Source organism: Diceros bicornis, chromosome 16, assembly GCF_020826845.1.
Source record: "Diceros bicornis minor isolate mBicDic1 chromosome 16, mDicBic1.mat.cur, whole genome shotgun sequence".
In the NCBI taxonomy this organism is placed as follows: domain Eukaryota; kingdom Metazoa; phylum Chordata; class Mammalia; order Perissodactyla; family Rhinocerotidae; genus Diceros; species Diceros bicornis.
In genome coordinates this window covers 39,013,910-39,158,088 of record NC_080755.1, presented here as the reverse complement: position 1 = coordinate 39,158,088, position 144,179 = coordinate 39,013,910, and the positions used below count along the sequence as shown (strand labels likewise).

The window sequence follows — 144,179 nt, the reverse complement described above, 5'->3', positions numbered from 1 at the left end:
TTAACTTAATCACTTTAAAGGCCCTATCTCCAAATACAGTGACATTCTGAGGTACTGGGGGTTATGAATTTGGGGAGAATATCAACACATGAATTTGGGGAGAACACAATTTAGCCCATTAAAATTACCCAGCTGGTCTTAGTGGAGTATGCTCAGTTCCTTCCCTCAACTTTTCCAATCAGATGTCTTTCCGAGAAAGAGAGAGAGAGACAGAGAGACAGAGAGGCCAGAGAGACTCCAGAAGTGTAGCTCAAATGGAGCCCCTCTACCTGGAAACACAAGGAGTAGAGAATGGAGGTTCCATGTCACACCCACATCCACTCTGTGGGTGCTCACATTATTATTGTTTTCTGAAATAAAGGATTACCTCACATTTATGTAGAAATCAAACTTTTCATAGCATTTTCACATCCATAAAACAAGGCATAAAAAGAAAGGTAAAAGAGTTTTCAAATATCACCTAATCCTACTCCCTCCTTCTACAAATGAAAGAGTCCAGGTCTAGAAGTTTAAGAGACCAGCCAAGGCCACACAATTAATGGATGGTCACCTGTCTTCCAGCACTACCAAATTCACAAGTTCATTTGACTTTAAGGTCCCCAACAAAACTTTCTTCCATCTTTATATCCTCTTCTCTGGTGCACTTATCCTGAAGATCAGCACAGCTGTTTGAAAAGGGAATTGAAGTAAAAGAGATTCTGAGATCGGCTCACTGCTCTGAATGTACTCAAGTCGCTTGGCCTAAGAAGTGTGTTTATTTATACAGGTGTGCACTGCATAACAACATTTCAGTCAACAACAAACTGCATATACAACGGTGGTCCCATAAGATTAGTAGCACACAGCCTAGGTGTGTAGCAGGCTATACCATCTAGGTTTGTGTGAGTACACTCTACGATGTTTGCACAACGATGAAATCACCTAAGGACACATTTCTCAGAACGTATCCCCATCATCAAGCAATGCATGGCTGTATTTCCATTACCCAGCGTTCAGCATAGTGTCTGACCCACAGTGGGTACTCAATTCACACTAGCGGCATGCATGCATGCGAGAATGAATGAATGCTTGAAGAGCCAGAAGACTGGAGACAGAAAATGTCATTTTTTTCAGAAGTGGGTGAAGAGGGATTCTTTAAACAATAGTGCCGTGAACTTGGCATTGATCTGAGTCCTCTGCTGGGCTTGTACTCTGGTACGTCTCCCTATTGTCCAGGGTTCGTTCAAGGTCATCTTGGGCTCTTTCCTCTCCTTCATCTCGATATCGAATTTGTTTCCAAGTTCTGTAATATCGCTTTCTTTTCCATCTCTGTTGCCATATCCTGGCCTAGGCCCTTATCACTTCATGCTGGTCTGGACTCATGTGTCGGCACAGGGTGGAGCACAGAGGCCTAGGAGGCAGTTAGGAGGCTATCTCAGCAGATCAGGCTGCAGGGGACCTTGTTTTGTCTTCCCTCTCCCTCCACGGCCTGTGTCTTCCTCCTTATCAGCTCCTCTCATATGTAACCCCTGCTTCCTCCTTCCAACCAGCTCCCATCTCCTCACTCAGCCAGTTACACTCCCACCCTTTCAGGCTTTCTCTACCATCTCACTCGTGCCTATCCCTCCCCCCAACCCCTACCTCAGGTTTCAATTAACTAGCTGCCCATAGAAAAATTCCAGCAAATTTATTCTCCCTGAAATAGAAGTGACCCATAACAAGGCTTAATGAGATCATCCCCCAAGGAATTTAATAAGGGACAATCGCTTCAGCCAGTCAAGTGAGAGTGTCAGCTGTGTCTGAGGGAGTATTTGAGGAGGGAGGGCAGCGAGTTGATGCTCCACCTCTGGGGTGCGATGGTGGTCTGGGATCCCCATACAGGAGGCAGGAGTATGGAAAGCAGGGAGACATGGCAGATCAGCTTGGTGAGAGAACATAGAAGCACAACCTCACCCACTTCAGAGATTTGCCAAGAGCTCACAGGAAACCTGATGCCCTCCCTGACTCAGCTTCCCTTGAGTTCCTCAGGTCAGTTCCTGAGGTGACCAGCCTGAGAGCTTTAGATGCCTTGAGATGAAGATTGCTGAGAATGGATCTTGTGCCCCCATCTAAACTGGCAGAGATGGGGACAGATGCCCAGCATGGTGGAGCTTCCCTTACAGACCAGGGAAAAGAGAATGCTTGTTTTTCCTGTTCTTGAAAGATGATCGTCTCTGCAGCCAAGAGCGGTGCCAGCTGTGGTCAGTGTCCAGCCTGGCAGATGGGTCATCAGGGACACAGGGTGAGTCCTCAGCTGTCTGCATTTTTCTCTGCCTGTGCACCAGCCACCTCAACAGCACACCTCGTTGGCACCCACAGCCCCCTGCCCCACATCTGCTCACCCATTAGAGGACCATTCTCTCTTCTCCCAACACCGAAGCACCCAGCATCTGCCTCATACATAGGGTCTCCAAAAGCTGGAGCTGGAAAGACTCCTAGATGCAACCTAGTCCAACCATTTTCCCAATTTGCAGATGAGCAACTGGAGCCCAGGGAGGTTAAGGGATGGTGCTAGTTCTCTATGTTGCATAACCAATGACCACAATCTAGTGGAGTCTGAGCTTGGCTCAGCTGGTTCCCTGCTCCAGGGTTTCTCCAGGCTGAAATCAAGGTTTCAGCTGGGGCTGCCATCTCATCAGAGTCTCAAGTGGGGAAAGATCTGCTTTCAAGCTCCCTCAGGCTGTTGGCAGAATTCATCTTCTTGCAGTTGCAGGACTGAAGTCCCCATTTTCTTGCTGGTGGTCAGCCAGATGCTCTCAGCGATTAAAGGCTGCCCATGGTTCCTTGCCAAATGGCCCTCTCCATAGGCCCTCTCACAGCCTGGCAACTTCTTCAAAGCAACAACTGAGAGAGTCTTCGACCTCAGGGAGGGCCCATTTCCTCTTTTATTTTTATTTCTTTCTTTATTTTTTTTGTGTGTGAGGAAGATCAGCCCTGAGCTAACATCCATGCCAATCCTCCTCTTTTTGCTGAGGAAGACTGGCCCTGGGCTAACATCCGTGCCCACCTTCCTCCACTTTATGTGGGAGGCCGCCCCAGCATGGCCTGACAAGCGGTGCGTCGGTGAAAGCCCAGGATCCGGGCTGGGCCGCCAGCAGCGGAACGTGCACACTTAACCGCTATGCCACGGGGCCGCCCCCCTACCTTCCTCTTTTAAAGGCTTTTACCTGAATAAGTCAGGCCTACTCAGGATAATCTCCCCTTTAAATAAATAAAAAGCAACTGATTTGAGATCTTAATTACATCTTCAAAATCTCTTCACTTTTGTCATATTCTTTTAGTTAGAAGCAAGTCACAGGTCCCGCCTCCACTCAAAGGAAGAGGATCATACGGGGCATGAATAATGCAGGAGATATGAATCTTAGGGCCACTCTAGGGTCTGATACCACATCTAATGTCACACAGCTAAATAGCAGAGAGAAGCTATAGAACCTAGATTTCATGTAGAAACAAGTCCCGGGGGCCAGTTATGTTTCAGAATTCAGAATGTTCCGGATTTTGGAAAGACAATCAGGTGCTTACACCACAGACACACAACACCCACAGTGGAGTCTGGGACAGCACCCTATAATTAAACACTTTAGATTTCTGCAGTGAAATATATGAGTACTCCCACCAAGTGGTACATGTAGACCAAGATTAGCTGCATGGCAGTTCAGGTGAAGTTTTGCTGCCAAATAAATTCAGGTCAGGTTAGGTTCTGCCAAATGAATTATGAAAGACCTTTGGGTTTTTAGAGCTTTGGGGGCTTTGGGAATTCCAGTAAGGAATTGTGGACATAGAACAACTAACACTCATTGGGTTCTTACCCTACGCCAGACCTGGGCTATGTCTTGTGCATTCTCACAACCCTGTGGAAGGAGAATATTTTTGAAATATTAACCATTTTCCTCCTCTTTCCTTCTTCTCATTCAAGCAGGCTCTGCCTTCACTGATGGGGGGGCTGGGTGGTGAAAGAGCCTTTCTCTTGCTTGTTCCCAAAGCTGCTCAAGCCCACCGTTGGGGAGGGGGTGTGGGGCTTTGATAAAACACTTTGGACAAACCCAAACCAAACCAAAACAAAACAAGATACTGGAAATAGATCCCTCAACTAGGCTAGGGAGAAGAGAGAGAAGGGCTGGGGGCTCCTGGAAGCATCCCTACGCTGGCAGGACCCCAAGAGTAAGGGCTGCATGCTGCGTCTAGGGAAGCTGGAGTCTTGGGTGGCCTCTCGGTGTGTTTCCCCTGGGACAGAGGAAAGGGGCATCCTGACTGGACACTGGCTTGGGGCTGCCCTGACAGCTTTCTCATAATGTTGTGCAAGCAAGGTCTCTCTTTGTAGCCAGAACAAGTCTGTTTTTCTCCCGCCCCATACAGAGCTGGTTTTTGAAGAGTAGGTAGCGCTCCATAAATGCTCCTTGACTGACTCTCTTCAGTGAAGTCTTAAAAGGTGGTGGGTGTGTGGGTGCCCTAGTTCCCTGCGTCTAGGGGCTCCTGTGCAGTTAACTTCTTCTGAAGTGTTGGTTAGGGAGACTCTCTGATCTATTTCACTGTGGCCTGTGTCAGGTTTTGTTACAACATCCTCCACTCAAGCGACCAGAGCCTCGTGATAAACTGGTGCAATCCCCAGGCCTGAAATGGGAGAGTGGTTTGGGTCCTGGGCTTGCGTCCCCGTACAGCCTTTCAAGGAATGAGTTTGTCCTTTCTCTTCCCCTTTGAAAGTATTTTTAAAATATGACTGCCCTCTGGTGGCTAAAATTGTATGTGTAAATGCCCCATGTCCTCCCAACGCGATCCAGACATGTGATGCGTGTTACAGAAATGAGATAGTTGCTAGATCAGGTTACTGAGTTTGTTTGGGCTTAGGGGTGAGAGAGTGGCAGAGTGAGGGGTAACACCTCTTTCTGTGTTTGCTGGCACAAAGACCAGACTTCTGATAGTTAATTGGATCTGGATCATTTCGGCTATAAACAACGAGGGCTGGGAAGCACTTCTGTTTTGGCTCAGTGTTTTATCCCAGTGCCCAGCAGGGTATCTGGCACACAATAAGTGCTCAGAAGTATTTCCTGAATGAATGAATGAACTACAGGCACACTTTGAAGGGAGCAACCACAACCGCATTCATTTTACCTTATTTTGCTGCCTCCTCATAGATGCTACATAGATGCTGAAAAGGCATTTGAAAAAATTCACCATCTATTGTTTATTTTAAGAAAACTCAATAAAATTGGAATGGAAGGACTTCCTTGACATGATAAACAAATAAATCTGAACCCAGGCTTAAAGGTAAAGTCCCTTTAGTGGGAGAATTTTCACTCAACTTAGGAACACAACAAGGCTGTTCCTTTTGACAGACTGTATTTTCCAAAGGTGGCCACAACAATATTTTCCATCCCACACACTCTTCTTAGAATGTAATCCTATCAACCCACCCACCAGAAGTGGAGTCTATGTCCTGTTCCCTTGACTCTGTGGGTGGACTTTTGTGTCTGCTTTGATTGATATAGTATGGTGGAAGAAATGCTTTGTGGCTTTCAAGGTTAGATCATAAAAATGGTATATACTTCTGCCTTACTCTGTTGAGATGTTCACTCTTAAAAGCCAGCTACCATGTTGGGAAGAAGCCCAAACTAGTCATCATGGAGCGACCACTTAGGGAGGTCATGTGTAAGTGTTCTAGCCAGAGGCCAACAGCCTAACTGATACCCCAGCCAAGAGCCACCAAAAACTGCCAGACATGTGAGTGAAGACATCTCTGATGATTCTACCCCTCAGCTATTGAATCATCTCCAGCCTTTAAATCTTCCCAACTTAAGGCACCAGATAGTAGGGAGCAAAGATAAGCCAGGCCCACTGTGCCCTGTCCAGATTCCTCACCCACAGAATCTGTGATTGTTTTGTGCCAGTTTGGGGGTAGTTTGTCACACAGCAATAATGACTAAAACATTTACCACCATTACCACATTGGTATTACCATAACACGACAGCACCTCCTGAGGAAAAAAATTATAAGAACAAAAATTGATAAAGAGGAAATAAATTTATCATCATTTGCATGTGAAATAATTACATATCTAGAACAGTCAAGAGAAGCAACTGAAAAAGTATTAGAATAATAAGAGAATTCAATGAGGGGCTGGGTTCAAAACCTAATTTCTTTCCGGTTTTTACTTGTGTCAATGACCAATCAAAGTTGTGACTCCCATTGTCAAGAGTTCTGTAATGTTGGCTGCTCACAACTGGAATTCTAATTTAGAGACACCAACAGTGGAGAATACACACTGGTTGCCAGTTTAGCGAATAAAAATACAAGATGCCCAGTTAAATCTGAATTTCAGAGAAAAAACAAAGACAGTTTTAGTATAACTATGTCCCGTGAGTTTTACTTGTTAGAAGGAAGTCAATAAGCTCAGCGCACACTCAAGGTGAGGGGTGTAGACAAAGATGGGGATACCGGAAGGCCGGGATCATTGGGGGCCATCTTAGAGGGCCCCTGGCCATACCCCCCTTCATAAATTCTCCAGAGAACTCCATTTTATTCCAAATAGATATTGTTGCTCAGAGAGCAAGCCTGGATACCTCCCTTCTGGAATTTCTTCCTTGGGCAATGATTTTATTAGATGAATCAAGGGCTTAGAGGTTTTCCCACTAGGTTTTCATCTACCAATGTTGAATTGAATGGGTGTGTTGTTACTTGCATCCCCTGTGAATAATAAAAGGAGAGATGAAAGATGAATTACAGTGTTGGCAGTTTATATGTCCACAGTGTTGCTGAGGTCTCTAAGTCAGTGATAAATATATGTCTGATTGATATCAGAGTTGTGAGGTGATATTTGCTTCCTATAAAAGGATGTGAACTGAAGTGGTAAACTTCAGACCGGGGCGGGGGGTGGTATAGAGAAATCAATGTTACAGTATAAATGCAGGTCTATGTGGGTGGATCAATTTTGCTGAGAACAACTAGAAAGTCTAGAAAAATGAAAATTAGAAAATTCTGTTTGAAGGGATCAGACAGCTGCCTAGGCAGCCAGCACTCAAAGAGCCAAGATTCCAGAGAGAAGAGCAACTCTAGGAGCTGAGTACTTTTCCTCTTTGAGGAATGCTCTGAGTCACAAATGGTGTGGGATAGAGATGCTGAAAAGCTGAGCAAAAATTGATTGCCAAGAGGTGGGAATGTGAGCAGAGATTTTGCTGGTCTCAATGGGCTGGGAAGAAGAAATCCGGAGTTGCAGACAACCAAAGCAGTCAGAACTTGAGATGCCAAGATCCCAGAAAGAAAGGAAGCTCAGAGAAGCAAACTCAACAGTCTGAATTGTTTTTTCTCTCTTTAAGGCGTTCTTCTATTTGTAAGCAGCACAAGTCCAGAGGCAGAGGACTGAGCATAGGAATCAGCAGTCTCATAGTGCTGGGGAGATAAACCTGGGAATTTAGGGGCCACCATAGTATAGGGGTCATGTAGAGGAAGTCCTGAAGGGCTAGACTCTGGAAGTAAGCGTAAATGGGAAACAAAACAGATTTCACAGATACTGAACCCCAACCTGACTTCAGCTCAGTCTCTGCTCCTATTCAAACTACCTGCCAGAAGTTAAAGAACTATCCCACAAGGAGGAAGATGATCTCGTAGAGTACAGTGCTCTTCAAACTTCAGCATGCATCGGAATCACCCAGAGGGCTTGCTAAAACACAGATCACTGGGATCTGTCCCAGAGTTTCTGATTCAGCAGGTCTGGGGTAGGACCAAGAATTTTCATTCTTAACAAGTTCCCAGGGGATGCAGATGCCAGACTTTCAGAGCCACTGATCTAAAAGCTCTCCAGTTTTTCATACTCAGTGTCTAGTATCCAGTCAAAAATTACCAAGAAATTACTATGCCAAGAGACAGGACCAAGAAGAGACAGGACCAAGGAGAATAGCAGCAGATCCAGGGAGATCAAGACACTGGAGTGTCAGATATGGGCTTTAAAACAAATGTGATTAACGTGTTCGAGAAAAGAAAAGACAAAGTAGAGACCCTCACCAGAGAACTGGAAATTATACATTAAAAAAAAGAACAAAATGGAAATTATACACTGAAAAATATAATAACTGAACTTAATAATGCAATAGGTATATCTAACAGCAAATAAACGAGAACAAGATTAGTGACATGGAAGACAGGTTAGTAAAAATATCCAGACCAAAGGAAAGAAAAAAGATGGAAAACAATTGAAAGAAAAAAAGGATGGAAAATATAGAAAACAGTGTAAGATATATATGAGATACGGTGAGAAAGTCAAACATCTAGGTAATTGGGAGTACCAGGATGGGAAGAGATAATGAAGCAGAAGCAATACTTAGATGACAAAATGGCTGAATTTTCCCAAATAGATGAAAAATATCAAGCCACTAATACAAGTTTTATGAATCTTAATTAAGAGAAGTTCAAAGAAAAACATATCTAGAACATCATAGGATCACTGAAAACCAAAGATAAAGAGAAAATCTTAAAAGCAGCCACAAAAAAAATACACATTACTTTCAGAGGCACAATGTTAAGACAGACGGGTGACTTCTCAGTAGAGATAATGTGTAGACAGACTCTTAGATGGCCCCCATGATCCTTGCCTGTTGGTGTTCACACCCTCTGTGCAATCTACTCTTTTTTTTTTGCAGGGAAAGATTCCCCCTGAGTTAACATCTCTTGCCAATCTTCCTCCTTTTTTTCCTTCTTTCCTCCCCAAAGCCCCACTGCATGGTTGTATATCCTAGTTGTAAGTCCTTCTAGTTCTATATGAGCCTCCACCACAGCATGGCAACTGACAGATGTGTGGTGTGGTTCCGTGACCGGGAACTGCACCCAGGCTGTTGAAGCAGTGAGAGTGCCAAACTTTAACCATCAGTTAAGCCAGCAAGGGAGGCACCAGCCTCCCTTGCTGGCTTTGAGAAGTAAGCAGCCATGTTGGCGAATCTCACTTGGCAAGGGACTTTGGATGGCTACCAGGAGCTGAGGGCAGCCTCAGCCAATAGTTAGCAAGAAACTGAAGCTCTTAGTCCTACAACCTCAAGGAATTGAATTCAGCCAACAAACTGAATGAACATGGAAGCAGATCCTTTTCTAGTAAAGCCCCAGATGACATTGCCAAAAGCGTCCTGGGGGGATTAAATCATCCTCTCTCCCTGTTGAGAGTCACTGCTCTAAAGCAATCAAAATAAACAAACTTCTGCTATCCATAACACTGCAGACAAATCTCAATTATAAAATGTTGTGTGGAAGGAGTTAGACACAGAAGGGTACATGTTGCATGATTTCATTTAAATAAAGTTCTCAAACAGGGTAAATTAATCTATGTGATAGAAGCTGGGATTTTCATTACTTTTGGGAGAGTAATGACCGGGAGTGGGCATATGGAAGGTGGTCTCTTGATAATTTTATGTATATATATATATATATCCTAATCTGGGTAAAGTTCCCATGGGTGTGTTCACTTTGAAAATTCATCAAGTTATCCCCTTCTGATTTTGCTATACATGCTCTGCTTAAAAAAAAGTTACTTAAGAATATATATTTGTAAACCTAGACATGAAGAGAGAGATAATTCTAGAATATGAAGCAAATGTTAAAGAGTTACTTTAAAAATACAAACAGGAGGGAGTCCAACATCTCAAATTGAAAGACAAAGAAAAACCGAGCTTTGTTAGAATAAAACACGGCAGAAAGAGAAGGAGCAAAGCTGAATAAAAAGAAAGAAAGGGTGACAGTCCAGTGGTGTAGTAGTTAAGTTCACGCGCTCCGCTTTGGCGACCTGGGGTTTCCAGCTACGGATCCCGGGAGCGGATCTACGTACCGCTCATCAAGCCATGCTATGGTGGCATCCCATATACAAAACAGAGGAAGATGGGTACAGATGTTAGCTCAGGGCTAATCTTCCTCAGCACAAAGAGGAAGATTGGCAACAGATGTTAGCTCAGGGCCAATCTTCCTCACAAAAAAAAAAGAAAAGAAAAAAGAAAGAAAGGAAATCTTATTTTTATGAAGAACAAAATGGGAGCTAAAAGAGAAAATTCAACCCAGGACTGGGAGGTAAAAGGATTTCTACTGTGGTAGGGACTTCTACTTACCTACTTGTTAATCCTCCTTTTCACTCTTCCTTAACTAACAGAACTCCAAATTTATTCTGTGCAACAATGTGCCCATGAAAATACATTTTCCAGCCCCCTCTTACAGCTAGAGTTGCCCAAAGCAATGTGGACATGAAAGTTGGTGCTGCAGCAACCATCATACAGCTCTGAGGTGACTTTGAGAATGGAAACCTGTGCCAAAACATAGTGGACCACAAAGAAACCGGAGTCCCTGATGACCAGAGAGGTCCCCATCTCCATCCTGAACTGCCTGCTTCTGGTATTTTACATGAAAGATAAACCTCACTTTTGTTTAAGTCGTGTCTTTGTGTTTTCTGTTATATGCAGCTAAATGCAATTCAAAACTGATAACAATGACTCAGAGGGACATGTTGGCCAATATAGAGCATTGGTATTATAAACTCTTGCTAATGATCCTTGGCAGCACTAGAGTAGTGGTCACCAGCAAAGAAACAGGGATGGGACAGGGACAACAAAGTTATCAAGAAGGACCCAGAATCTATCTACACACACAGAAAAACCTGTAGGTTGAATATACACCATGTGTCACACACATATAAAAACTATTTTTCAAATTTCTGTAGATGCTGTTTTGATGAATAAGTTCAAATTGATATAAAAATGGTATTAATTTCTGAATTCATATTAGCTTTTTGTTATTATATATTTTCTCAATCATTAGACACTAATTTTACAAGCTTATTGGGGTTGGGGGTATCTGATAATTTTTGATGTTTATAAAGTATTTTAGATTGGAGACTATCTAAAAGTCATAGAGCATAATATATCTATATGTTGAAATACTACACAATATTAAAAATAATATAAAAATATGTGTCCATGTTGGATTTGCATAGATAAAAATCTAGAAGGATTCACTCTAATGATAGTATAGTTACTCTTGGGAAGCAGAGTTGGGGATACTAGTAAGAAAGAGCTTAGACTTTTAAATTTTATATATTTTTGAATTGTTGGAATTACTTACAATAAGCAGGTATTACTTTTGTGGTTCAAAGTGGTTTGGAGTTTTTTGTTATTTTCTTATGGAAGTTTTTTTGTTTTTTTTTACATTTGAGGAGCTTGGGCAACCCCAGTCTAGATTTCTAAAGTAGTTAAAAGCTGAGTGGGGAGATTGAGCCTTATTACAGCTTAGCCAAAAGCAGGTGATGCAGAGGCAAGATCCTTGGGTTGGGAAATAAGCAATCTGGGTTCCAATCCCGACTCGGTTAGTGACTGAGTGTGACATCTGGGCAGGCGTTTTACTTCTTTGGGCCTCAGTTTCCTTGTCTATGAGACTAAAATTTGGACTGGACAGTCCCTTCCAGTCTGATATTCTGTGACTTTATAAACTGCCTCTCTGAGAATGAGGGAAAATTCTTATGCATCTTTGTGGCTCCCTTACCTAACACATAGTATTTAATAAAACTTGTTAATAAATAAGTGAATGAATGAATGGGATAAGGGAGGTAGGGCAAATATTCTATCCATTTGACACCTGAGAGTTTACATGATGTCTTTAAGGTCACATTGCTAGGTAGCATGAGAGTTAGGTGTCGTGCTCAGTGTCTGAACATGTTACGGAAAATCTGGATCCTGAGGAGGCAGAGAGAGCAATTCTCTCTCCCAACGCAGTGGAGGCAGGCTGTCAGCCCACAACTGCTGCTGCAGAATTTAAAGAAACTGTAAATATGAGAGCTGGGCAGTGAAAAATAAGCCTAAAAATATAGACCTGTACAATGTGCAAGGAAGCTGTGCTAAGATCAGAAGGACATCCGTGCATCATGGTACTAAATGGAACTGGCAGAGGGGCCTCTTTGGGTTGTGTCTTATCAAAGCCAGGACATCAGCAGCCCAGGCACAGGGTCATAGCCAGGCTATGGTCAACTCTCTGTCACATGCTCCCAGGATAACCCACAAGAAAAAGTTCCCCTGGTAACCAAACAGGCTCCAAGGATATCCACACACAATCCTCAGTCTACTCTTAAAATAGCTTCAGACACATTTTGATAAGGAACGTCTTTTCATTCACTCTGCACTTTTTACCCAATATCCATCTTCACGTGCTTCCCAAGGAGCAGAAGCTGTAATAGCTAACTCCATTCTGCCGGTAACTCCAGCCCTGCCTAGGTCATGAGTTCTTCATTTAGTATAGACCAAGGCAAACCTATTGACAGTACTGGCCCTCCCACAGGGTAGAATGCTGGGCAAAGGATAGTGACCCTTCAGGGCTTGGACTTCAATATGCAATGGTCCCTAGATTTATGCCACCCTGGCTGGACTAGCTTCAACAGCTAAATTTGTGGGGAAAAAAGCTTCATAGACCTAGAAATGGGGTTCTAATGAAGCAGTAAAAGCAAAATGGTCAAAACCAAGTATCAAAAGCAGGCTTAAGACAGACACAACCACACACAATGGAAACAGTTGTTATAAAGCACGTCATGGAGACAAGTGGAGAAATTTGAGTACGGACTACATATTAGATATTTTATCAATGTTAAATTTTCTGAATTTGATCATTTTACTGTGATTATCTAAGAATGCCTCTGTTCTTAGGATATAAATGCAGAGTATTTAGGGGTAAAGCAGTGGTTGTCTACAGACAGGCATGCAGTCCAGGCGTCAGAAGTAGAAACAAGAAAAACAGGTTCCCTGTCACACACACCATCATACAGATGGGTATGTTTGGTGTACCCAGGAAATATGCAGGTTAGAGACCTAGAAATGGAATTTAGCAAAAAGGTTTAATTCTGGCTGCTTTGGATGTTTGCTTGCCCACACCCCACACCCTTCCTGCCACGTCAAGGCAAATAGAGAGAAGGTCTGCCTGAGCCACTGCCCCTGACTCCTCCATGATCGTTCCACTTCTTCTCTTTGCATTCTGGACCCAGGTTTCTTGGCTTCCTAGACCACTTCCTTTTTTTAACCCCAAATTTTGTTGGAACAAATAACCAAAAGAGATTCACTTTAGATTCTGGAGGCAAGAGAATATTATGAGCAATGCCATATCTATACATTTAAAAATTTAGATGATATGATAAATTTCCTAGTTTGTTTCAAAGAACCAACTTTTGACTTTGTTGATCCTCTTCATTGTATTTATTTTGTTTCATTAATTTTTGCTCTTATCTTTATTATTTCTTCCTGCTAGTTTCTTCGAGTTTATTTTGCTCTTCTTTTCCTAACTTCCTGGGATGGACGTTCACTTCACTAACTTCATCTGCGAGTCAACACAGTTCCACTTCTTCCTTGTTAATCTGCATACCTTTTCTTCAACAGCTTTATTGATATAATTCACATACCATACAATTCACCCATTTAAAATGTGTAATTCAATGGTTTTCAATAGATTCACAGGCTTGTGCAACCATTACCTCATAAGGAACTCTGTATGCTTTTACTATCACTCCCACAGCCTTAAGCAACCATGAATTTGCTATCACTATAAATTTCTGGACATTTCATATGAATGAGTTAATCCTATAATATGTGCTTCTTTTGTGATTGGCTTCTTTCACTTAGCATAATGATTTTAAGGTTCATCCACGTTGGAGAATGTATCAGTACTTCATTCCTTTTTGTGGTTGAATAATATTCAATTGTATGCATATACCATTTTGTTTATCCATTCATCAGTTGATGGACATTTGAGTTAACGAATAATGATGCTGCAAACGTGTAAGTTTTTGTGTAGACATGTGTTTTCATTTCTCTTGGGGATATACCTTGGAGTTGAATTGATGGGTCATATGTTATGTTAACTCTATGTTTAATCATATGAGACTGTGCCAAACTGTTTTCCAAAGTGACTGTACCATTTTACATTTCTACCATTAGTGTGTGAAGGTTCTAATTTGTCCCCATCCTCATCAACATTTGTTAATATCTGTCTCTCTTATTCTAGCCATTTTAGTGGGTATGAGGCAGTATCTCATTGTGGTTTTGATTTTTATTTCCCTGATAACTAATGATGTCAAGTATCTTTTCACGTGCTTATTGGGCATTTGTATACCTTCACTGGAGAAATGTCTATTCAAATCCCTTATCCATTTTTTAATTGGATTATTTGCTCTTTATTATTGAGTTCTAAGAGGTTTTATAGATTCTGGATACAAGTCCCTTATCAGATACATGATTTGCAAATATTTTCCCCCGTTCTGTGGATTGTCTATTCACTTTCTTAATGGTGTGCTTTGAAACACAAAAGTTTTTAATTTTCATGAAGTCCAACTATCTATTTTTTCTTTTGTTGCTTGTGTTTTTGGCATCAGAGCTAAGGATTCTTTGCCAAATCCAACATCAGGAAGATTTGTCTCTCTTTTCTTCTACGAGTGTTATAACTTGAGTTCTTATATTGAGGGCTTTGATGCATTTTGACCGAATTTTATTATATAGTGTGAAGTAAGGGTCCAACTTTACTCTTTTGCATGTGGATATCCAGTTGTCCCAGCACCATTTGTTAAAGACTATTCTTTCCTCATTTGATGGTCTTGGCATTCTTTTTTTTTTTTCCCCCAAAGCCCCAGTAGATAGTTGTATGTCATAGCTGCACATCCTCCTAGTTGCTGTATGTGGGACGTGGCCTCAGCATGGCTGGAGAAGCAGTGCGTCAGTGTGTGCCCGGGATCCGAACCCCGACCACCAGTAGCGGAGTGCGCACACTTAACCTCTAAGCCACGGGGCCAGCCCGGCATTCTTATCATTATGAGATGTCCATCTTTATCCCTGGTAATACTCCAGTTCTGACATCTATTTTGATATTACTGTAAAATTTTGATTACTGTTTATATTGTATACTTTTCCCATGATTTTACTTTTAACCTATCTGTATCTTTATCTTTAGAGTGGGTTGTTTGTAGACAGCATTTAACTGAGTTTTGATTTTTTTATTCAAGCTGACAGTCTCTGCCTTTGTTTTGTTTTGTTTTGTTTTGGTGAGGAAGATCAGCCCTGAGCTAACATCCAATGCCAATCCTCCTCTTTCTGCTGAGGAAGATTGGCCCTGGGCTAACATCCGTGCTCATCTTCCTCTACTTTATATGTGGGATGGCTGCCATAGCATGGCTTGATAAGCAGTGCATAGGTCTGCACCCAGGATCCGAACCTGCAAACCCTGGGCCAACAAAGCACAGTGTGAGAACTTAACCACTACATCACTGGGCCAGCCCCAGTCTCTGCATTTTAATCGGAATGTTTAAACGATTTGCATTTAATGTGATTGATATGGTTGTCTATAAATCTACTGTGTTATTTTTTTTCTATTTGTCCCCTCTCTTCTTGGCTCTTTTGCCTGCTTTCTTTCGGACTGAGTTTTTTTCTTTTTTTTTTTATCTCTGTCCTTGCCTATTATTATTATTTTTTTATTGTGAAATTTTTATTGTACATTATTGTTTATCAGTCACCACATAAGTGCATCCCTCCACCCCTTGTGCCCACCCCCCAACCCCCTAGCCCCTGGTAACCACCATACAGTTCTATCTGTGTGTGTGTTGGTTTATCTTCCACATATGAGTGAAATCACGCCCTGTTTGTCTTTCTCTTTCTGGCTTATTTCACTTAACATAATACCCTCCAGGTCCATCCATGTTATTGCAAATGGGACGATTTTGTCTTTCTTCATGGCTGAGTAGTATTCCATGGTATATATATACCACATCTTCTTTATCCATTCATCAGTCGAGGGACACTTGGGTTGCTTCCATGTCTTGGCTATAGTGAATAATGCTGCGTTGAACATAGGGGTGCATAAGCCTCTTTGGATTGTTGATTTCAGGTTCGTTGGGTAGATACCCAGTAGTGGGATGGCTGGATCATAAGGTATTTCTATTTTTAATTTTTTGAGGAATCTCCATACTGTTTTCCATAGAGACTGCAACAGTTTGCATTCCCACCAGCAGTGGATTAGGGTTCCCATTTCTCCACAGCCTGGACTGAGCATTTTTTATGATTCCATTTTATCTCCACTATTGGCTTATTAGCTATACCTCTTTGTTTTAGTTTTGCAGCTATTGTAGGGCAGGAGTTGGCAAACTACTGCCCGTGGGCCAAATCTGGCTTGCCATCTGTTTTTGTAAGTACAGTTTTATTAGAACACAGCCACACTCATTTGTTATGTATGGTCTACGGCTGCCTTCATGTTAGCATGGGTTTGGAACTAATTTGGCACTACTACTAAGGCAAATACCCTTCTGAAGGCCCTACTCAATGTTCTACGTAGTAGGAAGTGGTTCCACTCTGGCTCATAGGAACATGAAGTATTCCCAGCCTTTTGTGTGTTCTAGTTTTTTCAGCCTGCTCCTTTCCAGTGGTTCTTTCAGTGGCTTCGGGTGGTCCTCATATGTATGTACAAATCAGTAGTTCAGCCAAAGACTTGAGGAAACACCTCTGCAGATCTCCAGAACTCTCCATTATTTTGTCTCCCAAATCTTACTTTGGTTTCCTCAAATTCCCATCTCTCTCTCCTCCACAAGGCAAGACCACCAGGCTGTGTGGGCTCTCCCTCCCTGAGCTACAGACCAGAAACTCTCTCTATGCAGTAAGCTGGGACTTACCAGGGCTCATCTTGTTTCTTTCTCTTCTCTCGTGGGTTAACGTCCTATGCTTCTTTGTTTTCAAAATATGAAGACAGTAGTTTCCTACTTTTTGTTTGTTTTTCTAGCTATTTAAAGCCAGACAGTCAATCTGATCATTCTTACTCCAACATGGCCAAAAGTAGAAATCCACAAGTTTTGATATATGGAATTTTCATTATTGTTCAGTTCTAAACATTTTCTAATTTATATTATAATTTCTTTGATTCATAAATTAGTTAGAATGTATTTCTTAAATTCTAAACATACAATTTTTCAATTATTTATTTTTACCTAATTGCATTGTGGTGAGAAAACATGCTGTGTATGATTTCAGTCCTTTCGTAGTAGTTGAGATTTCTTTTACTGCCCATTATTTGGACAATTTTTATAAATCTTCTGGATGCACTTGAAAAGAACATGTATTCTGTGGCAGTTTGGTATACAATTCTTTATATGTCCATTCGATCAAGTTTGTTAATTGTGTTATTTAAATATTCTGTATCCTTGCTGATTTTTTTTCTGCCTGTTCTATCCATTACTGAGAGAAGTATATAATCTATCTACTATGATTGTGGATCCATTTATCCTTATTTTTAAGATATTTCTCTCATGTACAGTATATACTCAGAGGTTTTTTAAAAAACCTATTCTTTCAATCTTTGTCTTTTAACTAAAACATTTTCTCACTTACATTTAATATAACTACTGTTTTACAAAATTATGCTTGTCCCAACTTTTTTGATTCTTATATTGTACATTTTCTGTCCTCCTTTTTCTTTAAACATTAATTTCAAAAGCTACTTTTATCAATTAGCTACTGCAGCTAACAAACGGCCCAAAACTTAAAATAAACTTCAAACAACAATCATTTATTATTTCTCATGATTCTGTGGGTTGACTCTGTGGGCTTCTGGCCTGGGCCAGTTTGGTTGATCTCTGCAGTCTGCTGGTGGTTTGACTGGGGCTGGACAGTCCAAGAAGGCCTCATTCACACATTTGACAGTTCGCAGCCTGTTTGATCTTGGGGTAGGGGCAGGACTCAGCTAGAATTACTTGTCTCTGCTCCACATAGTTTTTCATCCTCCAATGATCTAGCTTTCTTTACATGGTGGTCTCAGAATTCCAGAGTAGTAAGAGGGCAAGCGTCAATGCAAAAGTCGTTTTCAATCCTTTGCTTTTGGGGGCCGGCCCCATGGCCTAGTGGTTAAGTTCAGTGTGCTCTGCTTCAGCGGCCTGGGTTCAGTTCCTGAGCGCAGACCCATACCACTCGTTAGCCGCCATGCTGTGGCAGCGACCCATGTACAAAATAGAGGAAGACTGGCACAGATGTTAGCTTGGGGTGAATTTTCCTCAGGAAAAAAAAATCTTCAATCTTTTGCTTTTATCAAATTTGCTATTGTCTCATTGGCCAAAACAAATCATAGGGCCAAGCCAGATACAAGAGGTGGAGATACAGACTCCGTCTCTTGATGGGAGAAGTGGCAAAGTCACAATACAAAGGGTGAGCACACAGGGATGGGAGAAATCATTGTGGTCATTTCCACAATCAATCTAACAAGCTGCCTTACCAAAAGCACTGCAATTAAGTCAAAAGATAAATGACGAACTTGGAGAAATATTTACAACTCTAATCACAAAAGATTAATTTAGCTAATACACAAGGAGCGCCCATAAATTGTTAAGAAAAAGACCAGGACTGGCCCTGTGGCATAGTGGTTAAGTTCAGTGCACTCTGCTTCAGTGGCCCAGGTTTGTGGGTTCGGATCCACGGTACAGACTGACACCACTCATCAGCCATGCTAAGGCAGCAACTCACATACAAAATGGAGGAAGGCTGGCACAGATGTTAGCTCAGTGCAAATCTTCCTCCCCCCACTCCCCCCCTAAAAAAAGAAAAAGATCAAACTATAATACCTAAAAGGTTAAAGGATATGGATAGTTTCCAAAAAAGGAAATACAAATATCTTTTGTATTTTGTAGTATATTTAGCCACATATTTGTGGAAAAGAAGAGGGAAATTTTTAAAGTCATTTAGATAATCTTTAAAATACTGATTGCTTCTTCTACCCAAGTGCCCATCAACAGACGAATGGTTAAAGAAGATGTGGTATATATATATATAATGTATATATATGTACATATATACACATAAAGACAAAATCGTACCATTTGCAACAACAGGGATGGACCTTGAGGGTATTATGCTAAGTGAAATAAGTCAGACAGAGAAAGACAAATACCATATGATTTCACTCATGTGTGGAAGATAAACAAACAAATGCACAGACAGAGAACAGATTGATGGTTACCAGAGGGGAAGGGGGTCGGGGGAGGGCAAAAGGGGTAGAGGGGAACATATGTACGATGACAGATGGAAACTAGACTTTTGGTGATGAACATGATGTAGTCCATACAGAAACTGATATATAACAAGGTACACCTGAAATTTATACAATGTTATAAACCAATGTGACCTCAATAAAATAATTTAAAAAAAACTGACTGCTTCTTAAACACACGGTAAAAAATTTTTAAAAGTACCGAAAGGCACACAGTGAAAAATCTCTCTTTCTTCTCCCTACACCACATTTGTCATGTCTTGATTTAACTTATGAAAGATTTTGTGATGCAGGAATTTTTAATATTTCAAAATTTTCAAATATTTCAGTCATTTCATTTATGACTACTGGATTTTAGTTATATGTTTCTGACTCTAAGATTATTTAAAAATCAAAACATTAAAACTCCTCCACGACTTCTTTTACTATCTTTTTTTTTTTTTAATATTTAAATCTTTGATCCTTTGGAATTATCCTGACATAAGGTGCGAAATATGGATCCAGCACCACGTGTTGAATTATCCATCTCTCTACTGTTGATCTAAAAGGTCATCTTTTTCATAAACTAAATTCCTGCATATATTAACATTTGGAGGTAGGCAGGTGAGCTGATCAGAAAGAATGACAGCAAACCACTGGAGACGGAAGGGTGGGAGAAACATAACTGGAGATACAGAACCTGTCCTTTTCACTTAGCCGACCTAACGAGCGACTGCATGACAACTGTCATAATGTTCACCTAACAGAACTACTGAAGGACACTTAACGACCAGCAATATAGAAAACCAACAACACTTTTTAATATGAAAATGATTAGGGCGCAAAAATGCAATACACAACCAGAAACCACTATTCTATCAATAATGACATTATTATCTTACCTAAGAACACAAAAATTGAGTTATTAAGGAATGCCAAGGGGAAACAATTCTTTAAAGTGCTATTCAATTTACTTTGTTAGGGAAGATGAAGTTTATTTGGCTCTGGTCACAGTTCCATCATGTTTACTCTCTTTGTAAGTTCAGCTTCAATGGTATTCTAAAGGAAGAAAGAAACACCATAAATACTATAAACAAGGACAGAAAACAGGTGTTCTAACTTCTTATGTTATTTAAAATAAAGGAACCAAAAAAGAAAAACATTAAAACAGAAATTTTTAAAAATACCATTATGAATCAATATTAAATATACTTTTAGACATTCCCTTGCTTTTATATCTGCCCCCCCCCCCACTTCCCACACCCTGAAAGTTTTGACTCCTGATTCTAATAAACACCTAAAGGAGGAAAAAAACCCTTTAGAGAGATGAATCACTGTAATGATACACGAATAGATTTTTCTGAGCTTTACTCCTTAAGCAAGGTACTTTTGCAATGTCCCTCACATCACCTCTTTTCCATTCTCATTGCTAATGTTCTCATTACTTCTCATCTGGCCTAAACAGGCCAGTTGGTTTCTGCAATTTTCTTTCTCCCTCCTCCAGTCTACCCTATATACTTATTCCATAATAATCTTCCTAAAGAACTGGCCTGATCAAAAAGCACAGCTTTGATCACATTTCCCTTTAGCTTAAAAAACAAGGAAACACACAGCAACTTTCAGTGATCCCCTACAGCCTCCAAGTTCAACTCTCTTTATATTGAAGGTCCTTTATATCATAAACCAATTGACCCTCTTCAGCCTTATCTTCCATTGCTACTCCTAAGCAGCTGGACTCTATCACTTGCCAAAGCTTGCAAAAGTCCTCCATTTTTCAGCTATTATGCCTCTGCTAATTCATTTTGCCTAGAATATCCTATGTCTCTCAACCCCTCTTTTCCACTCAGGAAAATCTATGCAAAATTTTAAAAGACATAAAAGACCACTGTGTATTTTATACACATATGCCAAAATATATATATACACATACGCCAAAAAAGTATTAAAAGATGCATAGGAATGATACACAGCAACTTTGGGACTATGGTTTACCTCTGAGGAAGGAAAAAAGAAGGATGAACGGAGCTTTAGCTATATCAGCATTTATTTTATTTCTTGTAAAAAAATTTGAAGGAAAAAATGGAACTACTTACTAATTCTCGCTTTGCTTCTTCAATTTTCACCTGAGCAAGAGATGGATTCTTTTAAAGAAAAATAAAACAAAGAAAGGTTATATTGCCTCAACAAGGACTCAAGGGGGAAAAAATGCAACAATTGTTTTCAAAAGGCAAAAAACCTTACAGAGTTTATCCAAAGTACATATAATACTGAAATTCAGCACCGACTTTAAGTCCTTAAACATGAACCCAGTATTTTCATGATCATTTAGTGCTCTTGGGGAAAGTTGGAGATGACTTTTTTTTAATTCACAAAAATAATTACCGGCATTAAATCTAAATAGGAGTCCAATTTTTTCTTCAAAGGTATAGTCTGTTGTTTTAGTTCTGCCAATTTCTGAGGATAAAAAAACAAAGAGTCACAGAGTATTAGCGATATTCACAATGCAACTAAACATTGCCCATTTCTGAAATAAAACACAACGGAGCACTAACATTAGAATATTTTAAATAATATAACAAAGAGCCTCAAAGACAGATAACAAATTCACTTCCAATGGAAACATCCTCATAAGCTGCTTAAAATGGGAAAGTTATACTCCCATTTATTAAGAATAGGATTTAAGTATGCTGTCTAGGAATACAAAATAATGTGATGAAGAGGAATCAGAATGTAAAGGAACAATTAGAGTCTCAAATATGAATTGTCAACTTCAGATTCCAAAAACCAAAGTACAAAAGAATCTTAAGAATAATTAAAAAAAAAACCCAAATCCCCTATTTTTCCTTCTTGCCACCAAGATAGATAAAACCCTTACACAACCTAAAAACCAGAATTGCATTCTACGGGAGTTTTGGGGCCTGAATTTCTACTCCACACTGAAAGAGAAGAGGAGGACCTAGATAGTTAGCACACAGTCCTTCAATAAATTTGTTTAATAAATAAATCAATAATATATAACTGACTCCAGCAAAGAGTTTCTAGCATAGAGTAATAAATAAATGAAACCAAACAAAAGTGAGGATATATACAGCTAAACAGGTAATAAAGATATAAATATTGGTGAACACAAAGCACAGAGGTAAAGGAAAAGAAATCAGGTCAATAGCGAATAAAGCTCTAAAAAAAGAAACAAATGAAAAAGCAGATTGTGCACTAAGATTTTAAAGCAAGTTAAACTGGGTTAAAATAAGCTCACCTCTGAAAGTGCTACTAGTGACTGATGAGACAGAGAGGCATCCATGCCTCTGGCGGAAAGTTGTTCCTACGGTTACAAAAAAGCAAGTTCAGCTAAAACAACTATTTTGAAAGCGACCATCATGAAATATTTTCAACATAAAACACAGTAAAGAGAAGATACAAATCATAATGAAAAACTATACACACATCTAAGCACTTCTATGGTGCATATGAATAATTTCAAGCAGTCACAGATTTGTGACAGGATGGGCGCAGTGCCAAAGAGCCTGAGCTTCGGGGCCTGGCTGCCTGTGTTTGAATCTGGATCCGCCGTTAAGCAGCTATGTAACCTTGGGCAAGCTACCTGTCTTCTCTGTAGTTTCCTTGTCTGTAAAAAGGGAATAATAATACCACCTAGTTGTGAGGATGAAGGTCAAAAAGAAGTCTGAAGACAGCTAAATATATTCAGTCCTTCATACAAACCTCTGCAGCTCTGATTCCAAATCTGAACTCCTCTGACTTCGCTTTTAGGAAGTCCATGTTCTGAAGACGATTGTCAACTTTGGCCCTTTCCGTAGACAGATGCAACTCTGCTTTCTTGAGATCCCTTTAAAATGTAAAGTGGGAAACATTTTCTTCTTCTCAGTAAAATTATTATAAAAAAGAAACTCTACAACTTTTTGGATTCAACTCTGGATTAGCCAAGAGTAGATAACATACTTGCTGGATTTCCTACCATAAATTTTATATCCCAGACTAGCTACCATGCATTCTTCCTGGTCATCTTCTCCTCCATGTTGCCATCTGAGATTTTTCTCAAGGAATACTAAATAATTTTAAGATCAATCTATGCCAATTATTCTTGGAGAAAGTAAAGCTGCTGCTCAAAAAAGTGATTTAATATATCCTATAGCTAATTTGAATTATGGAAGTCTCAAAGGCCTCTCTCCTAAATGTGACAAGACACAGTGCCTTGCATACACATATTCAATATTTGTTGAATAAATGTGCACACCACCCAATTATTTATGCATACACTTTCTCCTGATCCACAGCATCTAATATCTGGGGCAACCGGGACCTAAAGAAGGTCCAGAGCACCAAGAAGGATACCAGAGCTTCAATAAGAAAGGGCAACAAGATACAATGTGACTTTAAGTTGCACCATAGTTTATAAGGAAAAAAAAAATTCACGTTTTTTTTTTAAAATTTTTGTTCATTGAAGTAACATTGGTTTATAACGTAAAAATTTCAGGTGTACATCATTATACTTCTATTTCTGCATAGATTACATCAATTCACATACATTTTGATAACTATAAAACCCAGGTTATTTGTAAAAAAGAAAAAAAAAGGTAAGAAATTGTGTGAAGTAAAAGGTGAAAGTCTGTACCCAACCACCCCCTACCTCTACCCAAGTCATTTTCTACTTAAAAAAACATTTTATGGACCCCATTTCCTAATGTGTTGTTGTAAATCGTATCTACTGCCAAAACGAAATCTGACAATGGCCCTTTACTGCCTTTATAATAAAAACTGTCACCACTTTCAACTCAATTACTTACTCTCGTAGACATTTTTCTAATACTAAAGTTGCAGTTAGATTTTTTTCAAGTTTTGTCAATTCGAGCTTGATTTCTTCATTTTTGGATTTGGTGCGAAAAAGATCAGAGGTCAAATCATTCACTGCAGGGAAAAAACTGAAAAAAAGAATCAGGTCACATAAATGGACATTAAGGACAATAATTACAATGATTCCTCATTTCTAACAATGATTTTATCTCTACAGGGATTCTTCTACAACCACGCTGTTTCATATTGCTGTGCATTTTTTATATGCTGTTCCTATTGCCAGGAAAGTCCTTCTTCAACTGGCAAATTTCCATTTGTCCTTCAGAAATCAAATAAGATTTACTCCCATTCTGGAATTCACCACCCCTTTCTCTGTGCCGCTTAGCTACAGCTTGTACATTCTTGTTGCAACTGTCATGCTATGTTGTAGTTTTACATGTCCATCTTCCTTATTGGACCATGAGCAGAGACTGTCGATGCTGGCAGTTATTATCTGTTCATCTCTGCTTCCCCAGTGCCTACATATGTATATATAGTTATATGCCTAGCATATAACTGGTATTTGGTATCTGCTGAATTGACTTAATTCAAGTCTAGATTTCTGCTGCCATACAGCCTACATGTTCTTACGCCTGAAACACTACTCTGAGCATCTATATAAAGTCCAAGTCCTTATACTGGCAATTAAGTAGAATAGCTGTACACTTCTCTGATTATAAGTTGTAGTGGTCATCCTAGCTAAGATATGGCCACAAGTGACAGTCATATGGACTTTGGAGTCAGACTGGGTTTGAAGCCCAACTCCACCATTTACTAGCTTGGAGAAGTTATTTATCAAATCCCTCCTGAGCTTCAGTTTCCTCTTAGGGTTGCTGAAAGAATAATGTCATCATACAGGTGAAATGCCCGTCACAAATTAAGGTCTTTAACCTACCCTACCCAATGGAGGATGGGTGATCAAAATTTGCTATGCTCAACCAGATGATTTAGCCTACTGCTTTCCTTATTGTTTATAGGGAACAATGTAAGTGATACCTAATCTCTTTCCAATTATACAGGAGAACCACCTTCACAAACCTCATCCTGGAAGAAGAAAACATGAAAATTTAACCAATACCAAGTTTATCTGAATTAATAATACATACTCACTAGAACGATGAGTTAATTGAATTCAGTGTTTTTGCATTTATTGCTAATTTCTTATATAGAATTACATTGAGACACGAAAAGTCCTTAGCTGAAGACCTTATAGCATATATGATTGCAAAAATTAAAACTTCCACAAGAATTACCTAGCTAGTGAGGTATCCTTTGTTTCAAGGGCCACTGCACTGTCAACCAAAGCATTCAGATATCTAGAACCAGTGCTAGAGAGATTGGCAGGGGAAAAATTCACACTCTCCATGAGAAGGTCCTGAAGATGCTTGGCTGAAAAGATATAAGAGTTCTATGGTGACTAGGATGTTTTTTTTGTTTTAATTTTTAACAGCTTTATTGAAATCTTTCACATATAATACAATCCACCCACCTAAAGTATATAAATTAATGGCTTTTAGTATATTCACAGAGTTGTGCGCCCATTGTATTGATCAGTTTTAGAATATTTTCATCACCCCAAAAAGAAACCCCATATTTCTTAGTCATCATTTCCAATTCCCCAACCTATGAAGCCCTAGCAACCACTAATCTACATTCTGTCTCTATTCATTTGCCTATTCTGGACATTTCATATAAATGGTATCATACAATATGTGCTCCTTTGTGACTGGCTTCTCTCACTTAGCATTATGGTTTCAAGGTTTACCCATGCTGTAGCAGGTATCAGTAAGTCATTCCTTTTTATGGCTGAATAATATTCCATTGGATGGGTCTACCACATTTTATTTATCCATTCATCCATTGACGAACATTAAGTTGCTTCCACATTTTGACTATGATGAATAATGCTGCTATAAACATTCACGTATAAGTTTTTATATAGACGTATGTTTTCATTTCTCTTGGGATATACCTAGGAGTAGAACTGCTAGTTATATGGTAACTCTATGTTTAACCATTTGAGGAATTGCCAGACTGTTTTCCAAAGTAACTGTATGATTTTACATTCCCACCAGAGGTGTACAAGAGTTCCAATTTCTCCACATCTTCACCCACAGTTATTATTTGTCTTTTTTTTTCTTTGCATAGTAACCATTCACAGAACTGAGTAATGATCAATGAAACGGCAACTCAAGACCTAAATATTTGTCTTTTTGATTACTGCCCTCCTTGTTGGTGTGAAGTGGAACTGTGGTTTTGATTTGCATTTCCCTGATGGCTAATGATACTGTGCTTACTGGTCATTTGTATGTCTTCCTGGGAGAACTGTATATTCATATCCCTTACCCATTTTTACCTAGGTTATTTGTCTTTTATTATTGAGTTATAACGGTTCTTTATATGTTGGAGATACAAGTCCCTTATCAGATATATGATTTGCAAATATTCTCTCCCATTCTGTGGGTTGTCTTTTCATTTACTTGATGGTGTCCCTTGAGAACAAGTGTTTAATTTTGATGATGTCCAATTTACCAATTAGTAAATTTACCAATTTACTTTTTCTTTTGTTGCTTGTGGTTTTGGTATCATAGCTAAGAAACCATTGCCAAACCCAAGGTCACAAAGATATACACCTATGCTGTCTTCTGAGTTTTAGGTTTAGCTCTTACATTTAGGTTTTTCATTCATTTTGAGTTAATTCTTATATATGATGTGAGGCAGGGTCCAACTCAATTCTTGTACATGTGGATATCCAGTTATTCCAGCACTATTCATTGAAAAGGTTTTTCTTTCTTCCATTGAATTGTCTTGTCACCCTGATCAAAAATCAATTGACCAGGAGTTCGACTTCCAGTCTAACAGTGCGAGAAGCTCTGCTGACCTGCTCTCCAGTGAAACTGGTGAATATTGTTAAAAAAATAAATAAATAAAAACAACCCCCACAATCATTTATAACCTCTGGAAACGGTCCTAAGGACAAACAGCAAATGAGGAAACATCTATTCAAGAAAATCTATGAAAATTCAGTAAGGAAGGTAAGTTTGAGGTATCTGAACCAAGACCACTCTCTTCTCTTCCCTCCCAGCTCAGTGAGGTGGAGATTCCACCGCAGACTGCCACAGTCAAGAACACAGGGCTCCCTCTGCCCCCAGCTCCCAGTGAGAGGGCTTTCTTTCTAGGAGGAACAGGACTTCAATGTTTCTCATCCTGCCACCAGCTATCTGTTGTTGAGACTAAGTCCTAGATGAATGTGGTTGAGAGGAGTTGGCTCTCTTCCTCCACTCAACCATTGCTCTTGGAACAGAAGCTTCACCTTTGGTGAGGTACACTGAGAATACTGGGGCCCTGATGGCCCTCGCACCAGCTCATGAAGGCATTGGGTTCCACACTAGTAAAGGCAAGCCAAGAAGACCCAGGGCTGCTACACTCCCCCTCCACCAAGCACTCAGCATCTACATTGGGGGTGTCACTCAGAGAAAATCTTGCTGTAGTCTCTATCCCCAGCTCCAGAGATTTTGTCTGGAGGAAAAAGCAAGCCATAAACAGATAGCTCCCAATATCTTCCCAAAGGAACTGACTTTCACTTGCAACAAAGCCTGGAGAAGTTCAAGCCTAAGGACACTCTCAAGAACAGTGGAAGTTGTAGTAAAAGGCATTGGGAGGAGAGCCAAGATACAGGTTAAACTGTAGGCCAGCTAATTTGCATGGAAGAACCAGAAACTAAGACATCTAGGAGGAGCCATCCTCGGGTCAGAACAAATATCAAACATTGACCTTAGAAACTATTCCATTAAGAGTGCCAGAATTTGATTATATTAGCTTATAGAGCAACTAATGACCCAAGGCATTGTTGAAAACAATAATCAACTGTCAATTAGTGAGATTTTATAGCTGAATGTGGTCTGTGAAAGAGAGGAAGACAGTCCTACCAAAACCACTGTCATCACAGTGACTGTGGGCATACTCAAGTACGTGACTCCCTGAGGAGCAACATCAGAGGCTTAACACTGTTAGGGGTAAACAGACTTCACTAAAACAATCCAGTAAGTCATTAAACAAATAAACAAGAAAATAACAATAACAAGCTCTCGGGGGACTAGTACCCAGAGTTGCTACAATATATTACCTAAAATATCCAGTTACCAACAAGAAAATATGAGGAATGCAAAAAACAAGAAAGCATGACCTATGTTAAAAAGTAAGCAAAAGAAACAGCCTGTGAGAATGATCAGATGTTGGATTTGTCAGAAAAGACTTCAAAATAGCCATAATTAACATGTTCACAGTACTAAAGGAAACCATGATTCAAGAAGTAACAAAAGGTATGATGATTACATTGCATCAAATAGAGAATATTAATAAAGAGATAAATAATAAAAAAAGAACTACATGGAAATTCTAGAGTTGAAGAGTAAAATAACTGAAATGAAAAATTCACTAGAGAGGATTGACAATAGATTTGAAGTGGCAGAAGAAAGAATAAGTGAACTTGAAGATACAGCAACAGAGATTATGGAAGCTAAAGAACAAAGAGAAAAAAGAATGAAAGAAAAGAGAGCCTCAGAGAAATGTGGAACACTATTAGGCACACCAACAAATGAACAATGGGAGGAGAGAAAAGAGAAAGAAGCAGAAGAAACAGTCAAAGAAATAATGCTCGAAAACTTACCATATTTATTGAAAAACAATAACTTACATATCCAGGAATAACTTAAATAACACAACAAATCCAAGTAGCGTAAATGCAAAGAGATCCACAAACAGACATATCAGAGTAGAAATACTGAAGTAAAAGCTAAAAAAATCTCGAAAACTGCAAAAGAAAAATGACTTGTTATTTACAAGGAAACCCCAATAAGATTCATTTTGAGTTAATTGTTTTTTTTTTTTTTTTTTGTGAGGAAGATCAGCCCTGAGCTAACATCCATGCCGATCCTCCTCTTTTTGCTGAGGAAGACTGGCCCTGGGCTAACATCTGTGCCCATCTTCCTCCACTTTATGTGGGACGCCGCCACAGCGTGGCCTGACAAGTGGTGCATCGGTGCACACCCAGGATCCGAACCCGGGCCGCCAGCAGCGGAGCGCATGCCCTTAACTGCTATGCCATGGGGCTGGCCCCTTGAGTTAGTTCTTATATATGATGTGAGGCACGGTCCATCTTCATTCCTGTACATGTGGGTATCCAGTTATTCCAGCGCTATTGATCCTAAAAGGATCCAAACAATACAAAGTATTCCCTGATCACAGTGGAATAAAATTAGAAATTAGAAAGAACTTTGGGAAATTCATAAATATGTAGAATTAAACAACACACTCCTAATAAGGTTAACAGTTGACTTCTCAGCAGAAACAATGGAGTCCAGAAAACAATACGTTAGAAAATATTTGGACCAGCCCCGTGGCTTAGCGGTTAAGTGCATGCGCTCCGCTGCTGGCAGCCCGGGTTCGGATCCCGGGCGCGCACCGACGCACCGCTTCTCCGGCCATGCCGAGGCCGCGTCCCACATACAGCAACTAGAAGGATGTGCAGCTATGACGTACAACTATCTACTGGGGCTTTGGGGGAAAATAAATAAATAAATAAATAAAATTATAAAAAAAAAAAATTTACTTAATGTAAAAGAAAGCAGTAAAGGAAGAATAAAGGAACGACAACAAAACAAGACATGCAACACATAGAAAACAAAAAGTAAATTGGCAGATGGAAGTCCAACTATATCAATAAGAACATTAAATGGGAATGGATTAAACAATCTAACCAAAAGGCAGAAATTAGCAGACTGAATAAAAAACATGATCCAACTATATGCTATGGGGAGACACACTTCAGATTCAAAGATACAAATAAACTGAAAATAAAGGATGGAAAGATATACCATGCAAACAGCAACCACAAGAAAGCTGAAGTGGTTATACTAATATCAGACAAAATAGACTTTATAACAAAAAATGTTACTAGAGATAAAGAGGGACATTTTATAACGATAAAACAGTCAATCCTTCAAAAGATACAACAATTATAAACATGCAGGCACCTAATAACAGAGCATCAAAAGACATGAAACAAAAACTAAAAGAAGGGATAAATAGACGATTCAACAATAATAGCTGGAGACTTCAATAGTGCAATTTCAATAATGGAAAGAACCCCTAGGTAGAAAATTGACAAGGAAACAGAAGACCTGAACAACAGTATAAGTAACAAACCTTATGTCCAACAGACACTTTTAGAACACTCCACTCAACAACAATAGAATATACATTCTTCTCATGTGAATACGGAATATTTTCCAGTATGTGGCTTTATGTTAGGCCATAAAACAAGCCTCAATAAATTTAAAAGGATCAAAACAATGCAAAGTATTCCCTGATCACAATGGAATAAAATTAGAAATTAGAAAGAACTTTAGGAAATTCATAAATATGGAGAATTAAACAACATACTCCTAATAACCAATTGGTCAAGAAGAAATCAAAAGTGAAATTAGAAAATACTTAGAGAAGAATGAAAATGAAGACACAACATACCAAAAGTTATGGGATGCATCTAAAACAGTGCTTAGAGGGAAATTTATAGTTGTAAATTCTTATATTAAGAAAGAAGAGGGGCTGGCCTGGTGGCGTAGTCGTTAAGTGCGCATGCTCTGCTTCAGCGGCCCGGGGTTCGCAGGTTCGGATCCTGGGCACGCACCGATGCACCACTTGTCGAGCCATGCTGTGGCAGTGTCCCATATAAAGTAGAGGAGGATGGGCACAGATGTTAGCCCAGGGCCAATCTTCCTCAGCAAAAAGAGGAGGACTGGCAACAGATGTTAGCTCAGGGGTAATCTTCCTCACAAAAAAAAAAAAAAAAAAGAAAAGAAAGAAGAAAGATCTCAAATCAATAGCCTAACTTTCCACCTTAAGACATTGAAAAAGGAAGAGCAGACTAAGCCTAAAAGCAGCTAAAGGAGGGAAATAATAAAGATTAGCGTTAAAATTAATGAAATAAGAAACAGAAAAAGAGAGAAAAATCAATGAAACTAAAAGCTAGGATGAAAACTATAAGACACTGCTGAGGGCCGGCCCCGTGGCTTAGCGGTTAAGTGTGCGCGCTCTGCTTCTGGCGGCCCCGGTTCGGATCCCGGGTGCGCGCCGACACGCCGCTTCTCCGGCCATGCTGAGGCCACGTCCCACATACATCAATTAGAAGGATGTGCAGCTATGACATACAACTATCTACTGGGGCTTTGGGGGGAAAATAAATAAATAAATGAAATCTTTAAAAAAAAAAAAATTTAAAATTTAAAACTGCTGAAAGAAATTGAAGAAGACACAAAGAAATGGAAAGATATTCTGTGCTCTTGGATTGGAAGAATTAACATAGTTAAGATGCTCATACTTCCTAAAACAATCTATAGATTCAATGCAATCCCTATCAAAGTCCCAACAACATTTTTCATAGAAAGAGAACAAAGAATCCTAAAATTTATATGGAACAACAAAAGACGCCAAATTGCTAAAGGAATCCTGAGAAAAAAGAACAAAAGCTGGAGGGCCAGCCCTGTGGCTTAGCGGTTAAGTGTGCGCACTCCGCTACTGGCAGCCCAGGTTCGGATCCCAGGTGCGCACCAACGCACCACTTCTCCGGCCATGCTGAGGCTGCGTCCCACATACAGCAACTAGAAGGATGTGCAACTATGACATACAACTATCTACTGGGGCTTTGGGGGAAAAAAAGGAGGATTGGCAATAGATGTTAGCTCAGAGCTGGTCTTGCTCAGCAAAAAGAGGAGGATTAGCACAGATGTTAGTTCAGGGCTGATCTTCCTCACGAAAAAAAAAAAAAGAAGAAGAACAAAGCTGGAGGTATCACACTCCCTGATTTCAAAATATACTACAAAGCTATAGTAACCAAAACAGCATGGTACTGGCACAAAAACAGACACACAGATCAATGGAATAGAATCGGAAGCCCAGAAATAAACCCACACATCTATGGACAGCTAATCTTCGACAAAGGAACCAAGAACATACAATAGAGAAAGGCAAGTCTCTTCAACCAATGGTGTTGGGAAAACTGGACAGCCACATGCAAAAAAATGAAAGTAGACCATTACCTTACACCATACACAAAAACTAACTCAAAATGGATTAAAGACTTGAATGTGAGACCTGAAACTATGAAACGTCTAGAAGAAAACATAGGCAGTACGCTCTTCAAGATTGGTCCTAGCAACATATTTTCAAGCACCATGTCTGACCGGGCAAGAGAAACAATAGAAAAAATAAACAAATGGGACACATCAAACTAAAAAGCTTCTGCACAGCAAAGGAAACCATCAACAAAACGAAAAGACAACCTAACAATTGGGAGAATATATTCGAAAGCCATACATCTGATAAGGGGTTAATCTCTAAAATATATAAAGAACTCATGCATCTCAACAACAAAAAAACTAACAACCCAATTAACAAACGGGCAAAAGACCTGAACAGACATTTCTCCAAAGAAGATATACAGATGGCCAACAGGCACATGAAAAGATGTTCAACATCATTAACTATCAGCGAAATGCAAATCAAAACTACAATGAGATATCACCTCACTCCCATCAGAATGGCTATAATTAACAAGACAGGAAACAACAAGTGTTGGAGAGGATGTGGAGAGAAGGGAACTCTCATACACTGCTGGTGGGAGTGCAAACTGGTGCAGCCACTATGGAAAACAGTCTGGAGATTCCTCAAAAAATTAAGGGTAGAACTACCATACGATCCAGCTATTCCACTGCTGAGTATTTATCCAAAGAACGTCAAAACACCAATGCGTAAAGATACATGCACCCCTGTGTTCATTGCAGCATTATTCACAATAGCCAAGACCTGGAAGCAACCTAAGTGCCCATCAAGGGACGAATGGATAATGATGATGTGGTATATATACACAATGGAATACTACTCAGCCATAAGAAATGATGAAATCCAGCCATTTGTGACAACATGGATGGACATTGAGGGTACTACGCAAAGTGAAATAAGTCAGAGGGACAAGGTCAAATACCGTATGATCTCACTCATTAAGTAGTAGATAATAACAACCACAAACAAACACAAAGAGACAGAGATTGGACTGGTGGTTACCAGAGGGGAAGGGGGGAGGGAGGAGGGCGAAAGGGATAATTAGGAACATGTGTGTGGTGATGGATTGTAATTAGTATCTGGGTGGTGAACATGATGTAATCCATGCAGAAATAGAAGTATAACAATGTACACCTGAAATTTATACAATGTTATAAACCAATGTTATTGCAATAAACAAAAAACAAAAACAAAAACAAAAAAAAGAAAAACCTTCACCTAGATTGACTAAAAAGAAAAGAAAGAAGGGTCATATGACTAGAATCAGAAATGAAAGATAGGACATCCCACTGACTTACCTACTTACTAAAAAGGATCATAAAGGAATACTATGAACACTTGTACCCAACAATTTAGATAACCCAGATGAAATGGACAAATTCCAAAAAGGACACAAACTACAGAAACTAACTCAAGAACAAACAGATAATCTGGATAGACACATAACAAGTGAAGTGATTGAATTAATAATCAAAAGCTACCCACAAAGAAAAACTCAGGCCCAGATGGCTTTTCCACTAAATTCTATCAAATATATAAAGAAGTAATACCAATTCTTCACCAACTCTTCTAAGAAATAGACAAGAAGGAACACTTCTCCACTCTATGAGGCCAGTATTATCTTGATACCAAAACCAGACAAAGACATCACAAGGAAAGAAAACTACAGACAAATATTTCTTACAAATATGAATGCAAAAATCCTCCACAAAATACTAGCAAATGGAATCCAGCAACCTACAAAAAAAATTATACACCACGAGGACGTGGATTTATCTTAACGATAAATGTTGGTTCAACATCTGAAAGTCAATTAATATATTAGAATAAAAAACAAAAGTGACACAATCATCTCAATAGACACAGAAAAAGCATTTGACAAAATCCAAAACCCTTTCATGATAAAGGCACTCAACAAACTAGGAAGAGAAGGGAACTTCCCCAACTTGATAAAAGCCATCTAAAAAAACCCAGAGCTAACATTATACTTAGTGGCAAAGACTGGATGATTTCCCTCTAAGATCATTAAGAAGATAAGGATGTCCACTCTTGCCACATCTACTCAACATTTTATCGGAGGTTCTAGCCAGGACAATTTCTTTTCATTTTCCTCCTCAACTGAAGAACTGGCAGCATGAAGGATGAATGGTTTCAACAGTTTCATCATCATGATTAAAAAGTCTTCAAACAAAAGTTTTACATCCTTTCCCAATTTCTGAAAATATTTCCAATCTCATGTGCTGCAAAGAACTGCACTGTGCAGAAATAAAAACTGCATCAAAAAATAATTTTTAGCTCAAAAGTCATTCAAGTTCAGAGAGCTATATGGTATCACCACTCAGAATTTAATATTATAAACTGAGGAAGTAGGAACTCCTTCACAGTATACATGAACCTACACTTGTTACAAGGTTCCACAAATTGTCTGTTATCTGTTCAATACCTTCACTATCCAAAAGGAAAAACTTAGAAAAGAGGAGTACTTATTCAAGTACATGAAGTTCAGAGTTAACAGATATCAATGATGGTGGGGCTCTTCTAGATATTTAAGTGTGGAAAATTGTGTCAAAATTTTGTATATGTTAATAGAAACATTTGCTATTTAATATGCGTTACCCTAAAAGGTACTTAAGGACAGACATAAATAATCTTACTTTGAAAATCCTTAGATTTTTCATTACAGGATATTATAGACAAAAAGAAAGCTCATAAAATAACATTTTTCTGGACTCAAAGTCTCTTTCTCCATACTGTAATTTAATAACTGCAAAAACAAAATGATTTAAAAATAAAACAAGTTTACAAGCACATATATCAGAGAATATGATTATCAAGGAGCATTGTAGGGGAGGTTTTTGGGGGTGATAGAACTGCTCTGCGGGGGTGGTTCCCAGCATCCGTGTGTTCACCAAAACAAAAGGCAAATTAACGTATGTTAATTTTAAAAAGAAAATGAGGGAAAAAGCACAAACGCAATAGAATTACAATATAAATTGCACTACATTCAAAACATTGTATGTAACACATGCCATACACTTGGTTAAATTTAGGGCAAATACAGCTCTCCCTTTCTCTTTTGTATATTCCTACCCATAAAAAGGTTTTTATCAATCTTTATTTTTGTGGTTTGTGTTATAAAAATAGGTGTGTTGAATACTTTTTCAAACTACATATGCACAGCAGAAAATTCTAATGCAATCCTATGAATACATAGCAACAGAGCGATTTGTTCAAGTCTCACAGTTCGTGGCTGCCACCTCAGGTGTCCTGATGGCTCATTATGACTAAAGCATTGGGATTGGAAACAGACCAAAAAGATATGCAAGTGAAAAACTACAGGCATCTTGTATGAGGCTAATAAGTTTAGACTCTTATCTTTTAGGGCTTACTGTTTTGCTATCAGAATACCAATAAAATATATAACTATAATGAAAGTTATGATTTATTAAGTTACTATAACACCAGAGTGGAAGACAAATCTGGTAAAATAAAGAGGCAAAGCTAACAAGAAGTCTACACTAAATTAATCCTGTATACTTGAGCGTTATAAAATTTGGTTACCTCTAGTTATTATCCCATCCAAAACTGTAATAAATCTCACCTTCTGATTCATACTCGCTTGCTTTCTGTTTCAAGTCCTCTATTACCAGGTAGACATCCCTGTCCCGGACCCTGTTGCGTTCTGCAAGGTGATGTAAAATCTCTGTGGTCCGTGGATTCACCTCATATTGTGGAATGGGATGATCTCCAAATATTTTTTTCAACCACGCAGCAACCTAACCATGAAAAGAAAATATTAAAAGCCTTGTTTATTGTAATAGCACAAAGCAAATACGACAAAGAAGTGATCAAAAGCAAACTAAATGCTGTCTACGAATACTCTGGTGTCCTACTAACTTCACATCCTACCTTGTCGTTAGGGAGATACTAGATGTCAGAAAACACTTAAAAAGTGAGCAAGCACAATGAACAATGGTACAAGTCAAAATTACCAGAAAACAATCCATCCTTTCCCAAAGCTACAAAACCAGTATAGGCTAATAATTTGCATCACTCGAATAATTTTAAAGCTCAATATGCAGGTGCTAGAGCATTATTATACGTGCAAAGTCTGAAAAAAGAGTTACCCTCAACACACCATAAGCCCCGCAGTGCCGGGAGGCTCCTAGAGCTGGGATGCGGGACACGGAAGCAGGTGAGGTGTGATAATTCTAGTGGAAAGCAGCAGTGAACGGCGAGGCTTGGCGGGAAGGTGGGTTTGGGTTCAGAAGTCCCACTCCAGTCTCCCGGGAAGGGTTTCGTACCAAGGGGCTCCTCAACCCCTCTCCAAGCCCAAGTGCAAGCAAGGGAAGGCCCAGGAAGGACGGGAAACGCCCTTTTCAGGAGGGTCTAAGCAGAGTGGGGCTCGCAGATCGCGAAGGCGGCACCGAAGATGGACAAGCTGAGTAGGAGGAGAAAAAAAGTAGACGTGGCCCGCCCTACAGATCCGCCAGCTGGGCGAGTGTGTCAAAGACAAATGTTTCCAGGAGGCAGCAAATCCCCGCTCCCGCCCCATCACCTGCGCCTCTTTCTCCTCTTGCGCCTCCATAGCCGCCACTCCCGCCACTTCTCGAAAGGCTCCTCGCGGGAGAGGCGCCGGGTTTCCGAAGGCCCCGCCCACACACCGTTGGTCCCGGTCCCTATGGGCCTGGGATTTCTGGGAGTTGTAGTTTTTACTAGGACTCCGGGCCGCGGAGCCCTTGGATAAGGCTGGTCCAAGGCTCCAGCCCTGCAAAGCCTCTCTTTGCTTGCCGCCTCGCCGCTGTCTCCGCTCTCCTTGGTATAATCTCCAGGACGAGAAGTAGAGCCGCCTAGAACCAGGCTGTTTTTTCTTTCTTACATTTTTATTTCCCACTTCAATCACTTGTCTTAAAAAAATACCTGAAACTTGGTTTTTGGGTAGCAGATGTTTATGTTTCTTCCACACTGAGTGCATTAACTTAAAATTTTTATTGGCAATATGAGTTGCAGCAATCTTAATTGTATCCGTTAGTTTCCACTACCAAGGAGCTAAATGTGCTGGAAACTGTTGTAAAACGGTTGACAGCATCCAACTGCTGGCACTGTTACTGCCACTCAGCCATTCATTTCTTGCCCTCCCTTAAGCTCTCTCCTCTCTCCGTCACTCTGTACTTCACACGGTGAGAGGTTCTTTATATTTCTACAGCAATGCACAGTTTTCTATGTGTTTTCCTGTTTTTGTTTCATTCTTACAGGAATCCCGTAAAATAGATGGACCCACTTTATTTTACCTATTTTTACACTAAAAATGGACACACATGGATAAAATGAATTGACCAAGATTAGGTCGTAGAGCTGGAACCTGACTTCAGTGTTCTGGCTCCAAGTGGGTGTTTCAGTCTCCTCTAGGTCGTATCACACTGCTGCCGGAAACCTCCAGCAGTGTACAGTGTTACATTAGGAAAGGTAGACCTTGTACTCAACTTTCTGGGGTGTGTAGTTTAACATCAAATTGTGGATCAGACTTAGCACCAAGCATCTTTCTCCTAAGTCATATGTGTATTTAAAATGATTACACCTTTATTTTCAAAGGAATTTTGCTAACCAATACCATATTGTATGGCTTTCTTATTCTTTTTGTTTCAGTCAAGTATCTCTCTGCTCAGTAACCAAATTTCAGATAAGTTGGTACTTCCGTTGAGTGTGGGGAAAAAAGTTATCTTTATACCCTTTGTCCACTTTCATCACTACAAATTTTACAAAATATCCCTGCAACTTTGTTGTTTTTACAAACCAAAATTTTTCCTATTCCTATCTATTCCCACCCCTGATTCCCAGGATTGTCATATTTACCACGGCTCACCTTGTAAAGGAAGTACAATATTAAAGGGATTGGTGACCATAAATGTGCCAGCTATGTTTTAGGAGATGACATTTTTAACCCAGATATTCATAACCAAATTAAGGTTTTGGGTGTAAACCAGGATTTGCTTTGAATGAAGCTGAAAGAGCAGTTACAAGTGAAGACATCGTTGATATTCTCCACTATCACAAAATACCCAACATCTCTCCAAAATTCTGTACATATCACAAAAATCTCAGTACCACAAAAATTCTGTGGGGAAAAAAAAGACCGGCCCCAATCTTATTGGGTAGGTATAGAAAGTTATTGTCATCATTTCCGTTTTACTCCAAATGAAGAGTAGAGTCCCTACTGTCGTGAAAATAGTTGCTTGTAGAGGAAAACTTGAGCCCTAGTCCAGTCTAGAGTGAGACTGCTGATTCCAGACCCTTCTTCTCAGTAGGATCGGCAACCACGCTACTCGAACTCCTTGTGCTTGTTACAATTTTTAAACAATTGGCTCTAATTCGCAGACAGGATTCTTTTGGATCTAATCTAAAAAAAAAAACCTGCGATTCTCCAACTTGAGTGCATAACGCATCACCTAGAACGGTGTGGATGCTTGTCAAAAATTCACATTGCCCCAAATTTTCGACTCAGAGGGTCTGGGGTAGGCCAGCGATCTGCGGATTAACCAGCGCGGCAGGAAACGTCCTGCGTACGACCCGCCCGGGAGGATAACTGTTGACTGTTGCTACAGCACCAAGTTTTAACAGCTGTAGTCTCGGACCCGACACTATCAATTCCCCGTCACCGTGTAGCCTGCCGCGCCCCCGGATGGGTGACGCCAGCATCATCTCATACCCCGGATGGGACCTGGGCGCTGCTTCTTAGCGGGTTCCGCTACTCACGTGGTCGCCCCGGGCAACCACAAGGTCGACTCAAAAGACCAAAATAAATGTGTAACGAATGCCTGCCCCAAAGCTGGGAAAGATCTAATCACTCATTTTGAGGTTTAATGTAAAAATAATACATAAAAAAAGCTACTCACTCCCCCCTGCAAAAGGCCGATTCGCGTCCGGAGGTGAAAGCGAGGGGCGGTACTTCCGGGTCACATGGGCCGGCCGCCTTGACCTTCCTTGCCGCTCGGCCATTTTGTCCCAGTCAGTCCGGAGGCTGCGGCTGAGGAGGAGCCACCGGGGAAGAAGTTGCAAAGATGCTGTCCGTGCGCGTCGCCGCGGCCGTGGCCCGTGCCCTCCCTCGGCGGGCCGGGCTGGTGAGCGCGGGGGAGCGGCGGGCGGGAGGTGGGCTGGCTGCGGCGGCGGGAGGGTGGGTGGTGCGCTGGATCGGAGCTCTTTCTGCAGGGAGGGTGAGGGGCTGTGGCGGGCGCCGCCATCTTGCACCCCTGGCTGTTCGGCAGGGCAGGGCGGGCGGTGGAAGGGCCGTTTTGCTCGTCCCCCGAACGGGCTGCTGCAGAGTGGTGCAGGGGAGACAGTGACCGCGATGCTGTCTAGAGATGGGGCCTCAGGAGGATTCCCGTCTCCCTCGGGGCGGCCTGAGAGGGACCTCGGGTGAAGGTCAGCGCTTAGGCGCCAGCTCTCCGAGGCCTGCTCCGAAACGGCGAGGCTCGGCCCCGCTGGTTCTCCGGGACAGTCTCGCTGAAGGTCAAAGCCCTGTCGTCAGCGGTTGTTGAAGCGAGCTAGGGAAGGCTGACATTGTGTGAAGGTCAGCGGCCCCGGGAGTTCTCCTCTGCCCGGAGGTCGGTTCGGAGGCAAGCGATGAATGAAGGTGGTTTTCTGACTACGGCAGTAGGCGATCTCTCAATGCTGAATGCTGAAACGGTTGTGCAAATAACGCATTTCACGTGGCCGAGACCGTGACAGCAGTGAAGCTGGCTTCTAAATTGTTCTCAGTCTGACAGAAAGAAGACTTTGCTTTGTGGTACTTGGACATTTTTCATGATTTCGTCCTCGAGGAATCGTTCAAGACAGTGATTGAGAACTCAAGTAGAATATAGAACATAGGTCAGAAAATACTTGTAAAGGGTAATGCCCTTCATTATTTATCTTCCTTGAAGTTGAGAGCATAACCCTTAAGTCCTATGTAAACGCTTTTACATTTACTTATTTTTTCATCTTAAAAGTAACATCAATTTGAAAGGTGAAATAAACGTACCGGCCATTATACTCAGCTCACAGCCGCTGGTAGCATCTTGGATTTCTGTTAGTAAAAAGCATTTTTAATGACTTTCATCCAAGTCCTATAGAAGGTTGTAGCTTCAGAATGAGCAGTGACCAGTCACAGCATTACAACTTGAAGGAGAAGGAAGGGTTCAGATTGCTGCCAGCTTTGTTGAAGAAAGTACCAAAAAAAAAAAAAAGTGCATATGCCATACTTCTTAGGTTCTAATCAAACTCTTAACATTTACAATTTTTGTTTGCTTGTTTTGTTTTGTATTTTTTAAGTAAAATAGGAAATTTATTGAGATATGTTTCTTTTAGGAAGCAGTTTATCTTACTGAGAATTTCCACAACTCAATTTAAAAATATCTGAAGTTAAAATTATAGTACCTGATGCCCTTGAAGGGAAAGATACTCTTTAATGGTCGCTTTTTAAAATAGTTTTTATAGGGTACTTACAGTGTCCCAGGAACTGTGTAACAGATTTTCACATATGTTGATGCTTTCTCATGTGATTAAGTCTTCCACTTTTAAGCAGAATATTTTGAATAATTGACATTTTCGCTGATAATGTGATCAAACCAAAGCTGTATTTAAGCTTGCCAGTTTTATAAAGGCTTTTTGAAAAATCAGATTTTTAAAAATATTCTTGCACTAGGTCTCCAAAAATGCTTTGGGATCATCCTTCATTGCTGCAAGGAACCTCCACGCTTCTAACACTCGTCTTCAGAAGACTGGTAAGTCATTTCTGTGTCTGCATCACACTTACTACCTTGTCTTTAAATGGAAAAATAAGTTACATAGGTTCCATAATTGTTATGGGTTTTGTTTTTTTTTTCATTTAATTTTTTCTCTCAATTTTAGTTACTACGGAATCTCAGATTCTTAACCAGTAAGGTGCCCTTTAGCCCTGTCTTGGTAGGTGTTCTTATTCTAGTGAAATGAACCATAGTTATATATTTCTCCTTCAATGTTAGTACAGCTTTTTTTTTCTGATAATGTCCCTGGGGTGGAAACAAAGTACACATGTCAGATGGTGGGCATCATTTCTGATCTATGAAAGATTTCTTTTTTTCCCCCTCCTAAAACACATTAAAAAAAAGTAGTTTTTACCTCTGTGTTTTTCAAAGGCAATCGCTGCTAACTTACACCTTGCAGTCTGAATTTGTAAATGGCAAATGCGATAAACAAATAGGGAGGTGAGCATAGGAAGATAGTGTAGGGTGGGAATTTCTTTTGAGATGTGTATTAGGTATTTTGGAATAAAGATATGTATCTCTCCTGTGCTAAAATCAGGAATTGTGCCTGCAGACCTTTAGAGGGAAAGATACTTAACACTGTTAACAGTTGCTTTTTAAAATAGACTTCACTTTAAAAATATGCTCTTTATAGAATTGAGCTAAAAATTCGGGTTTCAACGTAGATACAGATTCCTTAGGAATTAAACCAAAGAATTCAAAGATAGGGCCGGCCCTGTGGCTTAGCGGTTAAGTGCTTGTGCTACGATGCTGGCTGCCCGGGTTCGGATCCTGGGCGCGCACCGACACACGGCTTCTCCGGCCATGCTGAGGCCGCGTCCCATATACAGCAACTAGAAGGATGTGCAGCTATGACATACAACTATCTACTGGGGCTTTGGGGGAAAAATAAATAAATAAATAAATAAAATTATTAAAAAAGAATTCAAAGATAGAAAACATTTATTTTAAGGGTATTGTTTAGTTTTATTAGCTTCTTATCTGGTTTTCATTTGTTTTGTGAAGTTTTTCAGTCACTTGGATTCATTTTCATATTGATAAGTATCAAGCCTTTTTGAATAGAATCATGTATGTTACAGTTTAGAGTGTAATTTGATTATTGTGATCACAGAACTATAGGTTTTCTGTTGTTGGGGAAATGGATTTTGAAAAGATCTTGGGACCAGGTTATTTTGCTAATGGAATTGTCCTCTCTCAATAGGCGCTGCTGAGATGTCCTCTATTCTTGAAGAGCGTATTCTTGGAGCTGATACCTCTGTTGACCTTGAAGAGACTGGGCGCGTCTTAAGTATTGGTGACGGTATTGCCCGTGTACATGGACTGAGAAATGTTCAAGCAGAAGAAATGGTAGAGTTTTCTTCAGGTTTAAAGGTAAATTATACAGTGAGATTTTGATGTTTTAGCATTAGTGTCTTTTTGGTTATTCATTTGATAATTCAGAGATTCTGTCAGTTTTTTTTTTAAGTTTAAATCTCAATCTGCTTTAGTGTTTTTTGACTTCATTTTTGTCATTATTATGGGGTGTGAAAAGAATAAACAGAAGGGTTTTGGTTAACCAAGTTTTTTACCCTGGGGACTGATTTACACTAAGTTGTAGCCACTAGCACCGAATTACAAAATTGAATAAACTTCACCCAAATTCTAAGAAGTTGTCTGTTCTTTGTAGCTGTTAAGATCCTCTCATACAAAAGCGTGTGATAACTTCAATTAAATTTATTTTTGTTGGAAAGTTGAAGCTCATTGACTACGTATTTGTAAGAGTAGACCTATTATCATTTAGAGGTGAGTTAGTGGTGTAGCTATCAGAAGCTCTCTGATGATACAAGTTTACTTCTTGCTATTAGGTTTAGCCTAGTTGGCCAGTGGGATGAGAAGTAAAAGTTATAGGGGTCATGGGTTCTCTAAGGAAAGCAGAGAATGGTATCCAAGTGGACCAAGGGCAGTAGATTATCTAGTAAGCACACAGATAGGAGAAAAGATAGTCTTAGTGTCCAGTATGGAAAAAGAGCCTTTTGATGTGGAAGACTAATTATAGAGCCAAAAGTTTTGTTAGTGCTATAAGACCTTGGCTGAGAATTTAACCTCTCTTATCTTCAGTGTATATACCTTAAATATCTTTGAAAGATGAGGCTGAAATAGATGAACTCAGTTTCCTTTTAGCTTTTAAGATCCAGTAGTCTGGACTAGTATCGCTCAATAGAACTTTCTGCAGTGATGGAAATGTTCTGTGTGCTGGTTAAATACAGTAGCTACTATACATATGGGCTATTGAGTGTGTAAACTGTGGAGTTTTTCTCACTGAGAAAGTGAGAGTAGGTGATAAGTAGAGACGTTAATAATTGGTGGCAAAAGTAAGTTTCTCTGACTTTGGTAACATGGCATTTATTAATTTAAATTTTAAATAGCCGTGTGTGGTTAGTGACTATTAAACATGAGAGATTTAGACTAAAGATTTTGTACCTGCAGTGATAACTCCATGATATTCCTCTGTGTTTATTCTAAGTACTTCTCTAGAGCTTTCGTTACTGACCAGACTTGGTTCCTGGAATAGGCTTTTTGCTTTAGTCATGATTTAGGGACCTAAAATCTTACCATTTTGAAACAAGATTGTAATGATGAGCGATGACCCAGTGCTGTTATATTATGAGAATTTGTTCTTGATTGAATAGCTTTAAATTTCACTTTCTGTTAACCTGATGAGTACAGGTTCAGAGTTAATTTTTGAAACTGTTTATAGAGTTGCTCACAGATAAAAAGACATGAATCAAGTGTGTTTTAAAATTTCCTGTTGACCTTGATCACTTTATTTTATACTGATCACCTAGTTCAAAAGCCAGAGTCAAAGAAAATGCAGTGGAAAAAGCTTAATCTTTTCAATTTGTTTGCTTCTTTTACTTCTTTGAGGATGTGATAAGGAGCATGTTACGCTTATCATAATGCTATCCTAAGGTTATTCAAGGGAACGTGTTGCTATTTTAAAAGTCTTAACCAAAGAAGGTTAGTTGGTGTTGGAAAAGTACTCGAGTAAACCAGATCTAAAGGACAATAGAATTTTTTTCCGTAGCTATTTTCGTATCATGTGGTGTTGGTACACGGGACGAAGTGCCACTCAAGTTTCGTGGGTGTTCACTTGTGTCTTTTGTATAGGGTATGTCTCTGAACTTGGAACCTGACAATGTTGGTGTTGTCGTGTTTGGAAATGATAAACTAATTAAAGAAGGAGATATTGTCAAGAGAACAGGAGCCATTGTGGATGTTCCAGTTGGCGAGGAGCTGTTGGGTCGTGTAGTAGATGCCCTTGGTAATGCCATTGATGGAAAGGTAGGTTTAACATTTATTAGATGTGGTTGTAGCTTCTAACGGACATCAAAACTGATTGTTCTGGGGGTTCTTTTTTTATTGTCCAACAGGGTCCAATTGGTTCCAAGACCCGAAGGCGAGTTGGCCTGAAAGCCCCTGGGATCATTCCTCGAATCTCTGTGCGCGAACCAATGCAGACTGGCATTAAGGCTGTGGATAGCTTGGTGCCGATTGGTCGTGGTCAGCGTGAGCTGATTATTGGTGACCGACAGACTGGGTAAAGACTCAATAGCTTGTTAAAAGTTCTAACTAAAATTTATTCTATGGAAAGATTATTTCTTAGGTATGGAATGGTAAATGCTTTGGAAATAATGGGAAGAGAATAGAATGTGATGTGAGGATTAGTACTAGTGTGGGAAATGCTTTGAAGTGTTAAGTAAGATTTATGTTTACTTACTCTTTTTAAAGCAAAACATCAATTGCTATTGACACAATCATCAACCAGAAACGTTTCAATGATGGAACTGATGAAAAGAAGAAGCTATACTGTATCTACGTTGCTATTGGTCAGAAGAGATCCACTGTTGCCCAGTTGGTGAAGAGACTGACAGATGCAGGTATTAACAAACTTTAGTCCCATTGCTGTTAACTGGGAGTCCTATTGCTGCTAATCTTAGGATAACTTCTCCTTAATGAAGGCTGATTTTAATTACTCCCTAATGAACTGAACTTGCTACTAATATAAAAATCAATAAGTAAAACAAAACAAAAGTAATAAGTAAAAAACTAGAGTAAAACAATAGTAATTTTTAGAGTTTTGTCAGTTTTTAGAGTAGAAACTGTTTGACTCTGGTTAATGTTAATGGTAAATCACTTAGTAATAAAGGACTTAGATAATTTTTGTTATAGTAGCTCCTAATTTAAAATCACAATATTGATAACCTTGTAAAACTTAAAATTTATTTTCTTCTCAGATGCCATGAAGTACACCATTGTGGTTTCAGCCACTGCTTCTGATGCTGCCCCACTTCAGTACCTGGCTCCTTATTCTGGCTGTTCTATGGGAGAATATTTTAGGGATAATGGCAAACATGCTTTGATCATCTACGACGACTTATCCAAACAGGTCAAAGGAAATGTATTTTTAGAATCTGTTTGTGTGTTTGCACCACAATGAAAGTTGACAAATGTAGCTACTGCCTAATAGGTGAACTTCACACAACCCTTTTCTGTACTGTAGGCTGTTGCTTATCGTCAGATGTCCCTGCTGCTCCGCCGACCGCCTGGTCGTGAGGCCTATCCTGGTGATGTGTTCTACCTGCACTCCCGTCTGCTAGAGAGAGCAGCCAAAATGAATGATGCTTTTGGTGGTGGCTCCTTGACTGCTTTACCAGTCATAGAAACACAGGCTGGTGACGTATCTGCTTACATTCCAACGAATGTCATTTCTATCACTGATGGACAGGTATTATTTTTATGATTATAAAGTAAGTGTAAAAGCTTTGGGTGATTCCAAGGCATTGATTGAGACTAGTGGTTATGAACTGATTTGTTAAATGCTTTCTACTTTTTATTATGGAAAATTTCAACTGTAAGAAAAATAGTATAATGAAACCCCACATATCTCACTTGCTTATCAGTTCATGGTATGGTGTACAGTCACGCACTGTTTAACAATGTTTTGGTCAGCAACGGACCACGAGTGTGGTCCCATAAGATTAGTCCCGTAGAGCCTAGTAGGCTATACTGTCTAGGTTTGTATACACTCTAGGATGTTGGCACAGTGACGAGATTGCCTAACGACGCATTTCTCGGAACGTATTCCCTTCATAAGCAACTCGTGACTGTACTTCATTCTTCATTTGTACCCACTACTGTTTTCTCCCCTAGATCATTTTGAAGTAAATCCCAGCGATCATATCACTTCACCTGTATATATTTTGATACAAATATGTTACTTGTTTTTCTTGTCTCATGCACATCTCCTAATCTCAGCAATAGAAGATGTAGGTTTATTTGGGTTGTGAAAGATTTAGGGGCTCTTTACCATAAGAAAGAAACTTAGCATTCTTTCTCAGAGATTTTGGGCTTCAGTTTTTTGGCACAGTGACTTAATCTTGAAAATAGTTGATTGCTAGCATGTGTCTTCTCCTTACGTTGTAGATCTTCTTGGAAACAGAATTGTTTTACAAAGGTATCCGCCCTGCCATTAATGTTGGTTTGTCTGTGTCTCGTGTCGGATCTGCTGCCCAAACCAGGGCCATGAAGCAGGTAATTTTTGCATCACTTTGTCAGGGAGAAGGGGTCAGGGAGAAGGGGTATCATTAGGTTAAAATCAAAGTGTATTTGTTTAGTGCTCTGTGTCATTAAGTATTTTTGTATTGTGTGAGTTAACCATTTCTGTATTGCAGGTGGCAGGTACCATGAAGCTGGAATTGGCTCAGTATCGTGAGGTTGCTGCTTTTGCTCAGTTCGGTTCTGACCTCGATGCTGCCACTCAACAACTCTTGAGCCGCGGGGTGCGTCTGACTGAGTTGCTGAAGCAAGGACAGTATGGTGAGTTGCTCTCTTCATTTGGTCGTGTTCCTACTGTGTGTTAGGGCCTGGGAATGTCACATAGCTCCCTACAAGCCAAAATACATGCTGTTGTCTTTCTTTAAAAGTACTGCCTTTTGAATGCGAGTAGTGTGTATTTTACTTAAAGTATAGTCCTTATCATCATTTGCGTGTAAATCCTATAAATTTAATAACCAGGAAAACTTACTTATTAAGTGTACTTAATACCTTTCTTTTGGTAATTAAGACCTAGTAGATATCCCGCCTTCTTGGCTGTATGAGTGGAATTCAGCAGATTTAAAGGAATGTTAGTATGTATTTATCTTGCTATAAAATTTCAGCAGATTATTTATACCCAAAACAATATAAACACTGCCAGATGATAAACTGCTTATAGACTATCTCCAAAGGTTAAACTTCAAGGCTTGCAAATATAAGGGAATAAAACTGTGTCCTGGAGAGGGAGGTGGAAAGGAGCATTAATGTGGAGTTTCTCACTAAGTGAGAGTAGGTGATATGTAGAGACATGTTGATAACTGGAGGAAAAAGTAAGTTTCTCTGACACATGGCATTCAGTTGGCATTCTTTTGTTTCTTTCCAGCTCCCATGGCTATTGAAGAACAAGTGGCTGTTATCTATGCCGGTGTAAGGGGGTATCTTGATAAACTGGAGCCCAGCAAGATCACTAAGTTTGAGAATGCCTTCTTGGCACATGTTATCAGCCAACACCAAGCCCTGTTGGGTACTATCAGGTATGAACACAATTGATAGCCTCTTTTTTGTAAGTTTTAAGATGTAAAGTCTTGTTAAAATTCTTTTGAATTCTGTAATTAGGCTAGTCATTGAATTTTTGTCCAGGTCAGAACTGATGATCTACTTTTATTTCAAAATAGGACTGATGGAAAGATCTCGGAACAGACAGATGCAAAGCTAAAAGAGGTTGTAACAAACTTCTTGGCTGGATTTGAAGCTTAAACTCCTATGGATTCACATCAAATACCAGTTTGGTTTTGTCGTTGTTTCTTCTAGTAATCAGTTCCATTTGTGAAAGGATTACTCATACTCCAGATGTACAGAAATCATGTTAAAAATAAAGTTCCATTTTGCTTGGTGGATTTCTGTAGTTTGAATGATTCTCTAAAAGAACTGAGATTACTTAGAGGAATTGGTAAACATACTTAGCTTATTTTACTTGAATATTACAGTCAGCAGGCCTAGATAATTCAAGGCTGAGCTCTTTGCAAGATTTAGAGTGCTTTGTGATGGATTAAATTCATCAACTGGATATATGTGGCAAAGTTCACATTTGATGATGTTGAAGAGCCTGACTGCCTTGTCTGCCCAGAAGACTAATCTGCATAAAGCGGTACTATAGTAAAAAAAGAATAAGACAACTAAAATTCTCAAGGAAATGAAAAAAATGCTAAGTGAAGTATGAAAGATTAGGACAAAAATTGAGAAAGATATCAGAAAGAATAGAATTATGAACACCTGTCAACATCTTCTCATTGTGTAGTTTGTTGGTTTTACCTTTTATAAGCAGCAGTTCTTAATTATAGTGTAATTGAGTTAGTTTTTATGGTTAGTATTTTGGTCTTATTTAGGAAATCTTTACAATCACGAAGATAACTATATTTTCTACTAACAGTTTTGAAGATTTGTTTTTGTCATATAAGAGCTTAATCCACATATCACAGTTCTCAAGAAATAGAAACAAATAGGATGTGTACAGAGAGATTGTAGGGGCTGGCAAGTTCGAAAGAGTAGATGGGCAGGTTGGTGTTCCAGGGAAGAGTTGCATCTGGAGGCGGAATTCCTTAGTGGACCTCAGGTTTGTCTCTTAAGGCCTTCAGCTGGATGAGACCCACCCACGTAATGGAGAGTAACCTGATTTACTCAAAGTCTACTGATTTTTTAAGTGTTAATCACATCTAAAAAATACCTTCACAGCAGTATCTAGACTGGTGTTTGGCCAAAAACTGGATATCATTGGCTAGCCAAGTACATATAAGATAGACCATCATAATCCATCTGGAGTTACATTTTTGTGTAAAGGTCAGAAATCTATTTTTTTCCTTTTCCATATGCATATCCAGTTTTTTCAGCTCCATTTATTAAATGGCACCTCCTCACTTAACCTCCTATGACACCTGTGTCATATTTAAGTTTCACCCATGCCTGAATCTTTCTGGGCTCTATTCATTTTTAAATTGTTACAGGCATATTAAAGAATTGAAAAGACAAGGCTATTTATGAAAAATGGCAATACCTTGCTTGCCTACCCCCAACTTGCTCCTATTGTCCAAAAGCGACTCATTTTTTGTGTGTGTGTGTGGGAGGAACATCAGCCCTGAGCTAACATCCATGCCAATCCTCTTTTTGCTGAGGAAGACTCGCCCTGGGCTAACCAGATGCCCATCTTCCTCTACTTTATGTGGGATGCCTGCCACAGCATGGCTTGACAAGCAGTGCGTCAGTGTGTGCCCAGGATCCGAACCTGGGCTGCCAGCAGCAGAGCACGCACACTTAACCGCTACGCCACGGGGCCCTGAAAACGACTAATTTCTATGCATTTATTTCTTCTGTCACCTCCATATTGTAATTATTTGCCATTTCTTGACTGTTATATGGGTCATCTATTGATTTCACGCAATGGATGGTGAGAATTTTGCATGTGCGTGCTCATACGCTATACACTCCACCGTAATTCTCTTTTATCATTACAATATGAACAGATTATGATTTGGGATGAAGAGAAATGCAGCTTTTATGACTTATGAGCTGATGAAAGCTGAAATGCTTATTTTTACCTACTTCTGAGCTTTCGTAGGATCTTTGTATAGAATATTTTAAAACAGGTCTGGTTGAATTTGTCTAATGAGAGAAGGACAAACAATGCTAAAAGCAAATATGCCATATGAAAAGAATGGGAGTGTGGTCATCTGGATTTTGGTTTACTGTCCACGAGCTGTGAATTCACTAAGTCATTTAAGCATTTGTTTATGTAAGTTAAGAATTGTGCTGGAAGATGTCAAAAGTTCCCCTAAAGATACACGGCCCTTTCTCTGGTTTTACTAAGCCAGAGCCCAGCCCATTCTATTGCAGCAATGACCCAGGAAAAACAAATTCTGAGATTCACATGGTTTTTTTTATTAATTACTCAGAGACTAATGCGATGGGAGCTTTCACAGGTACCTGGCTGTTACCAAGAGGCAGGCTTGAATACTCTGCCTAATGGCCCTCCTTTGTGGCAGCCAAATGGTTGTCATAAAATGTTTTTGTGCAGCTTATTGAAGAGTGGTGAACATCAGAGGAATAAGGCACTTGACCTTTGAAATTTGAGGTTATTATGGCTTTCAGATTCGCTTTTTAAAATCTGTTTGTTGATTGTGAAGTCTTTCTAGCTCTGCAGAAGGCCACTAATGTCTCAAGTCATAATCTGCCATTGTAAGAATATTAAGATAGGCATATTTTAAATAGTACTTAGTTGAGCTATTTATCAACTTCAACCATGAGATGAGCACTAAAGAGGATACAAAGTAAGACACAGAAGGACCCTCTCAGTAACTTACTTAGGGGTAAAGATGGAGGACAAAGGCAAATTTATTGTAATGACTGTAAATACTATGAAATTACTGTACAGAAATAAAAGTAAGATGCAGTAAGTGAGCAATATGAAGTGCCATTTGGATTAAAAAATACATACCTATTGGCAGAACTGGAGAAGAGTTCCTGGAGGAATTGGCCTTTGGCAAGAGGTAGACTAGTTACTTCTTTTTTAATTATGAAAATACTCAGACCTAAAAGTTGAAAGAATAGTATAATAACACCCATTTAGTCTTCATCAATATATACCGCTTGTTAATATTTTGATGCATTTGCTTGATTGATTTATTCATTCATTTTTCTGGTGAACCACTTGACAGTAAGTTGCAGGCATCCTGACACTTCTGACATTTTGCCTAAAAAATTCCAGCATCTGTGTCCTAAGAACAAAGACATTCATCTGTGTAACCACAACACCATCATTACAGCTGAGAAAACTAACATTGATTCAGTAATATGCAGTCCATATTAAAATTTCCCTAGTTGTCTCCCCAGCATCTTTTATAATAGTTATTTTTTTTAATTATGTGAATATCTTGTTCCCCAACGAACTTTGAGTGGTTTTAGGATCTGTTGATTCTTGCCTGAAATAGTTATTGGGAGTTGTAGAGTGGTGACTTTATAATTCCTTTCTACATTTACCAGCTGGAATTCTCTCCAGGGAAGCTTTCCGTCTCATTAGTATGGACCATGGATTGTGAAATGTAATGCAAAAATAAGGACTAACGCCTGGAGGGAACCAAGCACCAGCTCTCAAGAGTCCTCTCCCAGTGGAGTCACACAGGACACACTTAATTCCTCCAGCAACGAATGGTGACAGTGTACATGAAGTGTTTTCTACCAGGGAAGCTCATTAGAAACTCAATGCCCAAGGTTTCCATTGGGACTGGTCACATGAGCACCCTCTGCCTAACATCTTCCAAAATTCCAGTATAAGCCACATTGTACAAACCATTTAGGCACAGTGAGCCACTCTTACCATTTAAGGAAAGTTATATCAATGTTGGGAACTCTTTACCAGTCAAATTCCCAGACAAGGGAGCCCTTGATTGGCTAACCTTGCAAGCAGGGTTTTCTCAGGCTAGCAGTCCCAGGCCTGCTATGTTAACTCCTCTGCACAGACATCTTCAAAACAAAATTATCATCAGTAGAACTCTGAGGCAGAGTGAGACCAATCTGCAGTATTGACCTCAGTCATGGTCTGCAGGAGTCCTGGATTTAGCCAGTTAAAACAAATCCTATTAACCATAAAGGTCTTTTAGAAAATGGGCTTCCGCAAGTTTCTGTATGAACCTTTTTCATTTGGTCAGGGTATCAACTCAGGCCCAGCATAACTCTGGGCAGTAAACTGAAGCTGATCTGAATGCCTTCCTGGGCTGAGGCAGGTCATGGTAGTACATTAGTATGGTGTATTGTCACAACTAATGAACCCATATATTAATATGGGTTCATCAATATATCAATTATTGTTGACGGAAGTCAATACTTTATTCAGATTTTCGTTGTTTTGTTTTGTTTTTTCCCCCATGGATTTCCTTAGTTTTACCTAATGCCCCTTTTCTGTTCCAAGATGCCATCCAGGATCCCACATTAGTCCTCATGCCTTCTTAGGCTCCTCTGGGCTGTGATGGTTTCTTACACTTCCCTTGTTTGTGATGACCTTGACAGTTTTGAGGGGTGTTAATCAGGTATTTTCTAGAATGTCTGAAAAACTTGAGTTTGTCTGATATTCTCCTCAAGATTAGACTGGGCTTATGGGTGTTTGGGTGGAAGACCACACAGGTCAAGTGCCATCCTCATCACATGGTATCAAGGGTACATGCTGTCAAGATGAATTATCACTGTTGATGTTAACCTTGATCACCTGCCTGAGGTAGTGTTTGTCAGGCTTTTCCACTATAACGTTACTCTCCCCCCACCCCCTTCCACCCTGTATTCCCTAGAAGTCACTATTCATAATTCCCACTTAAAGGTGGGGAATTATGCTCTACCTTCTTGAAGGCAGAGTAGCTACAGAGATTATTGGAGTATTTCTGCACAAGAGATTTGTATATTCTCTATGTATTCAATCACCTATTTATATCAGCATGGACTCACAGTTATTATATACTTTGATTTATAAGCCAATATTTCTTTTGTTCAAATTGTTCTAGCTTTGGCCATTGGGAGCTCTTTCAATTGGCTCCTGTGTCCCTTGATATTGATATACCCCCCAGTTGTTGAGTGTGTGTGCTTTCTAGCGCTACAAGATGCTCCAGGCTTGTATATTTCCTGCCCCCAGCCCAAGGAACAGTCCCTATGGCTGTTTTTTTTTTTCTTCATCATGTTGCCTCCTGGGGTTTTTTTTTTTTTTTTTTGAGTTTTACAAGTTCCTTATATATATCTACTGGATATGAGTCCTTTGTAGGACAAATGTATCATAAATTTTTTCTCCTTTTCTGTGGCTTGCCTTTCACTCTCTTAATGGTGGCTTTTGCTGGAAAAAAAAAAAGCCCCCACATAGAGTAGATTGTCTTCTGTGAAGGTAGATCTCAGAGTGTTCCCATCTTTAAAGTACTTTGACCAGGAATGGATCCTTTGAGTCCTTACCTCACTTTCACTTAGGAAAATTCTAATCTTTTTGAAAAATTTTTTTTAATTGAGGTAACATTTTATAACATTATATAAATTTCAGGTGTACATCATTATATTTTGACTTCTGTATAGACTGCATCATGTTCCCCAAAGTCTAGTTGCCATCCATCACCATACACATGTGTCCTATACCTCTTTTGCCCTCCCTCCATCCCCCCTCCCCTCTGGTAACCACCAATCTATTCTCTAACTATGTGTTTATCTTCTACATATGAGTGAAATACACTGTTTGGCTTTCTCTAACTTATTTTGCTTAGCATAATACCCTCACGGTACATCTGTGTCATTGAAAAAGGCAAGATTTCATCTTTTTTTTAATGGCTGAATAGTATTCCATTATATTTATATACCACCTCTTCTTTATCTACTGATCTGCCAGTGGGCGCTTAGGTTGTTTCCAAGTCTTGGCTATTGTGAATAATGCTGCAATGACCATAGGGGTGCATATATCTTTTCATGAAAATTCCAATCTTGATGGTATCCACCCTAACCTTTGCTTTGATCCAGGGCAGACCTCCTCACCCGCCACACAGCTAGCCCTTGGGTTTCAACCTCCTTCTACATGTTTGTCCCTTGTATTCCATTCCTGGCCTGTCCTGATGCTCTGCTTTATTCTTCAGTCTACTCAGCTTCAAACTTAATGACAAAATCCAGCCTCAGCTTTTGACATTGGCTTGGCAGACCTAATAACAGAGCTTACTCCTGCCCTCTGGTGCTTTTGAACCATGGCCTCTGCTTGGCCAGGTCTTGGTCCTGGGATCCTGTCTGGCTTTAGCTACTTGGCTGGTACCCATGCCAAGTTTGCCCCTGCTTCCTGGAGGGGGGGATCAGACTATGGGAACTGAAATAAAAATTGGTACTGCTGTTGTTGATCAGAGGGAATTTATTGAATTCCCTGGCTGGCTCCATCATTGTCTAATCTATGACAGTACATGAGAAAATATCACCCTTGTCTTGAGTGCTTTGCAGCTTAGGTAAGACATCCGAGAGGAACAGAAATTAGAGAAGAAGAACATAAGGATATAAGTTATGTATGATTAACAGCCAGTTTGTGTGATAAAGATGACAAGTTCTAGAAATTTGAGAAGTGAGAAGATACAGGGCTGGAGAAGGTGGGAAAGTCGTGATGAAGTGGAAGTTGAGCAGGAGGAAGAGTGACCCAGGTAGCCTGCAAAGCACGAGCAAAGATGGGGTGGAAGGACAGAAGAGAGCCTGACTGGCTTAGGGTGGAGGAAGGGTAGGAAGCTGGGGAATGAGATGGGAAAGGGCAGAGCAGGGCCAGACTCAAGAAGCTCTTGAGAGTCAGGCAGAGGCATTTAGGACTTAATTCTGATGGGGCAATAGGGAAAGTTGGTGGCTTTGTGAGGAGAGAGAGACAATGAAGAAAACAATTTTTTTTTTTTTTTGTGAGGAAGATCTGCCCTGAGCTAACATCCATGCTAATCTTCCTCTTTTTACTGAGGAAGACCAGCTCTTAGCTAACATCCACTACCAATCCTCCTTTTTTCCCCCAAAGACCCAGTAGATAGTTGTATGTCATAGTTGCACATCTTCTAGTTGCTGTATGTGGGACGTGGTCTCAGCATGGCTGGAGAAGCAGTGCGTCGGTGCATGCCCAGGATCCGAACCCGGGCCGCCAGTAGCGGAGCACGTGCACTTAACCGCTAAGCCACGGGCCGGCCCAAAAGCAGTGTTTTAAGGATGAAAGATTAAGAAGAGTAACCTGATGATCAGTATGGGGTTGGATTGGTGGAGGGAAGGAGAAGGAGGAAGAGGGATGTAGATATCAGGTTTTTAAAAGTATGAAAGGAAATGTGGTAATTTTAGTGGGCATTTGTTATTTTTGCCACCCACCATCCATTTATCCCATTTCAGTGAAAAAATCCCTAATTCGCTCTGGGGAAGCCCTCCCCATCCTCCACTGCTGAGAGTATAGACGGATACAACTTTTCTGGAAACAATTTGGCATGTATTTCAAGGACTTTAAAGCTATGAGGAATTTTAACAAAGATTTATATAAAAGGTATTTATCACAGTAATATTTCCAAAAGCATTAGGGAAATGCTAAGAAAGTATTGGTATATTCACTTGATGGGAAATTATCGAAAGATTGAAATGGTATTGAAGAGTTTTCTTTTTAACTTTTTGGGTTTTGTAATAAACTCACATGGTACTAATTCTGAGGTCCAAAAGGGCATGAAGTAAAAAGTAGGTCTCCCTCCCAATTGTCTCTCAGCCCTGATCCCTTCCTCAGAGGGAACCATTTAAAACATGTGTGTGTGTTTATTCTTTTTTCTCCTCAAGCAAATGGCAGCTTGTTTTACATCTTGTTTTTTTCTACTTAATAATATATCTGGTGATTGTTCCATATCAACACATAAAAAGCTTCCTCATTTTTTTAATGCTTGAATATAATTTCATTGTACAGATATAACACAATATATTGAGGTAGTTCTTCATCGATGGACATTTAGTTGTTTCGAATCTTGCTAGAATAATCATGCTGCTAGAAATAACTATATACATATTTCACTTTGCACATGTGAGAATATATTTGGAGGGTAAATTCTTTGACATGGAATTGTTGGGTCAAAATATAGGTGCATTTTATAGAAATACAATATGATCCAGCTATTCTACTACTGGGTACGTATCCAAAGAACATGAAATCAATAATTCAAAAAGATATGTGCAGAGGAGTGACGTCAATATCATGGTGGAGTGAGCAGTTCCCTTAGTCTCCCCCTGCTAAGATACAACCAAACAGACATTGATTAATCAACAGAGGATTCCTTACAAAGCACAATAGGACATCTGAGAGATCCACACAGCCATACATCTGAAGGTGGGCATACTGGATCCCGAGGAAGCAGTGGGAGGAGGTGAGCGGATCCCCTCTCCCTCCCCAGTGGCAGTGATCTAGGTCGTGGGTCCTCACACAGCAGCCATTGCACAACTGTAAGAGGAGGCAGGGGAGCAAGCAGGCCTGTGCACGAATGCTTTTGCTTTTAGAGTTGTAGCCTGGCCCGCGGGAACACTCCACACTGAGTGGTGTGGGTAAGCCACCATGTGGGCACCCCCACCAAGTGCAGCAGCCCAGGTGAACTGCCCATGTGTGCAGTGTGGGCCTGAGTACATACGAAAAAAAGCACCCCTCACCTCCCGCCTAGCACTCCAGTTCAGCCTGTCCCTGCCCAAGGCAGTGGATATATACCAGAGTGCCTTTGGGTGGGTGTGTGACCTGCCAAGGGGCTGAGGCCAGTGGGAAAATGCAGATGAGCCCTATCAGCACAACTTTGAGCAGATGTGGGTTCAGAAAACACAGCTCATGTTGTCCTCCCCCCAGTGGTGGCAGGTGGAATCTGCAACCTGATACTACCACTATGCATCAGCAAAGGATCACCTCATCACACACCATGAAGAAATACATTAACATAACCAGAGCAGAAGGAAAATGACAAGTCTCCAGAAACCGATCCTGAACTCAACAGAAATTTAAACTCTAAATGACAGAGAATTCAAAATAGTTGTCACAAAGAAATTCAACGAGTTACAAGAAAACTCAGAAAGACAGTTCAATTAACTCAAGAATAAAATTAATGAGTAGAAGGAATTCTTCACCAAAGGGATTGAAACTCCAAAAAACAACCAAACAAATCCTGTAGATGAAGAACACAATGAATGAGATAAAACACAATGTGGAAAATTTAAAAAACAGAGCTGACGTTATGGAGGACAGGATTAGTAATTTAGAGGACAGAAATATAGAAATGCTTCACATGGAGGAGAGAGAACTAAGACTTTAAAGAAATGAAGAAATTCTTTGAGAAATATCTGACTCAATTAGGAAATGCAACATAAGAATTATAAGTATTCCAGAGGGAGAAGAGAGGGAGAAAGGAGCACAGAGCTTATTCAAAGAATAATAGCTGAGAACTTCCCAAACCAGGAGAAGGAACTAGACTTACAAGTACATGAAACCAACAGAACTCCTAATTACATCAATGCAAAAAGACCTTTTCCAAGGTGTATAATAGTAAAACTGGCAAAAATCAATGACAAAGAAAAAATATTAAGGGCAGCAAGGGAGAAGAGAATAATCTACAAAGGAACCCCTATCAGACTTTAAGCAGATTTCTCAGAAGAAACTTTACAGGCTAGGAGAGATTGGCATGATACATTCAAAATACTGAAAGACAAAAACTTCCAGCCAAGAATATTCTATCCAGTCAAACTATCCTTCAGATATGATGGAGAAATAAAAACTTTCCCAGATAAACAAAAGCTGAGGGAGTTCATTGCCACTAGACCTCTCTTACAAGAAATGACCAAGGAAGCCCTCATACCTGAAACAAAAAGGCAAAGGTTTACAAAGCCTTGAGCAAGGAGATAAATAGACAGAATCAGAAAATTGCAGCTCTCTTTCAGAGCAGGTTAGCAAACACTTAATTATAACATAAAAGATAAAGGGAAGGAAAGCATCAAAAATAACTATAAACACTTCATTTTAATCACAAACTCACAACACATAAAAGAATAATTTGTGACAACGATAACTTAGGGAAGAGGAAAGGGATGGAACCTGCTTAGGCCAATGGTGATAAGAGGCTATCAGAAAATGGACTATCTCATCTATGAGATCTTTTATACAAACCTCATGGGAACCACTATATAAAAAATCAGAGCAGAGAAACAAATCATAAATAAAGAGAAAACTGAGAAAAAACACCAAACTGAAATGGCAGTCAGAAATACAAGGGAAGAGAAACAAAGGAAATATAGGACAACCAGAAAACAAGAGATAAAATGGCAGTATTAAGCCATCATATATCAATAATCACTCTAAATAAGCCCAATCAAATAGTCAAATCAAATAAGTCAAATCAAATCTAAATATAAATCCAATCAAAAGACACAGAGTGGCTGGATGGATTAAAAAACAAGACCCAACAATATGCTGCCTCCAAGAAACACATCTTGGGTCTAAAGAAAAACACAAGCTCAGAGTGAAGGGATGGAAGATGATACTGCAAGCAAATGGCAAGCAAAAGAAAGCAGATGTTGCCAAACTTATATCAGACAAAGCAGACTTCCAGGTAGAAAAGACAATGAGAGAGAAAGAGGGGCAGTATATAATGATAAAAGGGACATTCCACCAAGAGGAAATAACACTTATGAATATATATGCACCTAACACAGGAACACTAAAGTATGTAAAGCAACTATTAACAGACCTAAAGGGAGAAATTAAGAGCAACACAATCATAGTAGGGGACCTCAACACCCCACTTACATCAGTGGATAGATAATCCAGACAGAAAGTCAACAAGGAAATAGTGGACTTGAATGAAAAACTGGACCAGATGGACTTAACAGATATATATACAGAACACTCCATCCAGAAACAGCAGAATACACATTCTTTTCAAGTGCATATGGAACATTCTTAAAGATAGACCATATGTTGGGAAACAAGGCAAGCCTCAATAAATTTAAGAAGATTGAAATCATATCAAGCATCTTTTCTGACCATAATGCTATGAAACTAGAAATCAACTACAAGAAAAAAGCTGGGAAAGTCACAAATATGTGGAGACTAAACAATATGCTACTGAACAACCAATGGATCATTGAAGAAATTAAAGGAGAAATAAAAAAATATCTGGAGACAAATGAAAATGAAAATACATCATACCAACTCTTATGGGGTGCAGCAAAAGCAGTTCTAAGAGGGAAATTCATAGCAATACAGGCCCGCTGCAAAAAACAAGAAAAATCTCCAATAAGTAATCTTAAACGACACCTAACAGAACTAGAAAAAGAAGAGCAAACAAAGCCCAAAGTCAGCAGAAGGAGAGAAATAGTAAAAATTAGAGCAGAGATAAATGAAATATATACCGAAAAAACAGTAGAAAGGATCAATGAAACTAAGAGCTGATTCTTTGAGAAGATAAACACGATTGACAAACCCTTAGCAAGAATCATTAAGAAAAAAGGAGAGAAGGCCCAAATAAATAAAATTAGAAATGAAAGAGGAGAAATTACAATGGATACCACAGAAATACAAAGGATTTTAAGAGAATACTGTGAAAAACTATATGCCAACAAATTGGATAACCTAGAAGAAATTCTTAAACTCATACAACCTCACAAAACTGAATCAAAAAGAAATAGAGAATCTGAATAGACAAATCACAACTAAAGAGATCAAAACAGTAATAAAAAACATTCCAAAAAACACAAGTCCAGGACCAGATGGCTTCTCTGGAGAATTCCACCATTCATTCAAAGATTTAATACCTATCCTCAAACTATTTCAAAAAATTGAAGAAGACGAAACACTTCCTAACTCATTCTGTGAGGCCAACATTACCCTCACACTAAAACCAGACCAGGACAACACAAAGAAGGAAAATTATAGGCCAATATTGCTGGTGAACATAGAGGCAAAAATCCTCAACAAAATCTTGGCAAACCGAATATGGCAATACATTAAAAGGATCATACACCATGATCAAGTGTGATTTATACCAGGGATGCAGGGATGGTTCAACATCCACAAATCAATCAATGTGATACACTACATTAACAAAATGAGGAATAAAAATCACACGATCATCTCAATAGATGTAGAGAAAGCATTTGACAAGATCTAACATCCATTTATGATAAAGACTCTCAACAAAATGGGTATAGAAGGAAAGTACCTCAACATAATAAAGGCTATATGTGACAAACCAACAGCCAACGTCATACTTAACAGTGAAAAACTAGAAGCTATCCCACTGAGAACAGGAACAAGACAAGGGTGCCCACTCTTGTCACTCCTCTTCAACATAGTACTAGAGGTTTTGGCCAGAGCAATTAGGCAATAAAAAAAAATAAAAAGTATTCATGTTGGAAAGGAATAAGTGAAACTCTTGCTGTTTTCAGATGACATGATCCTATATATAGAAAACCCTGAAGAATCCACCAGAAAAGTATTAGAAATAATTAACAACTACAGCAAAGTTGCAGAGTATGAAATCAACTTACAAAAATCAGTTGCATTTCTATACACTAATAATGAACTAGTAGAAAGAGAAGTCAAGGATACAACCCTATTTACAATTGCAACAAAAAGAATAAAATATCTAGGGATAAATTTAACCAAGGAGGTGAAAGACCTATACACTGAAAAGTGTAGCACATTATTGAAAGAAATCAAAGATGAAACGAAAAGATATTCCATGCACATGGATTGGACGAATAAACATAGTTAAAATCTTCATGGGGCCGGCCTGGTGGCGTGGCGGTTAAGTGTGCGTACTCTGCTGCTGTAGCCCGGGGTTCGCAGGTTTGGATCCCAGGTGCGCACCGACGCACCGCTTGTCAACCCACGCTGTGGCAGCATCCCATATACAGTAGAGGAAGATGGGCACAGATCTTAGCCCAGGGCCAATCTTCCTCAGCAAAAAGAGGAGGATTGGCATCGCTTGTTAGTTCAGGGCTAATCTTCCTCACACACACACAAAAATCTTCATATTACCTAAAACAATCTACAGATTTAGTGCAATCCCAATCACATTCTTCACAGAAACAGAGCAAAGAATCCTAAAATTTATGTGGAACAACAAAAGACCCCAAATAGCAAAAGCAATCCTGAGAAAAAAGAACAAAGCTGGAGGCATCACAATACCTGACTTCAAAATATACTACAAAGCTATAGTAATCAAAACATCATGATACTGGCACAAAAACATGCACACAGATCAATGGAATAGAATTGAAAGCCCAGAAATAAACCCACACATCTATGGACAGCTAATCTTTGACGAAGGAGCCAAGAACATACAACGGAGAAAGGAAAGTCTCTTCAATAAATAGTGTTTGGAAAACTGGACAGCCATGTGCAAGAGAATGAAAGTATACCATTATCTTACACCATACACAAAAATTAACTCCACATGGATTAAAGATTGGAATGTAAGACCTGAAACCATAAAATTCTTAGAAGAGAATACAGGCAGTACACTCTTTGACATCAGTCTTAGCATCATATTTTTGAATACCATGTCTACTCAGGCAAGGGAAACAAAAGAAAAAATAAACAAATAGAACTACATCATACTAAGAGCTTCTGCAAGGCAAAGCAAACGATGAACAAAACGAAAAGACAGACCACCAACTGGGAGAAAATATTTGCAAATCATGTATCTGACGAGAGATTGATTTCCAAAATATGTAAAGAACTCATATATCTCAAAAACAAAAAAACAAACAACCTGATCAAAAAATGGGCAGAGGATATGAACAGACATTTTTCCAGAGAAGATATACAGATGGCCAATAGGCACATGAAAAGATGTTCGACATCACTAACTATTACGGAAATGCAAATCAAAACCACAATGAGATATCCCCTTACACCTGTCAGAGTGGCCATAATTACCAAGACAAAAAATAACAAATGTTGGAGAGGATGTGGAGAAAAGGGAATCCTCATACATGGCTGGTGGGAACGTAAACTGGTTCAGCCACTATGGAAAACAGTATGGAGACCTCTCAAAAAATTAGAAACAGAAATACCATATGATCCAGCTATCCCACTACTGAGTATTTATCCAAAGAACTTGAAACCTGCAATTCAAAGAAACTTATGCACCCCTGTGTTCATTGCAGCATTACTCACAATAGCCAAGACGTGGAAGCAACCCAAGTGCCCGTCAACTGATCAATGGATAAAGAAGATGTGGTATATATGTATGTGTGTATACACACACACACACACACACAATGGAATACTACTCAGCCATAAAAAGACAAAATCATCTCATTTGCAACAACGTGGATGGACCTTGAGGGTATGATGTTAAGCAAAATAAGTCAGACAGAGAAAGACAAACACTGCATGATTTCACTCACATGTGGAAGATAAACAAGCACATGGATAAAGAGAACAGATTAGTAGTTACCAGAGGGGAAGGGAGTGGGAGAAGAGTGAAAGGAGTAAAGGGACACACATGTATGCTTTCGGATAACAACTAGACTATTGGTGAACACGATGTAGTCTACACAGAAACTGAAATATAGTGATGTACACCTGAAATTTACACAATGTTATAAGCCAATATGACCTCACTAAAAAAAAAAAAGGTCCATTTTAAATTTTGATGACATGGCCAAATGTCTGTTCACAGAGGTTTTCAATTTTTACATGCAAGAGTATCTGTCCATTTGGTCAGCACTGTGTGCTATCAAACTTTTGTTAGGAAAAATGTATTTAAGGCCTTTAGAAAATACTTATGAAGTATTGTTAAGTTAAAAAAGCAAGACCCAAAACTTTATGTACAGCAAATGCCAATGTATATTATTGGAAGAGATTATGCCAAAATATTAGCAGTGGTTATCTTAAATGTATTGATCATTAAATTTCATGTCATAATTACTTTAGTAGTGTTATTTAACTTCGTTAGCAAAATTTCCCAAATTTTTTATAGACCCTTGGATATAGTACACATTTTACTTGTTTTTTTTTTCACAACACCTGTGCTGGTGATAAGCTTAAGTGTTGGAGGAATGAATGAGTAGTATTTTCCAGCAGCAAGGACAACCATTTGCAATTTGCAATCTTGCCACCAGGTGGTGGAGGAGAGTTAAAATTCAGGGATCTTTGAGGCCTAAGCGGCGAAAATCAAGTAGAACTACCGTGAGAGCTTGTAAGGCTTTCTAAGACTTAAAAATATATGTATTAAAAATTAAAACATAGACAATTAGAATTGTATCTAAACTGTTTGTTCCAAAATCTTCAAAACTTCCAGGAAAAATCTTGGTCCTGTCTTTGGCACTTTCGTTTTTTTTTGTTTTTTTATAATTTTATTTTTTTTTCCCCCAAAGCCCCAGTAGATAGTTGTATGTCATAGCTGCACGTTCTTCTAGTTGGTGTATGTGGGACCTGGCCACCGCCGGGGGTTCCCAACCCGGGCCGCCAGCAGCGGAGCGCGCGCGCTTAGCCGCTAAGCCACGGTCGGGCCCTACACTTTAGCTTCTTCCATTTCCCTGGTTAGCGGCTATTTCTCACCCCTCCTGTGGCTTAGTTTGTTTACTGTGGCCTCTCCTGCACCCGGATGGTGCTGCCAGGCTTCTCTGCCTTCCTTCTAACCCCACTACTCTCCAAAGAGATGAACAACCAGATAAATGGATGCGTGCCCTTGGAATAACCCAGGGCTGGAGGACCCCTCTCCGTCTTTGTAGGTGTGGATGACTCTACAGGTGGGATTCATTACAGTGGGACTGGGGGTGGTTTTACCAGGCAGAACCTTTTAGCTGTCCTTCAAATCACCCCTTTCAAAAGCAATTGCCCTTTCACTGTGTCTAGAATGAGCTAGAACCTGATTAAGAGGCAAATGCTTGCCTCTCCAGGCCCTGGGTTGTGCGCTGGGCATCAGCACTCGGTCTTGGTCCCGGTGACCTTCATCCAGCACCTACTCTCTGCTTAGGGTGGATCTGCCCCAGGAGCGGTGTTCGTCTTTGGCCCTGGCTCCCTTTAGAAGGCTGGAGCTCTAAGCCAGCCCTTTATCCCTTAAATACTCTGTGATCTTAGACAAGTCATTCAGCCTCTCTGGGCCTCAGTTTTGGCTCAGAGAGTGTAGCAGGCAGCAGTACTTTGTCCCAGAGTACCTTATTACTACAAAGCAAGGAGGAGTCTGCCTCGCCCTGGGGTTATGTTTTTAGGGGTGGAAGTGGAGGGAGACGAAGGAAGCTCTGGGCTCCTATTGCTGAGGTGGGATTGCTGGGAAGGGTCTTGGGTCCTGAGAATGAGGAAGGGGTCAGGGAGAGGCTGAGCTCCTGGACGCCCTGAAAGGGCCTCACTAAGGGACCTAGAGTCAAGGGGAAACAATATCAATGACCTTTCCACGGCTTTTAGACTAAAAAGTGGCCGAAGGGCTGATCTGCAGCGGGTGCACCCGAGGTCGTGCACACGACTCGCTGAAGTGTCTTCACCTCACGCGACCGCTGGCATTGTCAGTCCCCAGGCTTTACGGAACTGACTCCTGGTCCACGCGACCACTTTTCCATCAGGCGAGGGCTCCGCTGAGCCTGAATTTCTCTGCGAGGAATTCGGTCTGGGGAACAGGGAGCTTGTGGGCAGTAACTGAGCCTACTTGGGGCAGGCCACAGGATCAGTTCCTTCCAAGCCTCAAAGTCTTCCTGAAAGAGGGGGAAATTTAGGGTTCCCTAGTTGAGCGTTGCCTGACGCCCGGGGCTTGAAATCTGCCTAGGTCCCCGCACGGGACACGAGGGCGGCGCGTCCAGGCTTGGGTTTCCCGCGGGGCGGGAGCGAGCAGCGCGGAATCGGGCGTGGTCTAGGACCCAGGGCGGGCCTCCGGCCGGCTGTGGGACTCCGAGGAGGCGGCTGCGGGACCGCGGGCCGTGACTGTCCGGCTGTGACCCGCCGCCCCGGCTCCGCTCCAGCTCCGCTCCGCACCCCCGACGCACGGCCATGACGGGCTCCCTGTTCAAGGGGAACTTCTGGGTAAGTCGGCGGGGCGGGCGGCCGGTCGCCGGCTCGGGACCCCGGGCGGGGGGCCAGCGCGGCGCCACTCCAGGACCGTGCGCGGAGCCGGCTGGGGACCGTGTCCCGAGCGCACGCCGGCCCGCCGGTCCCTCTCCGCCGGCCCCCCGCCGCCGCGCGTCCTCGCGTCCCCGGGCTCCGGTCCCCGGACCCCCAGCAGCGCGTCCTCCCGCGGGCGGCTGTAGCCCGAGCCTCGTCGAGTCGGGACATCCACCCTCATCGCGCAGGTGAGGAAACCGAGACCCAAAGGGAGCGGCGACCTGTCCGGGGAGAGTCGCCGGTGGCCCCGGAGGCTGCGCCGCGCGCGGATTTGGGGAGACTTGACAGCGGCAGTCACCCCGAGGGTCCGCGGGAACGCACAGTCCGTCCGAGCCCCGTTAGCGCCGGACTTCCCCCGCAGACCCTCGAGGGCTTCTCTTGCAGAAGCGTCCTCCCGTCGGGCAGCCGTGTTTCCTGAGCCCCCTCCCCGGGCCTTGGCCCAGCCCAGAGGGAGGCGATGCCTGTGTGAGACCCTCCCAGCTGGTGGGGCCATCACAGGAGGTAGCACCGGTCCAGCTAGTAGGCAGCAGGTCTGCTTGTCCCCCTTCCTCTGTCTAGTGCCCCCTTCCCCTCTCCTCTCACTCCCCAGGTGCCCCTCAAGGGTCTGTATCCCCTCCGGAGGAGGAACCACTCTCATCTCTTTAAGGCAGGAGCAAGAAGGAAACACACCTCAGAGCTGACCTACAGCTGCCAAGTGGCCCGACTTCTTACTTGGGACCCTGCTTGCCCTCCATTTAGCTTCACAGCTGCTTGGCAGGTCCCTATCCCCCCTCGTGGGTTGCTGGGTCGAGAAACCTGGCTGTGTGGCCTCAGGGACACAGTTTAGACCCTTTTTCTAGAGTTTTCAAGGTTCTTCTGGGGCACTGCCCACTTCTAGGGTGCAGGGCTGTGGAGCATCACGGAGAGGGTGAATGACCTCACAGTTGGCCCTGTGAGGAGGCCTGGGAATTCGTCAGGTAGATTATAGGACTTTTGGGTCCCAAGACAGACATTATGGGAAAAAGCAGGGCAGAGAGACCTGCCTTTCCCCACCTCAAAAAGTGTGACACCCGGTTTTCAGATCTCAGCCCAAGTATGACCCTTCAGGGAAGCCTTTCCTGATTGCACCCGATAGGCCCGTCACCTGCTCACATGGCACACATTCTGTTCCTTTATAGCATTTGTTCGTTTATAGTTTTGAATTCGGGGGCCTACAAACATGTGAGCATGTTGTGGACAGGTACTGTGCTGGCTCTCAGTGCCACCGCCCCTTGCACAGGCTGACCACAGTGGGTGCTCAGCAAATAGTTGTTGAATGACTAAAGTGGATCTGTAAGGCCCACAGGGCATGTGGCCAGGGGAGAGCAGCAGCCTCCATCCCCTGAGGGCTCCCAGGCCGCTGTAAAGCTGCTCCCAATGTGTACTTGCAGGAGTGGTTAGGGGAGGGGCAGAAATGAGGTCTGGGTTGGGACTTAGCCGTTGGGTGAAGGTCTGGGGGAAAGGACTTTCTCGGCTTATGCTTTGAGAAGGTGTCTGACATCCTGAGAAATAGTTTGCAAAGGTTATCTTCCATCTCTAATTTCCGGTGACGCTTTATGTCAAATAATAAAAACAATAATAGCTAACATTCCTGTGTACAGTCTGTGGCATACACCTTTCTAAATGCTTTACACACGCTACTCATTTAAGCTTCACAATTACCCTATGGGGTAGATTACTTACTATCCCATTTAAAATTTTTTTTTTCCCCGCAAAGCCCCAGTAGATAGTTGTATGTCATAGCTGCACATCCTTCTAGTTGCTGTATGTGGGACGCGGCCTCAGCGTGGCTGGAGAAGCGCTGTGTCTCTGGGTGCCCGGGATCCGAACCTGGGCCGCCAGCAGCGGAGCGCGCGCAGTTAACCGCTAAGCCACGGGGCCAGCCCTTACTATCTCATTTTACAGATGAGGAAACTGAGTGGCAGAAAGGTTAAGCAACATTTGCAAGGTCTTAGAGCTGTTAAATGGTCGAGCGGGACTCTGCATGGACTAAATGCTCAGTGGGTGCCTTCAACAAGTCTGGTGCTCAGCGAGAGTGTCCCAGCATAGCTGTCTGCATGGCCCCTTTGGCACTGCCAGAGGTAGACAGTCGGTCACCATTGGACCTTCACGTGAATGTTTCTTTCTCCTCCAGCTCCAACCATGAGCTCCTGGAGGGTAGGCACTGGGTGTCACCATCAGCTGAGCCTCCAGCACCTGCCATAGTGCCTTACATATGGATGCACAGGAATCAGGCAGACAGGACAGTCAGCCAGGACCTGGGAGAAACTGCTGGGGACCTCAGGGGCTGCCTGCAAGGCTTTCAAAACACTCTCAGGGGATGGGGGGGTGGGCAAGGCTGTTGTGAGCACTGAGGGGATGGAGATAACTTTCAGGTTTCAAGGATGAGAAAGTTGTGATTAGATAAGGTAGAAACCTTTGGAAACACAAGTGGGAATCAGTTGATTGAATTTAATAAATATTTATGACATACTTTCTCTGTGTAAGGAGCTCTAATGGAGGTGGCATTTGTAGGAGTAAGACCACCATCTTGGTTAGATTCCTCCTGAGCAAGCGAGGAAGGGAGGGCAGGCTTTGGCCTTGATGCCTGGCCTCAAGGATGTGGAGGAGGAAGGGGCAGGAGGTGGCAGAAGAGGGTAGAAGAGGTCCGTTCCAGGGTGGAGACCACAGGGAGGGGGAGAGGAGGAGGCAGGTGGGAGGAATGCAGAGGGTAGAAGAGGTCAAAGCCACAGGACAAGGTTACCAGTTGAAGGTGGGCAGTCAGAGAGAGGAAAGGAGGGCTGGGAGGAGGCTCTGTGTAAGGTGAACTGGAGAATGAGGTGTGGGGCCCCAAAATGAGGAAGTCGGGAGGAGGAACTGGTTTTTGGGGAAAGAAGGAGGAGGAGGAGGCAGAAGCGATATTAACAATATTTAACCACAGGGGTAGCACTGGCGAGGACCAAAGCCGCAGCATCCTGAAGCTCCCCCCAGCCTTTGGCCCCCAGTACCGTGCCAGGGTTGTTTGCTATGGGGGGATCTTGGGAGGGGAGTGTCCTGGGCAGGGGGCAGGGTGCCAGGTGGCAGAGTTTGGAAGTATTTTAATGTTTTAACAACCAGTGCAAACATGTCAATGAGTATTCCCTGGTGTCTGGCCGTCAACATGCTGGGTTTGAGGGGCTGGTGGAGATGGCCCCTGCCCCTTGGAAAGGGTGTCCAGCGAAGAGTTCACAGAACAGGATTAAGTACAGAAGTGTCATCAGGGACCAGCAGGGGCTCTGAGGTGGACTGGCCGGGTCTGAATCCCGGATCTGCCCCTTACTAGCTGGGTGACCTTGGGCAGGTTACTTCAACGTCTGAAGCCTCAGTTTTTCCATGAATAAAAATAGGGATAATAACAGTGTCTACTCCATAGGATTTTGCGAGGATTAAACCAGAGTTTAGTAAGTGCCTGGCACATGGTGAGCACTTGTGACTGTCAGCTATTATTATCATCAGCACAGAGGTGACAATTAAAGGAAGTGTATGACAGTCATTCAAGGAGACAGAATGAAGAGTTAAGAAGCACTCTTGGTGAATGCCTGTGTTTAGGCCAGAGGAGAGAAGGGACATTTTGAGAAAGAGAGGCAGACATGTAGGGATACAACTGGGACAGAGCCATCACAGACAGGCCCAAGAGAGGAATGTTCCATGGAAGTTTACAGGCCCACAGTCAAGTTAGGTAGATCTTCCTGAAAAGCTATGAGTCAGCACATACTTTATAATCACATTCAAATGCCATGGGGAGTTTATTTAAAGGAACCTTTTGGTAGATCTGTTTGAAAAGGGAATAGTCTGTTCTTTAAAACTGGGATTGGCCCCAACTGAGTTTCCTGACATGAAGCTCACCTGTGTGTCGTTTCTCTTCCCTCTTTTCCTATACGTACCTTCTTTGTGGCCATGCAGTTAAGCCGTGCTGTGTAATTTATCTTGGTTAACGTTGATGGTACCTTGTCAAAATAAGATGGTGATTTTGGATGTGGTTTCTAGGGCTCCAGGAAAGTGGCCAGGCCACAGTAGAGGAAAAAATCCCAGACTTTGGCATCATCTGACACAAGTGTCTTCCACATGTGGACATGCACAGGTGACTGTAGAACCTGTGCGAGAAGAGGTTGACGTCCTCCCACTCCAGGAGATTCCCATGCTCCTCACTTGGGTGTGAGGCCCGACCTGTCTGTGTACGTCCTTTATTTTTTATTTTATTTTATTTTATTTATTTTTTTCCCCCAAAGCCCCAGTAGGTAGTTGTATGTCATAGCTGCACATCCTTCTAGTTGCTGTATGTGGGACTCGGCTTCAGCATGGCCGGAGAAGCGGTGCGTCGGTGCACGCCCGGGATCCGAACACGGGCTGCCAGCAGCGGAGCGCGCGCACTTAACCGCTAAGCCTTGGGGCCGGCCCCTATGTATGTCCTTTAGATCCTCATTTTGACCCAGCCTTCCTGATTCTCAAGGCTCTTGGTCTAGACCAGCTTCCTAGTCCCTGTCGCAGCACTCTCCCCCCACCGTCTGCATCTGCAGCAGGCCGGGCCTCTCTGCTCTGCCTGGGGAGTGACCAGGGCAAGTCTTGGGCCTGTTTGAACTTGCTCATTGCCCCCTGTCCACCCAGAGCTGTCCTTCTGCTCCAAATCTTTGACTAGTTTGGAATCTTGTCATTCTGGGACTGACCAGAGCTTGAGCTGCGGCTGCATCCAGCTTTGCTTAATGACTTTTCTCTATACAGTGCCCTAGATCAGTACGGGAAGCTGCTTTTTTTCCCCTTAAACAAACAGAGAAGAAAACAAATTATAAGTTAGACCCTTCATGCTGACCCCAAGTGCTATTTTATACAGTGGTTGGGCTGTTGCTTTAATTTTTTTAATACTCTCTCTCGGAAACACATGGATAGGGCTATTTTGTATTGTCTTGCCTAGTGGCAAAAGGCAAGATGAAGTCACTGACAATTACCTCACTCCGATTCATTCTGCAGCCAATGGGATCTATCTTTAAAATAATTATCAAAATCCTTTTTTCTTGTTTTATCTTCCTAAAAATTTAATAAGAGAGGCATAGGACCTATCTTTTAAGGAAAGTAAAAAATTCCAGCTTTTCTCAACATCATTATGCAGAAACTCCTTAGCTCTTCCTTCTGGTAGTCACCACCATTTTATAAAATAATATGATTAAACTGCACTTTCTCGATAGAGTAGTTTTAAACATTATCTATTGACTTTCTGCTGAAATAGACATTTAGCTCTTTTATATCACCGCATCTACTTCCCTATATAATTATATTGCTAGTCATAACTCTTTATTTAGAAATAATTTTGAAGTTACAGAAATCTTGAGTATAAAGAATTCACATATACCCTTCACTCAGATTCCCCAGTATTAAACCCAACTTGCTTTATTAGTCTCTGTCTCTCAATAGATATATATATTTTTCCCTAAACCATTGAAAATAAGTATCGCTGTTTTGAAATCAGTAATCACTGTTTATGTTGTCGTAGCATACAAAGACTGTTTACTTCAAATCTAAGTAGCATGCTGTGATTACATCTCCATTCTTGTTTTTCCTGGACTTTCTAATTGCCTTTCTTTTTGTCAGAGACTTTTTTTTAAATACTCTAGCATATAAGGTGTTTAACAAACGAGAGTTTATTCACAGATTGAATTTACATAGTGAATGCAGAGTTCAGAGGTTGTTGTCTCAGAGGCTCATTATTGAAAGGACTGAAAATACATACAATACATGCATACATAAATACATACAGAGTAGTAAAAATTCATCCTGAAGTCAAAAGGATTTAGTATTTGCGAAACATGGTATAAGTGTGTATGGTGGATGCCTGTTAATTTATGGATTTTTCTGGTGAAAGCATCTATAGATTTTATCAGCCAGTCAAGGCAATATATTGGTTACAGTTGTTTCTTGGTATCTGCCCCAGGGGTTGGTTCCAGGACCCCAGCAGATACCAAAATATGCAGATGCTCAAGTCCCTTATATAAAATGGCATAGCATTTGCATATAACCTACGTACATCCTCTGGTATACTTTAAATCATCTTTATATTACTTATAATACATAATACAATGTCAGTGCATGTAAATAGTTGTTATACTGTATTGTTTAGAGAATAATGACAAGAAAAAACGTCTGTACATGTTCAGGACAGTGGCAGCCATCATAGGCCCTTGGATCCGAGGTTGGTTGAATCTGCGGATGAGAAACTTGCGGATGTGGAGGGCTGATTGTATGTATATTCAAATATATACAGTATCCAAAGTACCTCTATACAACAATGGATAGTTTTGCAATTAATTTTTGTAATTCTCATTTCCTATCTTCTAAATGCAATCAGAATGTCATTTTAATACATACTTTTTTACAGCATAAGTATCATCTAAATTTCAGTATTAATGAAAAGCTCACCCTGAGTAGGAAATGGCTGACATTTTTCTTTCTTTACCTACACAAGAAATCTCTAGCTTTAACAAAAAAGGAGCTTTAAATAAGAGGATCTGTTGGTTAGCTTCATAGAATGTCATTGTAATTTTTAAAAATATTGAACTATTAAAAATTTCTAACTAAATAAATGAGGATGCTTTAAGTTAAATAAGTAAGATATTGTTGCCAGGAATTTAAAAACTCTTACATAATAAGAAAATCCTTGAAGACTGCAGAGCCGTACATCTCACGCCAGAAAAGTCAGGCAGCAGGAGACCAGATATTTTGGACACCAGGGTTCAAATAGCTGCTGTGAGTCCTTCAATCTCCAACAACGGCTTTGTAACGTACCTCAGAGTCATAGGCTTCTTGTTTCCCAAACATCATGTATGTGAGAAAGTAGGAAAATCAGACTTCTCCAAGACACAGTAGACTTTGGCTTGTGTGTTTAAACCTGCTTTCTGGGATTAGCTCTGTCTTACTTTGTGCATTTGGGGCTGAAGGTCAGACAGGGGTCAAGAATGAGATTTCAACACATCTGTTAGAGGTTTCTTCTTCACAAGAAGAGGAAAGCTTTTCCCCAGTTGGCCCTAATGTTCTTGTCTTAAACTCTTTGCACCATTTGTATGTATAAGGAGGCCCAGGGCAGCACAGGGCGATTTTAAAGTCCAATGCACAAATCCATAACATTCATCATTATCTGTCCTTGGGAACTATTATACAGCCTCATAGCTCATTTTCAAATATGGCTGTTGCATTAGCATTGACCAGGTCACGCTGGATTGCATTTGTAAATTAGAAACCAAGTAAAGACTTTCTTTTCTAACAGAAATTATCACAGCTAAATATTTGTGAAAGTAAAACAAAGGAGTATTCTCAGATATTTAAATGCTATGTTACTTGCTATTCTTTTTTTTTAAAAATAGGCTGAAATGATCTTAAATATTTTTTCACAGATGACTGTTCATTCTTTAAACATATTACTGTTTGTTTATGGGGGTAGATTCCAGTTTCAAGTGCTTTTGTAATTCCCGAGATTGGTACTAGAAGTTCCACCTACCTCAATGACATCACTGGTTTTACAACCATATTTTAGGAGAGGGAGACACACGCAGAGAGAATAAAGAATAATAAAAGTTGTAATGACAGAGCATGGCTGACTTCTGCCTCACACCCTCAATGTTCACACTGTGAAGTGCAGCCACACAAAACTACTTGCTACCCCCTCAGAGGACTGGGGGAGCAGAGTGGGGAGATGTTCTCTTGGCCCCGTTCCCAAGCCTTTGTATTGACCTCTACTCCTGCCTCCAGGCCTTGGTTAGGAGAATTTTTCTGAAAGTCCGATGCATACTTTTTTTTTTTTTTTAACTTTATTTATTTATTTTTCCCCCCAAAGCCCCAGTAGATAGTTGTATGTCACAGCTGCACATCCTTCCAGCTGCTGTGTGTGGGACACGGCCTCAGAATGGCTGGATAAGTGGTGTGTTGGTGCGCGCCAGGGATCCGAACCGGGCCGCCAGTAGCGGAGCGTGCGCGCTTAACCGCTAAGCCACGGGGCTGGCCCCCAGATGCATACTTCTGACAGTACACTTATCCCCCTATATTTAATCATCTGTTTCCTTCCCTGTCTTCCTTGTTAGACTATGGTGAACTTCTGCTGCATTTGCCTCTGTGTCCCTAGAGCTTGACACAGTTCTGAGAACAGCGTATGTACTCAATAAATGAACACTGAAGTCTCATCTACTTGATTTAAAAAGAGGCACCCACTGCCCTTCACGTCCTGTACACACTTACATATACGTACTATTCATGGGCCGTGCAACTGAATTCCACATATTAACTAGTTGTGTTGCCTTTTTTTTTAAGTCTGATACTCATTTTTGTTGTTGTGGTAAAATACACATAACATAAAATTTACCATCTTAACTTTTTTTAAGTACAGTTTAGCGGCATTAGATACATTCACATTGTTGTGCAACCATCACCACCATCCATCCCCATAACTCTTCATCTTGTAAAACTTTAGACGAAAGTCTAAACCCGTTAAACAATAACTTTCCATTCTTCTTTACCCCATTCCCTGGCAACCACCATTATATTTCTGTCACTATGATTTTGACTGCTCTAAGAACCTCATATAAATGGGGTTGTACGATTGTACAGTATTTGTCTTTTTGTGACTGGCTTATTTCACGTAGCATAATGTCCTTAAGGTTCATCCGTGTTGTAGCATATGTAAGAATTTCCTAACTTTTTAAGGCTGAATAATATTCCATGGTATGTATATACCACATTTTGCTAATCCATTCATCCGTTGATGGACATTTGGGTTACTTTCACATTTTAGCTATTGTGAATAATGCTGCTATGAATTGTACAAATATATTTCTTCAAGACCTTGCTTTCAGTTCTTTTTGGTATACACCCAGAAGTGTAATTGCTGGATTATATGTTAATTCTATTTTTAATTTTGTGAGGAGCTGCCATATGTTTCCCACAGTGGCTGTACCATTTTACATTCCCACCAACAGTGCAGAAGGGTTCCAATTTCTCCACGTCCACACCAACACTTGTTGTTTTCTATTTTTTTTGTTAGTAGCCATCCTATTGGGTGGGATCTCATTGTAGTTTTGATTTGCATTTCCCTAATGATTAAGGATGTTAAGCTTAATTGTCCGTCGTGTATCTTCTTTGAAGAAATGTCTATTCAAGTCCTTTGCCCGCTTTTGAATTGGCTTGTTTGTTTTTTGTTGTTGAGTTTTAGGAGTTCTGTATATATTCTGGACACTAATCCTTTATCAGATATATGATTTGCAAATATTTTCTCCCATTCTGTGGATTGCCTTTTTATCCTGTTAGTGTCTTTTGATGCACAAAATTTTTAAATTTTCATGAAGTGTAATTTGTCTATTTTTTCTTTTGTGACCTGTGCCTTTGGTGTCATATGCAAGAAATCATTGCCAAGTCCAATGCTGTGAAGTTTTTGTCCTATGTTGTCTTCTAAGAGTTTTATTGTTTTAGGTCTTACATTTGGGTCCTTGATCCATTTTGAGTTAATTTTTGTATGTGGTATTATGTAAGTGTCCAACTTCATTCTTTTGCATGTAGATATCCAGTTTTCCCAGCACCATTTGTTGAAAAGACTATCCTTTCCCAATTGAATGGTCGTGGCACCCTTGTCAAAAGTTATTTGACTATGTATGTGAGGATTTGTTTCTGGGCTCTCTATTCTATTCCATTGGTCTATATGTCTATCTTTATGCCAGTACCACACTGTTTTGATTACTGTAGCTTTATAGTAAGTTTTGAGATCAGGAAGTGTGAGTCTTCCAGTTTTGTTCTTCTTTTTCAAGATTGTTTTGGCTCTTCAGGGTCCCTTGAGATTCCATACGAATTTAGGCATGGCCTTTTCTGTTTCTGCAAATTATTCCCCTTATCAGAGACTCTTTTTTCTTTTTTTAATGCTCCAGCCTATCAGGTATTTAAAAAAATCCTCCCCACCCCCATCCTCCTCTGGAGACTCCCTTCTTGGAGTCCTCTGTTCCCCATTCCAGTCTGAACTGGCTATTTTCCAGGCCTGCTGCACAGCTGTCATCCTGGGCTTCCCTTCAGTGCTCTCTTGAGTTGGAGCCACTGTTTTCTAGGTCTCATGTCTCTTAAAGAGCTCTTAAAAACATAAATCAATTCATATCATTCCCCTGCTTAATTTCCTCCAATGGCCTCCATGGCACTTGGAGTCTGCTAGTCTGACCATGGACTATAGACTTTGCCTGACCAGCCTAGCCTGCCTCTCTGGACTTATCTCACACAGCCTCCTGCTCACTTACTCTACTGCGCACTCCTAGGTCAATTACCAAATAATGAATTATTGTTTCCAGCTAACCAATTAGCTTGCCCCTGCTGCCTGTTCCCACAATCCATGGTATTGTAATTACCTCTTTAACGCCTGAGTCGCATAAGACTGAAAGCTCCATCAGGTGTGCCTGACTTGTTCAGCTCTGTATCCCCCGTACTTAGCAAGGTGCCTGGCATGTAGCAGACACTCAGCAAATATCAGAGTGGACGAATGAACAAATGAAGGAACAGTGGAAGACATTTGTGGCAGTGAATGGAGGTTACTCATCCAAGTAAATGCACTCCCTTTAGTCAGAAGTGTCATTCCACGCTTTTAAAGAACCTGTCCACTATGACTGGCTGGGCGTCTTGTGCGTGGGAGAATGATATTGTCAAGGATGGGCTCTGGCTCCACTAGAAGCCCCATACCCAAAGAAAGGCAGAGCACTCACATAAAGAGCAAAGCCCATGCACTATGTGCTGACCACTTGGTAAGAGACCCTGTAGCCAGCAGAGAAATACAACACTGGTCGAAGAAGGGAAGGTTCTTCCTCAGTCATCTCAGGCAGTTCAACTCAATAACTATCTATGAAGCACTGAGTACCAGCCCTGGGTAGCTGCTATGGTCGCAGAGAGAGACACACATCTCACCTTTTAGAGATTATTACCTACTCAAGGAGATGAATCTCACACGATATTTTAAAATAATAGTTTTTAATATTAACATAACAAAATTAAGGAAATTAAAAATATATTAGTACAGTCATGTGTCGCTTAACAACAGGGACACCTTCTGAGAAATGCGTCGTTAAGCAATTTTGTCGTTGTGCGAACATCATGGAGTGTACTCACACAAACCTAGATGGTATAGCCTAGTACACACCTAGGCTGTATGGTACTAATCTTACAAAACACTGTCGTATATGGGGTCCATCGTTGACTGAAATGTCGTTATGTGGCACATGACTGTAATTTGGTACTTTTCCCAATTTTTTCCTCCGTGGGTAGTTGTAATCATAGTGTATTACTATTTTGTATTCCACTGTTTCAATATAATACATAGAATACAAATATGATAAAATATCATACGTTTATTTTATTTATTGCTATCTATTTTTCCTAACAATCATTTAAAAAATTATAAGTAATGTAAGTATTCTCTTGCTGTTTGGCATTTATGTAATTTCTGAAGTTTTCTATAGTAAATAATGTTGCAATGCACATCTTCATTCAGAGTATTTAAAGAGTGGATTCTTTCAGTATATGTTTCTGGAAACTCATGAAAGAACTTGTCACTGCCCAGCTGTTTTACTATGTGTCTCTAATAAGTTCACTCTCTCTTTCCACAGTGATAATTTCATACCTTTTCCACTCTACTCAGACCTCACTTCCCTCCCCTCTCACTCTGTTTTGATAATCTTGCCTCCTACTCTGCTAAGAAACCAGACACCAGCTGGTGAAAGCTCACTTACCTTCTATATAAATAGAGTTAGGTTCGGTCATGAGCAACAGAAAACGTCAAAACAACGGAGGCCTAGACAGGGACAATGTTTATTTCTCTCTCACATATACTACGTCCCTGGCTGGTCATTCCAGGGCTGGCATGGCTATCCATGGTGTCAGGACCCATACTCCTGGACTGCAGGGGTACCTGGTTCAACGCTCAGCATAAAATTGATTCACAGTAATGACTGTTGAATGGCAGAAAATACTGTTCATTAACAGTAGGACATTTAAAAACTTTTGATATATAGAACCAAATTGATTTTCCTAAAGGACAGACGTATTCTCAGTGTCTCCATTAATATCTGAAGATACCAGTTTCACTCCATCAGTCATGGCCTTGTGTTTTTTTTACCTGCTCATTGAATAAGCAAAGAAGGTTGCCTTATTAAACTTTCCTTTGCATTTGTATCACCAGGGAGAGTGAACATTTATTTTCTTGTTGTATTTCCTCTTTTAAAGATGGTTTTGTTTCCTTCCTCATGCTTTACTTATAACTCTACATAAGCTTTGAAAAATGATCAAGACATTTTTTGTCAGTGACTACCAATATTTGAATATATATTCTTGTATATACATACATGTGTATGTGTAATTCACGTGTTCTAGCACCCAGTAAATATGGCATGCAGGAGGGAAAGGCGGTCCCTAGACCCTGGAGCTTTGGAGCTGGACACTCCTGGGTTGGAATTCCAGCTCTGCTCCTTTCCAGCTGAGATATGTGCCCTTGTCCAAATTCCTCAACCTTCCTAAGCTTAGTATCCTCATCTGTAAAATGATAATTATATTTAAATATGTATGTGTATTTTGAAAACACTTTATACAGTCAAGTTTGTTGAGCTAATCTTTTGTGATTTCATCTATTATGCATCAAGGTTTAAAAACTCCTCCCCCTGCTGAAAGCTTGATAAACACTAAATTTTTTTTTTTTTTTTAGCTTTTCTATGGTCAGAGTTTTACTCAGTATTTAATTGTCTTTGTACGAGCCCTTAGATGTTCTGACATTCGCAGAAGCCAGAGGTCTGTGTGGACCTCTAAAGTCAGGAGAAGATTGACCTCTGCCCTCAGGGGTCCCACACTTTTGTTAAGGGCAAACACACATGTATGACGCTAATCAGAAACAGGCTGACCTCCTCTCCTCGTGCGAAAAGGAGTGGGTTGGCAGGGCAAGATTATGGGGCAGGCCCAGCTGGGTGGGGGCTATGGGGTACCAGTCCCTAAAAAGTGCTAAAATAGCACTCGGCACGTGATAAGATTGGAAATCTATGTTTCCAGAACACCTCACAGGGAGGGTCTGGCATGGCATGGGGCTGGAAGGAATACTTGAATAAGCTGCTTAGAGTGGGGGAACTGAGACCCCACCCCTACCTGCAGGTCATGCTGGAGTGAAGACAGTTGATATCTGGCTGCCCTCTGAGGCACAGCCTGGTTAGCTTTTGGGCTTGGTTTTGCTGAGTGATGGATGTAGCCAACACGTCGGGAAAACAGTCACCACGGTCTCTCCTCTCCACTCCCGCCCTGCGGAGCTGAGTCTCTACTCTTATTTGAACACTGCTTTTTCTATTTAAAGAATAGCTGCTTGAAGTGACAGGTTCATAAGTGGCCACAAATGTCTACAAACCCTAGACATACAGGCGTCTAAGTCCCTTCTCTCTTCCAGGCCTTGGTTGCCCCACCTCTTGGAATCTGCTCTGAGGGTATATCTCTGGTTATCAAACACAGACACTAAGTTTTTTCCATCCCAAGAGATCCAGGTCCTGAACTAGGGGTCCAAAATGACTAAGCTCTCTGGAATAAAAAGTATTTACTTCAGGCCTTTGTCAGTACTTCTGCTGATGGCCAGATCTGAACACTGCCAGTTCTGTGGGCTGCCTGTCTCCAGCTCAGGCTTCCTCATCTACCTGTCCTATGTTAGCATCTACCTGTTTAATCAGGATTTCCATCTAATTCCTCCTTGTAAGACTGGTCAGCCTTGTTTCTGACTGGCTGCAGGCTGCACCCCAGGGCCATTGTCTTGGCCAGTAGGCCTCTCCCTGGCTGAGCACGCTGGTACTGTCCTTACCAGGGCAGCATGCAGGGGGAGTCTGTCTATGAGGGGCAATGGGGTTCCTCCCAGACGTGCTCAGCTTTGAGTCAAAGGGAGAAGATGCGCCACAGACTCAGGGCACCTGCCTGTGAGCCACCTTGCCCCTTCTGCAGAAACTAAACTGAAAGGCCCAGGGCCCATGGGCTCAGCCAGCTGGAAGCAAAGAAATGAGTCCTGCGGGTGGGGTTTCAGATGGGGAAGCTGGAAGCCTGGAAAGACCAGGGGGCCTGAGAGAGGCTGAGTGTACAAGGCTGCAGCTATTCAGACGGAATTATGATTGACTTGGAAGGAACGGGAAGTGGGGAGGGAGAGGCCGCCAGCCACCGGCAGCTGCAGCCTTCCCCGCCCTGGCTACGTATCATTCCTACTCTACCTCAGACGAAGTGAGTGACTTGCCCAAAGCCACCCAGCTAACCATTCTGGGCTTGAGCTTCCTGTCGTGCCGTGAGGATAATACTATCTGGCCAGCCCAATCCTAGGACAGTAGTATGTCTCAGTTGATAATATATATTATAGTTGTGGTAAAGAGGTGGAATCGTCAGTAATGCATTAGTTTGTCATTATTGAAATGTTTTTTGCAGTTAAATTAATTTTTAAAATTGAGATAGTGAATGAAAATGGTGAGTGGAAATCATTTTTAGAAATTTAAGGAATTGTTAGAACAGGTGAAATATAGTCCCTAACCCCTAAAAATTATAATTTAAAACAAGTACCAGGGAAGATATTGATAAGATATTAAGTTTAAAAAAGTTACTAACCAATTGTAAAATAAGGCTTCATTTTTATTTAAAAAATATGAAGACATAGTTATATGTCATTAGGAAAATATCTGGGGGTATATGGTAAAATGTAAACTGTTGTTTCCTCTGGGATTTCACATGATAGGAAATATATAATTATTTTCTTTTTGCTTATCTGCACTTTTCAATTTTTCTACAATAAAATGAATGTAACTTTTAAAATAAAGAATTAAAAAGTTTTAAAAAAAATTATTAAAAGAAGAGCAAGTACATGTGTTCAGGTTGTAGAATAAAATTACCACACCCAGAGAGACAAGGACCAGCCTGCGGGGAAGGGGCCTTGCCACCTGCCTATGCCAAGGCCAAGGCTTTCCTTTTAGGGTGCAAAGGGACCCCACCTGGCTTGGGGGATTCAAGTCCAGGGGACACCCCCCTCCTGCTCCCACATACACTGGGAACAGGACCAGCCCCCTCATAGTGACCTTTCCAGCCAGACCTCGCCTTACCACCTGGCCTGTAAGCAGAGAGAACCACTTGCAGATACAGTGGGTCATTTGTTTTTTTTTTTAAAGATTTTGTTTATTAATTTTTCCCCCCAAAGCCCCAATAAATAGTTGTATGTCGTAGCTGCACATCCTTCTAGTTGCTGTATGTGGGACGCGGCCTCAGCATGGCCAGAGAAGCGGTGTGTTGGTGCGCGCCCGGGATCCGAACCCCGGGCCGCCAGCAGCGGAGCGCGCGCACTTAACCGCTAAGCCACGGGGCCGGCCCATGGGTCATTTGTTTTTAATTTTTATTGATACTTTAAAAAAGTAGGAATGTAACACATGCTCATTGTAAAATAGCAAAACAATACAGAGGCATACATAGTAAAAAAATCATATGTCAAAGTCCCTCCCTCAGCACCTCAAATCCCAACGTCCGGGGTAAATTGTAGAGTAACTTTCTAGAGGACTTTCTGAGTGTACCTGATCCTGTATACATATACCAGGATAGCTTGTCCATATAGCTGTTGAAGAAGCGTATTTATGATCATAGTGAGGAAGAGCAGGTTATAAAGCCATCCTTCCCCCTAACTCAGCATTTTTGTATTTTTTAAAAGCATATAAATGGAAGTTATCTCTGGTTTTCAAGATTATGAGTGATTTTGATTTTCCTTTTTGCCAATGTGTTCATTGTGGAATAATCATATATCTGTAAATTAAAAAAAAGTTTTAAGGGCTTCCTCCCAAGATATGTAGTGGTTAAGTCATTTGTACCTTAGTGTGACTGAGGGAGGACCTTGGTGGAGGGAGGGGTCCCTGCTGTGTGGGAGGAAGGCAGGGCCAGGACTAGAGTGAGGCATCCGCCTTGGGCATAAAATTCATAGCAGTGACAACCCCCCCCCCCAATTATAACAATATACTGTAATAAAAGTTACCGTAGATCTTAGCAATCTCAGCATATGCTTTTTTTTTCTTTCTTTATTAAGTCAAGAACTTTTACCTTTTCGCTTAAAGGAAGCACTTTACGGCTTCCCTTTGGCATATCCACATTGCCAGCATCACTACTCTTGTGCTTTGGGACCATTATTAAGTAAAATAAGGGTGACCTGAACACAGGCACTGTGATACCTAGACAGTCAATCTGGTAACCCAGACATCTACTAAGTGACTAATGGGTGGGTAGTATATAGAGCATGGAAACACTGGACAAAGGGGTGATTCATGTCCTCGGCAGGATGGAGCAGGATAGTGTGAGATTTCATCACACTACTCAGAACAGTGCTAATTTAAAACTTATGATTTGTTCATTTCTAGAATTTTCCGTTTACTATTTTTGGACCACGGTTGACAGCCAGTGACTGAAACCGTGGAAAGCAAAATCGTGGATAAGGCGAGACTACTGTACCTAGAAAGCTAAAGCATGCTGTGTTACCAAGGGTAGTTTCAATAATTTTTCTTATTAATAGGTTTTATTATTTAGAGCAGTTTTAGGTTTACAGAAAAACTGGACAGAAGTACAGAGTTCCCATGTTACTCCCCTGCTAGTTTCCCGCATTACCGATATTTTGCATTAGTGTGGTACGTTTGTTACAATTGCTGCACCAATATGAATACATTATTCTTAGCTAAAGTCCATATTTTACATTAAGGTTCACTCTTTGTTTTCCATGGGTTTTGACAAATGCATAATGTCATGTATCCACCATTACAGTATCGTACAGAATAGTTTCATTGACCTGAAAAATCTCCTGTTCATCCTTCCTTCCTTCCCTCCTCTGAACCCCTGGCAACCACTGACCTTTTTATTGTCTCCATAGTTTTGCTTTTTACACAATATCGTATAGTTGGAATCATACAGTATGTAGCCTTTTTAGATTGACTTCTTTCATTTATTGATACGCATTTAAGATTCTTCCATGTCTTTTAGTGGCTGGATAGCTCATTTCTTCTCACTGAATACGATTCCGTGGTATGTATGCACCACAGTTTGTTTATCCGTTCACCTATTATATTGAAGGACATACTGATTGCTTCCAATTTGGGGCAATTACAAATAAAGATGCTGTAAACATTAGTGCGTAGGTTTGTGTGGACATAAGTTTTCAACACGTTTTAGTTGAGGTTTAGTCTAATGAGTTAGATTTATTGATCCAGCTCAGTTGAATGTCATTTTAACATGTGTTTTATGTTTAAGATGCCTGACTATTTTCTGTGCTCAAAATTCATGCAAAATGTTCGTTGGATCAAGCTGGGTAAGAAATTGTCAAGTTAGAGAAGGAGAAAAGGCAGTGGACTCAAATGAACATGTATTGGAAGAAGTACTTTCTATTTGCTTTTAAAACTTGCTTCTAAAATCCTGACATTTAAGACATGCACGAGTCTGAAATTTGAATATAAAAACATTTGCATTCCCAAAAGTCATGGACCGTAAGTTCAGAAAACCCAAAATATACTGAGCTTGGGCTGGCCTCAGTGAAATGCAAATAATGAAACTGAAAATAAACAATCTAAAACTTGACTAAATTTAAACTTTGAAAAAACCCTAAAGGACAGCACAGATTGTCCATTTTATAGAGTCAGTAGGAACAAGTAGAAACAAGAGTGACATATTTCAGAGGTCGGGGAAGGCTGAGTCACTGAGACATGGAGGATGAGTAATTTCTGGAATAAAAAAGGGGGTTACTTGGGGCCGGCCCTGTAGCGTAGTGGTTGAGGTCAGTGCACTCTGCTTTGGCGGCCCGGTTTTGCGGGTTTGGATCCCAGGCATGGATCTACACCACTCATCAGCCATGCTGTGGCAGCAACCCACACGCAAAGTTGGGAAAGATTGGCGCGGATGTTAGCTCAGGGCTAATCTTCCTGAAGCAAAAAAAAGAGGAGGATTGGCAACAGATGTTAGCTCAGGGCGAGTTTTCCTCGGCAAAAAAAGAAAAAAAAAAACTGGGTTGTTTGGTGTTATTTCTTAAAACAAAAGTTAATCAGCCTGATGTGAAAATTTGGAGTTTATTTGAATGTTGGTGGTTGAGTGATACTTTTTTGCATTTGTGTTTTCTATTCATGTTAAGAATATAATGACTGGTCAAGTTGCAACCTAGGCCTCAGTTTCTTCTTTTGTGAAAGGATAGAAATTAATTATATGGTTGAGCTCCAAGATGTTCTCTAATATACTAGCACTCCAAGGCTAGAACACTGTAGGAAAGTAAATAGACTCTTTGGTTACCTAAATTGTTTAGGAAATGGGATATTCTGACTCATTGCGCTTTCTAATCAGTTGATAATTAACCCCGATTCAGTTTTGGTTCCAAATTTGTTAGAAATTATAAGTCTACTTCTGCCTTGGAGAATCCAAATCCAGAGAATGTAAGGGAATATTTTTGAGGATTCTTCCAAGTATGCATTAGGATTTCAGAAATGGAGATGGATAAGATGGAAAAAAATGAATAGGAATGAATGCACTGAGACCAGGTTTTACTTTAGACAAAGTAATTTTCATTAACATTATTTTCTATTAATTTGCAATTTCTTTACTTCTGATAAGTTGTCGTGGAAAAAAATCCAGGCAATTGAATATCCAGATCACTTGAGCGTGTGATAAGGAGTTAAACTGTGGTTTCTCAATTAGCAGCTGTGAAATGCATCCTAGCCATTACTTCTGCAAGAATGTGGCTACTTACGTCTTCACAGTTATATATTGTCTTAACACTTCAAGATTTATTCTTCTTTGCATGTCTGGTTTGCTTAATAGGTTAATGAGAAGGAGGGTAGATAGAGATTAAAGGCCTTCAAAATTGTATTGCAGTGGGGATGTGACTTGGAGGGTCTTAGGCTGTTGGGAATTTTTATGGATTGGGCCCAAACTTCCCACCTGGAGTGAGAGGGAATACAAGTTAGCTGGTGCGATAACTTTGGACGTTCCCCTGGGTTTGACCTACTTTGGATTTCTGGCTCTCAGTTCTGTATTTGCTTTGACAGTAGTGGCAGTATATTTGGTGTTTGATCTCGCTTGCTCTCTTGGCTTTGCTGGCTGGAGTGCTGGGTTTGGAGACTCACTCTGTTATTCCCTTGGTCCCATATTTAAGAACCTACTTCCAGTTTCAGGTACAGCCTCTCTCTGGCACTTGCTTGCCTCTCCATTCCTAGGCAGTGGCTTGGGCATGTGTGGGGGATTTTCCAGGGAATGCCATGGGCCAGAAGGAGGGCTGTTGGGTCTTTATTTCTGGGCATTGACACATCACTGATTTTACCCTGTGATATGTTTGGTCATGTACGTCTCAGGGGTAACCTTCAGCTTGTTTTTATTAACTGGAACAGTCTTAGCGCTAACATTAGCAGTGCTCTCGGGAGTGGTCTAACGTTCCTTATGAATTAAAACACCCACCTTCAATTCTCAGATTTTCCTCTCCAAATGGATTTGTAAATCAAATTTCTCATATCCCTGAGGGCCTGTGTGTGTGTGTGTGTGTGTGTGTGTGTGTGTGTACATGTGACATCTGGATCATGTTGAAGCTTAGGTGGGTAATGTTGAACATTAGTCAACTTTTGGAACAGCGACATCTTCTAAATCTTATGCTTTCTGTGTTAAATTTGCAAGGATAATCATCTTTCACAAAGTCGTGATCTCACCATACATAATAGAAATTAATCTCCATTTAGTAAATTGTGAAGTTGTTTCTAGTTTTGTGTCCAGTTTTGTTATATGAATCCAAACAGTTCAGAAATAGAGGTTGCCACTAGTAAATGTGTGGTATGTTCCTTTCTAGACTTTTGTCTTTGCAGTTATGTACAATGTACCTATATATTTTTTCATAACAAATATGAGCTCACTTATTATGGGCTCATATGTGCAACTTTCATTTTTCTTGTAACAATGTGTTGTGAATATCTTTTTGTTACTATGTGTAATTCTGCTTTAGTCTAATATATGTTTAGTTTTCCACTGTATGATAGTCATAATTTATTTAAACAATCTTTATGCTGTATATATATATATTTTTTTTTGTGAGGAAGATTGGCCTTGGGCTAACATCTGCCAATCCTCCTCTTTTTGCCGAGGAAGACTGGCCCTGGGCTAACATCCGTGCCATGCCCATGTTCCTCCACTTTACATGGAATGCCACCACAGCATGGCTTGACAAGCGGTGTGTCGGTGCGCGCCCAGGATCCGAACCGGCGGACCCTGGGCCGCTGGCAGCGGAGCCCGCGCATTTAACCGCTTGCGCCACCGGGCTGGCCCCTATTGCTGAATATTTAAGTTGTTTCCAATTCTTTGTCATTATGACACCCTTGTGTATGTATCTTTTCAGATCTGTCTAGTTATTTATATAGGATGAATTCTTACTAGTCAAAGGCTATACACATTTAAAATTTTAATGGATATTGCTAATTTGCCCTCCAAAAAGGTTGTGCCAATGTACAGTCCGGCCAGTAGAATATGACAGTGACTGTTTCCTTACACTTGCTTGCCAATGTTAGATATTGTCAACCTTTTCCAGTCTGATGGGTGAAAAATTATATCTTATTTGTTTGCATTTCTTTGATTATTAGTAGTGTTGATTCTCTTTTAAAAAGTGCTTATTGGCTATTTGTTTTTCTTTTTAAGGGTACTGCCTGTTTATATCTCTTACCGATTTGAAAAAATCTATCTTTACATCTTCACAACTTCACTATCACATCTGTAAAATCTGTTTAGTCATGTTGGGAAACATGTTCATAGGTTCTGGAGATTAGGATGTAGACGTTTTTAGGGGGCCATTATATATATATAGTATATGTAAATTTGTATATATATATGTATAATATACACACATACAGACATACACATTTATTTTTTCTGAACCATTTAAAAGTAAAGTTGGAGGCACGATTTCCCTTTATCCACAAATACTTCATTGCATATTTCTTAAATATAAGGATTTTTTTTACATAATCACATACTGCAAAACTCTACTTAAATATATATATTATATATATATATATATAATATATATAATATATAAACTCTACTTAAATTTCCCCTGTAATGTCCTTTATAGCAAAAGAAGAAACCATTTCCAATCCAGGATTCTGCGTTGCTTTTAGTTGTCAGGTCCCTTCAGTTTTCTTTAATCTGGAACAGTTCCTCAGTCTTTCTTTGTCATTTATGACTCTGACATTTTTGAAGAGTACAGGACAGTTATTTTGTAGAGTGCCCCTGAGTTTTCTTGTTTCCTTATGATTAGATTCAGCCTATGCACTTTGGGCAGGAATTTCACAGAAATGATGCTGTGTTATTCTCAATATCAGGGGGCAACATGATGTTTATTTGTCCTGTTACTGGTGGTGGTAACTTTGATCTTTTGGAGGTGGTTGTGTTAGTTTCCTGTTGCTGCTGTAACAAATTACCACAAGTTTAGTGGCTTAAAACAAGACAATTTATTATCTAACAGTTCTGGAGTAAGAAGTCTGAAGGAGGTTTCACTTGGCTAATGTCAACATGTCGGCAAGGCTAGTTTCTTCTGGAGGCGCTAGAGTATAATCTCTTTTCTTGCCTTTTCCAGCTTCTAGAGGCTGCCTGCATGCATTGGCTTGTGGCCCTGTCCCCCGTCTTCAAGCCAGCAGCGTAGCATCTTCAAATCTCTCTCTCCCTGAGTTCTGCACCTGTTGTCACATTTCTTACTCTGACTTTCCCGCCTCCTTCTTCTATGGAACCCTGTGATTACATTGGGCCCATCTGGATAGACCAAGATACTCTCTCCATCTCAAGATCCTTAATTTAATCACATCTGTAAAATCCTTTCTGTCATGTAGGGAAACATATTCACAGGTTCTGGGGATTAGACATGGACATCTTTTGTGGGACATTATTTAATCTACCACAGTGGTGTTTTCTAGATTTCTCCACTGTAAAATTACTGTTTTCTCCTTTGTAATTAATAAGTAATTGATGTAATTATATAAATTATATAAAATAATGTAACTAATAAGTATCTTAAGGGGAGATACTTTGAAATTATGTAAATATACTACTTTCCTCAAACTTTCATCCATTAGTTTTAACGTCCATTGATGATTCTTCCCTTAATCAATGATTATTGAGGTGTTTGTTAAATGGTGATTAAAGTTTTTTAACAATTTTATTGAAGAATAATTGACATATAATAAACTGCCCGTATTTAAAGTATACAGTTTAATAGGTTTTCACATGTGTATACCATCCGTGAAACCATCACCACAATTAAGATAGTGAATCTATCATCCCCCCAAACTTTGTCATGTCTCTTTGAAATCCCTCCGACCTCATCAGCCTCTCCCTCGGCAAGCACCGATCTGCTTTCTGTCACTATAGATTGGCTGCATTTTCTAGAATTTATATGATTGAAGCACAGTAAGTACTCTTTTTTTGCCTGACTTCTTTCATTTAGCAAAATTATTTTGAGATTCCTCCATGTTGTTGTGTGTATTAATAGTTTGTTCTTTTTTTATTACTGAGTAATATTCCATTTTATGGACATATCACAGTTTGTTTATCCATTGATCTGTTGATGGATATTTGGGTTGTTTCTAGTTTTTAGCTATTACAAATAAAGCTGCTATGACCATTAGTGTACAAGTCTTTGTATGCTGATTTTCTAATTCCATTTGCATAATAAAGTTGGCTTTCTATTATAAGGAAGAGCTTTTCCTTCTCTCTCTCTCTGTTAGTATGGATACAAGGATTCTTATTTTATTCAATGGATTATAATATGTTACCATCATTATTTATCTTGATGCTCAAATTTATCTTGATGCTCCTAGATTTGGGTAGTGGGGAGCCTCTCTAAATTGGATTCTGTGTCCTAGGTCCTATGTCCTTTTGATATATTCCCATGATTCTTTGAGCACTCCTTGCTATCTGGCACAAGATATTACCGGCTTAATAGCTAATTTCTCTGCCCTAGTCCTGGAATCTGCCATTTCTCCAAAGAGCCCTGGTTCCTTTTAGCAGAGAATAGTATTTAGAAACAATTATTTGTGCTCTAGTTATGCTCCTTGTCACTTGGAATTCATTGTTTCTAGGCCCTCTCAACAGACAGAGTGAGGAAATGTAAGTGTGTCTAACGATACCTTCAATTCCATTCCAATATAACAGGGTTATTCTAGCCTTCCCTCACTTGCTGTATTTTCCAATCCCTTCCAGCGATGTGCTGGTAAATGTTTAACAACCAGCTCTCCAGTGGATAAAAACTCTGATTTGCAGCAGTTGCCAATTTCCACGGTGTAAAAACTCCCTCCATGGCCGGTTTTAAGCCAGCAGTGTGACATCACTGAACGAGGAGTTAGGAAGAGATGTGCACAATTGGTCCTCACTTACTGGTGTGGCTCGGCTCTAGCAAACCCCTGCTCCCTTTTCTGAGAGAAACCTGACTCCCATTATCCACTATATATTTACTCAGTCCTAAGACACATAGAAAGTAGTTTCAGAATTGCTAACCAATACGACTGTGAAAAACAAGCTAGAGTTTGTGTGTACTTTTTTTTTGTCTTTGGCTGAGAATGTATAGTCAAAATACTGTGTAAAACAGTTGCTTGGTTAGTTCTCCCTTCTACTCCTTCAGTGTGGTTATTTTATTCATTTAAATGAGGTTATTTTATTCATTTTAGAGGTTTCTACCATCTTTGCATGTGTGTTTCCAGTATTTTCCGCTATGTAAAGTATTAACATGATTTCCAAAGTTAGAACAACTTAAACAGGTGTACCCAGAGAAGCATCACCTTCCCCCATTCCTTCTACCCCAATTCTACTCCCTATCTTGTCCACTGTGATCTCATTTACCTCTTGTGATTAATTTCATTAATTTCTGGTTTATTTTTCTTCTGTTTCTTTTTGCACAAATGAGCACATACATATCTATTTTCTCATTGTCTCTTGTTTTTTTTTTTTTACAAAGGATAGTATGCTATACAGAATGGCCACAAAGTCTGGAAATGTATGTTATTGTTTCATGTTTTAGAACTGAACCTCCTTGATTACTTTCGGGGCATGCTAATGACATAGGTTTATTCAGTGAAAATCAGAAACATGAATCCATTGAAGCAATGCATCAAAGATGTATGTGCAGGGGTTGATAGAAATGCTATGTTAATGAGCCATGTTCATAGCAGTTTTGCATAGTGCTTTAGACTGTGCATTGCTAATCATAGGTTGAACATATCATATGATGTCATTGAACATGTTTTGTAATGTAATAGCAGTAAATTATTTATTATGTATATTTGCCTGTGTTTCTAGACTTCATGGCCACATTGCAGCCCTTTGCTTTTTTCACTTTAAAATATTGACTGGAAATCTCTCCATATCAGTTTTTAGAGATATTCCTCATTATTTCTTATAGGTACATAGAGCTCCATTGTGTGGATAAACTCCATAGTTTATCAACCACTCTCCTATGTGTGAGCATTTACAAACAGTACTGCAATGAATGACCTGTGCATATGTATTTTGGTTTTGTTGGAAGTGTATCTTCAGGGCAAATTCCTAGAAGTGGGATAGCTGGTTCAAAAGGCAAACAAATATGTGGTTTGGTTAGATATTGTTGAATTCACTCTCCTAAAGTTTGAACCATTTTTCACTCTCACCAGCAATATATGAGAGTGGCTGCTTCCCACAGTCTCGTCAACAGAATGTGTTGTCGTACTTGTTCATTTTGCTGTTCTGATGGGTGAGAAATGGCATCTCAGTTAAGTTTTCATTGGCATTTCTCTTTTTTGGGGTAAGATTGTTTATTTTTCTATATATTTAAGGAACACATACACACAAAGTAAATCATCTGTTCATATCCCTTGCCCCTTTTTTTGGTTCTTTTCCATCAATTTTAAGGAATTATTTCTATATTAGAGATATTAGCCCTTTAGCTGTCATTTTGTTGCAAATATTTTCTCTTATTTTGTCAGTTGTCTTTTTATGTTGTTTATTATTTTTGCTATGAAAACGTTTTTATTTACAGGTGGTCAAATTTATGAATCTTTTTTTATTGCATTTTGATTTTAAGTCATAGTTAGAAAACCTTTTGGAATGTTTACTTCTAGTACTTGTATGGTTTCATATTTTACATTTAAATCTCTGATCCATTTTGAATTTTTTCTTGTGTATGACGTAAGAGTTGGATCTATTTTTATCATTTTCTAAGTGGCTGACAGTTGTCCCAGCACCAGTTATGAAAAAGTCCATTTTTGCCCCAGTGATGTGAGATGCTCCCTTTAGCATATATTAAATTTCTATGTGTACTTGGGTCTATTTCTGGACTTTATATTCCATTCCACTGGTCTGTTTGATTATTTATGCAATAGTAGCGCACTGTTTTAATTATGGAGGCCTTATAATATGTTTAAGTATCTGGCAGGGCTGGCTTCCCCTCATATCTTTTCCTTCTCAGTATTTTCCCGGCTATTTTTACATTTTTTTGTTTTCCATATGAACTTTGTTTAGTTACATAAGAAAATAACTTGTTGCTATTTTTATCAGGATAGGAGTACATTTATAAATTAACTAGGAACTGACATTTTAATTACATTGAGTCATCCTACCCCAAAACAAAGAATATCTTTTCATTTGTATTATACCATCTGCAAGTAGAGAGGGGTTTTCTTCTTTTCCAGCTCATATGCTTCTAATCGATTTATCTTCTCAAATTGCAGGGGTTAATACCTCCACTATAAAGTAGTGGAGATATGGGCATTCTTGCTTTATTCCCCATCCTAAGGCAAATTCCTCTAGTGTTTTTCCTTTAAGTAAGATACTGGTTTTAGGCATAAGGGATATATATATTTTATCATCTTAAGAAAGTGCCATCAATTCCTATTTTCTTGACTTTCTTTTAAAATCAGGAACAGGTGTTGAATACTGTCAAAGGCTTTTTTGGCCTTGCATTACTTTGCTGTGGCTGCTGTAACAAGTTACTACAAACTTGGTGGCTTAAAGCAACAGAAATTTATTCTCTCACAGTTATGGAGGCCAAAAGTCCAAAATCAGTATCATGAGGATAAACTCAAGATATCAGCAGGGCCGTGCTCCCTTTGGAGGCTCTAGGGAAGAATCCATCCCTTGTATTTTCCAGCTTCTAGTAGATACCGGCATTTCTTGGTTTGTGGCCACATCACTCTCATCTTGCCTCCATGATCACATGCCTTTTCCTCTTCGGTGTCAACTCTCCCTCTTCTTCCCTCTTATAAGAAAATTTGTGATTGCAATTAGAGCCCACCTAGATAATATAGGGTAATCTCATTTCAATAGCCTTAACTTAAGGCTCTTGAACTTAAGACTCTTTCCATATAAGACTTTTTCCATATAAGATAAAGTTCATGAAGTCCAGGGATTAAGACCTGGATATATGTGGGGTCCATTATTCAGACTACCATAGGCAGCTATGGAGAAAGTCATGATTTTTCTTCTTAGATTTATTAGGTTAATGAATTTCCTAATATCGAACCAACTTTGCATTCCTGGAATAAATCCCATTTAGTCATGGTATTTTCTTAATGTGATATGGGATTTTTTTGGCTAATATTTTATTTGGCACTTTTTGGTTAATATTCCTAAGTGATATTGGTCTGTAACTTTCTTTTTTGTACTCTATCAAGTTTAAGTATTGCGTTATACTTGCTTTATCAAATGAATTAGGACATTTTCTTTCGTTTCCAATAAGTTTATGGACCTTGGGAATATATATATATTTTTTTTTTCCTGAAAGTCTGGTAGAATTCCATTCCCCTGCGAAAACACCCAGTTCTGTTGCTTTTTCCGCTCCTTGATTACTTTCTCTTTTTCTTCTATGAAAATTGGTCTAAGTTTTCTATCTCAAATGGAGTCAATTTTGGTGAACTGTATTTTCAAATAGGCTAATTTGTTAGTCTTTTATGTCTTCTCTGTTTGGAGTCATACTTAGAAAAATCTCTTCTTCAATATTTAAAAAATATCTATATTCTATATTTTCTTCTTATATGTTTATGATCTCCATGTTTAGGCCTTTCATTCATCAGATATTTATTTTAGAGTATGATGCTAGAAAGGGCTCAGTATTTGGTTTTGGGCAAAATAGATAGTCATTGTCACAGTAACATTTGTTGAAGAAGCCATCCTTTGCTTTCTGGTTTCAAATGCTTCCTTTATCATATATTAAATCCCATATGTACATAAGACCATTTCTGGACTATTGCTGTTTTATTTACTTGATTATCAATTCTCAATATCAGTAACATACTTTATTATTTTTTTTTAATTTTATTTATTTATTCATTTTTCCCCCACAGCCCCAGTAGATAGTTGTATGTCATAGCTGCACATCCTTCTAGTTGCTGTATGTGGGACACGGCCTCAGCATGGCTGGAGAAGCAGTGTGTTGGTGCACGCCAGGGATCTGAACCCGGGCCGCCAGCAGCAGAGCACGCGTTCTTAACCGCTAAGCCACGGGGCCGGACCATCAGTAACATACTTTAAAAAATTTTTGTTACTTTATAATGTTTTTTATATGGTATGGTAAGTCCTCACTCGTTATTATCTTTTCAACATTTCACGGGCTATTTTAATTCACCTACTCTTTTTAGGTGGGCTTTAGAATGACATTAAATTTAAAAAGAAATCCCATTAGGATTTTGATTTTGGTCAAAACTATTTTAACTTTATAGATTTACTTGGGGAGATTTGAATCTCTCTAATATTAGATTCTCCTATCCTGGACTAGGATATATTTCTAGATGTATTGAGATCTTTGTCTGTATTTTTTGGTAATATTTTATAGTTTTCCTTCAAAAAGGCTTATTCCTAGGTGCTTTATAGGTTTTGCTGGCATTGTGAATAGGATTTTATATTTTAAATTACATTTGTAAATGGTTATTGTTGATGTATAAGGAAGGTATTGCTTTTTAAAAAATATTTAATTCAGTTCCTAGCTTTTCACTTGATAATCTCTGGTTTTCTAAGTAGATACTTGTATCATCTAGACACAATGACAATTTCTGACATTTTTGCCTCTGTCTGGAGTGAGAAAGTGGGAAAGGTGTTACCCTGGAAATGAATGGCATTTTCAGGACTTTAGAACCGTGCAGAACCTTTTCTTCTTTCAGTCTTGGCTGTGGACGCTTTGACGGTGGCTAGGACAGTGCCCCGTTGCTGTTCTGGTCTTTGTGTTCTTGCTGGGAGCCTGCTGCAGGGTGGAGTCCTCACCAGCTGCGGCTTTGGCACAAGTGCCGGAATCAGCTGTTCTGCTTCCACCCCGAGTGGGGCAGGGCGCTGGCCGGGCCCCTGGTGTCCTACACACACCCTGCTGATTTCTCTGTGGCTGCTCCAGTTTCAGCCTCTGCTGATTTGAGCTTGGGGTTTTCTAGTGCTTTGCTGGGAAAGTTTGCGTAGGTTGGGATACTGGCTTCTGACCTCTGTCCATCTAGTCCCATCTGCTTTTTATATTACAGAAATTCCTGCAAATCTCCAGCTTCCTCATTGCATGCTTCCCTCTTTTCTGTGGTTGCTATGGATCATTGTTATTTTAGTGGGGCCTGGAGAGAGAGAAGAAAGACTTCAGTTGGCCATTCTTCAGGGATGGAGGTAGGGAGAAAGACTTGAGATAACAGTCACATAAGTATGTTGTAGAAAATTTAGAAAGTGCAGAAATGTGCTAAGAAGAGAACTGCTTTCAACATCTTAGTGCACATCCTCCTAGTCATTTTTTTTCCGAACGTGGAGTTTTTGCGTTGCACAATTGCTTTCCTAGGTTTTACTTTCACTTAACATATTTTCAACTGAGTGGCGTTGCCTTTTTAATCGACCTGCTAACTTGACTGAAGGGACATTTAGACATGTGAAAATGTCTAGCGTGGGGGCCTGCCCAGTGGCTTAGTGGTTAAGTTCACACTCTCTGCTTCTATGGCCCCGGGGTTCACGAGTTTGGATCCTGGGGATGGACCTAACACCTCTCATCAAGCCATGCTGTGGCGGCATCCCACATACAAAAAGAAAATTGGCAACAGATGTTAGCTCAGGGTCAATCTTCCTCACCAAAAAAAAAAAAAAAAAATGTCGAGTGTGGATCCAGGTTAGACAGAGCTGGGGATGTCTGAGTGAGGGTGTAGGAGGTGAGGGGGCACACTGTGGGCTTGTAGAAAAAGACTGGAGTGGGACCTGGGCTGGGGTTTCCTTCTTGCCTTTACCACCCACTATTATTACTTAAGAGAAGGCTTAAGGACACAACCATTGTGGTAATTTTGACTTTAAGCTTAGGAAGACCTGGCTGAGAACGGCAGTTTCCATACCCCTTGCTGAGGTATCTCTGACACCTTTCCAGCTGCTTCTTCAGATGATGACATACTTATTTTTGAATAGCTAACAGGCTACATTTATTTCACTGTTGTCTGCTTTCAGTGAAAAAATTCACATGATCCAAACACATGTGCTTTTCTGCTTATGTGGTCCGGTCTTGAAAAATTCAAATGTGTCTCCCTTCATTCCTTTAGTTCTTGAAGGATTTGACAAACTCAGAGCAAATTTTCTCATTTGATCCTACCAGTAATCCCCATTTTACAGTCTAGTAAATTAACAATAAGAGAGATCAAGCTGTTAGCTCAAAGCCACCTAGCTTGTGCGTGGTGGAACTGGGACTCAACCCAAGTCTGGCATTAAAGCCTGAGTGTGTCCCATTTAGAACTGTGGGGAAATGGACTAACTGACAAAAAGTTGGATACGGTCCTTGTCCTCCAATAAGAGAGGCTGTGTGGTTGAGTGGTTTAAGAATGCAGACTTTGATCCTCAGTTTCTTGTCCTATAAAATGAAGATAATAATAATACCTATGTCATAGGATTATTATAAGAATTAAGCAAGATATTCTATGCAAAGTACTTGGCATGCTGGTTGGAATACAGCAAGTATTCAATGTATATTATGCCTAATTATTAATATTAATTAACAATAATCGATATTTGCAGATAAGTTGTGTTTGATCCATTTTGGGTGATAGAGATGGGAAAGTGAGGAGGAAAGAAAGATCAAGGTCAAGAGCACAGGGAGGTAAAGTGAATGCCTCAGTCTTGGTCCCAGATCTACTGTTGCCATATAGCTCTTAATAAATAACAGAGATTTGGATATTGTTGGTTGAGAGTTAAAATCGTCCATTGTGGTTGGAGGCCGTGATAGGGAGAACTTCTCTTCCTAGTGTTGTATTTCCTCCAGCTGTAAAACATGGAAATAGGTCCTATCTCACTGTGTTTATGCAATGCGTTGTGGTCCTTTAATGCAAAGTGCAACACACAGAAGCAACATATGCCTAGGTGCAAACAAAGGCAGGCTTTGAATGGAATGCAAAGTCAGCCGCCTCTTCCCCCTTCTAGTAGGGCTCTCTGGGCTTCCAAAAGGCATTGATGCCAATTTGCATTTTTTACTCAAAATCAGAGGTTTTAAAATGAAATGCAAACCATGGAGAGTCTTCTCTGCCCTCTTCTCCTTTGCCCTTTCCTAACAGTCATTCTCTCGTGGCTCCTTCTGCTGTGTTCTCTAGTTTCATGTGCATGTATCCTACTTTCTTCTTGTAGTCAGCTCCACCAGGTGGGAACCATGACTGTTCTTTTGTCTTTTATAATTTCTATGGCAGCAGTTCTCAAATGACGTTACAGACACTCGGAAGGAATGTAAAACTGGAGATTCCCCACCCCGGGTTCGGAATCAGCAGGTCTGGGGTAGGACCTAGGGATCTGCGTCTTTGCCTAGCTGCCCAGTGATTGTGGTGCAGGTGGTCCTTGGAGGCCACGCTTAGAGAAACTGTGTGTAGCAGACATCCTGATAGGATGGTGTGAGATGCAGCACAGAACCAGATGTGGGCATGCTCTGGCGGCAGCACCTGTAACTCCGATGGCGGCTTTGGAGGCTGCAGGTACTCCTTGCTTCCCCTCTGCCTCTACACCTTCTGCCCAGAGGTGGAAAAGGAGTCTGGAAACAAGTTCTCAGAGGCCCCTGCAGAGTGAGGCTCAGGGCTGGGCAGGAAGGAGGGGTACATGTGCCTGGACTGAGTGAGTGAAACCAGACCTGAGTGTTACAGCTCGGGGCGGGGGAGCCCGCCAGCTGTGAAGTTGCCCTCTACCATGCAGCCACGGAGACTTCCTCCTTCTCTGAACCCATGCCACCGTGGTCTCGACTGCCCGCTGGAGTGTTCACAACATGACTGTTTTTATTATTCTTTGGTTAACACATCTGCTGGATGTGGCACACAGGTGCTCACTGCTAGATCTGCTCACTGCTAAATTTTAAGACAAATGTTTTGTCTTAAAAAAAATTAAGCAGCTTTATGGTTAAAGTACTAATCCATTGATTAAAACTTGCTGGGTGCTTGGGTCTGCTCTCTCTTCTTCTTCTTTTTTTTTTTTTTTTGTTGAGGAAGATTAGCCCTGAGCTAACGTCTGTTGCCAATCCTCCTCTTTTTGCTGAGGAAGATTGACCCTGGGCTAACATCCGTGCCCATCTTCCTCTGCTTTGTATGGAATGCCGCCACAGCATGGCTTGATGAGTGGTGCGTTGGTCTTTGCCCAGGATCCGAGCCTGCAAACCCCGGGCCGCCAAAGCAGAGCACGCAAACTTAACCACTATACCAGCCGGCCGGCCCCAGCCTTTTAATATTTTTGAGGTATAATTTACATAAGATGAAATGCACAGATCAATGCGTTTTGGAAACTGCATACACCTGAACAGCCCACACCTCTGTAGAAAGAGCTTGATAGGAATGTGGGTCACCAGGGTGTATGTATTTCCATATTCTGGGAAGTTCCCTCATGATCCTTTCCAGTCTACCCTCAATTTCTCCCTTGACTCAGGCAATCACTATTCTTATTTCTTTTATCGTAAAAATAAGTCCTAGAACTGCTTGCCTGTCCTAGAACTTCATATAAATGGAATCATACAGTAAATACTTTTTGTGTCTAGCATCTTTCACTAGCATAATGTTTTTGAGATTCATCCATGTTGTTTCATATATTGGTAGTTCTTCCCTTTTTATTGCTGAGTAGTATTCCATTGTATGAATATACCACAAATTGTTTATCCTTCATCAGTCGTTAGACATTTAGGTTGTTTCCAGTTTTTGCCATTGTGAATAAAACTTCTGTGAACATTCTTGTACAAGTCTTTTTGTGGGCATATGTTTTCATTTCGCTTGGGTAAATGGTTAGGAGTAGAACTTCGGGTCATAGGGTATGTGTATGTTTAGCTTTTTGAGAAGTCTGCATTTCTCAAAAATGATTGTGCCATTTTTACATTCCCGTCAGCAATGCATGAGTGTTCTGATAGTTCAGCATCCTTGCCTGCAGTCAATGCTGACTTTTTCATTTTAGCTGTTCTAGCTGGCATGAAGTAGCTATCACTGTGACTTTAATTTGAATTTCCCTGTGATGTTGAGAAACTTCTCATGAACTTTTTGGCCAAAGGAATATCTTTTATGAAGTGTCTTTTTATGAAGTGTTTATGAAGTACAAGTATTATGCCCAATTTTTATTGGGTTGCTTATATTTTTATTTTTAATTTCTTGGAGTTATTTATATATTCCGGATACAAGTCCTTTGACCGACATATGTATTGTGAATATTTTCTCCCAGCCTGTGGCTTGCCATTTAATTTTCTTAACAATCACTTTTGATGAGCAGAGGTTTTCAATTTTGATGAAGTCAATTTTTCAGTTTTTCTTTTGTAGTTCATATTTTTTGTGTCCTCTCTAAGAAATCTTTTCCTACCTGAAGGTCTGAAAGGTATTTTCCTTCTGAAAACTTTATATTTAAGTTTTACATTTGAGTCTATGATCTATCTCAAATTAATTTTTGTGTATAGTGTGAGGAATGAATAGAGGCTCTTTTCTCCCAAAGGTTTATGCTTTCGTTCCAGGACCATTTGTTGAAAAGACTATCACTTCCCACATTGAATAGCTTCGGCACCTTTGTTGAAAGTCAATTGACAAGTGAGTCTGTTTCTGGATTCTAATCTGATCTGTTTGTCTATCTTCAGATCAGTACCATACCATTTTGATTACTATAACTTCATAGAAAATTCTGAAGTCGGGTGGTGTGAATTCTCCAGCTTTGTTCTTCTTTTTAAAAGAATTGTTTTACCTGTTCTAAGTCCTTTGTAATTCTACAAAAATTTTAGCCTAACTTGCAAATTTCTACAGAAAAGACTTTTCGGATTTCGATGGGATTGTGTTGAATCTATACACCAATGTGGAGAAAATTGATATTTTAACAATATTTACTCTTCAGTCCACAAACATGGTGTACATCTACATATAATGAGATCTTCTTTCGTTTCTTTCTGTAATGCATTGTAATTTTCAGTGAAGAAATCTTATATAACCTCTTAAATATTTGTTCCTGAATATTTTATATCTTTTTTGCCATTGTAGATGATGTTTATTCATTTATTTATTTTTTGCTGCTGGTATACAGAAATATAATTGATTTTTGTATATTGACCTTGTGTCTTGCAACCTTGTTATATTTATTTATTAGTTCTAGTTATTTTTTTTTGTAAATTCTTTAGGATTTTCTGTGTATACAATCATGTCTACAAATAAAGGCAGTTTTAACTTTTTCATTTCCAATATGTATGCTCTTTCTTTCTTTTTCGTGCCTTATTTCCTCCTTATTAGGAGGAAAGAGTTCAGTCTTTTACCGTTAAGTAGATTGTTAGCTGTAGGGTTTTTGTAGATGCCCTTTGTCAGATTGAAGACATTGGTAATTTGTGCTTTTTCTTTCTCTCTCTCTTGTTTTTCGATCAACCTAGCTATGGGTTTATCGACTTTATTAAGCTTTTCAAAAGACTAACTTTTGGTTTCATTCCTTTCTCTATTGTATGTCCATTTCTATTTCATTATGTTCCGCTATTTTAATTTCATTCCTTCTACTTACTACAGGTTTAATTTGTTTGTTTAATTTGTTAAATCTTATTTCTTCTCTTTTCTGATGACCCTAGCCTATTCTCTCTTTTCTACCTCATTCATTATATATTTTCTGTATATGTATTGTTTTAGTGTCTAATTTTATATAGTGTTTTATATAGTAATTTTATATACTGTTTTAGTGTCTAATTTTCCTTATGCATACATGTTTGTCTTATGCTCCTGTCTTTTTCTGACTCCCTAAATGAAGGACAGGCTTCCTGATTGCAAGAACTCTGTCTTCTGCTGGCTTTGTAACCTTTTTAGTACCTTGTCTGTGGGTTGGTATACAATTAACAGACGTTTCTCAAGCACCGTTACTGTGGAAGCTACTGTGGATGGTACAGATCGGGTGTAATCCAGATACCCTTTAAGAAGTTAACTATGTTTTTAAAAGATGTTAACTAATGACACAAAATAACATATAATAAGAGCCAAATGACAGGAATAAGCATTAAACACTCCAGGCATCCAGAAGAGGGTGAGGGGACTATAGGGTGAATTATTTGAGGAAGACTTCAGAGAGGAAATGGGATTTGAACTGGCCCTGAAGCAAAGGTAGGATTTAAGTTAAGAGGAGGAGATGTCATTCCCATTGTGGGAAAAGCACGTGCGAAGGTCCTGGGGTAGAAATGTACACTGCCCATTTGGAGGACAAGGAAGAGACCAGTGTGGGAAAACCTGGGCGAGAGAAGTCAGGGATATTGTGCAGAGGGCTCTGATCACCAAGCCGAGGATATTGGGGTTATGGGTTTGGCACACTCATTTCTGATGGCAGATCTGTGATGCCTGCGTGCTGCTCATGCAGTCTTCTTTCCTGTTTAGCCCTCCTATTCTGATTTCTGCCAGTCAGAGCTTGCCACTCATGCTTTCTGAGTAGCATAGGAGGGAGATTCTAGGCCAAATCCTCCACCTGGAGGATTGAACTTGTCCTTGGGCACTCTTTGTTTTCTCTTGGGGATTTCCTTTCTTGGTTGCCTCTGTAGCCCAGCCACTCCTCTGAAGCAGTAATTCTGTTTTTTCAAGGCTGGCAGCCAGGAGGCCTGGTGTTCTGGTTTGTTTCCAGGAAACTCTAGTCTAGCTCCACCCGTCCAGCTCAAATTGTGTTCACACCCTTAATTAAAAAAAAGGAAACCACCTTTCCAAATGAATGTCATAAGACAGGGAACCAAAGTATCTTTCTCTGGGAAGAGCAAAGCACTTCTGTCTACAAACTAACTTTGACATTGACCCTTTGCACCCATTCATTCATCCATTCATTCCGTCAGGAGTCTTTGTTTTCATTGTTGTCTTCTGATGCATCTGGCTGGCACCGCAGTAGGCATTTTCATCCTGCAGAATTTTACTGTAGACCTTTGGTGTGCGTATAGTAAACTATATTTTTGGGGGGAGGTGTGCAGGTGTGGTCCGAGACTTGGAAGAAGCCTCAGGCACTTGCAGTAGAGCTGGGACAGCAAGGCTACTCACCTGGGGGTACCGAACAGCAAATTCAGAAGCTGTGCGCTCTGAGAGCACAGAGGAGGGGGAGGTCAGAGAGGGTGTTCAGAAAACTTGGGGGTTGAGAGGCTGGATTTGGACTTAGGAGGGGCTAATGCAAGCATCATCTTGGAGTTGCCACTGAGCACTGCCTTTCAGGGGGCAGTGGGGGACCTACCTGGCTGAGACAGAAGAACATGCATGGAGGGGACGGGTGGAGAAATGAAACTTTGGTGGACACTATTTCTTTAGGCTTCCCAAGGTCTACATCTATACCCAAACAGCAGCCAGAACCCATAGAATTAAATGTGTTTCTAACTCAGATTTATTTATATGCCTGTGTATAAAATTTATTATACTTATAATAACCCATTTTAAAAAATTCCACATGAGTTATAGCCAGTTAAGTTTCCAAAAGCCATGTTGAAATCAGCCTCAGGCCTTGCTCCTGCTGGGTCTTTCTGGGACCCTTGTCTGCTCAGCCAGGTCGTCACGAGTGGCAGCAAATGAAAGAGAGGAATTCTGCTTCTCCAGTGTCCAGCGCTGGGTGGAGAGGTATCTTCAGGAGTCCCCCCCGCCCACCCAACAGCAGAATCGAAGCTCCCTCTGCAGACTGGGGACTGGGAAGGGATAGTCCAACTTGGCTGGGCTGGGGGTAGGGGAGAAGCTCCCCAGGGCACACCCAGAGGCAGCCTAACCAACCTCCCTAAGGGACTGGAGCCTGAATTGGGCAACCTCCTGTATACATTCGGGGGTAGAAACCAGGGAACCAGCCTCATTAGGGGACACTTCGACATTCTTCAGAGCCCCTGATCTATTGGTTTGGGTTGCTGAGGGGACTTTGATTTTTAAAATGTACTGCATCTGGGGCTACTGCTTTAGGAGACTTAGCCAGCTCCCTCCAACCTCGGAGCGCACAGTAGAATAAAATATGAATAAACTGCTAATTTAAAATTTTAAAGAACTCCTTTCCACCACGTTGGGGCCAGTGACGATGCAGCGCATGCTGGCTGCTGCGCTCCCCTTCACGATTCATAGTGAGAAGCCAGCCCTTCTCTCCCGCTCCTGGGCTTTGCTCAAGGCTCAGAGCTGCTTGCCTTTTGCAGCAATAGCCTCGACCCTCAGACTGGGCCTCTTGGCTATGGGAAGAGATGTCAGGGCCAAGCTCTGTGACAGGTTTAAGGACAAAGTGAAAATTGTATAGCCCCTGGTTAAAGTGGACCTGTGGCATGAGTGGGTTTCCACTCAGCAGGCTGAAGGAGCACTCTGCAGAAGGCTGGGGTGGGTGACCACTTCCTGCTCCCTGTCCTGGCCTGACTTCAGTCCTGGGTAGGGGCCCAGAGAGGGACCCAAGCCCGCCAGCTCCCTCATCCATGTGCCTCTCAATCCTCTGTCACTTCCTTCCTGTTTTGTGGCCCTCCAGTTTCATAATTTTAAAAACTCTCCCACAGCTACATACATTCTTACTTCTTCTATTTTGTTCTTTTTGGTAACATATGTCTTGGAGGTAAATGTTTCAGAAACTTCCCATTGCTGGCTTCCCCCATGTCCACTCTTCGGGCCTTGGGGCTGCTGTCATTGCTGTTCCTCGTCTGAAACAATGTTGTTTTTCTCACCAGAGTTCGGACATCCTCAGCAACATTGGCTATGACAGCATCATCCAGCATCTGAACAATGGGCGCAAGAACTGCAAAGAGTTTGAAGACTTTTTAAAAGAAAGGTACATGCTGTTCCTCTCTGAAGACGAAGGGGGGGACAAAATGCTCCCGCATGAACGAGGAACAATGTACTGTTTTTAACAGTTCACAAGACCCTCTTTTGTAGGTTATGGAATGATACCCAAGAAGTAAATGATATCTCGGTTTGAGAGAGAAGATTTATAGATGAAACAGCAAACAAAATATAATAAAATACTAAGTTATGTGATAGGCATAACACTGAAAGACCTCACGGGAGAGGGGCAATGGTGGAGGACGGGCCAAAAAAGGGGAGGCCAGCTACATACAACAGGAGTTCCTTGAGGTGGCCCTTGAGGGGTGGATTTGATAGCTGGAGGAGTATCCAGGTATCTGTGGAAGAACAGCAAGTTTGGAGATGTGAATGAGCATGACCCATGTGGTGGGAGGGAGGCAGAGCCTGATTCAGAGACCACTGTGGGGAGGGAGCAGTGAGAAAGATGAGGGCCAGATCATGGTGCTCCAGAGGGCATGGGGCTTGGTGGTCCAGGGGGAACTGGCATGGTTTAGAGGATTTTTTCTTTTCTTTTCTTAATGGATAAGATTTTTTTTTTCAATTCTATGCTTAATGGGGTAAGTTAGTTTTATGGGAAATCTTATTTATCTGGACTACTCCATTTCCCAGTGATTCTAGATGAAGGAGTACTGTAGGGAGATTTTTGGCCAGAGATTCGGGACGTTGCCAGGACCCAAATGAATTAACAGGTTCTATTTGTAAGTCAGTGAGTGAGAGATTCATAACTTGGAGATACGGACATCACAGTGTTTTCGAGCAAGTGTCTATTTTCTACTCAAGAGAACATTAGGTTACATCAAACTCACACTAGTTGCCCGCTCTCAGATGGTGAGGCCTCTCTCCTTGAACTGTTTCAAAGGTCCGGGGGAGCTGGAGCACTGCCACACTGTGCGTCTCAGGAGGGGTAGAAAGAGAGAGGTCTGTCCACTGTCAGGCTCCATGGAGCTGGTCACTGCGCCTCCTCCTTTGAGGGACCAGCCTCCCTATTCTACCCAAGCTGGTTGACGGTGGTGACACCAAGATACAACTTTCCTTTCTCTTGACGGGCACTGGAGGTGGCCCTGCTTCCTTCAACAGAGCTCTGACAAAGTAGCAAGCAAACGAGAGTTTCTAGACTGTGCAGGACATAGAGATTTCAGAATACCCCTTGCTTTTTGTGTTGCTCCTCCAGCTACGGCTTTTATAAATTTTCTCCTGGGAAACAAATAGCCTTGCCATATACATCCATGAAGGAGGTGTTGGCTAAAGGCCAAGGCTTCCGCTGCCCTGACAGGACTGTCCAAGGGTCCCCTGATACAATAGAGATGTTGGTCTAAATCAGTGGTGTCCACATTTTTTTGAATGTAACCCTCAGTAAGAAATAGATTTTACACTGCTACCCAGTACACACGTGCATAAAACAAAAGTTTAATAAAATTTTACTACCCTAGTATTTTATTTAATTCTATTTCATTAAAACCTGTGTTCATAACCCGTTGAATTGATTGGGTTGTTCCTTGGTCATACTTAGATTGATTGCAGTAAATCCATCTACAGTCATTTGGGGATGGACAGAACAATCACCCTGCTTTGGAGTGGGCAGGAATGCTGCCTCTCTTGCATCTGTATCTCTGAGCCCTGGGCCATGTCTCAGTACTTGCTCTGTAGCTGATCAGTGCCCAGTTAGTTCTGGATGACTTATTATAACACAACAAGTGAGTAACAAAACAGAGTAACGAACAATCCGTCTGTAAATTGTAAATGCCTAGTTTACCCTTCTATCAGCTGCAAAGGCTTAATGATGAAATAGATGATGACAACAACAACCAACGTCTGAAGAGCTACATTATAATAACCACATATTGAGCCTTTGCCGTATGCTGTGCTAGGAGCTTCCTCTCGGTATCTCTATTACTGTAACATTGAGGTTGACACACCCCTTTGAAATATTCTTCTTTGACACACATCAACTGCATGAGATCCTATTATTTCCATTTTCTTTGCATGAAAGTGTAGCTTTTAAAATGAGGTTGGAGGAAACAAAGCAAGCCTCAATAAATTTAAGAGGATTGAAATCATAACAAGCATCTTTTCAGACCATAAGGCTATGAAACTGGAAATGAACCAGGGAAAAAAAAACTGGGAAAGTGACAAAAATGTGGAGATTAAACAACATGCTACTGAACAACCAATGGATCATTGATGAAATTAAAGGAGAAATCAAAAACTATCTGGAAACAAACGAAAATGATAACATGCCATATCAAACCATATGGGATGCAGCAAAAGCGGTCCTGAGAGGGAAACTCATAGCGATACAAGCCCACCTTAACAAACAAGAAAAAGCCCTAATAGGCAACCTTAAATTACACCTAACAGAACTAGAAAAAGAAGAACAAACAAAGCCCAAAGCCAGCAGAAGGAGAGAAATAATAAAAATCAGAGCAGAAATAAATGATATTGAGACCAAAAAAACAGTAGAAAGGATTAATGAAACAAAGAGTTGGTTCTTCGAGAAGATAAACAAAATAGACAAACCCTTAGCCAGGCTAACTAAGAAAAAAAGAGAAAAGGCTCAAGTAAATAAAATTAGAAATGAAAGAGGAGAAATTACAACGGATACCATGGAAATACAGAGGATTATAAGAGAATACTATGAGAAATTATATGCCAACAAATCGGACAATCTAGAAGAAATGGATAAATTCTTAGACTTATACAACCTCCCAAAATTGAACCAAGAAGAAATGGAGAATCTGAATAGACCAATCACAAGTAAAGAGATTGAAATAGTAATCAAAAACCTCCCAAAAAATAAAAGTCCAGGACCAGATGGCTTCTCCAGTGAATTTTACCAAACATTCAAAGAAGATTTAATACCCATCCTCCTCAAACTATTCCAAAAAATAGAGGAAGATGGAACACTTCCTGAATCATTCTACGAGGCCAACATCACCCTGATACCGAAACCAGACAAAGACAATACAAAGAAAGAAAATTACAGGCCAATATCGCTGATGAACATTGATGCAAAAATCCTCAACAAAATATTGGCAAACCGAATACAACAATATATTAAAAAGATCATACACCATGATCAAGTGGGATTTATACCAGAGACGCAGGGATGGTTCAACATCCGCAAATCAATCAACGTGATACATCACATCAACAAAACAAAGAATAAAAACCACATGATCATCTCAATAGACGCAGAGAAGGCATTTGACAAGATACAACATCCATTTATGATAAAAACTCTCAATAAATTGGGAATAGAAGGAAAGTACCTCAACATAATAAAGGCCATATATGACAAACCCACAGCTAACATCATACTCAACGGGGAAAGACTGGAAGCCATTCCTCTGAGAACAGGAACGAGGCAGGGCTGCCCACTCTCACCACTCCTGTTCAACATAGTACTGGAGGTTTTGGCCAGAGCAATTAGGCAAGAAAAAGGAATAAAAGGAATCCAAATAGGTAACGAAGAAGTGAAACTCTCACTATTTGCAGATGACATGATTGTATATATAGAAAACCCTAAAGAATCTGTTGGAAAACTGTTAGAAACAATCAACAACTACAGCAAAGTTGCAGGGTACAAAATCAATCTACAAAAATCAGTTGCATTTCTATATGCTAATAATGAACTAACAGAAAGAGAGCTCAAAAAGATAATACCATTTACAATTGCATCAAAAAGAATAAAATACCTAGGAATAAATCTTACCAAGGAGGTGAAGGACCTATACAATGAGAACTACAAGACATTATTGAGGGAAATCAACGATGACATAAAGAAATGGAAAGATATCCCATGCACGTGGATTGGAAGAATAAACATAGTTAAAATGTCTATATTACCTAAAGCAATCTACAGATTCAATGCAATCCCAATCAGAATCCCAATGACATTCTTCACAGAAATAGAAAAAAGAATACTAAAATTTATATGGGGCAACAAAAGACCCCGAATAGCTAAAGAAATCCTAAAGAAAAAGAACAAAGCAGGAGGCATCACAATTCCTGACTTCAAAACATACTACAAAGCAATAGTAATCAAAACAGCATGGTACTGGTACAAAAACAGACACACAGATCAATGGAACAGAATTGAAAGCCCAGAAATAAAACCACACATATACGGACAGCTAATTTTCGACAAAGGTGCTAAGGACATGCAATGGAGAAAGGAAAGTCTCTTCAATAAATGGTGTTGGGAAAACTGGACATCCACATGCAAAAGAATGAAAGTGGACCATGTGCTATCGCCATACACAAAAATTAACTCAAAATGGATCAAAGACCTGAAGGTGAGACCTGAAACTATAAAACTCATAGAAGAAAATATAGGCAACACACTATTTGACATTGGGTTTAAAGGAATCTTTTCGGATGACATGCCTACCCAGACTAGGGAAACTAAAGAAAAAATAAACAAGTGGGACTTTATCAGACTAAAGAGCTTTTATAAGACAAATGAAATCAGAATCAAGATGAACAAACAACCAACCAGCTGGGAGAGAATATTTGCAAAACATACATCTGACAAGGGGTTGATCTCCATAATATATAAAGAACTCACACAATTGAACAACAAAAAAACAAACAACCCGATCAAAAAATGGGCAGAGGAAATGAACAGACACTTCTCCAAGGAAGATATACAGATGGCCAATAGGCACATGAAAAGATGCTCAACATCACTAATCATCAGGGAAATGCAAATCAAAACAACACTAAGATACCACCTCACGCCCGTTAGAATGGCTATAATCACCAAGACAAAAAACAACAAATGTTGGAGAGGATGTGGAGAAACAGGAACCCTCATACACAGCTGGTGGGAATGCAAATTGGTGCAGCCTCTATGGAAAACGGTATGGAGATTCCTCAAAGAATTAAAAATAGAGATGCCCTATGATCCAGCCATCCCACTACTGGGAATCTATCCAACGCACCTGAAATCAACAATCCAAAGAGGCTTATGCACCCCTATGTTCATTGCAGCATTATTCACCATAGCCAAGAAGTGGAAGCAACCTAAGTGTCCCTCGACTGACGATTGGATTAAGAAAATGTGGTATATATATACAATGGAATACTACTCAGCCATAAAAAAAGACAAAATCGTCCCATTTGCAACAACATGGATGGGCCTGGAGCGTATTATGTTAAGTGAAATAAGCCAGAAAGAGAAAGACAAACACTGTATGATCTCACTCATATGTGGAATATAAACAAACACATGGACAGAGAAAACTGGACTGTGGTTACCCGGGAAGTGGGGGTGGGGGGTGGGCACAAGGGGTGAAGGGAGTCATATATGGGGTGAAGGACAAACAAAAATGTACAACCCAAAATCTCACAATGTTAGAAACCATTAAAATATCAATAAAAATGTAAAAAAAAAAAAAAAAAAAAAAAAAAAAAAAAAAAATGAGGTTGGATAAGTAATTTACCATGGGAACCTAGAAAGTGACAGAAAGTGACAGAATCCAGAACATCTCCAGGGTGTCTCACACAGATCCTGGGTTTGTGACTCATCAACTCTGGGCAGAAGGGCAGGTGACTTTCTGGAGGGATGGGCTTGTTCTCAACACAGAGATGGTCTCTCCTTCCCTTTTCTTTCTGTTTCATACATTCTCACGCATTACACTCCATCTGTCTATTCCAGCCAGACAGCTTGATTGGTGAGCATGCGTTGGATGTCTCTGCCTCTACGTCTTTACTCCATCTTTTCCCCACCTGGAATGTCCTTCTTCCTCCCCGATGCCTAAGTATTCTCCCCATCCTTCAAAGGTCAGGTCAAATTTTTCTCTTCTTCTTTTCTTTTGTTTTGTTTCCATCATGTATCTTTTTATTCCTTCTTTACTTTTCAATCCTTATGTATGCTTATGTTTTCTTCCCCCAGTTTTATTGAGAAATAATTGACATACAGCGCTGTATAAGTTTAATGCGTACAGCACGATGGTTTGATTTACATATATCGTGAAATGATAACCGCAATAGGTTCAGCTAACATCCGTCCTTCTTGTCTTGGTTTCTGTGGTGCAGGAAGGTGCTTCAGCCTCACTCCCATGTTCTGGGAGTCTCTCGGTGTCTTGTTCTTGAACAGTTGTTAGTTGTTCTTCCTGTGAGGGGGAGTGAAGTTAGGAACAACCTATGAGGCCATCTTGGTCGTGTCACTTTCCTTTTTTTCTTTAAAGGAAGCATTCTACATAGCATTCCATTCTGAGGTCTTCCACTGGTTAACAATTAAAATGAACTTGTCTTGTTACTGGCAGCCCAGGCCCATGGACTCTCCCACCCCTGGATCCCCAGGTGGGGCCCAGCAGTATGTACTGAACTCCTAATATGAGCAGGAAATGAGAAATATAAAAAAGAGGATAATCATATCACAGAGGGTAGTTAGGGGTGATTAAATGAGATTATATTAATAGCTGCCATTTATTGAAGGCTTACTAGATACAAGCTACCATGTATTTTAAATATATATTCTCATTTACTTCTCATAATAACCCTGTATGGCAGGTTTTATCATCCTTATTTTACAGTTGAAGAAGCTGAGGTTCAGAAAGTTTGTGTCATTTGCCTAAGGTCAGACAGGTAATAAGGGATAGATCTCGTTTCAAACCTAGGAAAGTTGGCCCTAGAATCTGTGCTGTTAACCACTTCAGTATGCCTAGTACAGTTCCTGGTACACAATAAGTATGGGTAAATGGTACCCATTACTAATGTTGTTATATTAAGCCTAGAAGGTAGGTAGAGAATATATCATTAGCTCCATTTTACAGATGAGAACACTGAGGTTGAGTGGAGGTTTAAATGACTCGCCCAAGATTACAAAAGCAGTAAGTAGTAGAGCCAGGACTTCTGTTAACCCCATGTCTAATGGTTTTTCCACTTTACTTAATGGTCTCCTAAGAAGGCCGTGTATATTCTCTGAAAGGGGGTTTCCACCAGGAACTTGGTGGCCAGGTCAGCTCTCTTAACTGTGTGTTGCAACACGATCTTTGGTAGAGAGGAGGGATGAGTGCTTCTGGAACCCCTTTGCACCTGGAATTCTGCACCACTTGTAGGTTAGTGGCTACACCTATGGGCTGGGGGTCCCCAGCCCCAGTGTCTTGGGACTTTGTGCTCTTCCTATGAGCTCTGTACATCCTATTGATCCTTTTAAGAGAGAGATCAACCTGTCTTGTTATAGCTCATTCTGGGATCCTCACTGTGGGTCAGCTATCTCTCAGGATGGGCTTAAGAATAACAGATTGCCAGGGTGGGAATGACAGACTCCCTTAGACATTAGCACCCTGTGGGGAAGTTACTGTCAAGCCATTATGTACTGTCTGATTTTCCTAGGGCTGCTGTAACAAATTGCCACAAACTAGGTGGCTTAAAACAACAGAAATTTATTCTCTCACAGTTCTGGAGGTCAGAAGTCTGAAATTAAGATGTCTGCAGGATCATGCTTTCACGAAGGCTCTAGGAGAGGATCTGTTCCATGTCTTTTTCTTAGCTTTTAGTGTGGCTGGCAATCCTTGATGTGCCTTGGTTTGCAGCTGCTAACTCTAATCTCTTCTTCCATTGTTACATGGCATTCTTCTCCTGTGTCTTCATATCATCTTATAAGGACACCAGTCATGTTGGATTAAGGGCCCATCCTACTCCAGTGTAACCTCAACTAATTAAATCTGCAATGATCCAATTTCCAAATAAAGTCATATTCTGAGATATTGGGGGTTAGGACTTCAACATATTTTTTTTGAGGGGGGAACAATTCAACCCATAACTTGTACCCAGTAGAATGGGCTGGAGGCTGAGACCTACAAAGGAAGTAGAGGGCTGGGATGAGAGTCCAGATACCTGGGTATTCTAATCCTGGCTTCCTCAGTAGCCAGCAGTGATATCAATCAAGGGCCTAGACCTTTCTTGGTGTCAGTTTCCTCCTCTGTAAAATGAATGGACTGTATTAGATATTCTGTAAGATCTCCTCTGGATCTAACAATGTGGTTCTTCTCAAGGAATTTATAATTCAGTTGAGGTGCTGTGGTTGATATTTACAGTAAAAATGAGCAAAATATCTAAGTGTCAGGTTTTACAGCAAAAGATTCCATCTTATACGCCCACTCTGACTTTGGGGCTGCCTGAAGCACTGTGTTGAGGATCACCCTGGGGCTGCTTTCAGCCCTGATGGAAAAGGCCAAATCTGACCATGGTTGCTGTGCGTCATTGAAGGGGAAATGGCACCTGGATTATTCCTGGTCTGGGAATTTGAGTAGGGGAGAGGAAAAAGTGAGCTGGAGGTTTCAAGGAAGGCTTTCTGAAGAAAGTGTAGCCAGCTAAGTGCTAAGAAGAGTAGTATTCCCTTTTCTGTTTCTATACTATATGATTTTGTGCATTTTCATTATGGCTGTTGTTATGTGGTAGTAAACTAAAGTATTGGTTTACATCTATCTTCCCCACCAGATTATGAGCTCTTCTAGGCAGGTCTCATATTTCAGTCATCTCTGTGTTCTCATAATATGATGACTGGCACATAGTGGATGTTCAATAAATGAAAAATTGATCAACAGATGAGAGGGAAAATTTGGATAGATAGCAGGAGGGTGATCTAGGTAAAGGCTTACCTATTCAAGGGTGACTTTTGCAAAGTCCTACTGATTCCTTCATTGGCTGTAGACTCCTGGACTCCACTGCTTCCTATTTGCTGGGGAAACACCTTCTCACTCTTGTGGTTGTTCCCCTGATTTCATGAGGATGAATCTGTAGTTTCACATTCATTAAAGCTCCTTCTTTTCTCCAAAGAGCACAGCATTGTGGAACTCATTACTTACCAGCTTCTAGGACTTTCCATGGGGATCAGATGCTGCCTGTGGTGTGTTCAGTTTCATGGCACCTTAATGTTAAAGGAAGGGGTTGAGTAACTTCTCTTTCTGAAAACCACAACATATTATCAAGAAATCTTGATGGATATAATTTTGAAAGGATAAAATACATGCATATATATATATTTTAAATGAAAATAGCCTTAACATCTTTTTACATGTAAAAATATTAAATATTCATTGTAGAGTATCATACATTTTTATATGGATATAGTGAGTAGGGATTCAGAAAGGTAGAAATAGTTTCTAGGGAGTTAAAATGCATCTTTTCTGACAACTAGAGTCAATTTTAGGTGCACTTCACTTTGCATTATCAGGAGCTGGCCACAAACTTTAGAAATGAATCTAAGAGTAGAGACCCAAGAAAAAATAGATTCTTGCTCAGACTGTAGTACTGAGGGGAAGCACTATATAAGATCAGCAGGGCCTGAAGGAGAATTCACTCACTTGATCTCAGAACAAATAGATAGGGTTGCCCACAGTACCAGGAGCAAGATGAACCCAAGTGACACAACAGCCGTGCAAAAGTACCTCAGTCAACAAAAGGAGAGAGGGAGGGAAGGAAGGAAAAAAGGAAGGGAGGGAAATATGAAGTCAAAGACAGCAAAGAACCAGGGCCTGTGAGTCAAGAACAGATAGCCAAAGACAATCCAACATCTGCGTAACTGATCCCAAGTAGAAAATTTACCAAAGGGAACAGAAAAATTATTTAGAGATACAAGCCAGAAAAAAATTTATGAAATAAAGAACTAAATAGATCTGAAGAGCACACTACAGACCAGGAAATATTAATACACAGTAATCAATATTGATTGTCATTACATAAGAATCAACATTAACACACATCCTGGTTAAGTTATTGAATTAAAGAAAGAATTCTTCAAGTATCCAGGAAGGGTAAAAACAAGTTGTCCCTCCAGGAATGGGCAGGGAGGAAGCAAGATGGCCTCAGGCTTCTCTACAATGACAGAAGGCAATGGAACAAGTTTGGCGAGTTCTGAGAGAAAGTTTAAGAACATTCATTACACCAGTGAGGTTGTCATTCAGATATAAAGGCCACAGATAAATGGTCTCAAATATGAAAGAACTCATGAAATACTGACACCCTCCCCACCACATACCCAGAGCCATTTTGGCAAAAGATCACAAAGTGATGGAATTCAGCCAACCAAAAAATGAACCAAGATCAAATCTTAGGGATGGAGAAGTCATGGTAACAGGACTGGTGGTGAGCAGCTAATCCATTTCAATAAAGAGTTAACACTAGGGCCGGCCCTGTGGCTTAGCAGTGAAGTGCACGTGCTCCGCTACTGGTGGCCAGGGTTTGGATGCACCGCTTCTCCGGCCAGGCTGGGGCCCCGTCCCACATATAGCAACTAGAAGGATGTGCAGCTATGACATACAACTATCTACTGGGGCTTTGGGGGAAAAAATAAATAAATAAATAAAATTATATAAAAAAAAAAGAGTTAACACTGAACAGCTAGGGGAATTATGACTGGAGAACAGAGCACGTTACAAACGCAAATGAAGTAACAACGTAAACAACAGTAGGAGGCAGTGGAAGTGCAGTAGTGCTAATCATCCTTCACGGGGGCTGTCAGCTGTCAAAAACTATCTAACACTGAAACAAGTAGTTCAAGTATTTTAAAGTATCAATTCTCTTAATTATTTTCATAATTTTTTTTTAACCTCAGAAGGATCTTTAGGAATTCATTTTTCCTGTGGCAAAGAAACACTTATTTGAAATTCAGCAATTCCTTCAGCTTCATTTCAGTTTCCTTTTCTTCTGTGAAATTCAAATAAAATCAGGCTTAACGCTCTATTTTTTAAAAAGTGTGTAGAGTATGGTATCATTCTTTTAAAATTATTTATGCCTTATCTATCTGTCCATCCATCCTATCTGCATACCTGCATAAAGAAATGTCCATTACAACCATCACCAAATGTTAATACTAATTATTTTTAGTTGGTGGAATTTTGGACAGTTTGTTGCTTTGTTCTTTGTATTTTTCTTTTTGCCTATTTTTTGAATAATGAGCATGTATCATTTTAATAAAATGGATAAAGTCATTATTTAGAAAAGACAAATGACAGAATGGAATAAAGTTTGTAACATATGTAAGAATAAGTATTAATATTCATATTATATAAAGAACTACCAAATAATAGGAAAAAAGTAAAACAGTTGAAAAATTGGGGTGATATGAACAGGTAACTTATAGAAGAAATACAAATGTCCAATAAACACAAAATGATGCACAACCACACTAGAAATCAGGAAAATGCAAATTAAAATGAGATTCTTTTTTTTTTTTTTTTTTTTTTTACGTCTTCCCCCAGTGTGGTGATAATTTAAAAAGACTGTTAATATCCAGTGTGGGTGAGCATTTCTGGGAATGGGAGCTCATACACTTTTGGTGGAATATGAATTGTGAAGGCTTTTTTGGAGGACAATTTGGCACTATTTTCCAAAATTTAAAACACATATCCTTCTGATGTAGTAAATCCACTTTCTTAGAAGTTCTGTCCTGGAGAAACACTCTCAGGGGGGAAATCGGGATGGTCTGAGGCTTCTCTACAATGACAGAAGCCAATGGAAGGATGTTGATTTAGCTTTTGTTGGTGGTAGTAAAAAACAAAACAAATAGGGAGACCCTGAACTAAGGAAAACTCCGGATTATGAACACAGTGGATCTATATGTACTGATAAGGGAAGTTCTATATGATGTATTACTAGGTAAAAAACAGAACAGCAAACAATAGAATGATCTCAATCATGTAGCCATAGAAAGTTATGTCTATGTGTATACGTAAGATATAGGTATGTAAATGCAGAGAGAAAAGACTGGAAGGATATATACCAAGCTTAACAGTGGCTACCCCTGGGGACAGAGGCGGGGTTGGGAAAGAGCATGAGGGGGTATTTTCATGTTTTAGTCCATATAACTTTGTGTTGTTTGAATCTTTTGCAGTGAAGATGTATTCATTTACTACTTGTATACTTTTTTTAAATTTGAAGAAAGAAAGTGGGGTAGATGAACCTAAAGCCCCAGAAGCTGATAGTATGGTTTAGATGAGGCTGGGGTGGGACACAAGGTGGAGATGGTGACAAAGGACAATGGGGAGAGAGAAAGTCAGGAAAGAGGGGATGGTTAGCGGTTTAGACAGACCCGTGCCACACTGATTAATGATCAGTTGTTTTTGTGAGACATGCCAACTGCAGAGTTTGTATTGCTGAAATTCCCCTCTTTGGTGCAGTTTAGCTGTGCATTTGAATTGACTGTGAGGAACTCTATAGGAGGGTGAAAGCGTACTCTTAGAGAAGGTGGGAGGAGGGGTGCACCTCAGGAGGGCATTTGATGGAATAGCTCTTACTCTACTTTTTAAAAAATATCTATACTTCCTTGGATCATAATTTTGAAAATTTAGTCTGTAATGTAGTAGCCTGAGCTTGTCAGGGGGCCATGCTCAGTTTTGCTGTAACATCCATGCTAGGGACTTCTCCCTGGAGAAGACCACCTTAGAGATGAAGGCTACTGGGCTTTTACAGTTCTTCCCTGTTATATAGAGGGAGGTTTGTATTTTAGAGATTAGTGTTCTATCTGAGCTTCTACTGTCAGAAGGGCAGTTTTGCCTTCAAGGGGAGTGCAGTGTATCTTAACTAAGAATCAGTCCTGAGAAGGACTCATAATCCTCTCTTCTGTTCCCACCAGGGCATCAATTGAAGAGAAATATGGCAAAGATCTGCTCAACCTCTCTAGGAAGAAGCCATGTGGACAGTCTGAGATCAAGTAGGTGCCACATTTCTTTCTGGTGTCCATGGGGGCTAATACTGCGCAGGAGCCCCCATCACTTCAGCAGACAGGGTTGGCCAGTAGGGTGAAGCGTGTTGGTGAAATAATTTGTAATTATTTTTTTTCTTGTTTCCATTTGTGAAAAACATAGAAAAGTAGAAAGAAGGCTAAAATGAACTACGAAGCCACAACCCATTGTTAATATTTTCTAAATTTTCCTTGAAATCCTTTTCTATGTATACTTTTTCATAGACAGGAATATATTATATATAATTTTATACTAGAAATTTAATAGAGGGGCTTCTACACATAAACACACACACACATACACATATGTAGTTTGTGATAACTACGAGAGACTGTCTTTGCACCATTTTATACTTCTCACCACCAATGTGAGATTTCTGTATCACAATTGTTTATTCTTCCATCATTCACTGAATACTCTGAGGATACAGAAGTGGCCAGGACAAGGGTCTACTTTAGGCACACGTCCCTTATATACAGGGCTGGCTTCATGGGCAGTCATAGAGGATCTCACACTTAAAAAAGGTCCATAATTGGTTTAATGCTCTTTTCTGTCACCATTTTGAAATTCTTAATAATAATTTATAACAAGCGGTTCGCGTTTTCATTTTGCAGTGGCCCTCACAAATTATGTAGCCACTCCTACTCATATGGAAATTTCTAGATTCCTTCTCCAACATACACATGTTGAGAGAGGCTTGGGAGAAATAGTTCAGGCTGACCTTTGGAGGTCTCCGCCGGCCTAATCATCTCACATACTGACCTGCATACTGCTTTGGCTGGGCTGTAGACAGCTGCACAGATGCCCTAAGGTCTGTGTCCCCTCAGAGGTCCTAATGGAGGCAGACAAGACATTGCTCTCCCTCTTCTTTTCTCTTGCTTCTAACACACACACACACACATCCCAGACTTCAAAGAAAAGTACTGAGTTATTGAAAAGGAGGAAAACATTGGGAGATATTTAAAATTTTAATAGTTATGTAAGCCTAAAAAACTTGTCACCCTCAGACATAGGACATTAGTACAAGGAGAATTTGTTTATTGATTTATTGATTATATTATATTTTATTTTTGATGTTTTAAATGAAAAATTTAAAACACACTGGAAAGTAAAAAGACAAACATAAGGAATAGCTATATACCTATCACCTAGATTTAACAATTATTCACATTTGCCATATTTTCTTAATATAATTTTTTTGTGAAAATGTTTAAATTTAAACACTTTAAATTTAAACCTGGAATCATCTATTTCTGAAAGTATATCTGGTTTCTTTTAGTGATTAATCATATTTGGAGATGAAACTCTGAGTTCTAGCCTTGGTCATTGTCACAGAGATGTTACTATCTCTAGGCCCTTTCGGGGGACAGATTTTAAAAACATGAGTTCATATTGATATTTCCAATTCTAATTTAACTTTACAGGATTTTACTTCTTTAATTTTATTTCCTCTTGCACTGAAAATCTTGGTTCCTGACAATATTAGCATAGTTGTTTGCTTTATAGAGGACAATATAGAGTAAAATATTTCAAAATAACAATACCAATATTGCTATTAAACAATATAAAACTTCTGAATGAATTTTAACATTTCTTTGTAGTTCCTTTTGATCTTGAAATATATCCCACTAAGAATACTGTGTTCTAAGATCACTTAAAAAGTTTATTTTCTCTATGTGATTGTGTAAACGATTTCATATATAGTTAAGTTTATTTCAGTTTGTTTTAAGTTTTAAGGATTGTTTTCTTTTCCCTGTTTGATTTAGTTTTATTTTTTGAATATGTAAAACATTTACATGTTCAAAGGTCAAAACTGCATAGACTTAGATAAGTTTCACTGTCATTTAAGGAGAGTTTAGGTAATTTCAAGGAAGACTAGTGGATCAGTTGACCAAAAAACTTATTTATAAAGAAAGCATAAGCTGTTTGGGAAGATATCTAGAAACTTTTGAGGTGATGGAAAACAGCCGTATTCCCTCACAGAGTACTTCTTGGAAAAGATATTTAGCAGACTGAGTCTGATCCAAAATGATATTTCTTGTATTCTTACACATGACTTATAACTTAGTAAATTCATAGAGAGACTCTAGCACCGTTCCCTTATGTTCTGTGACAGAAGCCAGCCAGTTTTCCTTCTAAGAATATAGCTCAGAGAGGAAGATGCAGCAGGATATGAGAGCTGGGGCCTGTGTTTCCAAGAATGAAGTGAAAAACCATTTAGGTGACTTCTGTTTTTGTCACCTCCAGGATGATCTTTAGGAAGGTACCCTAGATGAGAGTGCATGACTATGCTTATCTATGGACTAGGAAGGATATTTTTACCTCAGTGGCCACTTTGAAAGACTCTGGCTTCTGATGGGCCTTGTTAGGGTTTAGGGCCAAAGTTCTTATGAAAAGGGTGGTAGGATATTTTCTTTTCCTACAAGTAAGGAGAACACCAAGGAGAAGAGGGGCTGGATGTTGTTAGAGCACCATCCCCAAGGTTCAGATTCTATCCTTGGATTGTCATCATGTCCTGAACACAGGAAATGGCAATGAAGTGATGACGTGAGACAACAAAGCTAATGACAAACTAAAGGGAGACTGGGGCTGCTCTTTTAGTGGCCCTACGGGCAGTCACTTAGGGTGAGAGAAAAATTTTAGACCCTGGACAGACTATTTATCTATAAGGCTGGCTTTTCAACTCCATGTGGGGAAAGACTTCCAATTGTATCTGCTGCCATATCCATCTTTCTTTCTCAGTAATTCCAATAATAAGTTTGCTCTTCAGTGCTGCTCATTCATCCTTCTGGACCATTGGTGCATTTGTTTGGATATGGACACTTTTCTAGAGCATTGCGTTCCTTGAAAAATTGTACCATAAGATGGGTAAATTGTATGGAGAATGTGCATTTATGTTTTTCTTCTTGATGTGTTTGTAATAATTGGAAATGTTTGTGTGAGAAAAGGCAGGGAGAAATAAGAATGCTTTGTTTTGGGATAAATAAACACAGTGGGAAAAGTGAGGTAGCTAAAAGAAGGGGCCAGCTAGAAAATACAAGTGTTTTTACTTTGCAAAATAGCAGAACTTGCTACGTATGTATATATGTATAGAAAATGATCCATGATCCTATGCTGTTGTGGCTAGGGGACCATGAATTCACAAAGTCTCATTCCTACCTGAGTGGCTAGACTGAGCCCAGTGATATCTGCTTCCATGAAGGCAGCAATGAACAAGAAAATTTCCAGGGCCAAGTCACCCCTGAAGGAGGTTTACTTAAGGAAGTGTAGGGTGGGGGAGAACTAAAACCATGGGCAGGGGGAGCTATAAGGGAGGAGGAGCAATGGGCTATAACAGAGAGGAAAGGGGATTGAGAGAATGTATGAAAAATGTGTCACGGTCTTCTCCATCGAAACTGAGATAATAAATGTGTACTGTTTTAAGCTGCTAAATTTGTTGGTAGTTTGTTGTTCATCAATAGAACACTAATACAGTGTGTTTAATGTCTGTCTCCTCCATTAGACTCTAAGGTCTGGGACGTTGTCTGTCTTGTACCATTGAATCACCACCATCTGACACAATGCGTGGACCGTAGTTTATGCTCAATAAGTTTGTGACGATTGATGAATGGATGGAAAAGGAGGTGATCAGGAGCCAGAGATTGAACCCTTCCTTTACTGGCTTGTATCCATATTTCTAATTACCATACTTTAAAGAATGATTGATATTCTTATGAGAAAGAGATCATAACTCCTCTATTATCATTGGCGGAAATGAAGCATAAAGAATGTTGGCTTCTTGCTCTACCCAGGTAGATAGTGAAGATTTATGATGCTTGTGCTGGGATTGAGAGAGTAAGAAAGAGGAGACTGGACTGAAGACGTCTTGATCTGGTGCTGTCTTCTCAAGCTCATGGGCAAAGATGAGTCTGTAGGCTATAAGTGAAGATGTGGACAGAGAGAAGCATGCAGGGCATTATAATAAGATGGTACAGCCAATTTCCAGAACTGAAATTATATGTGCTTGTTTTTTAGCACCCTGAAGCGGGCCCTTGACGTCTTCAAGCAGCGTAAGTGATTCTTTAAAAATGTATTTGCGGGGCTGGCCTGGTGGCGTAGTGGATAAGTTTGTGTGCTCCACTTCAGCAGCCTGGGGCTCTCAGGTTTGAATCCCGGGCGTGGAGCGATGCACTGTTCATCAAGCCATGCTGTGGCAGCCTCCCACATAAAAAAATAGAGGAAGATGGGCACAGTTGTTATCTCAGAGCCAATCTTCCTCACACACACACACATACACACACACAAAATGTATTTGCTGTCTTTGACAATCTCTGTCTCTGTCATAAAAGGTGGGTTTCAATTTGAACAGCGATCTCATATTGGGTGAAAAAAAAATTAGAGCAACTCCTAAGGTGAGAAGTAGCTCTGCAGAGCTGAAATGAGCTGAAAATCCCCCACAGCTGCACATGATGATGTGCATTTGACCAACTTAGAGCAGTGGTTCTCACACCTGAAATCCAGGGTGAGGCCCTGGCACTTTGATCTTCAAGGGGTCCTGCCCAGTTCTAATATCCCCCAGGCCTCTGATTCAGAAACTGTCTTTAGGGATTTCTGTTCTTCACAATACTTGGTGCTTCCAAGCTAATGATTTTAACAAGACATAATGTGTGTGGTATGTGCTCGAAGTGTCTCTGTACCCACTTGAGTGGTTCTAGACCTTTGTAAAGGTTAGCTAAATAAATATTGATCTTAACTTTCCCATAGACGGTGTCCTCTTCCCTCTTTAACTCATCAATGAATACTTTTCTCAAGGTAGGGACAGTATCTTTTCATGTTTCTTATATGCACTGCAAGGCCAACCATGGCGTGGCCTGAGGGGACTACAGCACAGGCTGGGTCTCCTAAGCTTATATATTTGCTGTTACTTTTCTTTCCCCCACCCAAAATAGTTTCATTTTCTTATTATTAAAATAATTTATATTTATCTTAAAAATTCAAATGAGACAACTAACTATAAAGAAGATAAAATAACTAACTACAAAGAAAACACCCGAATTTCCACTTTTTAGTGATAAGCAGTTCTGGGTAAATATACCTCCAGACATTTTTATGCAGTTAAACATATGCATATGTATACTACATATGTATCTATTCATATAAATAAATAGGATTATACCATGGCAGTGGTTCAGAATCTATGGGGTGGGGCCAGAGCATATGTTTTTAAAATGAAAATATCAACTTTTAATCATGCTGCAGTTGGTATGTATCTTTCTAGACCTTTTTCTATGCATTTACAATTATCTTTCTCTCTCTCTTAATTGCAGACAGACACACACAAACAAGAGTGAGCTTTTGTATAAGTGAGATCATACTATACACATCTCTCTGCTATTTGCTTTTTTACTTAACAATATATCTAGACATCTTTCCATTTCAGTTCGTATAGATCTGCCTTTTTCTTTTACATTAAAATTTTTTTTTTCCTGAGGAAGATTCTCCCTGAGCTAACATCTGTGCCAATCTTCCTCTATTTTGTATGTGGGTTGCCACCACAGCATGGCTGCTGACGAGTAGAGTAGGTCCGCACCTGGCAACCAAACCTGGGCCGCTAAAGCGGAGCATGCCAAACTTAACCACTAGGCCACTGGGCTGGCCTCAACATTTAAAATTTTTGATTCTACCAAATGCCAAATTTCCTCCAGAAAGGTTGTACTGATTTTCCCCCCACCAACGGTGCTGTTTGTCCCCATGCTTGCCAATACCAAAAATTTTCACGCTTTTAAAATGTTGCCAAACTAAAAGGTAAAAAATTATGTATTTCTGGGTTTCAAAGTTTTACAATTTTTTCAATAGTTTTAAGGCTGAATATATTTTCAAATGTTTATTGGCCATTTAGACAATCTGTTTAAAATTTCATATTACTTAACCAGTTTTCTATATTGGAATATATATATATTTCTTTTGATTTGTGAAAGCTCTTTTATATAGCTATTTACTCTGTTATATAAATTGCAAATATTTTTCCAGATTTTCATGTATCTTCTAACCAAGGTTGTTTTGACACATACAAGTTTAAAATTTTTTCTTAGATCAGATCTATCAGTCTTTCTAGCTTTAATGCTATGCTTCGATTGGTTTTCTTAGAACAAGTAAAATAAAAATTTTAGTTTTTCTACCATAAAGGTAAGCCATGCTCATTGCAAAGATCTTAGAAAATAAAGGGAAAAAAATCACCAATAATCTTTCTATCCAGAGATAATTATTGGTAGCCAAAATTTTGGTGTATGACCTTTCTTACAAATGCTCAGGCTCATGAGATGTTATAGATGGAAAGAACCTTAGAGTCATCGAATGAGAAATAAGGATCGAATTTGACATCGCAGGTGTCAACCTGCTTTGCAGGTTTAGTAATGTCTCCTAGCGTGTAAGCTCTGTGAGCTGGGGCCTTGGCCGTGTTTTCCTCCCCAGCCCTGGGCATACACTAGGTTAGGAACAGTTACTGGTAGGAGGCTAAGCTAAAGATTTACTAGCTCGGTCTTGGTGGCCGGGGCAATGCTGGGCACATGGAGGGGCTCAATAAATGTTTGCAACCAAATGAAGTAGGTTAATTTTACCACTTGCTCCAGTATTTTGTATATATTTTTAAATTTTGTGTGGTTTTATATATTTAAATTCAGACATATGTAGATCTTGTTTATTTTTTAACAATTCTTTTTGCAGAAGTAGACAATGTGGCACAATATCACATTCAGCTTGCACAGACCCTAAGAGAAGAGGCCAGGAAGATGGAAGAATTCAGGGAAAAGCAAAAGCTGCAACGGAAAAAGGTTGGGTTTGCATATGTGTTAAAATGTTGCTTTTCCTCTGGCAGAAAACTCTAGGCTTGTTTGTTCATTAAACAACTTGACTCACTCCTGCCCTCATGCAGCCATGCTCTTATTTTAACCCATGAGATTATTTATTGGGGAACCGTGTGGGGACTCAATCTAGATGGTTATGCCTCTGTGCCCATTTGCCCCCCAGACCAGTTCTTTTTCAATTCTTGCAGGATTCAGGAGTCTGGACTGCTTTCCTCTTCTTTTCATATCTGCTGCCAGCATTCAGACTATGACTGGAAAGGGGAACCCTTTGTCTTCACTAGAGTCTAGCACAGCTGAGCTGGAAGGTTCGCAGACCACACTTCTCCTCCTGGACAAGGCAGTAATGGAAGGGCGAGAAGTGGAGGAGACTCACATTGTCCCTGGAGACCATAATGTCCCACCACCCTATTTTACAAATAGGGAAACAGAGGCCCTGGGAAATCCAAGTCCTTTTTGTCTTCAAAGCAGATGTGCATAGGCTCTTTTTCATTGATGAGATTTACTCTGGCCAACTACGTGGAAGGAGATGAGAGTGAGCAAGAGTTAATAAAACCAGCCAACTTTTGGGAAGTTATAAGGATCAAGAAAAGAAGTCCAGATTTCTATTCAAGTATTCTAGCCACTGTTCTGATTCCCTTCCATTTTGTTCCTAAAAGACTTGTATATTCAGGTTGGCCTGGCAGCCAAGTAGCACCCTTCCAGAATTTCTTTTTTTATATCTGGTCTCCAAGGCTGGAACCCTGCTTCACATAGGGTACAAGCTCTTCCCTATATGGCATCCAAAGATTTCCACCCAGGTCTCCCCAGACAGCTCTGCATGGACTTTTTGGAACCTTTCCTCATCTTGACCCTTTACTGTCCCAAGGTCTTTGTCTGTAGTGTGTGTATCCAATAAACATCCAGCTGTTAAGGCTGATTCTACCCATACCTCAGTCTCAGCAACTTTGCCTGTGGTTCCAAGTCAGAGTCTATTCCAGCTTCCTTGGTGGAATGCCCCTCCCTTGGCATTTTGAGTGGCGGCAGCATCTTAAGAGCCTGACTGTGTTACCTCTATTGTCATTTCATGAGCTGCTCTTACAGCTGTGCTTCTTACTAGGAAGCAAGGGCGGAAACTAACATTTAAGGAACACCATATCAAGTGCTTTCCCACACACTCAAGCTTCATTTATCAGGTTTGAGGGATGCATCTGGCCCAAAGTATTTTTCAGAGCAGAAACAATATGTATATTGCACTCACCCATTGGATGGTCACACTCTTTTTGGCTGACATTGCCAACTCTGCCTACCTGTCTAGAGGAATCCAATTTTTCAGAAGCCAAATGCCTTAGACAACCAGAGTCTATGCACACATGATTTCCACTAAGAGGAGAGGAAGGTCATTTCTTAATATTTTCAAGGGCCCTCAGTAGCCTTAGTCATTTAAGGGAGAGTTTTGTTAATTTTGCAAGGCTTCTGAAACTTCACCTCCTAATAAGCTACGACGACCAAATTCTCACAGCTAGAAGAACATGCTCCGAATTCTCTTAAGCAATAGAGGACCCTGTGCTCAATCTACCACCTCACCCAAGCTCCTTATATTCCATGTCCTCTCTGCAGCAGTAAAAGATCTTCCAAGCTTTTTTTTGAAAAGTCCAAGGTTTATTAATAAACTTGTAATTACTTGTGTCACAATGAACTCTGGGTTGTACCACTTCTGTATTTAGATACTTAAAAAAAAATCCAACTTTGGGAGAAAATGTGTCAGTGCCAACTTCTCATTTTCATTGGTCAAACCCTGCACACTTTGGTCTTTCACTTCTTGGAAATTAAACCATTTCCACTTATCAAGGCAAGCCATTAGTTGGTAAACTGGGGTGGGGGAGGTGCAGGTAGAATGGCTGCTCAGAAGTTTATGGCGTACTCACACTTATACAACTGATGTTTTCCGAGGGTGGTCAACAATACAGACATGGCCATCCTTCCCTCACTGAGCATGGCCAGAAAGACTGAAATGACGTAGTAATCATCCTAGAGTGTGATGAGCCTTAAATGGTAGGGGAAGTGAAGGTGCCGTCTGAACATACAGTGGAGACACCTAACCTAATCTGTGGGGCTGGGGACACCTCCTGGAAGAAATGACCTTGAAGCTAAAACCAGGAGATTGAAAGGCAGTATAGGTGAGACAAGGCTGTCATCACTGGGGGTTGGCAGGGTAGGGAGGGGTCTTAGGAGCCATTCTCAGGAGTCTCGATGTTGTAGGGTACTGAGGTGTCTTCCCCAGCCCAGAATGTCCTAAACCTGACAAAGAAAGCATGTGGTCAATCACTTTCTCCTCTGGTCTCACATCTTCTTTACCATTGCAGCTAAGATTGGGATAATCACAGCATGCTCTGCTTGTGTAGATTGCAATATCCAAAGAAAGGAACCTCCTTGGTAACATAGTGATGCTTCCAGTTTTCAGAATACAGTCTGAATGTGGGTAGACAGACAGACACACCACTAAGCAGCTACTTCAATGATTTGCTGCAGGGTCTTTTATAAATCTCTTCTTCCTTTGCCCCTCCCTCTTGCTTCTCCCCACCCTATAGCAGGCATGATTGTCTTTTTGCACTACTTTGTGTTATTAAACAATATCAAATTCCCATTGGATTTGGTCTGAGCAGAAAGTCTCAAGTCCTAAAAGAAGGACTTCCTTGAGGGGACCTGAAAGAGAACCCTTGACTTACTGGGGTCATCATGAGTAGGTCACCCGATAGGTGAACGTGGACATGAGGAGACTTAAACCAAGATGGTATAGCAGACGGGGCTGGACTTGGTGTCACCAAGTGGTCTGAGCAAAGGATGTCACCCCTTGGGCCCCAGGGGTCATACTTGTCAGGTTAGAGTTGGATTGCTGCTCTCTAGGATGCTGCTGGCATAAAATGCCAGGAGTCCTTGAAGGCAGAGAGAGGAATGGTGTGAAGTGAAAAGGTTTGGCTAATAAAACTTTGTGGCCACCTAAGAGATGCTGAAGCAGGTTAACAGCTGTAGAACTCGGAGATAAGGAAGCCTGGCTGGGGCCATAAACTGTAGAAGAGTAGCAGCTTCCGAACTGGAAGAATGGCAATGTGTATATTCGGACTAGAAAGGACCACAGAATAGACCAACATTGCTAACCGATCTGCTCTGTGGAGCCTGGGAAATCAGGAACCATTAATTAAATAAATAAACCCAGCTTCTCCTCCTGGCAGAGGAACATATACACCACACAGCACCTGTCTGTGATGACCAGGATCCGCCCATGAGTCTTTCCATGTGGGGCTCATGTTGGAGCCCCATCTGTTCTCTGTGACTATGGTGTCTTCACCATTAGCAGGTGCATGGCCACCTCCTGGTGCCTCATTTTCAGCAGGGTTGGAAGATGACTGCTTGGTTCTCTGAGGGCCCCTTGGAGCTCCCCCGAGGGAATTTCATATATTCCACAATGCTCATATTTGAAGTGAGATCATCCCAAATAGTCCATCCAGATATCTTTTTTTTTAAACATTCTGTTTTTATTTATTTATTTATTATTTTTTTGTGAGGAAGATCAGCCCTGAGCTAACAACCATGCCAATCCTTCTCTTTTTACTGAGGAAGACTGGCCCTGAGCTAACATCTGTGCCCATCTTCCTCCACTTTATGTGGGAGGTCGCCACAGCATGGCCCGACAAGCGGCGTGTTGGTGCGCGCCCGGGATCCGAACCCGGGCTGCCAGCAGCAGAGTGCGCGCACTTAACCGCTACGCCACGGGGCCGGCCCCCCATCCAGATATCTTGAAAATCCATCCAACCGTGTTCATGTGTTATGGTAACAGACAAAAACATAATTTTCCAGAAGAAAGAGAAACCACATTTTAATTTAGTTTTCAATATTATTATTTTGCATTATAACATTTTACACAAGAGCAATGTCATAGGTCGTTTTGAATTATCGCATCTCTTGGTCTTTGTATGTATCCATTTGGTTTTACAGAGCTATCATAAGGATAATGGTAGTTTAGGGTAATGACTAGGAATAAGGGCACAGGAGTCAGGCTGTGCCCAAATCCCAACTCTATTACTTGCTGAGAGTGTCACCTTGGGCAAATTAATCCACCTCAGTTTACTGTCAAGAAAATGGGGATAAGAGTACTCACAGTTGTTGTGATAAATGAAAACTGCTTAGAACATAATGCCTGGTAAATGGGAACTACTATTATTATGTCTGAGAGGGGCATTTTTGTTATTAGCTCCATTATTTTTACTAAGGAAAGTATTAACGTCACAGCCACAACAAAGAAACTGCTCCCATGTGAACTTGATAAAGTAGCTTCCCTTTCCTGGGTTAGATGGCATAAGAGTAGAACGACTTCTTTTAGCTGTCCTACAAACATTTCTTCCCTTTGTACTGCCTGGGCTCCTTGCTGGTTAAGTGTGTGTCATTGACAGATGCCACAGAAGTGAATGTTTGTGATTGTGGATAAATTGTGTCCAAATTTAACTGTGTTGACATAAGCTTACAGAATAAAGATCTCTTTTCAAATATAAATGGCACTTTAACAAAAGTTTTAAACTCTGTTTTTGAAACCAAAGTTCCTTGATTCCAGATTTATTGAAGAGACTGCTCTAAAGAGATCAATGATTCTCAATGGTGACTGCCCAAGTTCAAAGGCAGACCCCACCATTAACCAGCCATAAGACCTTGGACAAATTGTTCAGCCTCTCTGTGCTGCAATTTCCTCATTTGTGAAATGGGAGTAATAAATAGCACATCTACCTTCTGGGTTGTGTGAGGACTAAATGAGATAGTTGAACATTTAGCCCTCAAGATAAGCTGGTATTAACAATAATTTCTGTTTTTATTATTAATAGTGCTTCTTCTCTCTTCACAGACAGAGCTTACAATGGATGCTGCTCATAAACAAAAGAGTTTACAATTCAAGAAAACCATGGATGTGAGTCATACTCTATTGCCTTTTTTTGTAATGGTGGTACTTTCTGAAATCCTGTGCTGTGTATGAGCATATTCCTAAAAATAACATTTCAATAATGTTATTATTCATTAGGGCAATGTTTTAGAGAAAACAACCTCTAGTGGTTTAACTTTCCTTCCTTTTTTTTAGAGTTTTTGTTTTTTGAGGAAGATTGGCCCCGAGCTAACATCTGTTGCTAATCTTCCTCCTTTTTTCCTTTTTTCTCCCCAAAGCCCCAGTAGACAGTTGTATGTCATAGCTGTACATCCTTCTAGTTGCTCTATATGGGACGCCACCTCAGCGTGGCTTGATGAGTGGTACGTAGGTCCGCTCCCAGGATCTGAATCAGCAGACTCTGGGCTGCTGAAGTGGAGCGCGCGAACTTAACTGCTATGCTGCTAGGCCGGCCCCAATGACTTTCCTTCTTTTTAAGGCCTTGGAAAGATTGAAGATGAAACTAGATAGAGGAAACACAATGATGTTATCTTTCTGGTAACCTGGGAAAGTACAGCAAGTCAATTTAAATATTTCAGGCCAAGACACAAAAGCATATACTGTATGATGCCATTTACCTTGTTGGATTTGAGCTTTTTCCCTGTAACTGTTTTGAATCTTGATTTCTTACCTATTTTATTGAGAGACCCCTTCCTGTTTTAAGATATCTGCAAATTGTAAAAGCCTTCTTTCCTTTAAGTAATTTATAACAAAAATGCTTAGCAGGGGCCGGCCTGGTGGTGTAGAGGTTAAGTGCACACGCTCTGCTGTGGCGGCCGGGGTTTGGGTCTCTGGAGTGCACCGATGCACTGCTTGTCAAGCCATGCTGTGGCGGCATCCCATATAAAGTGGAGGAAGATGGGCATGGATGTTATCCCAGGGCCAGTCTTCCTCAGCATAAAGAGGAGGATTGGCGACAGATGTTAGCTCAGGGCTAATCTTCCTCACACACACACACAAAATGCTTAAGACAGAGCTAAGACAAGTTGCTAGGGACCTCACTCTTGCTTTTCATGAATCTGTCAACTCTGGATACAATGAACTCTGTTATTGGAACATCTATGATTCCATCTTTGTACAGAAGTATCATCATGATATTCTATGACTATGACATGACATCTGGTAACCCGGTCAAAAAAGAAAATATCACCAATGTTAATGGCATATGCAGTCTGTTCTGCATTATTTTTTTCTTTGATGCAGATCACCTCAGAAGCAATTGATAAATAGGGAATGATGTCAGTGTAATGCAGAAATAGTGTTGGTTGGTATATGATTGTTCCCAGACCTTTTATGTTTTGAGCAGTCTGGGGCAAGCTTTCTCACAATTAAAGAGAAAGCCTTATTGAAATATAATTTTCTTAACTATTTCCTCTACCTACATTTAGAGCCATATCAGTATTACAATTTTTGCTTCAACTGTCAAAAATAATTTGGAAAACTCAAGAAGAGAAAGAAAGACTATTGTATTTACCCATTTTTTGCTTAGCACGTTCTTTTTTACTTCTGATGTTCTAAGGTTTCTTATTTTGGTTTCCTTTTGTTTAGAGAACTTCCTTTAGCCATTCTTCAGGATAGGTCTGCTAGTGACAAATATCTTAGTTTTCCATTATCTGATAATGTCTTGATTTCCCCTTCATTCTTAAAGGATACTTTCACTGGATATAGGATTGTGTGTTGACAATTTTTTTCTTTTGGTACTTGAAATGTGTTGTGCCACTTCCTCGTGGCCTCCATAGTTTCTCATAAAAAATCTGCTATAATCCAAATTGATTTCCCTTTATAGGTAAGGTGTCATTTCTGTTTGAAGATATTTTCTTTGTTTTTAGTTTTTGGAAATTCACCTATGTGTCTTGCCATGGATTTCTTTGGGTTTATCTTGTTTGGGATTTGATCAACTTCTTGAATCTGTAGGTTTATATCTCTTGCCAAATTGGAAAGTTTTCAGCCATTATTTCTTCAAGTACTTTTTCAGCCCACCCTCCTCTCCTAGGATTCCAAGGACGTGAATCTTAGATCTTTTGTTATCATGCCAAAGGTCCATGAGGCTCTGTTCACTTTTTTCAGCCTATTTTCTCTCTGTGGTTCAGATTAAGTAATTTCCATTGTTCTATCTTCCAGTTTACCAGTTCTTTCTTCTGTCTCTTCCATTCTTTTCTTAAGCCCATCCATTGAGTTTTTTATTTCAGTTAGTTTATTTTTCAGTTCTAAAATTTCCTTTTGGTTCTTCTTTATACCTTCTATTTCTTTGCTGAGTTTTTCTATTTCTTTGCCAAGACTACCTATTTTTTCATTTGTTTCAAGTGTCTTTGTAATTGCTTGTTGAATATTTTTATGATGGCTGCTTTAAAATCTTTGTCAGATAATTCTAACTTCTCTGTTATCTTGATATTCGCATCTATTGATGGTCTTTTTTCATTCAGTTTGAGCTCTTCCTGGTTCTTTGTATGATGAGTGATATTCAATTGATTTTAGACATTTTAGGTATTATGTTACAAGACTCTGGATCTTATTTAAAGCTTCTGTTTTAGCTGGCTTTCTTTGTTTTTTTGTTTTTGTGAGGAAGATCAGCCCTGAACTAACATCCGTGCTAATCCTTCTCTTTTTCCTGAGGAAGACCGGCTCTGAGCTAACAGCTATTGCCAATCCTCCTCCTTTTTTTCCCCCAAAGCCCCAGTAGATAGTTGTATGTCATAGTTGCACATCATTCTAGTTGCTGTATGTGGGATGTGGCCTCAGCATGGCCGGAGAAGTGGTGCCTCGGTGCGCGCCCGGGATCTGAACCCGGGCCGCCTAGCTGGCTTCCTTTGATGCCACTACAGCAGAGGGAGGTGAGGCACCATCTCATTACTGCTATGTGGGGGTAAAAGTCCAGGCTCCCCATTTGGCCTGCACTGAAACTACGGGGTGGATATGGCCTTGTTACTAGTGGGAGGTGGTTAAAGTTCTGACTCTCCACTAGAACTCCTCTGACACCACCCCAGCAGGGAGGGTGTGCACCTTATTACCGCCAGGTGTGGGTAGTAGAATTCCAGGTTTCCCACATGGTTTCCACTGGCACTATCTGTGGGGCTTTTTTACCTCCTGGTGGGAATGAAAGTCCCAATTCCATATTTGTCTTTCTCTGACACACCTTGGCGAGGAGTTGGGTGCCTCAATACAGCCTGGTGAGGGTGAAAATCTAGATTCCCCACTTGGCCTTTGCTGGATGCATGGGGGTGGGGCCCCGGTATTTTATGTGGTGTTTGGCTGCAGTAGAATGGTTATTTTCTAAAGGTTCCCATCCTGCTAGGCTGCCTCTTTTCTGGTCTTTTGCTTAGAGAGAGCGGGTTTTTGCGGGGCTTTTTTTCCTTCTGGCTGTGCCCATTGTTGTCTCCTGGCTGCCTGCTTCTTTGGCAGCCAGTCTGTAATATATGAGGCAAAGGAAAACCCAGGGAACTCACTTCTAGATTGCTCTTCTGAGACCAAGGTCACTAGCCAGTCTGCCTTCTCTCCACTTTTCACAGTCTTCTTATGTTTGTTTTATGTATAATGTCAGGGGTTTTAGTTGTACTTGCGTGGAGGAGAGGGAAAAGTACATCGACTCTATTTTCCCAGAAACCCATCTAACCTTTTAAAAAAACATTTTGTGATATGCTTTTAGTGCCGTAAATGTGATCATACCCCATTAATTTTATGTTAAGAATCTAAGACTCTATCTTCAGAAAACACAAAAATAAGAAAAACAAAGGCATAACCTTGTTCATTACTTATAATAAAGAAAAGTATAAATGATTCAGAGACCAAAAGATGGAGAAAGATTGAATTATGTAGCCTTTTAAAATATGATTATGAAGAAAAGTGCTTAATATGTCATTAAAAATAAAGCAGGATAGAGAAAGATTAATAACTTTGACAACGTTAAAATTTAAAACTTCTTTAGAGCAAGAGAAAAAATATCTTATACATGGTTTCAAGACAGATGACAAATGGGGAAAAATATTTGTAACCTATATAACTTTTATAGCCAGTTAGTGTTTCTCATATAGACCAAGCTCTTATAAACCAATTAAAATAAAGAATGGAGGCCTGGCCCCTGGCTTAGCGGTTGGGTGCGCGCGCTCCTCTACTGGCGGCCCGGGTTCAGATCCTGGGTGCGCACCAACGCACCGTTTCTCTGGCCATGCTGGGGTGGCGTCCTGCATGCAGCAACTGGAGGGATGTGCAACTATGACGTGTGGCTATCTGCTGGAGCTTTGGAGAGAAAAAGGGAAAAAAAGGAGGAGGATTGGCAATGGATGTTGGCTCAGGGCCAGTCTTCCTTGGCAAAAAGAGGAGGATTGGCATGAATGTTAGCTCAGGGCTGATCTTCCTCACCAAAAGAAAAAAAAAAAAAAAAGAACGGTCCAATAGAAAAGCATGTAAAAAACACAAAGTAGAAAGAATATACCACCTTAGTAGTAATGAAATAAATGTAAATAAAATGACAATATGCTAACATTCTCACCTCTAGTATTAGAAAAGGTTAAAATACTCAGTGTTTAAGTTCAGTGTTGGTCAGAGTTCAAGGACACGTACTCTCGTATACTATTGATGGGGGTATAAATTGGTGCAGCCAATTTGGAAGGAAGTTGGATGTGTATACACAATTATATTTCTAGGAATTTGACCTATATAGATAAATTCACACTACCCAAAATAAAATCAGAGTATTTTTATGTTACAAAAAATGGAAACAAGACCAATATCCACCAATACAGACTTGATTAAGAAAATTATGGCATATATATACATATATATGCGTGTATATTTACAACCATTAAAAGTGTTCAGCTACAGGGATCATGCATGATACAGTGAAAGGTATAACATATTGTTGCATAAGAAAAGAATTGTATGACTATCTTATGTGCTTGTAATTATGAAAAATTATGAACTTTAATTTCTGTGTGTGTAGCCTAGAGAGAGAATTGAAAGATTGTTTACTGAAAGTTAATCCCACTCAACTGCAGGGGATGCTGGGAAATGTAGGGAAGCACATGAAATATTTGATGAGCACAAACCATCACTACAGAGGAGTCTTCACTCTTAGTCAAGCATTTTTGGAGGGGTCACCATTTTTATTTATTAGCTAACTGATTCACAGCTTTGCTCTGTTTGAACAAGTCCTTGCTTCAGTAGTTGAAACAGAAAATTATTTGATTCACTAACTGTAGTTCGTGAACTGTTTCCATACTACCAGTAGTAAGATAGCACAGGGTAGACCATGACCTACTTTTAAACTAGCTAAAACGGAACTCTTTAAATGAAAACGGAACATGACTATCCTTAAGTGACAGAAATGGTGGGATTGCTGGCCTCCGCGCCGTCCACGTGCTGTGGTGAGGCACATGAGAATATTGAAGCATGATTATAATTACCATGACCAAATGACTGCATCTAAGTTCTGAGGGTTACGTTACATAAATGTTGGATTACATATCTTATAGTTACGTAAGTATTTTGATTTTGCCTATTTCAAATTCCATCTTTTGTTTCAGTCAATTTTTAAAGCTTATGTACTTTGTGTTTGCCAAATAGGAGTGATCACTTCCTTGATCAGGTTGCTGCTACATACATGATTTGGAAAAGGGCCTGAGACCTTCCAAAGATAGATAAGAAAGAGCATCTGCCCTCAGAGCCCATGGTCTAGTGGTGGTCACAGACCAAATCAGGGTGCCCTGTTGTTTGCTGGGCTTGGAAGGGCTGGGGTGGCTGCTTCAGGGTTGCCTTCTGCTCTCCTGTTTCGATCCTCTTTTGGCTCATAACAACAAAGGCAAAGAAGAACTACGAGCAGAAATGCCGAGACAAAGATGACGCAGAGCTGGCTGTGCACCGGAATGCCAACGTGGTAAACCCGAAACAACAAGAAAAGGTACCTGGGAGGGGTGACAGCCTGAAAAATCTGAGATTTACATATATCAAGCTAAAGCTAATTAATAATCTTAATAAAAAATGGATTTGCACCCTAAGCCCTGGCAAAAATCTTCCTTCAGGCTATTAGGGTTCTCTGAACCAGAAAAACCCTTGTCACATTTTTGGGGTTGGGAAAGAGCTAAAGAAGTGTGCCCATGGGGGTGGGAGTGGGGTGAGAGGAAGTGGGGGAGGGGGTTCTGATTGTTTTCATCTTTCTTCAAAACTCAACTCACGTATTCTTTGTAGCTAGGCTGCCTCTTTCTTGGGTGTATTATAAATTTAATTTTATAAAATCTGGATATAAGATTGTCAGCAACCAGAAGGGAAAGGTACATCTTTAGGAAGACACAGGGCAAGATGCTTGATGGGTATTTTCCAATGGCAATAAGATTAGAGGGCAAGTGGAATGATTTGCTCGTGAGAGAAACATAGGTAAGGCGTGGCCTAGAACTTGTCTCTTCACAGTCATTGCTTTTAGATCTGTTTTACCTATGGAAGCCTGGCCCAGCATTCCTGATCTCTTGTTGTTTTTTGTCCTCACAGCTTTTTGTGAAACTGGCAACTTCAAAGACTGCAGTAGAAGACTCAGGTGAGGGGGCTGCTGCCATGGATGAGGGAGGATTATGGTAGGGTTTACATTATCCTAAATCTATCTGAGAAAGGTAGTTTTATACACCTTACAGTAAAGAATATATACAGTAGGATTAACAAGATACCAGAAGGGAAGAAGGGAGGAACCAATGGAAGGAAAGAAAGGAAAGGTGAAGGAGGGAGGGAGAGAGGGTGTATCAGAACCTGGGAAAGTGAGAAGCAGCAAAGGAGGCAGCCGTTTCTGGCCACTGCCTGCTTAGGTCTTGCTGCCTTACATGTAATTGAATGGTGGTGGTGAGGGTTATGTGGTAGCTGCTCTGTAATCAGGTGCTGAGTTCGTGGGAACATCTATCTATAAAGCCCATTTCAGCTCTGTTAACTCTTATCTGCTGTGAAAGAAATTGCCAAGTTTCGAGGCCTTATCACTGAAATCTAAGATCGAAACCAAGTGTTTGCAAAGGCTTCTAATTCCCAGAGTATCCTGCATAAGATAAGCCGTTCATGACCATGGTCACTTAAGAAGTCTCTAAACCCCAAACTTAAGTAACTTGGTGCCCCTTAAGGGCTCAAGGTAGTTCTATGCATCCTTCACTGTATAATTTTCCTGAAAATGAAAAGGGGTGGAAGCAACTGAAACTGAATTAGACAAAGAAAATGCAGGCTAAGGTTCCCTGTCAGCTTTCACTTTTCCTTCCTTGAAGCATTTCTTGCTAATTGCTTGGTTCAATGTGCAAAAAGAAAGTGATACCCACCTTTGCTTATTACACAAAGATATTATGAGGGTGAGAGATGTAAGTATGGCCTTTCAATGTTCAGAGCTCCTTGGGGCCTTGTGAGCTCAACGCAGCTCCGGCTGAGTTTCATTTACTATCTGGAATATGAGCCTGAGGGGTGGGTCTGCGAGCCGCCCTCCTGTCCGGTTTCTGAACCCAGGCCCCTCCCCTCCATTGCAGACAAGGCGTACATGCAGCATGTCAATACGCTGGATAAGGTCCGAGAAGAGTGGCAGAGTGAGCACATCAAGGCCTGCGAGGTACCCAGAACCGGAACCGGAACCGGAACCAGAAGCTGCTCCGGAGGGGGCGAGTCTTCCTCTTAGGACTTGAAGCTTCTGCTTTTGTAGAAATGCTCCACCCTCTTATTATAGTGCCCCAATTCTCATAGAGTTGCTTGAGGTTAAATTAGAAATCAGGAACTTAAGTGGAGGACGGAAGGAACCGGAATGTTTTTCTCCAAACCTCATCTTTTTGCTTCCTTCCCATCCTGACCCTGCTGTGCAACTCTGTTCAAGGCCTTTCTCTAATGTTTGGTTAGCACAGACATAAACAGCTGAATTAATAGTTAAGTAATTACCTTTTGAGAGCCTCACCTGTACTTGCCATGTAATAAGGAAAATGCAGATGGTGCGTGAGCAGACTTGAGAATCTTTTACTCTCCTCACACCTTTGATTCCACCTTAGCCACTCCTTCGTTTTCTGCACATGACCTCACTTACAACTTCCTAGAGAAAATGAAGACATAACCTGGAAACTTCCTCAAGTTTCTGTCGCCCTGTTTACACATTTTATTACCAGTGGTTCTCAAAGTGAAGTAGCATCAGCATCTCCTGGGCACTTGTTAGAGATGCAAATTCTCAGACCAACGCCAGACCCACTGAGTCAGAAACTCTGGAACTGGGCCCAGTAACCTCTTCGTTAATAAGCCCTCCAGGTGATTCTGATGCTAATTCAAGCATGAGAACCACTGATCCACACACCCTCCTCCCCTCCTTTTCTCCTGTTATTGTGGAAAAGGGGCTGCTCCCGCCCTATTAAGATCTCCCACCACCTGGGCTCGGGATCCCATCCAGCTGGTTTTCCCCACCACCTTGTGCACAGCTCCTTTATCGTGAACTCCTATTATCATTTACACAAACTCAGCTTGTTGCTGGCTTTAAAACCCACCAGCTGTTGCTTCCTGTCTGCTACCTTCTCCTCTCTTCACTGCCAGGCTTCTTGCAGGAGTTGTCTGCACATCCTCATTGCCCCTGCCTGTCCCAGCCTGCTGTGTCTGGGCGTTGCTGCTCTGCAACTGCTCCTTGGAGGAACCAGTCATCCCCTTAGTGTGAGGTCCAGCAGGCCTTCCCAGTTTCTCATCTTATTTGACCTGTCTTTACCATCTAATACTGTGGGTCACTCTCTCCCTCCTAAAACACTCTTTTCTGCTTTACTTCCTTGACTCCACACTTTTTTGGAAAAGCCTGGAATAAGGGCATTTTTAGAAGGTTTCAAAACATGAAAAGCAACATCATATGCATTTTTATACATATTATAAAAACCTGCGTGGGAATGATAAAATTTAGGGTGATGGTTATCTCCAGGGAAGCAGGAAGGTGATAGAGATTGGGGAAAGCACACAAGGGCTTTAACAGAATCTGAAACAAATATGGCTAAAATTTTTGACAAAACTAGGTGTTTGGTACATGGATATTCGTTATATCGCTCTCTATGATTCTTCTATGTGAAATATTCTATAATAAAAATAATGTAGTATTTGTATATATACTATATATACAAATATATATACTATATATACAAATATATACTATATATACAAATATATATATATATTTGTACAAATATGTATACTAAATATTTGTATATATAGTATATATACGAATACTAAAATATACAAATACTAAAATATTTACAGGTGAAATAGTGTATTTATTTCAAAATACTCCAGGGAGGACGTGAGTTGGTAGCGTTATAGGTAAAACAAAATCAGTTCTTAAATGTGTTTAAGCTGGTGATGGGTACATGGGGATTCATTGTATTATTCACTCTACTCTTGTATATGTTTGAAGTTTTACATTATAAAAAATTTTAAAATCTAGTAGTGTTGTATTCAATATTTAAAAAAGTATGTTAGTATGTAACATTCACTGTTGAATAGCATCCACTTTATAGAATAGCTTGATTTTCCAAAAGTTTATATTTTTTATATCCAAAAAACAATTGTTCAGGCAGTGACTTTTTAAAAAACTTTTTTATTAAGGAAAATTTCAAACATACGCAAAGAGAAGACAAGTGCAAGGACCCCCGTGTACTCATCATCCAGCTTCAACAATGATGAGCATCTTGCCAATTGAATTTATTCATTCCGGGAGGGGAGGGTGGGGAAGAGGCAGAGTTTTGAATCTGAGGCTCTGGCGGGCTGCCCAGGTGGAGATGCCCCTTAGGCAGTTGGAAATGTGAGCTGGAATTCAGGTTAGAACCTTGGTGTCTGGATTCATCATTACCTCTTACCTTCAGAACTGTGTCTGATCCTGTTTGTGTTAACATAATGTTAGAATCTATTTGCATTCTTTGCCTGTGGTAAGAGTTTATGAGCTTCCTCGGTGGTGGAGGAGTACCCTAAACGGGACAACAAGCTTACAGATAATCAAGGGTTGACACTGTTTCTTAAGTCCTAGCCAGTCTAGACAAATAGCCCCTTTCTCTGCATATGTCTGTACATTTTGTTATGTTTCTGTAGGTGTTGGAGGCTCAAGAATGTGAACGAATAAATTTCTTTCGGAATGCTTTGTGGTTACATGTCAATCAGCTGTCACAACAATGTGTCACAAGCGACAGCGTAAGTCAGAGGCATCCACGGAAGATTGTGGCTCTGCATTTTGGATTCATTAGAGTGGAAGGAACAGTAGACATTTATTAGATCATCCCCCCCATTTGAGGCCCAGAGAGGTACAGTGACTTGCCCAAGGCCACACAATGAGTTAACAGAAGGACCCAGATAAATACTTAACCTGCCTGACTCCTGTGCCACTTTACTACCATGACTTTCTCTTTAAGAAATTCAGAGTTAGGATAGGAGAGTAGAGAAGGGAGACCCAAATGCAGTTAATATATGGAGGACAGAGATGCCATAGCATGAATGTGAGTCCCGGAGGGTCACTCCAGGACAGCACCTAGTGCTAGCAGACTGACCCATGCCCAGGCTAATGGTCACTCCAGGGCTCAGGATTTACTTCAGTGGTGTTCCCAGGGCCCGTATCCAGGTTTAACTTGTGCCCAGCCATCTTCCCAGGGTTCCCAGATCTCAGAGGGACCAGAACCAAGTTAAATAGCTACCCTCACTTAGATGGGACATATCCTTTAGAAGAACAGTTAAACACCCAGAAAACCTGTAGCATTGACTGGAAGAACTTTTCTCCAAGTTAAGTAATTATTTTTGCGTTTGTGCTTGGCATTGGCCTTTGTCATGGGACTTGGTATCTATTTTCTTTGTCCCATCAGTATTTTTTAAAAAATCTTTCCCCCAAAGTTTTTTTGCTGCCACAAAGATACACTTCTTGTTATTTTTAAAAGAATGTTAATAGCAGATATGCATCAGAGAAATCCCTTTTAATGAGTCTGGGACTTGGGAATGTCTTTATTTTCAAAACAAAATTTGGAAAAGAGTCAGCTATTCATCAAACCTGTTTTAATAAGCCATGTCACAATTATTATGGACATACCTCTACGTTGATTCATATTCTTTTTGTTAGATGTATGAAGAAGTCCGTAAGAGTTTAGAAATGTGCAGCATTGAGAAGGACATTGAGTACTTTGTGAATCAACGCAAAACTGGACAGACTCCACCAGGTGAATGGAGCAGTGGGGTAGGGGGGCGGTTATTTAAGCAATTATATTAGTCTTTGTTCACATGTCATGAGAATGGAAGACTCCTGCCTCTTAATGTTTTGTTTCTTGATGATTCCTCTAGCGCCCATCGTGTATGAGAATTTCTACTGCCCCCAGAAGAATACAGCCCCACCAGGAAAGGCTACGGGGCCTAACTTGGGAAGGTAATAACCAGCTTCCTTTCACATGAAGAAAAATACTTTTAATAAATGTTTTTATCCTTAGTGTTCTGAGACATGTTAGAACTGGAACATATCTACCACTGTATTTGCTTAGTGAGGTTGCTAGATTTTTGGAAGTAGCATTTTTAGAACAAATGTTAAATGGATTTTACTAGTCATAATTCAAGGAGGACTATATCACGCTTGAGTGTGATTATTACTGCTCTTGCGTGAATCCTGTACCTTTCGTATAGCCTATAGAGAGCAGGAGCCAGCAGGTGTGCTCATACCCCACCCCACCTCTCTACTCCCCCATGAATCAAACCTGACCTGCCTGTTTTGGTAGGACCCAAGAGTAAAGAACAGCTTTTACATTTCTAAATGGCCAAAAAAAAAAAAAAAAAAAAAAAAATTAAAAGGATACTCTTTCATGACGTGAAAATTATATGAAATTCAGATTTCGGTGTTCATCTATAAAGTTTTATTGGAACATGATCTCACTCATTCGTTTACATTCTGCCTATGGCTGCTTTCACACTAGAGTCGAGTAGAGTTGTGACAGAGTTGCCTTGTGTGGCCAGCAAAGCCTAAATCATTTGCTATCTGGCCCTTTACGGGAAAAATTTGCTGCTCCTGATATAAAGGATCCTAGGAGAAAAGAAACTTCTGTTTCACATACAGCTTGAAGTCCAAGCTGTTGAAGTTTCATTCCAGTTTTTAAAAAGATAAGGGAGTGTTTGAGGGAGAATTGCATAAGGATCATCGATATTTAAGAATGCCAGGCGCGGTTCAAAACAGTTAACACAAATGAGCTCATTTAATCCTCTCAGTGAGGAGGGAGCTGTTTGTATTTCCCATGTTACACGTGAAGATGCTGATGTACGAGGAGACCAGGAAATCTTGCTCACGCAGCTGGATTTTCATCTGCCAGTCCTGGTTGTGGGGGCAGCGCTCTGCGCTCCTGACCACTGTGCACGCTGCCTCTCAGCATAGTGTGATGCCTGCCACTTAGATCCCAGTAGCTCGGTGCTGCAGACCTTTTGCTTCATCTGAATTTTTCCTGACCCTCCAGAGCACAAACCGGATCTCAGTAGAGTGCAATGTGTTTGTAGCGTGAAGTAGAAAATTAGAAAAATAACAAGAACTGATCTGAAAGACGTTGGTTTTCATTTCTTACAGGAGAGGACCTCTCCCAGTTCCTAGTATACCAGGTATGCCACCAAGGAATACCTTTTGAAGTGCTTATGTCAGGTTTTCTTGAAGGTTGAGTAGCTAGAATTTTGACATAAAGGGAAAGAAGTGAATAAATAGAATCAAATTCCCAAGAGAACAAGCTGCTATTAAAATCTTACTATAATACTTTTTGTCACAGAGTAGAATTTGGAAATCAGTGGTCTATGTTATAGCTCATCCAAGAGAATTCAGTTACTGAAGTACCAGAATAAACTTATTATAAGGCAGTCTTACCTAAGAGATTGTTTTAACTTGGACCATGAGAACAGCAAAACTTAGATGTAGTTTTCCTTTGGATTACACAGAAATATAATTTATAGAAGGCATAGATATCTAGAAACATGTAAACCAATATTATATGTTTTATACACCGCCTGTAATTGGATCTTTCACTAATCACACTGGTCTCTTTTTTTCTCTGAACTCCTGTGATACCTCTGGGAGAACCGCACATTTTAGCATTTTTCGTTAGTTGTATTCCCTGGATAATTGTAAGAAGCTGGAGGGCAGACACTTTGTTTTTTCCTCGTATCACTCACAACGCCTAACATAGTGCTGGGTGCGTAGTAGGTGATCAACAAATATCTACTATTTGAATAAAAGAGAGATATACTGATCAATGTTCAAGGGAATGAGGGAAGAGACAACCGATGCTGCATTTAGTAGCGTAGCAAAAATGTAGTGGCTGAAAAAAAAATTAGTGGCTGAAGTTGTATCTTTGAACAATATAGGGATTTAAGTTATTTTATTTCTTGTTGCCTTATAATTACCACTTGATAGTGTGGAACTTATTTTTGTCCATTTTTGAAGATAACTTTACTGTGGGTGCTGCTGTCTGGGCATGGATGAAAAAGGGCCAAGAAATGATAATAATGATTTCCAGAATGTTCTCTGGTTTGTAGTCATGACTACCATTTGTAGGTTTTGTTGCCAGGTATATTTTCTTCCTACAAAAGGGCAATCACTAGAATCGTTGAGTGGAATGTCTTGATTTGAAAAGGGCTAAGAGCTTATCATGAAAAAATATTACCTTAATGTTGCTCTGTGTTCTGCCCTTTGCAGATGACCCTGATTATTCTTTGATTGATAACTACAGTTTGATCTATCAGTAACATCAATGGTAAGAACCTTTCATTTTCACATAACCAAGTTGCATTTAGACTGGTGATTGTAGTTTTGAAGTCTTTGAAGCTTCTTTGTAACACCACTGCAAGCAAGCAAGGCCTTGTATCAGGGTGGCACACTAGTGGGTGTGGTGTTCCTGTAGGATGGCCTTTGTGGATCCCACAACTGAAAGGGGCCTGGAGACCACTCCATACCTATTTGAAGGAGGGTATTTTCCCTTCATTAATTATTCTGTAACTCTATCTGCTCTTGTTAAGCTCTTTCGTGGCTATTACACACGTACACTTAAAGCAATACTCACCAACAAAACACACATGATCCTCACTGTTTAAGTAATTTAGCCTCTAGTGTACTCCCCCTCTCTCAAAGGGGGAAAAGTCAAGTGAAAAGAAGTCAATAAAAACAAGGCAAATGATGTCACACTCACCAAACACCCATGGGCATCGTAGGGGTCGTCCCGCACCGGATTGTTACTGCTCTGAACTAGCAAACCACAAGGATTCCTAGGGCAGAACTACTAAGCCAATGGTGGCTATAAGAACGACTTTTCCTCTTTGGCATTCAGGTGCTTGCAACGTGCCCCAACTCAGTATTAGTCTTCACAAATGTGAAGGAATGCCTCCGCAGCCAAAATAGCAATTCTAAATGAAACTCCTCATAAAGTATAATTCTTTTAACCCAAATGGGCATATCTTGGGATATGACGATATATGCATACATGAGCAAAGAAATAGTATGAAAGGATATATTTCTTAATAGTTTATCTTTTTGTTTATCCATGTGTTCTAATTTGTCTACAATTAAAATTTATTACTCTAATTAAAAAGAGTCTTGAAGAGTTGATCCTCTTGCATATTCTGATCTCAGTATGTTCCTGGGAGTGACAGGAGGGGTGGGTGGGATACAAGGAAGTCTTAATGGAAGTAGAACAGACTCTCTCTCGCCCTTCCTTGTTTGTTGTTGGTGATGTTTACTGTCACTTATGGAACAAAACAGATTTTAACAGGGCTCCATGGTGGTTTTCCTTCAGTGTTCTATACCACTGAAAAGTACTTGAAAGTGAGCACATCAAAATTGCTTGTCTTCAGTCCTCTAAAAACACCTACTTTGTGACTTATAGCCAATTAGCTAGACAGGACAGAAGCCATGTTGTCTTGATTAGATAGAAATAATCAGCTAGTATTTATTTATATTTAAACATAAACCCTTAAATTGCTTAAACCCTTAAATTGCTTAAGAATATGTTTAATATTTAAGCAACTTTGCTGTAAAAGATAACGGAAATTGAAGACATAAAATGCCCCATCCTCTAACTATATATAACTTTCTGACCTACAAACAAAATATAGACTTTACAACCAGTCATCATTTCTTCTTCATTTCATAAGCCTCCCTCTTTCTCATGGAAAGAGGCAAGGTCCATGTTAGAGGTAGAGCAGGAACATGGGAAATCAGTGACTTGGGATTCAAAGGTGAAGCTTTCTCTCTGGAACACCATGGAGGTGATGGCTATGGGCAGGGCATTGGCAGCTCCAAGAGTTTGTTTTTTTTAATTTTTCACCTCTTTCTTTCCTGCCCTTACCTGTTTGTGTAAAGCACATATTGTAGTTGCTTGATAATAGCATTTGACAAAACGACCCTAGTTCCTCAGAGCCCAAGAATCTGCTGTTTGAATGTAAGATGCTAATGCTGACACATTTACTTGAGTTCTCTCATTTCACTAGGATTCATTAGTGTAGATGCCAGCTCAGGGAATAGGGGCTCAACATAAATGTGTATAATTGACTGAATTTAAGAGAATTTTAAAGGGAGTCTACTTGAGTTAATAACTTAGTTAAGCAACTTATCACAACATTTATAATGAACCTTTGGAATGGAAATTTAAATAGGAAAGTTTAGGAATTTCCTATTTGTTCTGAGTTGTTGATTTTAGCTAATATTCATATTTTTAATTCTAACATGTTTAGGTAAAGACAGACTATAACTTTGAATTTAAAAATATGTGTATCAGGGGCCGGGCCGGTAGTGTAGTGTTTAAGTTTACATGCTCTGCTTCGGCGGCCCGGGGTTCGTAGGTTTGGATCCCGGGCGCGGAACCACACACTGCTTGTCAAGCCATGCTGTGGCAGGTGTCCCACATATAAAGTAGAGGAAGATAGGCACAGTCCAGGCCCAATCTTCTTTAGCAAAAAGAGGAGGATTGGCATTGGATGTTAGCTCAGGGGCTGATCTTCCTCACACACACAAAAAAATATGTGTATCAAAAAATGTAAATACATGTATTATTTACCATAAAACAATGCTATTATCGTCACATTCCATTTTTAATGCTTGAAATACCCACTCCTCGCCATTTGTTTTCCTTGGCCCAAGCACACTTATTCTTTCTCGTTGAATACGCTCTCAAGGCAGGAATGGGTTCGACATGAATGGTTCATTCAAATGAAATTTGTTATTTTCTTTCAGAAAACTGATGCTTCTATGGCATGGAAGGAGGCACTTGGAGCAGCAAAATCTCTAGGAATTATGTCAATCATGAAGACTTTGAAGTTAACCCTCGCTGTATTTTTTGATATTTTAAATTTATAGTAGACATTTAGTTCAACTTAAGCTAGTAGAGTTCTGCAGTTTTTTAAATAAGTTTACAGATTGCCCCAGACTGAAGAATTATCCTTTCCCAATCAGTTACTAAAGTTGTGAATGAGTTGTGTTTTCTGCTTGATCCAGGAAAGTCTCTGGATTCAGAGCCTTAACTTTTGAGGGGCAGAGGTGGCTGCAGAGGAGTCTGAGCCATCAACCTACAGAAGCTCGTTTGGCTTTGAGGGCAGCGTGATTATGGAATTTGCACAGCAACACACATTCTCAGTGGTGCAAGATTTAAAATTACCTTCCTTTTTGACTGGAAGACTCGGAGGCCATCTGATTTCACTTTCTCATTTTACAGATGAGGAAATGAGGCCCAGAAGTGTGAAATCAATTTCCTTACAGTTCTCTCAGCTGATTAGGGACAGAACCAGAGCTAGAGTACCAGCTCATCCCACAGCACTTTCTTCTAACCCTTCCTGAGGCTCTGATGCTCATGTTGAAATTTAAGATGCCAAATGTTTTTGCCAGCATCTTTTCAGTTGGAAAAATTACCAGGGTTGAAATGTCAGATTTATTTTTATATGGCTCACTGTGTGTCCTGAACTACAGAGCACCATATTTACTCCAATCTAAGAAACCATTAATTGTAAAACATGCCATTGTTTTATGTATCACTAAGAAAGTCGGGTGGGGGAGTTGATAATTAACTTGTGAAAGTTAATGGCCAAGCCTATTTGAATTTGAAACTCTAAAGTGTAGGGGGAGAAAAGTACATCCTAGAATCAATGAAATATGGTATTTTCTCTATTCTTGAAGAGAATTTTAGAGTTAAAAAGCCAGTCCTCATCCTGAGTCTTCACAGAGAATCTTTCCCTTGCTAGATCCTGGAATCTTAAAGTGTCAATCTTACCCTTTCTCAAATATTTGGGCCTTCCTTTTGTCACTCACAAACAGCAGGGAGACCGTGTACCTTTTACACAACATTCACACACGATGAGAAAATGGTACGTTTTAGTTAATGACAAGTTAAATTAGCAACGGCACTTATTAGGTATATTGTAAAGTTCTTTTACCACAAAGAGCAAATGTTTTCCTGTCCTGCTCTGTGCAATAGCTTTCCCAGAATTATGGCCACATTGATTGAACGAACAGTGATTCTTTCCCTCCTTTTAATGTGAGGTGTTACTGAAAGTGGCAGCTTCTTGTGACAGGAAACTTGCGTCAGTTGGATATCCTTTTGAGAAACTGGAGTTTGCCCAAGGCCATTGACTTCCCCAAATTGAACAGGCTCAGGAAGTTTTCCTTTGAACTCAGAACATTCTGTTTTTAAGTATTTTATTTATTGTTGGCACTTCCTCAGGGATTTCACTTTTCTCTCTCTTGGTCGGTGTGATTGATGTAAAAGTGTTTTATGAATTGCAAATATTTTTATTTTATTGCTCTTTCAGTTTGATATGAAGTAAAATAAAGGTTCTTGGTGATTTGGGATTTGTTTTGCATTTTTGTGTTAACCAGATCTCTCTTCCAAGCTCTCTTTGACCCCTTGTCACATTTTCTGACGTTAGCCCACAGGAGGACAAGCTGCTGGTTAGGGAGGCCAAGCGGAGCCTGGTGCCACACCACTTCCTCCTCATCCTTCAGGTGTCAGTTGCAGGGTCACTTCCTCAGGGGGGCACCATCCCTGTCTCCACACTAGGTTGGATCCCACTGCTGCATCC

At 40.4% G+C, this 144,179-nt stretch overlaps 3 protein-coding genes across 4 annotated transcripts; 2 read left to right on the top strand and 1 right to left on the bottom strand.

Annotated features, from left to right (window-relative positions):
- Positions 1–19,802: 19,802 nt before the first annotated feature.
- Positions 19,803–36,843, bottom strand: HAUS1 (HAUS augmin like complex subunit 1). Of its 2 annotated transcripts, none has more exons than XM_058557041.1 (9): positions 36,531–36,843; positions 35,574–35,748; positions 25,105–25,240; positions 23,806–23,940; positions 22,724–22,847; positions 22,260–22,325; positions 21,386–21,457; positions 21,097–21,144; positions 19,803–20,062 (listed from the first exon to the last, which is right to left on the bottom strand). In XM_058557041.1, exons 1-9 carry the CDS (start codon positions 36,558–36,560, stop codon positions 20,012–20,014), a joined length of 837 nt encoding a protein of 278 aa, XP_058413024.1. In that variant the 5' UTR covers positions 36,561–36,843; the 3' UTR covers positions 19,803–20,011. The 2 variants fall into 2 exon arrangements, with proteins under 2 accessions (XP_058413024.1, XP_058413025.1); XM_058557042.1 differs by lacking the exon at positions 36,531–36,843 and adding an exon at positions 36,111–36,488.
- Positions 36,844–38,984: 2,141 nt separating this feature from the next.
- On the top strand, positions 38,985–47,723 carry ATP5F1A (ATP synthase F1 subunit alpha). Its single transcript, XM_058557035.1, has 12 exons — positions 38,985–39,090; positions 40,653–40,731; positions 41,954–42,123; positions 43,900–44,073; positions 44,163–44,329; positions 44,521–44,669; positions 45,027–45,178; positions 45,293–45,517; positions 46,216–46,323; positions 46,464–46,608; positions 47,210–47,360; positions 47,502–47,723. Exons 1-12 carry the CDS (start codon positions 39,031–39,033, stop codon positions 47,581–47,583), a joined length of 1,662 nt encoding a protein of 553 aa, XP_058413018.1. The 5' UTR covers positions 38,985–39,030; the 3' UTR covers positions 47,584–47,723.
- Positions 47,724–64,222: 16,499 nt separating this feature from the next.
- On the top strand, positions 64,223–143,949 carry PSTPIP2 (proline-serine-threonine phosphatase interacting protein 2). The gene is made up of 15 exons (XM_058557034.1): positions 64,223–64,363; positions 101,556–101,656; positions 114,272–114,349; positions 118,395–118,429; positions 121,083–121,189; positions 126,093–126,155; positions 131,962–132,060; positions 132,645–132,690; positions 133,646–133,725; positions 136,209–136,307; positions 137,221–137,317; positions 137,439–137,520; positions 138,697–138,728; positions 139,813–139,870; positions 142,342–143,949. Exons 1-14 carry the CDS (start codon positions 64,331–64,333, stop codon positions 139,860–139,862), a joined length of 1,002 nt encoding a protein of 333 aa, XP_058413017.1. The 5' UTR covers positions 64,223–64,330; the 3' UTR covers positions 139,863–139,870; positions 142,342–143,949.
- The last annotated feature ends 230 nt before the right edge of the window (positions 143,950–144,179 follow it).

Excerpts from the sequence above, each read along its gene's own strand:
- HAUS1 (XM_058557041.1), bottom strand. The coding sequence starts at position 36,560 with ATGGAGGCGCAAGAGGAGAAAGAGGCGCAG. Across the intron at positions 23,941-25,104 it reads AAGGATACCTCACTAGCTAG|TTTTTTCCCTGCAGTGAATG; the intron begins GTAATTCTTGTG and ends TCTTTTTTTCAG. Across the intron at positions 20,063-21,096 it reads AAGAAGCAAAGCGAGAATTA|AATACCATTGAAGCTGAACT; the intron begins GTAAGTAGTTCC and ends TTCTTCCTTTAG.
- PSTPIP2 (XM_058557034.1), top strand. The coding sequence starts at position 64,331 with ATGACGGGCTCCCTGTTCAAGGGGAACTTCTGG. Across the intron at positions 126,156-131,961 it reads AATTCAAGAAAACCATGGAT|GCAAAGAAGAACTACGAGCA; the intron begins GTGAGTCATACT and ends ATAACAACAAAG. Across the intron at positions 137,318-137,438 it reads AACTGGACAGACTCCACCAG|CGCCCATCGTGTATGAGAAT; the intron begins GTGAATGGAGCA and ends TGATTCCTCTAG.
- ATP5F1A (XM_058557035.1), top strand. The coding sequence starts at position 39,031 with ATGCTGTCCGTGCGCGTCGCCGCGGCCGTGGCCCGTGCCCTCCCTCGG. Across the intron at positions 44,330-44,520 it reads ATTGGTGACCGACAGACTGG|CAAAACATCAATTGCTATTG; the intron begins GTAAAGACTCAA and ends CTCTTTTTAAAG. Across the intron at positions 45,179-45,292 it reads ACGACGACTTATCCAAACAG|GCTGTTGCTTATCGTCAGAT; the intron begins GTCAAAGGAAAT and ends TCTGTACTGTAG.